We start from the raw sequence: 128,457 nt of genomic DNA, 5'->3' as shown, positions 1-128,457 counted from the left end.
AAAAGGGTTTTCTTTTAGGTTGTTCAGTGAGGTCTTGTGTCTTTTTTAGAAATGTTTACTTGATAACTTCAACCAATCTGGTTAAAAAAATATCAGGTCAATGCATAGAATATTTGCAAATGTATACTTATTGTATGAAGCTTTAATCTACCAATTAATTCCATGCACAAAAGTGATACTTTAAGATGCTTTTTTTAAAAAAAGCAATCAACCCACCAAAAATGATATTCTCCTGAACTATGTAAATCAGACATTCTGGTTACCATTTTAATAACCATTCTTTGTTTTAGGTTGCTCTCCCCTTATTTCCAATTTGCATAATTTCAGTTGATTTAGGGACACTATCTAGACTGGCTGAAGGCACATGTATTTGAAGCCAATTTTGTGTTTCAAGTAATATGGCTAGAAGGATAAACTAAAGATCATGTTAAAATTTCTTTCTAAAAAAAGATAATTACTACTGTCCTAAATTAACTTTTCAGCTTAGTATATCAATCCAGTGCAGCAATTGTGTTAATGCACAATTATATATAAATAGGTAAGCAGGCATATCTAATATTTTTAATTGGAGGATTGCTTGTATAAAATATAGATCAGTACATTTCCTTCATAGACATCTCTTCTTAAAATGTGTCTTGAGATGATAGAATATGGAGTATGTTATTCTTTTTATCCACCGATCCTTATATTTCATCTAATGAATTATTTTATTGTCACCTGTTAGTTCTTTAATGTGACTTCTTAAAATTCTGCAGCTATTTCCTTTTCCCCAATTGGGGCAAGCAGAGCTGCTAGGAACATTACTAGGAGCCCTAATATAGTGTTATCATTAACGAGCCTGTATAAAAGCTACTAAGTCTCTTTTTGCTTTTTTCCATTTTTCACACCTGACTAATTCAAAACAAGATTCCAGATTCTCCATATAAACAAAGGATAATAATGATCAAAGAGTAACAGTCAAAAGCAAAATCATAAACCCAAGCCATTCACATCACAATTATCTTAAATGAAAGTTATTGTTCTGCTAATCCCAAGAACAGCTTGCAAGGGGAGATTTGAGTCCTTCTTTAATAATGTAAAGTTAATACATAGTGCTCTTGTAATTATCTTTGTCAGAAAACCCTGGTTAATCTGCATGTTTAGCAGAAAAGGACCAAATCAAAAAATGATCTGATTTAGAACACTTGATGTTTGTTTGTCAATTGTTTACATAAAAAGGTGAAACAGTTAAATGCAATCCAGGTGCAAAAAATGGAAGTAGATATATAACTAGATTCCTCTACCTTGTGAGTTTATTAACCCATGTCCAGAGGTTTAACACAGAAACGCCTTTTTCCATTTCCCTTTGTGTGATAAGACATCTTGAGTGCCACCAGATTTTAGTATTAATGGATTCCATGAGAGCTAAGAATAACTTTGTCAGGGAATTGCAGCTTCACGGCTGATATCAACATGTCTCAAAGATGAACTACAGAGCTGGCAGGTTCATTTCCTCAGGCACCCAAAGCAAAAGCTGCTCAATGGAGGACGAGCATGTTCTGTTTATAAAAAACAAATGGCCCTTTTGGTCTGGTGTGTTCCACTTGTACTTGAGATTTCTGTCTTTAATGCAGATAAAAAGGAGAGAGTTAATGTATATCTCAGCTAATGTAAAATTTACGTTTAATTTTGAAACAGGAATAAAGTTGAATCTATGTTACTTATGTAAATACCACAGGTAGTACTGCAGGGGAAAAAAAGGAGAACAGCTAAGCAAGTTGCTTCCACTGTCCTGGATCCTTGTGGAATATAAAGAAATGATTGACAATCAATTAAACAAGACTGCTTACTTGAAAACTAATTCCATCTTAATTGATTGTGAAGAACATAGGAGGTGGCAAATAATACCATACATTATTTCTCCTTTTGGAGATTAATGTGTAAGACAAAATCTTTTCCTTCTGTGTTTTAGCTTTTCCATGTCCCCAAGCCTTCCACCAATAAGAATTAAGGTTTTTTTTAATGCTATTTCACTCTGAGTACTAGAATAACATAACTTGTAGTTACCTGAAGACAGGAATAATTTCACACATAGATGTTATCCACCATATAAGAAAAGAAAAAGAGAAGAGAAAAAAGAAACAGAAAAGCAGAGCACAATGAACAGGTTGAACAGGTTAAATATTGTAAATAGTTTTGTTATATGTATGCCATTTTTCTAGTAATCTATGCCTCACTGAAAATTCCAGGGATTAAAAAAAGAGCATAGCCCCAGTTTTTCATGGATGCTATTCTTTAACTTATGTTTGACTAAATTTAGTATTCTATTTAACTATTTATTTTTAAATCTTCCCAAAACAAAATATATACATGTGAAATGAAAAGGAATGGACAATGTGGAAGTTCTACTAGACAGAGAAGTTTGTATGATGCATTAAAAGGAAGGGTAGGAATGCCCATTGGAAACAGAACCATCCACAACTCTTTAGAGAAGAATGGGACTCTTGAGGTCTTGCAGTCCTTAACTAAACCATATGGAGGAACATTCAGGTCACACTCACCACTATAGATGGGCATGGCAGGGAACAGATGACAAAATGCATGACTCCTGACTGTCTATTTCATGGGTGTCAAACTCGCCATGTTACGTGAGGTGTCGTGACGTATTGCAACTTTTTTTGCATTGCTGGAGCTGGGGTGGGCGCGGCCTCTGTATGATGCAACTGGACTGCAGGCCAGCAGTTCGACACCCCTAGTCTATTTAAACTGCTATCTATTGAAAGATCTCTAACTTTCTAGCAAAGTGGGAAAGAACATACGGTAGATGTTGGGCTATATACAGTATGGCAAAGGACCAGACTGAGACATGCTGTTTTTCATGGGACTGTCCAAGGTCCTGAAGAACCTGCTTAGCCATTCCTACATCCAAGGTCTTTCTCTTTCTCCTCGACTGCCAGTCTGCCACATGGGCTGTCACTGCCAGGCCTTGCCCTGATTGTTTGCTTAGTATGAAACAATTGTTTGGGATAAGTTTCTGAACTGCCTACTTTTTGTGGTGCTGACTTGGATAGATAGAATTTGCAGATGAATCTTAACTCCTCTCTTGGTAGTGAATGATCACATTATCTGGACCATGAACCACTATTTTAGCACCGTCATTCAGTTTATTTCTGATTGATATCTTACAAATTCTTGTGCCAAAAACAAGGGACTATGACAAGAACTAGGATATCTATTCCTCTTGCCCAATAATTGAGCAAATAGCAGTGGGGATAGTGCTACAACAATTGGAGTTTGGGAGGTGAGTTGAATGGTTACCAAACCTATATTGACTCTGAACGGTGTACAAGAAATAACAACCACAATTTCAAAATGACTTTGGTAATAGCTTATCTTGCATATTCAGCTCTTCTGTATCTATTTCATTTCATTGGAGGACTAATTATATGGCTTATATTACAGACTTTGATTAAGAAAAAATGTTTTGACTAACATTGACTTTGGGTTAGAATGTTTTCCTTTTTGTTAAGGATAATTTGAAAAGGAATAATTCAGAAGTAAGATGGCAGGTGTGACCATGTGAAATCCCAACTCTTTGAAATATCTGTGAGAGCCTTTTAAAAGGTTCAGAGTTTGATCATGTGGTCTCAACTGCCTGACATTTTGACACTTCCTTTGTACACTGCTGCTTACTGTTGCTAAATTTCACAAATTTCTCGGTTTACTCAATACAGTGGACTAAACTGGCCCAAGCAAGTATGTTGTGGAAACTTATCCATAACAGCCTGATTTGGTTTTGAGTTCATGTATTGTACAAATCCAACCAGAGACTTGTTCCGATCCCCAGTGTTTAGCCTAAGATGATGCTATGATAGTCTCCTCCAAAACTAGTTTTTATTACTATTTCCCTTCAATGCCAGCCAGTGTACTAGTGATGGTGAGATGAGGGAAGCTGCAGCTCAAAATATCTGGGGGAGATCCAGATTGAAAAAATTGTTGAATAGGTTTTCTTTCAGGAAACTATATATTTGGTGTTGATTGGATGGTGTAACTTTTATTAATCCAACTCAGTGCTGGGCTGCATTAACAGAGGGATAGAATCAAGATCACGTGAAGTATTAATACCACTTTACAATGCCTTGGTAAGGCCACACTTGGAATACTGCATCCAGTTTTGGTCACCACGATGTAAAAAAGATGCTGAAACTCTAGAAAGAGTACAGAGAAGAGCAACAAAGATGATTAGGGGACTGGAGGCTAAAACATATGAGGAACGGTTGCTGGAATTGGGTATGTCTAGTTTAACGAAGGATGAGGGGTGTTCCAATATCTCAGGGGCTGCCACAAAGAAGAGGGAGTCAAGCTATTCTCCAAAGTGCCTGAAGGCAGGGCAAGAAGCAATGGATGGAAACTAATCAAGGAGAAAAGCAACCTAGAACTAAGGAGAAACTTCCTGACACTTAGAACATTTAACCAATGGAACAACCTGCCTCCAGAAGCGGTGAATGCTCCAACACTGGAAGTTTTTAAGAAGAGACTGGACAGCCATCTGTCTGAAATGGTATAGGGTTTCCTGCCTGCCTGAGCAAGGGGTTGGACTAGATGACCTCCAAGGTCCCTTCCAACTGTATATTATTATTATTATTATTATTATTATTATTATTATTATTATTATTGGATCATCATACAGTCAGCCAGATGTTCAGACTGGATTTGGCATTTTGTCTATCGAGTCTTTACCCAGGACCTGGGATAGGCAGATGTGGATGTTTGATGGTGTTACAAGTATCGTCGCAGGATGGTAGCAGTTCCATCCTGCAATTGACTGATAGCGAATTTGTCAATGCCAATGGTGTTCAAGTGTTGTTGTTGTTGTTGTTATTATTATTATTAAATATGTTGGGGACAACTTCCACTGTGGAATCATTGAATTCACTTTGAGGAAGCCTGAAAACTGAACGTCATGAAAAACAGAAATTAGAAATCTTTCTGTCGGTGTCATTAGGAAGCCCAAAACTTATTCTGCTTTTCCGCTGCAGACATGTGCTATTCTTTATGTAGGAAGGATTGAGAATGGAATCTATTCAGCTGGGTGAATCTATCCAGGGCTGCTAAAGCGCTTCGTGTTTGGGGCGGCTGCGAGCTCTGCCCGCCTTCCCACAAAGCCGGAGCGTGGGAGAAGAAGTGGAGCGCCCCCCCCCCCCAAACCCAGAGGGCCTTTGCTCAGAGCGGCTCCGACGCAGAGTGAAATCTGTCCTGGCAGCAAGCGGGGCGGGGAGGGGCGGAGAGAAAGGGGTGATCGGATTGCGGGCAAATAGGTGGCAATTAATTATCCGGGATTGGGAACCAGTTGCTGCTCCGCGCGCCCGCCCGCGCCCCCCTTCGCCGTCGCTCCCCACATTTCCCCTCTGATTGGATCCAGGCGCCGATGAGCGCGGGATATAAAGCTCCGGCCCGAGAGCCTCTTCTCCCTTCCCAACCGGCGGCGGCAGCATGACGGGCCGCGAGGAGCTCTCGGAGGGCAAAGCCAAGGGAAGCGCGCTGGCGCCCAGCAGCGCCTGTGGCCACGAGAAAGCGCGCTTGGGGGGCCCGACCGGCGGCGGCTTGCGCTCCAAGGGCTTCGCCATCACAGACCTCCTGGGCTTGGAGGCGGAGCTACAGCCGTCGGCTTGCTCGAGCTGCGAAGGCGGTGGGCCAGCTGCGGGGCGAGGAGGAGGAGGCCCTCCCTTGCCGCTGGGCTTGGGCTTCCTGTGCAGTTTTGCCACCCAGCAGCACGCGGGGGCACCTCGTCTCCTGCCCGCGCACCTCCCCTTCCTCCAGCCTCGCTCGGAGCACCAGCACCCCCGGTACGGGCCGGAAGTCGAGAAGCCCAAGTTGACCATCTCCGGTAAGCGACTCCGCCTCTGCCTTGGGTCTCGCGCTAGCGGAGAAAGCAACTTGCCGAGCAACTCTGCAGCCGTGATTCCCCAACCAGGCGCCCTGCCCGTAAGTCGGTTGGAGCCAACACCTTCGGAGGGACCTGTTGGGGACAACTATTTCACAGTAGCTGGAGAGAATCAGCTTTTTCTCCCCACACCGCGGGAAAAATCCCTGCGGGATCAAATAATGATGATCTGCTGTTCTTTATTTGCAGCCTCTAGTAAGCATAGTGGTTGGCAGCCTAGGGCCAGTTTCCCTGGTGTCTGATGAAGGGCTCTGTCCTGCCTGAAGCCTCATGGCTCAATCGATTGGTTAGCTTTTAAAGTGCCACAAGGCTCTTTTTGATGTGAATTTGGATACTACATCACTAAATTCCAAAATTTCGCTTAGAAACCCTATTTTATGGCACCATAAATGCCAAATAAATCCAGGGCACGAGTACATGTTTGCATGAGGCAAAAGAATGCATGTAGGCTCTGGCAAACAAACATGGATATTTTCCAGAAGAATACTCTATATCTTCCATGCTTTTTAGATGGTGTCCTTTGCTGCTACTGCTGCAAAAAAAATATCTTTTTCAGTATTTAATGCACATGGGAATTTAATTCATAAATTCCACAATAAATGGCTATATCTCACATGTAAAAGTAAAAGGAGTGCTTTTTAAATGCCTAAATGTGTGCCTTTAAAAACACTATGAATTATGCAACCTGCTACATACTGGCTGCATACCTGAGATAGTGGCATAGAGGTCCCCTGTTGATTCCTATGATTCGTAGACCTGTTAATAATGCCTGCTGTGCTCATAAAAGTGTGGCTAGTTTCTCTGAACTTTGCCCTTAGACCTTTCCCCACTGATGAAATTTTATTTACCTATTCTGGAATCAGCAGGAAAAAAAATCTGCCATTACCAATCCAAATTCCTGCCTCTGTTTTCTGTCCCTGCCAAACACTTGCCACTAGAGTGACAAAACTCAACAGGTTTTTTTGATGTTATCCTACCTAGGACTATGTCAGAATGGGAGGTGGGGAATAACTATAGGTAGTCCTCTAGTTATGTCCATTCATTAAGTGACTGTTCAAAGTTATAATGGGCTGAAAGATGGACTTACAATCAGTCCTCAAAGTGCTAGTCATCAGAGCACCCCCAAAATCATGTGATCAAAATTCAGGCCAGCCCACATTTATGTCTGTTGACTCCCCAATGCTTATCTGCTACACCCACCTATAGTACCCACCTTTATTCCCTAGTGCCCACCTGTAACTCTAACCCACTAACCTGCATGCCTGGGATTCCTGCTTCTTCCTGCTTAACAACCCAGTTCTGGGGATACAAAGGCAACTGCGACTGCTTGAATTGCTTCTACTCAGTTATGCAGTCATATGACATCATACTTTACGACTGCCTTAAATTCCAGTTCCAACTGCTATTTTAATCTGAGGTCTACCTGTATTTTAAAGTAATGCTGGAGTAAAATTTATTGTCCCTCTTGCTGATTCCTGTCCTGCTTCTGTTGTGCATGATAATATTTGTGATTGTGTATCAGGCAAGATGATATGTTGCATCAGGCAAGATGATCAATTTTTGCCTTACAACAAATCACTAAATGGGAAAAATCAGATTACTGCAGCAAGATTGGAAGGGGTCTGACTTCAAAACTGTGCATCAACTTCTCTAGGCTGGTTTGTCTGCCTTTCTTTCCATACCCCCTTTGGGCATTTCCCAGCTGAAAATAATGCAAAATGAAGAAACATATGGAAAGACATCAGAGCAAAAATTACCCAAGGAAGAGGAAGACAGACCTTGTACTGTTTTGCAACTGGCTAGGTCTGGTCTAGCGGATAACAAAAATTGACAAGCTGCTGAATAAGCAGCTCCATCATTTCGTGGGAAGAGGGGAAGAGATTGAAACTGACAAATACAGGGAAACTGACAAACAAATAACAAAAATTCAGTGCAACACATTATTTTGAGGACACTGAAATCTGGAAAAGTGGGTTTGCTGCATCTTAAGATAAATATGTATTTCAGAATATACTGTTAAAACAAAGTGCTTAAAAACACCCCCTGTTCTTCCCCAAATAAAAGAATTCTCTAGTCTGAGGCAAAATTGAGCTACATAAAAATATGGAATGAGGACAGTAATCAGTATAAAAGGATTTCGAGAAACAAACAGCTAATAGAGGAGGAAAAAAGTCCCAAGAAAATAATAGCTACCAAACAGAGGAAAGATCATTACCATACTTTTCATTATTTCCAAAGTACACATTTGGTTACACCTACAATAAGTCAGTTCATCTCAAAGCATTACACACACAATGGAGCTGTGCTGGTTATAGTGTTTGGGGAAAAATAGTGCTTGCATATGGGTATGTCTGGTGACAATTTAAATCTGTTTCACTCATAGCTAGAGACAAGGTTAATGTGTTGTCTGGGTATGATTGTATCATGGTAAACTGTAAACGGGAACGAGATCTAAGAAAAGCATTTTAAATTTATAATTGCTGTCCTATGTTTTCGGCCAAGAAATATGGCCTTCACCATAGCCGAAGGAGGAGCTTAGTAGTTTGAACGGGGATTTCAAGGTGGTGCTTTTTGTATCTAATAAATGTAGCTCTAAGTATCTTTTTCCCCCATTGGTGCTATCTAAAATCATGGAGATATGCATCTTCTGAAGTATGAAGGCAATTAAGATGATAAATAGTTTGAGGCAAGAGGAATGGACCTTGCTTTTGAGTGACTATAGTCAACACCTACCATTTTGAAATTAATAAAACAATCCTGTTTGGTCAGTTTGGAAGCAATGCCCATTGAGTTCAATTGAATCTGTGTACTCAGGAAAACATGCACATAGTTTACAGGCCAAGTTTCTAGAAGAATATTTCCAAGACAAACTTGATCTTCAGTGCATATGAGTATGTGTTTGAGAAATTAATGACTTGTTTCACGAATTTCTGCACTATCATTCTTAAGCCACTTCATATGATCTCACATGTCTGCAGATGGTCAACTTTACGTAATCTAGAGTTCATTTCCAACACTAGTCCCTTTTGACAAGGAAGTCAATTCCTGACAATAAAAATACACAAGGAGATGTTTAGGATTTGGATAGTGAAAAACTACATGTTCAAAGCCTCTGTCCCTCTCTCTTTCTCCTTCACAAATTTCAGGGCTTAGTACTGAAAATTAGATCTAGTCTAAAATCAATTTGAATAAAAAACTGTGACCGATATACAGCCACTCTGTAGAACATAAGGTAGAACAAAGATCTAAATAACCCAGTATTCCATAAATATCCATGGAAAGTCTACAAGCAGGACATGAGCCCAATGGCTTCTTCCTGCTATTGCTTCCCAGCAGCTGATGTTCAGAAACAGTTTATTATTATTCATTTGATTTGTGCTCTACCTTTTTTTACTGCCAACTCAAAGTGGTTAATTAAAAACAAGTTGCTCTGATATTGAAAGTAAGATATAGCTATTATATTCATTAGCCATTGATAGCCTTATCTCATCCACAATCTATTTAGCTTTGATCTCCCACACTACATCTTATGTAGCAAACTTCATAACTTTCTAAACAGCAAGATATTTACATATAAAAGAACATATATATACATTTTCCCATATGGGTGGTGTAAATATATTTACACAAGTTCATCAAAAGGCAATTCTAAAGAGACTGTTTTTATGAAAGACTTGTGGATATGGAGATATGTGAAAATATTCAACTTAAAAGAATCAATGGGATGAATAAAATAGGAGCATTCATGTAGGAGACAATGGATTAAAATATGTTGATTTATATTTTGGTAATTAGTCTTGTAGATATTAAATATTTACACCAAAATTTGGAAATTATATTTTTTGCCTCATGCATCCTATCTTCCCATGTTTCTTGTCAAACATCTGCAATAGGCATGTCGGTTCTTCCGGAGGAATAGTGGTATGCCAGATATTTAGGAAAAATTCAAACAAATTCAGATTCCATTATGTTATGGAACTCACCACTGAAAAATTTAGGCCATCACAGAGAAATTAAAGGGTGTATGTGTGAAAAAAAGAGAATACTAAGATACTACTGAGTTTTGAAAATATTACATTAGAGACAGTTCTTTGTCTTTAGTTTGGTAAAACCTGTAGGCATATGTTGAAGAGAAACCAGTTATGGATTAAAGAGAACTCAGGTGTAAATAGTTGCATTAAAGGGAACAATCATTTTCATATCATCTCTGATTTTGAATATCTTTATATTTTCATTAATATGAAAAAGCAAAGGATGATATCCTTTTGTGCTTGGGGATGGTTCTTGGTGGGATCAGCATGGTTCACTCTATTTTCTTCTCCTTTTTCTTGATCTTTTGGTAGACTGGTTGGATTGCCTCCAATTCTGCTCCTACACTAGCTTTGCAGAAATTGGCTCATTTATTCTAGCTGTTCTCCTGGTGCTGAACAGCCAAACTATCTGGCAGTACTCCTTACTCCCTAAATATTGGCTGAGAAATTTGGGAAGTCGAAGTCCATATATCTTAAAGTTATGGGGGTTGAAAAACACTTCCCTCTCCTTTTTCCTAAGGATGGACATGGGTAGAGTTGGCTGACCTATATTCCTAATGGCTGGGAAGAGAGTTTTAATCAGTGCTGGCTATTTGCCAATCCCGGTTGCTGTCCAAGATGAACTTTGTTTCTTAGTTATTGCTATATCAGGAATGATGAAGAGATTATTAGTATGTGTGTGGTATTTGTTGGTTTTTTTGGTTTTACTGCTGAATTCTTGTTAGATTTTTTAAAACTGTGAATTTAAAAAAAAACAACTTAATTTAATTATGATCCTGATTCATTTATCTAAGAAAAAGGAAAACTGAGAAATATTTTTAAAAGTAGGACTATAGAAGGAAAACAAGAATATATAAAATAATCCTACTGTATGGACCAATGCTTACAGTGAAAAAAAGATTTGACACATCTCTTCTTCCCTGCCCCTTCTCCTCCCCCGCTGTCCACCAACATCTTCAACAGATGAAGATAGTTTATCAGGAGAAAAGAACAACCTGAAGACATCTGACTCTCAGATCAAGAGAAAAAAACGGCGGCACAGGTACAAAAAGCAACTCATGCTGGATATATGGGAGCACAGCTGCAATATCTTCTGTATTAGCATTAGGATATGTTGCATTAATATTCCAAAAATTATTACAATAGCTTTATAATATATGATTACATTGACTTTTGGGTGTGGCTGTTAGCAATAGAGTTATGAATGTGAAAGGCAGGGGAAGATATAGTGGGAGACGGAGTGGGCTGCTCTCAGGGAATGCGAGACGTTCACATTCCAGCTCATTTTGCGGTCTCAATCCTGGTACCCTTTCAGCAGGCCTTAAATGCCAGGTCAGCCTGTAAGAAGTCCCACATAATGATTTAATCATTGATAAGAGGGCCAACCTGGCTTGTATTACCAAAACTAGGGTCCAAAAGGCGGACAATCTTTTTGGAGATATGCCCCTCTGGGTTTGGGGTGTGGTATCAGCCAAAGCTGTAGGGCAGGGATGGGGGTGTGATGATTATCATCTAGGAATCTTACAGCTTTAAAGAGTGCTGGACCCACAGGTCACTGGATGTGAAGCCCTGTTCATGAAATTGAGCCCTAGAGATTGGTTGGGATTCACCAGTCTCCGTGCTGTATAGCAACGTCCCTGTCTGAGCAAATTGACTTCATTTCTTGGTTGGCAGTAGAATTCCCCAGACCTCTGGTTCTAGGGAACTTCAATCCACTTTCCCTGCATGGAGGATTTTAGATAGCTCTGGAATTCATGGTTACCAAGATGACCGTGGGCTTATCCCAGATCATCCAGAACCAAACATAGAACAGCGGTTATACACCAGATGTGCTGTTCCTGTCACATAGCGCAGTGGCTATGTGAGCTGAAATTGGGGGAGCTCTAGATGTCGTCTTCGTCATGGTCAGATCACACCCTTATTTCTATGTGATTTTCTAGTGCTACTGCAGGGAGGCTGGACCCATTAGATTTGTCTGCCCCCAGTTACTGATGGACCTGATGGGTTTCAGAGGGAGCTGGGGATTGTTCCTGTTGATCTGCTGCATGATTCATCTGAAGCTGTATAGAACTACTATTAAGTCCTACTTCAGTTGCTTGGACATTACCCCTGAATTGTATCTGAAGAGGGATGAGAGGGAAGAAAGGAGAGGAGAGAGAAAAGAGTAAAGGGGAGAAGGAAATAAGAAGGTTGGAGGAGGAGAAGAGAAGTGGGGAGAAAGGGGAGGAGAGTGGTGAAGGAAAGAGAAGAGGAGAGGAAGAAGAGGAAAGAGAAGAAAGGGAGAAAGAAGGTAGAGAAGGAGTGTGGATACAGTGAAAGGGAAAATGGGCGAGCAACACCAAAAGTCATGTGTATGTATTTATTTCATTTTATTAAAAGTATCTTATATATGAATGTAAAAAGAATGTATGTTAACATCTGATAAATATCACGGTATATGTATGGGGGAGAGTTTGGAAAAATAAAAAATAAAAAAATATTATTATTAAAAGTCCTATTTTGTGGCATTAAGGGTGGTGAAGTGTCAGTACTTCACCCTTATTGCATCTGCAGATAGCCGCCCTGCAGTAATAAGAACCATCTTGGGTAAGGGAGGCTTATGAACCTCTTGCAGGAGTATGCAGAGGAATTTATTCAGAATCAGCTGGAGAGAGTAACTTGGATTTGCTTGCAGATGGACACTGGCCTTGTTACAGGTTCATAGGAGATGCTTGGAAAAGAATCTTGCTCAGTTATCTGGGAACAGTTTGAACCTGTTGGACTTGAGAAAGTGGATAGGTCCTTAAAACTGTGGGCTTAGCCACCTGTTCTTTAGATCCATGCCTTTACTAGCTTGTTAAAATGGGCCAGGGGAGTATTGTGTGAGTGGATTTCAGCAGTGGTTAACTCTTCTTTGAGTGAGGGCTTCCTTTACTTCTTAAAGAAGATTTGGTTTGCCCCTTCTCAGGAAGCCAGCACTAAAGCCCACCAGAGTGAATAATTTTTGTCCAGTATCTAACTTCCCGTGTTTGGGGAAGGTGATTGAGAAGATGGTTGTAAAACAGTTTTGGAGGACCTTGGATGAATCCGATTATTTGATCCTTTTCAGTCAGCATTCAAACCTGGGTATAAGACTATAACAGTATTGCTCATGCTTTTGGATGATCTCTGGTGTGGGTGGGATGGGGGTTCTACATCAGTTCTTGCCCTATTTAACCTCTTGGCAGCTTTTTATACCATTGAACATGGTCTCCTTCTGGATTGGCTCAATGGAGCACACAACACCAAGGGGCACTCAGAAGAGTATGTGGAACAGTGTTGTACTAAGTCATCACTTTTCTCTCTGGTCAATTCCAGTAGGTAGTGATTGGGGAGGAGAGGTCCCATTCTTTTTAAAAAGACTGTTTTTGCTCCCTATTAGAGCACTCGTATGGTGTTATCTTGTATGGTGATGAAATGTTTGTAAGAAAACAATCAAGCTCAGTAAGCATTAAGGGCCCCCCTAGATTAAATACAACTTTTAGTTTATACATCTGGTTCTACAGGAGCATATGTACAGGTACATATATATTTACAGCATACGTACAGGTATAGTATAGGGGGTACCTTGCTCAATAGTAGTGACTGTGAGAGGGACCTCGGAGTCCTAGTGGACAATCAATAAAATATGAGCCAGCAGTGTGCTGCAGCTGCCAAAAAGGCCAATACAGTGCTAGGCTGCATTAACAGAGGGATAGAATCAAGATCACGTGAAGTATTAATACCACTTTACAATGCCTTGGTAAGGCCACACTTGGAATACTGCATCCAGTTTTGGTCACCACGATGTAAAAAAGATGTTGAGACTCTAGAAAGAGTACAGAGAAGAGCAAAAAAGATGATTAGGGGACTGGAGGCTAAAGCATATAAGGAACGGCTGCTGGAATTGGGTATGTCTAGTTTAATGAAGAGAAGGACAAGGGGGGACATGATAGCAGTATTCCAATATCTCAGGGGCTGCCACAAAGAAGAGGGAGTCAAGCTATTTTCCAAGGTGCATGAAGGCAGGACAAGAAGCAACGGATGGAAACTAATCAAGGAGAAAAGCAACCTAGAACTAAGGAGAAACTTCCCGACAGTTAGAACAATTAACCAGTGGAACAACCTGCTTCCAGAAGCGGTGAATGCTCCAACACTGGAAGTTTTTAAGAAGAGACTGGACAGCCATTTATCTGAAATGGTATAGGGTTTCCTGTCTGAGCAGGGGGTTGGACTAGATGACCTCCAAGGTCCCTTCCAACTTTATTATTATTATTATTATTACTATTATTATTTCTCATTTAAGATGCTGCATTGGACTGTTTTTTATTTTTGTCCTTATAGGACTGTGTTCACTGCCCATCAGTTGGAGGAATTGGAAAAAGCATTTAATGAAGCTCATTACCCTGATGTATATTCCAGAGAAATGTTAGCAATGAAAACTGAATTGCCTGAGGATAGAATACAGGTAGGTTGTTTTGTGTCCAGTGCCACCGGATTTGTTTGATACAATAGACAAACGTAAGGCCCGGACTCTTCCAGACCTACCTAGGTTTGACGTTTCCAAGATGGTTTTACAGAAGATATTGAAGAATGTCCAGGGCTTGAAAACATAGCAGAGAAAAGGGCTGGGGCGTCTAGCAAGATGGTAGCAAGATCTGACCACTCCGTTTTTATGTGTGTGTCACATGTGTGACACAGGGATTTGAATGAACCATCATGACTTTTTAGACTGTATCATGCAGACATTCCAGAAGAAGGGCTTGCTCTATAAGTAGCTGCTATTGCAACTCACATCTAGAACTGATTTTGTTTTTTTCTCTCTTTGGGAAAATTTAATTCAGAACCATTTGAAATTGACATTTATGGGTTCAGGGGAGGCTAGATGAAAGTCTCTAAGAAATTATGCTACCTTTGCAAATCTTGCCACAGTAGAGAAGGCTAAGTTAAATAATCTATTGGTCATTTGACTGTTATTCAACATGAGTACAGTTTGACTGAGTAAACTTTTTAGATCTACAGAAAAACATTGGTAAGATATTATTTGCAATCTATAACATACTTTATCTCAGGGTTTTCACATCAATCCTTTATCTCAGGGTTGACTTGAAAAATGATAAAATACAAATAGGCCTGTGAATCTAAATTTTGGAAACAGAGAATGATTGGCTACTTTTTGGTTTATTTATAGAGGGAGAGGCCCACTTAAATATTAATATGCTATCATAATGAAATTGTAGAGTATGACTGTACTTTAAAATTTTCTCATCTGAATCCTGATTTGAAAAGAGAGGCCAAACTTTCTCTATGTACATGTGGCTGTTTATTGTTTGGTACAAAACAGAGATGTACCCTCTACCCTCCAAAACTGAGTGTTTACCTGAAAATTGGCCAAAAGGGAAGTATTCAATGCATTGGGCAGGGGGGCTTTCCATCAATTCTATTGAATTAAATTACAAATAATTAAATAGTTTTTGCCATTCTTTCTCACTTTTAGGATTGCTGTTTTCTTCATACTACTCAAAAGCTGCATGTTGCCTTAGCCTGAAAAAATATTATCCAGTCCTGTATAGAACATGGACCCTATGCATTCACTGTCCAGCAGGATTAAATTTTAGAGAAAGAAGCCTCATGAAAGTGTCTGTGGATATTTTCAATCATCCAATCATGGTTGTCCCCAAATGTGCTTTTTAAAAGGCAACCGGACTTTCTTGTTTTTTTTTTCCTTGAAGACATTTTGCTTCTCACCAAGAGTTCTCAGAATCGAAGAAGCTTCTTGGATGAGAAGCGAAACATCTTCAAGGAAAAAAAAAACAAGGAAGTCCAGTTGCCTTTTGAAAAGCACTTTTGGGACAAGCCTAATAAAAAAAATAAGTATAAGGGTTTAGTATATTAATAGCAACAGGAAATGGAAATCAACCTATTAGTTGACTTCTCCAAGCAATATCTTCACATAAAAACCAATGAAAGGATAAGGAAAATATTGTTATTCCAGTAGGAATGAATTAGACAATTTTTTGATTTGACAAAAGGCTTGTAAATCCCTTTGTTTTATTTATGCTGACCAAGTGATCAGTAAGTTTTGTTCATCTGCCATGTTTGTTTAATATACTGTTCTCTCCCCTCCTTTCAATCCCACTCAAGCATATTATTGCTAAATGTGTGTTTCTGGTTCTACTTTTGAAAGGTTTGGTTTCAAAACCGAAGAGCCAAGTGGCGGAAGCGTGAGAAATGTTGGGGCCGCAGTAGTGTGATGGCCGAATATGGTCTCTACGGTGCCATGGTGAGGCACTCCATCCCACTTCCAGAATCAATTATCAATTCTGCCAAAAGTGGAATGGTTGGTTCCTGTGCCCCTTGGTTGTTGGGTAAGTGTGTCTATAGTGTTGTCAGTGTATAGGTGGTTAATATTTGACTACATGGAAAAATGACTAAGTACTATTGTTTCCTGTTGAAAGTATCCTTTTCCTTCTTTCACACAGGCTAAATTGATGACTAGCAGTAGAATGACCCTTTAAAACGTTGCACTTGGTAACATCATTACAGAGGTTATTAAATCTGCCTTCTAATTCTAATGGAGGGTAGTGGGTCTTCTCTTAACAAGAATCCTATATTGTGTCTGTACAAATAGTCTTTGACTTATGACCATTTGTTTAGCAACAAGGACAGCACTGTTAGAGGCTTGTAACTGATCCTTACACTTACAATGGTCATAACATCCCTGCGATCATGATTTCGGGTGCTTGGCCACCATCATGCATTTACAATAGTCACAGCATTTCATTTGCAAGTTGCAATTGCCTGATGTCTTGCTTATTGACTGTGATTCACTGAACAACCATACCGCAATAGGTTAAAAATCAGATGCGGTCACATTATGCTTCACTTAACAACCTTGCTGCTTAATGATGAATTTTCTGGTAGGTATTGTGGTCGTAAATTAAGGATTACCTGATTGTAGTAGTTAACTGTGCACATATCTGCATGTGAGTGCCTATTCAATATATACATAACACACACACGTGTCTGTGCAAAAGCACATGCAGACACAATACACATATTTTAAATTTCTTACTTTCTGCCTATAGTTACCCATAACATTTTCTGTTCTAAGAAAGCTAAATTTTTGTGAGTAGTGGAATTTGGTATTTCTTACCATTCATATAATCTGACATGCAGTTTTCAGGTTTGAGAAACATTAACTGATCTTCATAATTTAATATAAATGTAATGTGAGCTACAGAACCATGTATGTATGTATGTATTATTTTTTTTTATTCTACTGCTATTACTTTTATAAGTAACTCAAGATGGCAAGCATACATAATACTCTTTTCTCCTCCTGTTTTCCCCACAACAACCACCTTGTGAGGTGGGTTGGGTGAGAGAGAGTTTCCTCTTGATCATAGCTTAAACCTCCTGAAGACCTCCCCTCCTGAAAACTGATATTTTAGCTTTCACACAAAACTAGATCTATTCATCCATGAGAAACAGAAACTACTGCGTTTATTTCGTGTTTCTTCTAGATGGGTCCAAAAAAAAGGGAGCAAAAAGGATTTTTTCTTTCCCTGTTTCTGAGTATTACAACAAGTGGCCCAGGAATTGAATTACTGCATAATTGCATTGATCTATTGGGTGTACAGGATGATTGTGTAATAAAACTGAATTTTTATTTCTTTTAGGAATGCATAAAAAATCAATAAATATTATAAGAAAGCCTGAGAACGAGGAAAAAGGAAATGGCAGCTGGAAATCTGAACATCCTGAGGAGGAATTCATAATTAAGCAGACAGAATATGAACGAAACCCCACTAATAAATTAATCTCAACGGACAGTTCAGAAGATATTGCAATTGATCTTTCTAGTACGGCAAAGCAGGAAAAAAAGATCAGCAATCTGAGTTTTGGTGGGAGCCCACAGCCCAAAATGAAAGATGCTGAACACTAAGGACCTGGAGGGGCAACACGAAACATTTAAATTGGCCTCTTCAATGGTCTAGCAAAATATGAGTATTATTGCTCTATGCTTATTTATTAGTTTTTTTTTCAAGTGACTCATTCATTTTACGTGCAAAGGGGACTTTCTAAGGTGGGATATATCCAAGATATAATTTATTTTTACAAATTGAAAGTTGTATATTTGTAAAGAAGATAATTTGCTGTAGCTGGATATTTTTTCTTTATATATCTCACTAAGTCACCTTTCACCCAAAGTCTAAAAATAGCATTTGGTTCCATTTTTGGCAGAGAGGCAAATAACTACCCAATCATTTAATGAATCTCACTCCATCAAGTAAGTAGAATTATCAATGAAAACAATATGCAATATATTTCTGCTAAATTAAACCAAAGTAGAAAATTATAAAAAGATTTGATTTTTTTTTCAGAAATGATCATTCTCCTTACCTGCGTATGGATATTTAATAATGAACGATAAATTGGAATATTTATGTGATAAAGCAAATAATAAGAAACACTTTTCTGAAATTATCTGATACCCTCCTGATGCGTTGGAAACACAATTCCTAGAATTCTCTACCAGCTTGGAAATTCAGATAAACCCGTCCTGATAGTCATTTGCAGTGGACTTAGAAGCATGTCTGGCTTCAGCTGGTTTAACAGTGGCAAAAGTAGCAGAAAGTAGCAGAAGCAGACTTTCTCTTTCTTCTTCATTAAAATGCTAATATACATTGGATAAAGAAACAGATCTCTGTGTGAAAATATTTATTAATAATAAATATCATTTAATTTCAAGTATCTTTTTGCACTAGACTCCAGTTGGAGAAACTCAGGTTTCTTGTAAAATGTAAAGTAGTTCCTATAAACATTATGTCTGGCTATTTCTACTGTATTGTAAAAGCAATATTTATTAGTGCAGTTAGATGTCTCATATGTACAGTATACGTGATATACAGAACAAGGGAAATGAAGAACCTTGATGAAAATTTGCTAATAGCAACCAAGAAGTTATTGTGCTTGACAGATCTGCACTGAAAGTTGTAAATTGCTGATACTGTTCTGATTTAATGCTGATCAGAACCCTCTTGACCATCTTGAAAGTTCTATGGAATAATATGGAGTTATAATTAAGTTAAATGCTCAAATTTTCCTTTGAAAATCAAAGAATACCATGCTCACCTTTAAAAATGAGAGGGAAATATTGGTCCATAACAAAACACAAAGCTGAATTAATTTTCATGGCATACAATATCAATTCCTGATCCCTAACAGGATAGAGCTACATTTTATTACATGGAATTATGGTGTATAGATCAGAACTCAGTTATTGGCTAGTTTGTGGCCTTCTTTAAATTCCAGGCCCAGCAGCTTTATTCACCAAGGGTTATGAGAATGATGGTCTAACAACATATAAATGTTTTCAGGTTGCTCTCTTTTTCTTACAAGATGTTGTATTATAGATTTTGGTGTTTGCATTAGGACATCCAATAGTCCAACTGCTGCAAGCTTACAAAAACATACATTTCTTTTATCCCCAGTTACACGATTTCATTACATATTATTTTTAAAAACTAAGAAAATTAATATTTTTTACCAATGTTTTCAGCATAAAGTATAGTCCTCTGCTTTCTACTACAAAACTGTATTGGGGAAACAATATGCAATAACTCCAATTTATGTTATATGACACGCTATGCATAATTGAACACAAATCTGTATTTATAGAGAAAAAAGCCATAGAATCCAGAAATAAAATATAATTTTATAAGATGTCATAGAAAAATATTTTGTACTTATTCTGCATGGAAGAATATCAACATTTGATCTTTTCCCTTTGGCCTTTTTATATGTACATCTAAAAAGCACTTTGGATATCTACCTGCTTTGTTTGTCAACTATTTATTTATATATATTCATAATAAATGCTAGTGTTTTGTGGCTTTTTGGAGATGTATATTAGCTGTTGGACAGTATGCTAACTTCTAAAGGCAGTGCCAGATGGCCATGTTAAAATGCAATCCGCCAGTCCTACTTAGAGGCTTAGGGACATGGAAAGGAATTCATTTTCATGAGACATATATACTGTATCTGCATCCATTTTTGTTTATTTTTAAATATACTTGAAGAGTTAAAATAGAAAAAAGACAACGAGGAGGGGAAAAAGAATACATTAAAAATATACAAATAACAATTCTATGAAGTATTTACAAAATATTAAAAAGTTCCACTATAAATGGAATATTAGATTGCAACAGATAGTCATACAACAGTTTAGAATTCTAAGAACTATTATTAGAATAAGATTAGAGATTGACAAAAACGGTTGAAATAATAAAATTTCAAAATAAGATTTAACAATTTCCAATGAATCTGAAGCAGTTCATCTTTCATTTTATGCTCAATCAGACAAAATCTAGTGTTTAAAAATGTTGGAACCCAAACTTTGGATGTAGAAGAAGTTTATCTGCAGAATCATAAACTTTATAAACTTCATAGTTTCCAAGTTAAAGTTAGCACCAAGCTTGAAAATATGAAATTATTTGTTGACAGTAAAATATATTCTATAAATTTAATCTTCCTGGGATTGCATGTAATTTCCAGTGGAAGGCAGAGTACCTAAGAAGCAGTTACATATAAAGCCAGTGTAGCATATTTTGTAAGAATATAAATGCTGATGAGGCAACAGAAAAACAACTAGCAGAAAAAGAATCTTTGTTTCATCCTTAAATAACTGTTCCCCCAATTGCTAAGCTTTGTAACATTACTATTAGATACAAAAGAATGATCCAACCTTCCATTAAATATATGTATGATAGTCTTATTATAAATGTAGAATTATATTAACTTTAGAGTCATGCTGAGTTTACTGAATGAATTATTAAACCCTTTGGGCAAAGGGAGTATTGGGAACTAATAGTAAACTCAGCATCTTGTTAAAATCCATATTTATATAATGAAGAGAAAGGAAAAGGATCTTCTTGGCTGGAGCCAAAGCTACTCTTCTTGTTGTTTTCTCTGGCAAGAAAATAAATGTCACAGAACATGGGGTTCTGAATGACCCAAGGAATTAGAAGAGATAACAGAGATATCAAGAGGTATCTATTTTTGCTTCTACAGTTCTGATCTTCTGGTATTTTTGTTGGCCATGGAGGAGTATAGTAAAAGAATAAAGCATACATTTATTCAGAAACAATGGAAGGTTCAGGGATGAGATAAAAAAAAAAACTACAAAAGCTTTTTCCTCTGAACATGTTGGCTAAAGGTAGAAGGAACTGTGACCAAGCAATATCTGAGGATCTTAAAGGTGAGAAAGAAACTAAATGCAAGGACTCAAAAACCAGAACAACTGATATCAGCAGAAAATGAAACACACCAGAATGAAAAATAAGATCTCATTTGCAGTCCATATGGCAAGATGAATGGGTTGAGGAAACAAAAGACTAGAGATGGGATGAATTGTCAGCAAAGATGGAGCAAAAAGTTTAGAATATTAAAATGAGATAAGAAAGAGGTGGGCTTTACACTTTTCACTAAACCTATTCCAACAACATATTTAATACAATCAGACACTAAACCCATCAAATTTCCTTACTTATGGTTTTGTCAGCATACAGTCACGCTATCTAGTCAAAACTTACCACTTTGGGATTATAAAGAACCTCTTAGATATTGGAACACTGCTACCATGTCATCCCTAGTCCTTCTTTTCATTAAACTAGACATACCAAATTCCTGCAATTGTTCTTCATATGTTTTAGTCTATTCATTCCCCTAATCATGATTGTTGCTCTTCTCTGTAGTTGTTTATGGAGATTCTTGTTCATCCAGGGTTCATTCAAGGTGCTTTCTTAGGAGCCAGCTGGACTTTCTTGTTTTTCTTTGAAGATGTTTCACTTCTCATGCAAGAAGCTTCTTCAGCTCTGACTAGATGGTGGGGAATGGAAGGATTTATATTCATTGAAGACACCTGGTCATTTGCATTCTTTTACATCTTCGGGACAACCATGACCTGGATGACTAAGACTCTCCATAGTCATTTAGCTATGCACTTTGCCATTCAGTGTCTAAATGTAATTCCAAGAGCGGATTATTACCTATAAACAAAAGCCCTATATGATAACCTCGGATATCTGATGGACTGCTTGTCTCCACTTGTTTCTGCCTAACCTGTATGCTCCAGAAAAGTGGGTGTGCACCAAGATTCCTCTATTATGCAATCTTGTGGGAAATTTTGTTTCAAAACATTAAAAATCAAAACACCAAAAAGCAACGATTATGTTACTTAGAGTATAAATTCCAGTTGTGTATAAAGATGAGCATGTGTAGACAGATCTTTCATAAAAATGTTAATCAGAATAGTTCTGTGAAGCATTTTTAGAACATTCATAGGATAAAAAAATAATAGGATCAAGGAATGGTTTGAATTGCCCTCAAAACACTTACAGATGTATTGGATATGATAGCAAGAAATAGAAGCTTAAAATTATTTGTGTAAACTAAAATGTTAATTTTCTAAGTGAAACTGCAGGATATATGATAAAATAACGATTAGCAAAAGCTTATTTAATCAGAAATTAGGCTTTACAAGAGCAGAAGTTTGGCACATTTAAAACCTAATCCTGATTCAACAGCATCTGCAGACAAATTGATCTGGGCTGTGTAATGCTGGCACCAGCAATAGTTTGCACGTATGACCAAACCTCTATAATGATGCAGATGGCATGTCTCTTTTTGCTTATTACATTCGAAAACAGCTACCAATTCTCGATAAAAATATAAAAGGTGATAAAACACAAAATAAAAAAATACTCAGTTTAAACTTGCAAATACTTTTGCATTTTGGACACAAAGTAAATGGCAGAATTGTCCTCTTTATAATAGCTTTTATTTGTGACATCTCTCTGGAGAAAATAGATGAATACCTAAAGAAACAAAATTTACTGAGGATTACAGAGCAGAAACAGATTATGAATGAATTTATAACAATAAGGGGAGTTTGTGTGAAGCTATAAAAAAGATCTAACTAGGTAAGGTGCCTGGACCTGATGGATTCTTATACTTATTATAGATTCTTATTATAAATGTTTTGAGGATGAACTTCTATATCTTTGCAAAATACAATGAACTCTATCTTATGGAAAGGAAAGATGCCAGAGAGTTGGAAAGAGAGAGACTGAAATAGCAACAATACCTAAAGAGGGACAAGATTTGAGTTTAACAAGAAACTATAGGCCTATACAGTATCATTATTTATTGATTGATCAAATTTATATGGTCGCCCATTTCATGGAAAGTGACTCTGGATGGCATACAACAATCCAATACAATAGTAAATATATAAAACAATAATTACCTAAAATATAGTATTTATACAAGAAATATTTTTAAAATGCATAAAAACTATAACAGTAGAACTAAAACTAGAAAAGAAAATAATACACTACACAAAGAGATGTTAATAATAATAGAGCCCCTCACAAGTTTGCCTGACTCTGAGAGTCTCCAGGCCTGCTGGCATAACCAGGTTTTGAGGAACCTTTGAAAGCTCAGGAATGATGAAGCTGACCTCATCTCAGAGGGGGGGGGAAAGGAGAAGATTCTATAGGGCGGGCACCACAGCAGAAAATGCCTGCCACCTAGAGTCTACCACATGTAGTTCTCTAGACTACAGATCCCCAACCTATGAGCTGCGGCCCGGGATCAGGCTGCAGGCTCTTGGCCAGCAGCCTATGGAAATAACTGGCTAGTGTGCGCACATGTGGGCATGCATCCCCCCACTCGTGCTAGCACCTGTGGCCCTGTTTGTGCATGCGTGCGGGTGCTAACGGGGCCACTAGCGCCAGGCGAGTGTGCGTGGCTCATTTGTGCATGCGTGAACAGGGTTGCTAGCCGCTGTGGGGGTGCGCAGCCATTTGCACATGCGTATGATGCCAGTGCATGGTGCATGTGTGAATGGGGCCACTAGTGCCGCACCAGTGCGTGTGGCCCTGTTTGTGTGCGCACACACCAATTTGGAAGCTGCTTTTTTTCCCTCCGGGCCGCAAGCCCAGAAAAGTTGGAGACCTCTGCTCTAGACAATAGAACCTGTAAACATACCTATTCTATTGGATTTTGTGGGATGGACAGATGAAATTGGGAAGAGGCAGTCCCTCAAATAACCTAATGCCTTGCATGACTTTACAGGTGAACAGCAGCACCTTGAATTGGACCTGGAAACAAACTGGTAACTAAGGTAGTTTGTGCAGCAGAGATGTGATGTGTGCTCTAACAGTTATGTGAAACACACATTATTGCTTGCACTGCTACATTCTGCAGTAGTTGAAGTTTCTGGATACACTTCAGGGGCAGCCCCAATTAAGGGCATGAGTGATTGTGATTAGAGCCCCTTGATCCAGAAACAGGTGCAACTGACAAACAATATGAAGGTGTGCAGCTACAACTGCCACCTGCTCCTCAAGCAGGAGTTGTGAATCCAGAAAGAACCCCCCCTCCAAATTGCTTGCAAGATCTGTTTGGGCAGTGCAACTTCATCCATCACCAAAAATGGTGTAGATCTAGAACTAGAACAAGATCCAAAGTTATTCAGTTTTGCCATGGTTCAGTTGGAGCCTGTTGTTTCCCATCCACACCTTAATTGCCTCCAGACACTGGGATAGGATGTCCACTGCATTGTTTAATTCACCAGGAGCAGATGTATAAGATGGGTATCATTAGCATACTAATGATTATTGAATAATGACTACAAGTTGTTTACCACAATTCTGGCTGATAGACTGAAAATAATTTTGCAAGAATTTATTTATGAGGATCCAGTGTGGGTTTTTACCCAAAAGACAGTTAAAGGATAATATTAGAAATGTGTTGGGCATTTTGGAATATTAGCAATATAATGAAAAACAACCTGCATTGATTTTTGTAGAAAAAGAGAATGCCACTGACAATTTGAACTGGAATTGTTAGTTTAAAGTTTTGGAAGATATGAACTTTGGAGAGAACTTTATAAAATGGATAAGGTCAATTTATATTTCACAGAAACCACAAATAATTGTTAATAGAGATCTAACAAAGCCTTGTGAGATACAAAAACAACAAGGTAGAGATGTCCACTGTCTCCTATTTTATTTATTTTGGTTCTTGAAATATTGAATAGATACTGAAGACAAGATGAGAGGATTGTGTGAGTAAAGACTAAAAAGGAAACTTATAATTAAGGGCTTTTACAAATGACTTGATGTTGGTTTTGGAAGATCCTTTTAGAGGGAATTGAAACATTAGTTGGAAAACTAAAATAATTTGGTGCATTAGCACGTTTTAAGATTAACAAACATGAGAATGATGTTATCAAAAACATGAAAACAAAATCAAAGAGAACTGAGGAATAAAATGGGTTTTACAACTGAGAAGAAAATAAAATATCTGACTCTCACTATGACAAATATGACATTTACTTTTTTCTTGCACTTTTAGTTTTCTCTTTGATTTCTTTCTTTTTCTTTTTCTTCTTTACATTAGTTTGTATTACTTCCTTTTAAAAACCATATATGTATTAAAATAAATAGATTTCATTTATTTGCTTGCTTTTTATTTAACTGATTTATATACCATAGCTGCCATTTTGCAATCATAACTCTGACTGGTGAACACACGATTAAAGCAAACATCTAATAAAACAATGACACAATAGTAGGGAATGGTAACTGAGAGCAATCAAACTGAAACCCTATGATCTCAGTAATGTCAGAGAAAATCACAAAGATGGACTCATTCAACTTGCAGATCCAATGCCCAAGAGAACAACCAGGTTTGCAAGGATTTATGAAATGCAAAATATTTAGGTGTGTGTGTGTGTGTGTGTTTGTGTCTGTGGTGGTGATGATGATGACAATTTGAAGGGCAGGCACAAGAACAGACATGGCTTCTTCTGAGGTTCTGCCAGATGGCAGCACTTAATGGATGGGACCTAGAACATGCCAATCCTCCTGGCTCTAGTGGACCAGGCAGAAATAATTAAGTCAAAATGATGAATTCCTTTTTGACTTGATTTAACATAGGAGATGCTGATGTGATGGCAGACCCAAATAGCAGAGGAACAATTTCAGGCAGGGCAGCCATAGGCTTCCTTCACAGGAATGCAGCTTAGGAGTTGCTGCTGGACAACCTGTATGGCAATCAGGGCTGAAAAGATTGTTTACCTAGGCAGTGGGACTGAAAGCTTATGAAATACTATTCAGTGATTAGACACAGATTCATATTATCCCACTGATAACCTCCACTAATTATTATTGTGCTGATACTAAGTATGGGCTGGTTGGTACAACCAGAAAGGCATTTATATAAACTGCAAGAATAAAGATTATAAATCCTTGGCTAGAAACATCCACTCTCCCCCACCCCAATCTGGAATGTTTAAAATAGAAACATGCATAATGCTGTAAGTAATTCCACATTCCTTTTAATTTATCTGGGTTACAGCAACATTTTCTATCATATGTACATCTTTTCACTTTGCCATATGGACAGTTAGATCCTTGGATTTAAAAGTATTTACTGAATTAATGGTAGCAGGGAGTGTAAGGGAGGACATTTAAAAATGTGACAATTTAAATTATCTAGATCTGAACTGGGGGGAGGATGTTACAACATTATCTGGAAAATATATTGGCTTTCATAAAGAGGCACCCTTCCATGTTTTAATAATAAATGTTTCTAGCATCTGAAGACATATTTTCCAAAGGGGAAGGTTGTGCATGTTCATTTCAGAAACATCTGTATTCTGTCATTACTGAATAGTTTATCAATATTAAATTGTGACTGGCATTTTATCTAGATTTATCCTACCTTGCTGTCTGGTGTAGTTTTGGATTGGAAGATTAAGCAAAGGCGATGCTTTACATAATTGCCCTAGAAAGGATAACAGAAGGACTATTTTAAAAAAAAAGTAAAATGGTATAAAAACATGCTAGACTAGAGTCTTTCCTATTCCATCTTAAGACTACATGTGAATTGCAGGCTCTGATTGGGGGCCCCTTTTATGCAATCTTGTTTTGCGCTGCTAATTAACATATTTATCCTAAATTTTCTTCTGTGGGAAAAGTGACAGAAAAAGACTTCTCAATACTCTGCAGTGTTTATTGATAGGAAAAGTGAAAAACTTGAGAGGTGCAATGGAGTGTATATGTATGAAGTAGTCACCTGATTATTTGCTGCTGAAGGTTACATGTATTATATATTACGTATTTTTTTAAAATATCACTTTATTTTACTGATATTTAACATTTTAGAGTAACAATACTGCAGTAATAAATAAAATTTAAAAATATGACAGAAAACTGAGCCGGACAAAGGGAAACTCCAAGAAGCTCCAAGAATGTAAGGGTCAGACTTGGTTCCATCTCTTGACAAAAATAATTATTACTCTTAATATGTTTAATTTTGTTTTATTTATAGCCTGTATTTCTGCCCATAGAACACTTAGAGCAGTGGTTCTCAACCTTTCTAATGCCGTGACCCCATAATACAGTTCCCCATGTTGTGGTGACCCCCAAGTGGGTGTGGCCACCAATAAGAGGGAGTAGGACAGCTGGGGAAAAGGGAAAAAATGGCGGACAGTGTGGTTTGGCAACCCCCGTGAAATGGTCGTTCGACCCCAAATGGGGTCCCGACCCACAGGTTGAGAACCACTGACTTAGAGTGTATAACAATCTAAAATAAGATAATTAAAAACAAATGAGAAAATATAAACACAGTTAAAATATTAATTTAAATCCTAAAAGGACTGTCTGAAAAAGAAGTGGAAATAATGGGGGTAAATGCAATTCCCAGGTGAATGCTCCAACACTGGAAATTTTTAAGACAGCCATTTGTCCGAAATGGTGTAGGGTTTCCTGCCTGAGCAGGGGGTTGGACTTGATGACCTCCAAGGTTCCTTCCAGCTTTATTATTATTATTATTATTATTATTATTATTATTATTATTATTATTATTATTTGATTGGGAGTAATATTGGGAATATACTCTTTTTCAGGAAAAACCTGGAAAAACAGAGGCAAAAATGGGGCTATTTTTTAAGAGTGTCTCCTGCCAGTCTCAATAACCAGAAAAGTTTTCTGTTGAAATAAGGGGTTCCTTAGATAGGACTAAAGCTGTTTGATTTCAAGTTAAAAACCATATCTTCAACTGGGAAGAAAATAATTGACAGCGCAGGATTAGCATATATAATATGATCCTAGTACTGCATATTAGCTGCCAGCCTAAATGTTGCATTTTGCATCAACTTAAGATTTTGACCCTTCTCAAGGGAAGCAGCACATGGACTACAGGTAATACAAGTAGAATAACTGTGATGAAGGCAAGGTATTTATAACTGTAGTCAATCAATAAACATCAGAATAGAGTTGGAAGGGTCCTTCGAGGTCATCTAGTCCAGGGGTGTCAAACTCACAGTGTCACATGACATATCGCGATGTATCACAACTTTTTTCCATTGCTGCAATGGGGTGGGCAGTTTCACCATGACGCATCTGGCCCGCGGACCAACAGTTTGACATCCCTGATCTAGTCCAACCCCCTGCTCAAGCAGGAGACCTTATACCATTTTAGACAAGTGACTATCGAGTCTATTCTTAAAAGCCCCCAGTGATGAAGCACCCACATCTTCTGACGGCAAGCTGTTTCACTGGTTAATTGTTCTCACTGTTAGGAAGTTTCTCTTTAATTCCAGGTTGCTCCTCTCCTTGATTAGTTTTCATCCATTATTTCTTGTCTTGCATTCTGATGCTTTGGAAAATAATCTGACCCCCTATTCTTTGTGGCAGCTCCTCAAATCCTGGAATACTGTTATCATGTCCCCCTACCTAGTCCTTTTCTTTAGACTAGCCAAACCCAAACCTGCAACCGTTCTTCATATTTTTGTCTCCAGGCCTTTAATCATCTTAGTTGCTCTTCTTTGCACTTTTTCCAAAGTTTCTTAGGAAGGATCTTTCTGGTCTGCTTAGGAACGATCACAGCTGGAGCACAAAATGTAGTTAAGCAGCTGTCCTACCTGGTATTTCAGCCATCCAGAAAGCTGAGAGATACCTGGAGTTAAGGAGTGCAGCTAGACTCTGGCTTGCTCTCCCCATTTCAAATAAGCTGAACTGTATATTCATAATTTGATTTCCTCATGAGTTTACAGCAATTGTCTCTTGTCGGGACTTAATTTCAGCCTGTTCATCCTTATTTGTCATGGCTGAATTGAACACATTGACACAGCCTCTTTGCCTCATTGCCAAGGTGTTCCACTTACCATTTGCCAAAGTTATTCTCTTGATGTTGCTACTTATTTTCAACCCACTGCCAAGGCAACCTGAAGAGGGCTTGAGGTGTTCTAGTATGGAAACAGTATTGTATGCAAATAACTTAGGGAGGGTGTAGAAGGAGGAGGCTTGAAATGTTGGAGTTAGTGATCTACCCAGTTCTTGGTGTGGTTGTTTTATGACAATAACCTTTCTGACCAGTCATTTGCCTCTATGCCCTTTACAATAACAACTCGGTTATAAGAGAGAGAGTGCATTGTTATTTTTGCAGATACATTTTTGTGGTCCTCATTTTTTTTTTGCCTTTGTTACAGTTGGGTCAACTAAAATGAGTTATACTTCTGCCAAGAAACTATACAATCCAAAGTACCAATAGATGGATGATGCACACAACCACACCAATGCTAGAATACAGGATTGCATTTGTGCTATACAGTGGAATGAGTGGTCTGAGAGTCTTTCTGTATGTATTGGAATGGAGAATGTACAGGAAGCCTTCTTCTACATTTACCATTGTTCTGGTTGTGAACCTTGGCTTTTGCAGCAGTTTTATTTGCTGCATTTGAGGATAACTCAACCTGCTATCTTACAAATACTCAGCAACACCTCTATCTTTATGTACAACTTTTAAAAATGCTCTGTGGCTTTCTTGGCTGCAAAATCCAGATAACCTCTGGATGACAACTCAAAAGATACAAAACTCCAACTCTTCAGTGCCATCTAGTGTTCATAGCTTGACCAAATGTCAGGTCAACAATAATGTTAGGTCTTTGGTACTCTCTGAGCTTAGTAGTTTTCTTGCAGGCTTTTCCTTATCAAACTAAGTAACTAACATTAACACTGATGATGTTACTAAGTTTGGCAATGAAACATTTGCAAGAAACCATCAAGCTCAGACGGCACCAAGAAACCCACAGTTCAACCCTGAGCTACAAATAGTTTTATCTTGTTTCCTGTATTTTCTTTCCTTTGTTTATATGGTCATTTAGTCTTTTTATCCTGGATAGTTTACTTATTATTCTGTGTTGTTCTTGCTGTATGACTGGAAGATTTCAGCAGCAGACTTACACTGGACACCCAAAGTTATTAACCAACAGAAGGATAAGATGGTATTCTATATCTTACTACAGCCAAAGAATTCACTGCACCACCTTCTGGACATGACCCAGAAGGACTGACAGCGTTACTCCTGAACAATATTTTCAATACCTATACTTAGCCAGTTAGGAGTTCCAGAATTGATCCAATATATTTGAACCTATTGAATTGAACACCACTGAGTAGTCTAAGAAAACATATATGGCTATACTCCTTCTATTCAATTCTTGTCATAAGTTATCTACCAAGGTAACTAAATATGTAGGGTCCTTGGTGCTATCTGAGTTTCTTTTCTTGCAGACATTTCATTACCAAACTAGATAACATCATCAGTGCTTGAAGGGAGTGAGGTTTGCTCTCATTTTATATACTAGTGGCTTGTCTTCTCAGTATTGGTAGGACTGGTCATGATAGTTCCTTGATTAGTCTGTTATTTAATGTTAGCTTGTTTGTCTGAGTTAATAATTCCTTATTTGATGTATTGTTTACTTTTTGATTGTTGTCTGATGTTAATCTTGATGTTAATCCCTGTTCACCTAGATGTTGATTGTTAGTGAGGAGGTGTCTTGGTCTTTTTGTTTTGTTTTGGCCTTTCAATTGTCTCTTTTGAATGGTATGTAGAAGTTGTTATCTTTACGTGCCTGAGAAGACTCAGATAAGATTCAGTTCCATATTTTTAGTATACTTTTGGCCCATGGATATTGTATTCATGTAAATGGCTGATATGTATAGGATTACCATGGTCTAAAAATCAATCAATCAATCAGTCGAAAGGTGCGGTGGCTCAGTGGCTTAATGATGCTGAAGATGGTCTCTGCTCCAATGGTTCAAGTCCTAGCACTGTATGATGGGTTGAGTTCCCGTCATTCACTCAGCTTCTGTCCACCAAACAGTTCAAAAGCATGTTCTATGTGAGTAGATAAATAGGTATCACTTTGGTGGGGAGACAACTTGGTGCTCCATGCAGGCAGTCAAATTCCTGCTGGTTCTGAATCTTCCCTGCTGTGGCGCCTGTTTATGAGGTGGCTCCAGGGAGGGAGGGGCCTAGGATGACACTGCAGGGAGAGCGACTCATCTTTCTTTCTAGTGTGAAGCCAGTTCGGCCTCCTGTGATGCACCCTGGGAAGCATGCAAGCGTGTCCTACAACAGAGCTGGTCAATTGGCAGCCACTCTGCAACAGCATTGTGGTCTCCTGGCTGATGAAACATCATCATCTGCTAATAATCAATCAATCAATCAATCAATCAATCAATCAATCAAATGACCTGGCTAAAGGGTTGATTAAAATGGATGTGGTTAATTGGTATCCCCTAGCTCAGTGATGGCGAATCTTTTAGAGACCGAGTGCCCAAACTGCAACCCAAAACCCATTTATGCATCATCGGGTGCTAGGTGGGTGTGGCTCATTGGCTGAGTGTGGCCCATTGGGTGGGTGTGGCCCATTGGCTGGCCATGGCTGCGGTGGTAACGGCAGTCTGGGTGGGACTAAAAAGTTCAATCAATCAATTCCAACTGCGAGATCTTTTTTTTCCCACGAGAAGTTTAAATTGACTGATTGATTGAACCTTTTTTTTTTTTTTGCACACGGCGGCGGAGGCCTAAAGCGAAAAGGTTTTATAAAACCCAGCTGAAGGCCTAGGACTGGGGCAACAGTGCGCGTGCCCATAGAGAGGGCTCTGAGTGCCGCCTCTGGCACCTGTGCCATAGGTTCACCGCCACTGCTCTAGCTGTTCCTGGAGTTATTATTTCTTTCCTGATGTCCTTAAAGTTAAATTGTATATTTGGGACTAGCTGATTTATTTAACAATGGTCTTAACAGATTAGATCATTAGAACATAATTGCTCCTTCAAGGAAATATGAATTCTCTTTATCAGGGCAGGGATTTAGCTAGAAAGGGCAAACACTGAATAAAGGGGAGGTGACTTCATCTCCAGATTCCCAAGCTGAAAATAATTTAAAGCACCAGGACAAATTTGGATCCAATTTACTTATTCATAAGGAGTGACACAGTGCTTAGAAAGAGCCTCTGACTGCTCTATCCCATGTTTCCTGTCACACAGCAGGTGCCATATGAAAAGGAGATTCCTCACAGTGTGAAAAAAAAACATACTCAATACTGACACAAAGGAAACAGAAAACCAGACCTTCTTTGTTAACTCTTCCATTAGGGAATAATGCTTTAATGGGCTTTAATCCATGCATGATCTGATTCATCCTGAGAGTTCCACCAGTTGTACTCAAGGTTTATTGTATTTTTTTTTTATTATACAGGCTTTCTTGTGAAACACAGATGCTTGTTTATTCAAATCAGTAGAGTACAGCATAGCGGTACTCATATTCTTGCTGAATGCTGCCTCTGCGGGCAACAAAGTCCAGACACATAAGCTGATGTCCATGGATTCCATAATCTGTAATGGCTATTTATTACTGAAAATATTTTAAATACTCATAATAATGAGTAAATCAACTGGTTTCCTAAAAATTCACAATAAATACATACAGGAACATAGCAAAAAATATCTTGATATTTTGATAGGTGCTAATAATAAATTTCACATTCCATTTTGTGAACCATATTCTTTTAGTTATCAGAATTCATTCGGTAATCAAGTGAAACAGAGGATGATTTCAAGGTAAAACAGTACCTTGTGATTACTTTTTTACAATTCTTTTTTCCTCTCTTCTAAACAGACAAATTGTTGCTTGTTTCCATTTCCATTTCACTTTACCATTCAATATTAGTCAGACTTTTTATTATTTATTATTCAAATACAAATAATACAAACATAACACATATAAATCTAAATAAAAAACAGTATACAAATACAAATACTGCAGTGCATCCCACCCCTGGAGACCATTTTTATTACCTATATTTCTTTTCATATAACAACTAACAATCTACAATATATTTCAACTGTGCCTTTATCTCCTCCAAAACAGCATTTATTCTTGAGCAGGTTTATTTCCTTTGCCTTCCACCAAGACTGTTTTTATAAAATCATCCCATATTTTATTATAATTATTTACTTTAATCATCCCTTTTTTAAAGTTAATTTCTGTTGTTAATTTATCATTTATTGCCATATTCCTTATTTCATTTTACCACTTATTTCTTTGAATATCCCAATTCCATCTCCAATATTTAGCCATCACTAATCTAGCTGCCATTATCAAATTTACAATCAATTCCTTTTTTTGCTTCATTTATATCTTGCTTTTTCACCAGTAACAGTAATGCGATCCTTGGTGACATATTTAAATTTACCTTCAAAAGTTCTCTAATTTCCATAAACACCATGTCCCATATCTTTTGTGTGCTATCACAATCCCACCACATATGTTTATATTTCCAATCTCTTTCTCGTACCTCCAGCAAATATTTGCATATTTAACATCTATTTGATTTAATTTGCATGGTGTTAGGTACCACCTCCATATCACTTTATATCCATTTTCCTTAACTTTAACTGACATATTCTTATATACTCTTCTGTTCCAAATATTTTTCCAATCTTTATTGTTTATTTCTCCTAAATGTTTCCCAGATTAATTTTAAACCTTTTGCCTGATCTTCTAGTTAATACAGTTAATATTCTGTATATTAATATTAGCCAGTCTTCAACTACTAATCACTATAAAGTATTAAAACAGACATTACAGATGAAACCAAACTTGCGGAAATATATGTAATCTAATGTAATAAATTTATGTCAGTACAATCTACTTGTATTTTAATTAGTTCAATTTTAAAGTTTGTAACTGCCTACAAATTATTTTTTCCTGATCTGTGCTTATGACACTTTAAAAAAAATAAGCAAAAGCAATTGGATAAGGGCTTAATTGATAGTAAGCTTTTCAAATTTGAAGACCAAAAGATGCATATGGAGATGTGAATGGAGATGTGTAGCTTAATTATGAGATTCCTTAAACCAAAGGAAGTTCTTTTAACCAGCACTGTAGCTACAGAGAACAGTCACTTAGTCTCTGGGAAACAAAAAATCTCCAGCTATTTTACAGAATTGCAGATAATTTCTATGTGGGCACTTCTGCTGGCTCCAAAGCATCCTTTTTCTGTCTCTTTTGAACCACAGCCTAGCTTTAATAGTCGATAAATGATATTGAACAATTCTAATATGAAAACATAACATTTGCTAAAAATTTTAAAGGCTAACTTCTCGAAAAAGCTAACACTGATCAGCTTTTAAATTTACTTATTCCTTGATTATTTGTCAGAAATATATATATATATATATATTTATATATAAATAAAACACCATTTCTCTCTGTTTTGGGTATCAATTAAAATAAAAGTAATGCTTATTGCGTTATCTATAATAAATAATAGGTCTGCCTTAAGAGAAGAAAATTTGAGGAATATAGCCTGTATTTGCATAACACATCAGAAGCTATCTGTTCTTCTGTGGATTGGAAGCTGGAAACAGGAACAGACCTGTTTAATATGTGGGTGGGAAATCACCAAGGAATATCAGCCTTGTTAGGTTATGAAACTAAAATGATCTGGAAGAATATTATGTACCATTACCAAGAAAATTGCATAGCGTCAAAGTGGATAACAGAATTAAAGACATTGCTTAAATTCACACAAAACCAGAAGGTAGCTGGGTTTAGCCTAATGTTTTTCATGAAACCCATGAAGTAACAGTGCTTCTAAAATATATCATGTATATAATGAACAGACGAGGGCGCTATCCAGTTATTTTTGACTGCTATTAGTTTTCATCTTTATTGCTAAGGGAAGAAGATATAGTATAATCCATCTGGTCATGGGGTACTTTCAGAGAGATTTGCAAGTTTCACTTGTTTCCAACTGTAACCCAGTTATTTTTCTGGGTAGACAAAATCATTTAATACCCATTTTGTGATAATGAATGTGTTTCTGAGTCAAATTTAACAATACAGGCCCTGTAATAATAATATGATTGCAATTTCAGTGTTGTTTTTTTTAAAGAAGACAAATCTTGGCTATCAAGAAAACAGATCTTGACTGACAAACACTATAAGAATTTTAGCACAAATATAGCAATGGAATTTGACCTAGAGAAATGTGCTACAATAGCAATACTGAATTTCATACCCAAAAATCTTAAGTGGCACTTAGAAAATCTGTGCATTGACAACATTTCCACCTGAGCAATATAATAATAATAATAATAATAGTAAAGTTGGAAGGGACCTTGGAGGTCATCTAGTCCAACCCCCTGCTTGGGCAGGAAACCCTAAACCATTTCGGACAAATGGCTGTCCAGTCTCTTCTTAAAAACTTCCAGTGTTGGAGCATTTACTGCTTCTGGAGGCAAGCTGTTCCACTGATTAATTGTTCTCACTGTCAGGAAGTTTCTCCTTAGTTCTAGGTTGCTTCTCTCCTTGATTAGTTTCCACCCGTTGCTTCTTGTCCTGCCTTCAGGTGCTTTGGAAAATAGCTTAATTCCCTCTTCTTTATGGCAGCCCCTGAGATATTGGAATACTGCTATCATGTCCCCCCTTGTCCTTCTCTTCGTTAAACTAGACATACCCAATTCTAGCAACCGTTCCTTATATGTTTTAGCCTCCAGTCCCCTAATCATCTTTGTTGCTCTTCTCTGTACTCTTTCTAGAGTCTCAACATCTTTTTTACATCGTGGTGACCAAAACTGGATGCAGTATTCCAAGTGTGGCCTTACCAAGGCATTGAAGAGTGGTATTAATACTTCACGTGATCTTGATTCTATCCCTCTGTTAATGCAGCCTAGCACTGTGTTGGCCTTTTTGGCAGCTGCAGCACACTGCTGGCTCATATTTAAGTGATTGTCTACTAGGACTCCGAGGTCCCTCTCACAGTTACTACTATTGAGCATGGTGCCACCTATGCTGTACTTGTGCATTTGGTTTTTCTTGCCTAAATGTAGAACCTTGCTTTTTTCACCATTGAATTTCATTTTGTTAGTTAGTGCCCAGTGTTCGAGTCTGTCCAGATCCTTCTGTATCTGAAGCCTGTCTTCTGGAGTGTTGGCTATTCCTGCCAGCTTGGTGTCGTCTGCAAATTTGATGAGTTCCCCATCTATCCCTTCATCCAAGTCATTGATGAAAATGTTGAAGAGTACTGGGCCCAGAACAGAGCCCTGGGGCACCCCACTACACACTTCCCTCCATATAGATGCAGTTCCATTGAGGACCACTCGCTGAGTACGGCCGGTCAGCCAGCTACGGATCCATCTGGTGGTGGTTCTGTCTACCCCACATTTTTCTATCTTGTCAAGTAGTAGGTTGTGATCTACTTTATCAAATGCCTTACTGAAGTCCAAGTAAATTATGTCCACAGCATTCCTCTGATCCACTAATTTTGTCACTTGGTCAAAGAATGCAATAAGATTTGTCTGGCATGATCTATTTTTGACAAACCCATGTTGGCTTTTAGTAATGACTTTGTTTGCCTCTAGGTGTTCGTTGATTCGTTGTTTGATTATCTTTTCCAGGATCTTCCCAGGTATTGAGGTCAGGCTGATAGGTCTGTAATTTCCTGGATCCATTTTTTTTCCTTTTTTGAGGATGGGAACTACATCAGCTCTTTTCCAGTCCTCTGGTAGTTCCCCTGTGTTCCAGGATCTTTGAAAAATATAGTTCAGTGGCTCCGATATTACATCTGCCAGTTCCTTGAGAACTCTGGAGTGTAATCCATCTGGTCCTGGCGATTTGAACTCATCTAGGCTGGACAGGTGCTCCCTAACCATTTTCTTGCCTATCTTAACTTGTGTTTCTGTTTTGTTTTTTATGGCACTATTTTTGATAGGTTGGTCTGTTTTTTCCCTTTGTGTAAAGACAGATGCAAAACACGAGTTAAATAGTTCTGCTTTCTCCCTGTTGTTTGTCACCTTCTTGCCACTTCCACCCACTAATGGACCAATCGTTTCCTTCACTTTTTTCTTGTTTTTTACATGTTGAAAGAAGCTTTTTTTGTTATTTTTGACTTTGGTCGCAAGCCTTAGTTCATTTTGAGCCTTGGCTTTCTTCACTTCATCTTTGCAGGCTCGGGCTATTTGCTGATATTCTGACTTAGTTATGTTCCCCTCTTTCCACTTTCTATACTTGTCCTTTTTATCTTTCAATTTGTCAGAGAGTTCTTTATGCAGCCATGCTGGTTTCTTTTGAGAGCTGTTGTTTTTCCTCTTTGTTGGTATTGTGCTAGACTGTGCTTTTATTATCTCATTTTTCAAAATTTCCCAAGCTTCTTGAGTTGTTTTCCCCTTGAGGATTCTCATCCATGGAATCCTTCCCAAGCCCTCTCTAAGTTTATTGAAATTAGCTCTCTTGAAGTCCAAGATTCTAGTTTGACTGTGTTCTATTGGTTGTGCTTCTATAATGTTGAATTCTAATATTGCATGATCACTTCCTCCCAGGGTTCCTATGGCTTCAACACCATCTATCATTTCATCTCTGTTAGTGAGAATTAGATCCAAGATGGCTAATCCCCTAGTTCCCTTCTCTACTTTTTGGGAGACAAAGTTGTCTGCTAGGTTTGCCAGGAACCTGTTTGATCTTCCACTTGGTGCGGAGTTTGTCTCCCAGTTGATGTCAGGGTAGTTAAAGTCCCCCATTACTATTGTGATGTGCTTCCTACATACCTTAGTTAGCTGACTGGCAAAAAGTTCATCTATTTCCTCTGTTTGGTTGGGTGGTCTGTAGTATACACCTATGGCAATGTCATTTCCCCCCCCCCTTTTATATTGACCCAAATGCATTCAAGACAGTTTTTATCATTGTTGTACTCTATTTCTGTGGAGATGTAGTTATTTCTTATATAGAGAGCAACTCCACCTCCTCTTTTATTTGGTCTGTTTCTTTTAAATAATTTAAATCCCTCTAGCTGTGTGTTCCATGTGTGAGTTTAGTGGAGTGGACTCAAAGAGAATTAAAAGCCTTGGATAGGAAGATCAGAAAAACAATGACAATGAATCATACCCTTTATACATGCAGCAATGTTGACAGGCAATAATTTCCAAGGAAAACCGATGGTTGTGGAAGGTTGTAAGGACACCAGACAGTTGAAGAAGAAAAGAGGGCATTGGAAGACTATCTCAAGGACTGAAGTTAGTACACTATGAAGACTTACTGAGTACTGGAGAGATGCAATGGGGCTCCAAGAAAGACAAATGAGACTTGGCAAGGCAAAGGATAACATGGCCAGTACATTAAAAAAAAAAAAAAAAAAAAAAGGCCAAGCAGATAACAACAAGACCTAACAATGGCTAAGAACAGGAAAGTTGAAGAAAGAGACAGAGGGGCAAATTCTGGCTGCACAAGACCATGTCTTAAGACAAATGCATAGAAAGACAGAATTGAGAAGAGAAGCAACTGCCACACAATACAGCAGATTAACAATTGCTAATAGGATGGTAAACATTGCAATATCTAGAAACAACACAATAGAAGAGAAAGAATTGGAGAAAACAACGAAATATAAAGACCTGCAAATAGAAGTAGAACTATGGCAAAATGAAGCAAAAATAATATCAACTGTAATAGGCTCCTTGAGTGCAATTCCAAAATTTTTGGAATACCACTTGAACATCATCAGCATTGACAACATCACCATCAGTCAATTGCAAAAGGCAGCTTTACTTGGAACAGTTTCTATCCCGCAACAATAACTTAAATATTATTAAACAACACCTTTTGACTATCCCAGTTAAGAGAACAAAAATGCCAGATCCAATCTAAACATCTGATTCTGTGTGACCAACCATAATTTATTAAAGTATGTCACACACAACTCTGAATGACTCTGGATGGCTCACAACAAAAATATTATACTAAAATCAATAAAACATACAAGCATAAAGATAAAAGATGGCAAATATGATGAACTAGCAACCAGTAAAGCTCTTGGAACAGAAATGTTACATGGGCATAGCAAGGCATGTCCACTGCTGTTCACATTGCTGCATTCAGGGCCACTTGAAGCTTCCAGAGGTCTTCAAGGGCACATTCATGTAAACTGTGTGAAGTGATTTAGCCACAAGACATTAAGGCATGATGACTGTCTGAAGCATTCCCTGAATTAGGAAAGAGTGGAACTAGTGCATCAGATGGAGTTATAAAAAGGCTTTCATGGCCACACCTGACAACTGCTCTTTTAGCAGGAATTGTAAGTCCAGGAAAACCTGAGGACTGTCTACTTACCTTGAAGGGTATAAAGTTACCCCATCCAAGGTCAAAAATGGAATATCCTCAGACTTGGGTGGCCCAATCACCACAGCCATTCAGTCTTGGTAGGATGGAGTGGGAGATGGTTCCTTCACCTCCAAGATTTGGTCACAGAAATTAATCTGTAACTAAGAAAATAAAAGATGGAGATTTAACAAATGGAGTTAATGTTAGATCTTGCAAGAAACAAAGAAAATTAAAATATGATGTTCTTTAAAGGCAAAAACTCAAAAAATAATGTTACTGTGCTAGAATTTTAAGAATCTAGCCAGGAATCTGAACTGGTATTTTCACATTGGTGATGAAAATATTTGTGGTCTCTTCACACAAAAAACAAAGGACAGGAAAAACTACTTTATAACATTCAGACCCTGTCATTCAGAGTCTATTTGCACTTATCTCTTAATCAATAAGAATGAAGTATTTGAGAAATTCAAATTGTTCTGTGTCATGTAGAAAATAAATTGAAAAAAAGAAAAGAAATAATTATAGTCTGATAACAGGGAAGATTATTGCAACCAAGAATTTGAAAAATACAGTAAAGTATAAAACATAATAAAATAAATTTCAGCTCTGAGCAAAATGGGATAGCAAAAAATAAATTTAAATAAAAAAGTCAAAGCTTTCTAATTATGGTGAGATACCTCTTGCTAGATGCAAGACTGCCAGACAATCTTTGAGTAGAAGCAACACAGCTACTTATTTGCAAGACTGTTTATAAACAAAAAGATACAGATAAAGCCCTATCTAAGTTATGGAATGGGAGAAAATCAAAAAGTTATTTGGATGCAAAACTTATGTGTATATATATTCCTAAAGAAAAAGAAGGAAAAACTAAACTGCAGATCTAAAGTAAGAATAATGCTGAGTTATTAAACAGGAACAAAAGGCTATAACATTTTGGACTTAAACATTGGAAAAGTAAACATCTTCTCATTTTTATGAGAAGAAAGGATAATGCAAAATAAGCTGCAATATTTACATAATAGTGCAAACCGGCCTAGTTTTGCAACAATAATAATGACATTGCAGAATCAGATGGGATTATCAAAACTGAGTTTGAGAAATATATTTATATTATAAATAAATATGTATAAATCCCATCTGAGTGAATATATTACACAGTTAAAGTCAAGGATGTGCCTGATTCTAATTCATGGAAATAAGTACAAGAATTACTAGCAACTGAGGCACAGAAGTGGATAGTAACTGCATAGGAAGAAACTGAATCCTTACATAAAAATAAAACGTGGATTCTTGTGAAATTACCAAAGGGCAAAAAAACAAAAGCTGGAAGAGTTTTTCAAAACAAGGCACACTGTTCACAGACACATTGTATGGAACTTCATGGCAAAGGTCTGCATGAAAAATGTGGTGAGGATTACGACCAAGTTTTTGGACCAGTATTAAATATGCAAGCATCACTGAAGTAGGACTGAGAGGCAGAAAGGCAGTGAGCCAACATGGGCTGACTGGACAGCTGCAAAAAGCTTAAGCATACTTAAAAGGAACTATGGACTTTAATTTAAAACAACCTATAACTAATAATCAAAATGTATTGGATGTACAGATTCTGATTGTGCTGAAGATAAATCTGACAGGAAATCTATCACTGGATATATATTCTTTAATGGGAACATACCCTTTGCCTAGTGCAGCAAGAAATGAAGCACTATAATCCTGTCATTTACAAAGGCGGAATACAGGTGATCTTTACTTACTGATCACAATTGGGACCAGCAATTGTTGCTAAGCAACATGGTTCTTAAGGTAAATATCATATGATCACATTGGACTTAGGACATTCATTCCATTGCACGCATAAAGTGAATCACTGCATGTTGCTAAGGACAACAACACGTGACAGCTTCCCATCAGGTTCTTCATTGACATCTAACCACTAGTGATGCAATGGTTAAAATACAGTATTGCAGGCTAATTCTGCCCACAATCTGGGGTTTGATTCTGATGTTCAGGGTTGACTCAGCCTTCCATTCTTCCGAGGTCAGTAAAAAGAGGACTCAGATTGTTGGGGACAATATGCTGACTTTGTAAACCATTCAGAGAGGGCTGTGAAGCACCGTGGAGGGATATATATGTCTAAGTGCTACTGCTATTGCTATTGACTTTGCTTGTGGGAAGCTGTCTGTGAAGATTGCAGATAGCTATCAAATGACCATGGAATGCTACAACCATCATAAACGTGCTCTATTTTGAAGTGCCTAAATCGTGATCATATGACAGTAGGGATGTTATGATGACTGCAAGTTTGAGAACTGGTTATAAATCTACTACTTCAGTGCTATTCTATCGGTAACTTCAAACAGTCACTGAATGAATCAGTCAGTCAGTAAATAGTATCTGTACTGCTCTGTAGAACAAGTACATGTGGAACAACCAACTTGAACCAGAGTACGTCAGAATAACATTAAGTTATTAGAATTGTAAAAACAAAGCAGTGCAGACCCAATTTGAAATATATTGATATTAACTTACAGCAGGAGAGGGCCATGCAAGAAAAAGAGAAAAGAAACAGAAGTATTATCTAACTCAGTGGTTCTCAACCTGTGGGTCACGACCCCATTTGGGGTCGAACGATCATTTCACGGGGGTCGCCAAACAACGCAGTCCACCATTTTTTCCCCCTTTCCCTTAGCTGTGCTACTCCCTTTTATTCTATTGGCTTTTGAAAGCCAATAGAATAGACTCTCTTGAATAGAGTCTAATTCTATTGGCTTTCAAAAGCCAGTAGGAATTGTCCAGGCTGTCTTTGCCCTGCTGAACCCACCAAAAGTCCCATTCTGCAAACGGTGTTGCAAGTTGTCTGCAGCGAAGGCGAGCTATCTGGAAGTTTCCACCCCTCCCTGCTGAGAAGCTACTAAAAATGTAAGTAAAAGAGGGCCAGGGGTGGGAAGTGGGAGGCCGGCGGGCACAGGGAGGGTTGCTGGCACGCATGGGGCCCGGCGGGTGCCTTACCTCCTTTGGGCTGGGCCAGTTGGTGGCCCAGCCAGTGGTCGCCCTGCGCCGTCGCTGCCCCTTGCCAGCTACGCCTCGGCCGGTGCAGGGGATGGTACCATGCATGTGCGGTGCTCCCGGGCAGGGAAAGTCCTCAACTTACGACCGGTTGAGGTCACGGCATTAAAAAGATTGAGAACCACTGATCTAACTAATGATATGATGGCACATGCCTTGTAAAGTCACTGCCCAGGGATTGCTTCCTCAGGCTGAAAAAACACAGGGACTAGGGCTGTGAAATAACAGTGGTATAATCCATTCTGAAACACAGTCTGGGGTACTGCAATGATGAGAAGGGGAAATTGGATACTTTATCTGGATCCATCAGATTGTTTCCTTCATGTTGCAAAACGGAAGAATCACCTGGTGTCCTACTTTCGATTTTATTCTTTTATGCACCTAAAAGGGGGTAATTAAATAACAGTCTATGCTAATTACCTTCAGCATTGTTTCTAGCTATTCTAGGAAGTTGTGTTCTTTTGCTATATAGATGGATTTAGATAATGTAAATGCCCCCTTTTCGTTTTTGCTGGCTGTGTTCTTTTTTATTAGTTATATTTTAGCTAATTAAACTGGAAAATTGCCCAAAGTAATTTTCTAATATTTTGGGCAAGAGAAAGGGGGCTTTTCCGATTCCCACCGCGTGGCTGTTATGTCCTCGATAAACCTCAACCATGTGCACGCGCTTGGCACCATTTAATGCTCTTGGAGAATGGGTGGATATGTTAGCCTCGAGTCACCTTAATTGACACTTCCAAGTTATCTGGGAATGATGGGGATCGTCCTTCTACGGGGAAATGAAGCTTTAGGCTGCCTTGAGCCTTAGCGGCACCAACGTTTTGTCAACTAATTAGACGTTTCTTCCTCATTGTCAAAGCTGGAGACTTCCGCGAGGAACTCCTCCAAACGCGGGCGGGCATTGGGGGAGGAGAGAAAGGGAGGAAAGGCGTAGGGCGATGCAGAGGCGGCGCGCAAGACTCCCCCCTTGACACAGCTGCCTGGAGCCTCCGTGAGGCTCGGGCCGTTCCCAAGACTCTTCACTGGTCAGACGGCGGCACTCGGCGGGCTTCCCGGCGTTTTACCCGCCCTCAGCTCCCTCCCTCCCCGGTCTTTGGTAGTGGACCCAGTGCCCATGGCATTCGCCGCCTTGAGCCATCTGCGGAGTGCCTTAGGCAGGCAGCAGCTCTGGAGGCACGGCTGCCTCAGCGCCCCCTGGGCTCCCCTTTCTCTTGCCCGCTTTTGCAGCGGCGGTCGTGGCAGCGATCGCAGGGGGCGAGCTGAACCGCGCGCTCCCTCCCTGAAGGGAAACTACGGGCAGCTGTGCGAGCGGGCAGCCCGGGAGCCTGGCCCTTTCTGGGGGGCGCTGGCACGGGAGACGCTGCAATGGGAGACCCCGCACCACACCGACTGCGAGTGGGATTTCGCGCAGGGCCGGATCCGCTGGTTCTTAGGCGGTCGGTTAAATGTGGCGGGTAAGAGGCGCCTTTCCTTGACGGGCAGGGGAGGCGACGGCATTGAAACTGCCTCGGCCCTTCGGGCGGGTCGATGATTATATTTAGTCTCCAGGTTTCGTAAGAGAAATGCACAGTGGAAGCTCTGCTCTCCGGCATTTGGAAGTCACGCCCAAATTGTCTGCAGGCAAGTCACACCCGAGTTATCTGGAATCCCCCACCCTCTAACCAGAATACTTGGCGTAGCTATAGTGCGGGGGAAAATGGGGAAAACGCAGGGAGAGCATCGAGATTTCATCAGACTCTTCTTCCCAAAACCGACCACATGCTAAGAAGGCCTGACTCGGAGTCGTAATGCTTTGCAATCGAGGCTGCACTTTATGTGCAGTAGTTTTCGCTCAAAACACTCCACCCTTGGCGAGGGGGGGGAGAGAGAGAGAGAGAGAGAGAGAGAGAGAGAGAGAGACCGCGACTTGAAAAACTGGTCTCGGTTACAATAGGTTGAATTGGGCTGATTTAAATACTAGCTTCCCATTGCTTGATGGGTGCTAGAGCCAACATGATTCGCTGGGTGAGATAATATTCTTATGTTCGCAAACTGGGATATAAATCAGTCGGCAAAATGTTATGAATTAAGTAATGCCAACATTCAAAAACCCTGTATGTAGCATAGAGAGCATTTTCTCTGTTGCTTAACATGCTCTAAGAATGGGATCATCTATGTCATTAACAATCCACTGTTATAGAATGAATGCATAGTCTTTGTGTCACTTACCAGTGTAATTATATATGGTCTTACAGCTAAAATTATAGACCCCCAAAAGAACTTCTATAAAATTACAGGAAGTGCTATTATTGAAACAGAAAATGAAACATGGAAATAAATGGAACCTAAAATACTTAGGTAGTATTAAGATCTGAAAAAGCAGCTTGTCTAGTTTGATAAAGGACTTTATTTAAAGTCTTTAGTGATTAAGTAGGTAAGCATTAACATACTATTTTAATATGCTACTGACATTTTAAATGTGAAAATGTGAAACTACATAAAATTTGAAACATCAAAATATTTAAGAAACTTCCATCAATTTTAATTATATTAAGACTACTTTTCAGTTTTTCCAATATTATAGGAACTTTCAATGCCTCCTAGATTTCTTAAGATTTTAATTTCATTCTCTTTTGCTGGAAAAGGCTTGTGGCACTACTTACAATAAGTATTTATTTGTTTGTTTGTTTGTTTATTTATTAAATTTATATGTTGCCTATTTCACTGTCAAGGTGACTCTGGGTAGCTTACAAATGTAAAAACCAAGGTACAAAATATTAAAACATTAAATGTTAAAATGAACAGAGATTAAATAAGTAAAAAAACAGAATACTGCTGGGTGGAGGTGGGATTTTTTTCCACCTCCAACATGGAACACCCCCATTGGGGCCCCAAGCCAATCAGTAGAACCAGGTTTTGAGGTTCTTATGGAAGGCTAAGAAGGTGGCCGTGTGATATTCTAGAGCAGGGGTCTTCAAACTTACATAGTCAGGTTTTTAAAGCCTTGCAAAAAGTCAACAGGGTTGGGGCTATTTTAATCTCCATGGGGATAATATTCCACAAGGCAGGGGCTACAGCACAGAAGATCTGTCTTCTAATTCCCACTAGTCAACACTCTTTTGCTGATGTGAGCTGCAGCATGCCTGATCAGTTGTATCGAACTGAATGAGCAGACTCTTGGAAAAAGACAGTCTTCAGGTCCCACACCATGTAGCGCTTTAAAGGTGACAACCAATATTTTGAACTGCACTTGGAAACACACAAGCAACCAGCGCAGCTCACATAATAGTGGTGTTGTACCATGTAGCCAGTACCATTACTACCTGTGCAGCTACACATTTAGCACCAATTGAAGTTTTTGAATGCTCTTCAAGGGCAGCCCCATGTTATGTGTGTTGCAGTAATCTAAATGAGAGATTACAAGGGCATGGATGATGAGCAGGGCCTCCTGGCCAGGAATGGCACAACTGATGCACCACCTGAAGGTGTGGAAAGGGTCTCCTAGCCGCAGCTCCCATCTACTATTCAACAACGAGCTGTGAATCTAGGAAACCCCCAAATTGCAGACCAGGTCTTTCTAGGGTAATATCACCCCATCTGGAGCTAGAAATGGAAGAGTCTTGTCTCTGGAGGGTCCAAATTCCTCTCCAAATTCTATATTTTTTGCCTGATATTCTAACATATTTATTTAGATATTGAAAAATGTGATGACAGTTGTAATGGTGTTCCTGTGATTAAAAAAAGAACTTAGAAAGGTTCCCCCTACACCTATTTAAGTATAAATGTATATACAAAGTAATCTACAATTAAATGTTTGTTAAATATATCTACGTGCACATTTAGAAAAGTCATTTTGTATATCTTTGGTTTGAACTTGTATATTGTACAGTGTTGAGAAAATTGGAAGTGAAAGAAAGCAGGCCCTTTTGAGGAGCAGAGTGAGTTTACAGGATGAATTGCTATTCTGAGGGAAATGTATTGTGACATCACAATAATTATTGCTTAATTTAGTAGAACAAATAACAAATGAATTTTTAGTACAGTATTTGTGGATTTATTTTTTATTTAAAGTAGGTATATACGGCAAAATCTCATCAACATACTTTATAAATTGAAATTATAGAGTGATATATTATAAAATATTATTCACTAAAACAGCAGCATTAATAATTAAATGTGATAGCAAAAGGTCTGATTAATAATAAACATTGGCAAACTTTAATTTAAAAGTACACTGAAATATTCAGATTTTGAGGCGTGTTTAAAAAATATAGAAGTAAACACACATGTACTGTATGTTCATGAACACACACAGAGAAACACATTTGTTGAAAGGTATTCTACAAGACTATGGTAAAAAAAACATATTTTTTCTTTGCTATTCTAACAGATTGTATTGGTGAAACCTAAGCAAATTCATATAACACAGGCAGCTTTTTAGATAACATAATCTCAATGTGGAATTTGATTCGGCTCTGGAAGTCTTTGTCATGAATGCAGCTGTTATAAAATTACCTAGCCCCTATAAGCAGTAATTTCATAGTATACCTCCAATATAGTTTAGTCTGGATATATCTGCCATATTAATTATTGTAGTGGGGTCCATTTTTTTTCCAGAGAATCTCAGGTAAGTAAAGCTATCTGAACTAAGTTTTCATAAATGCCCCTAAGATTATAACATATGCAATATTGTATATTTAAGTTGACCTTATAGGTTGCTCCTAACATAAGCAATACAGTTGTACTGTTAACTCATGGTGCCTCCAGACTAGTTTTCTTAGCCACTTTGTCATACAGAATCTAGCAGCAATCAACATGGTCTTTTTATGGGTCGTGGCTGCAAGATATGGTCATACAGATTTTGTACCATAGCAATACTGCTTCACAGTGAGCTTTTGGCCATTTAATATTTTAGACCATACGGAACTTTTCCCTTATATGAAGCTATAATATTACTCTCCTTTTTTCCAGCACTATGTTGGATTCATACCAATGGCACAGCTACGCTCTGGTAATTGTCAAATAATAGTAATAAGAGTATGACTAACAGAAATAATAATAATGGACAAAATCAGCATCAGTCAATTGCAAAAGTCAGCTTTATTTGGAACAGCTTACATCCTGCAACGAAACTCTTAACACCATCAAACAACATCTGCCTATCCTGGGTCCTTGGGAAGAACTCAATAGGTGGATAAAAATGCCAAATCCAGCCTAGACATCTGCCTGACTGGGTGACCAACCATAATAAAAAAAATATTCTATGCCTTTTTCTAGGCATGGTAAAAATTAAAATAAAACCAGAATAGTTACAAAACTGGTGCCCAAAATTAATGCAGTAAATTATTTTTAGTTAAATAATTAATAATAACAACTGACCAGTAAAAGCCAATCTTTATAATTAAAATAAATGAAATGCAACAATACATATTTAAAGGAACACCTAGCATACTAGAGAAAGTATACACACCTGTAATAAGAAAATAAATACTATGTTAAATAGCTGGATATTATGAATATTATGCATATTTTTAATTAAAGCAAGACTAAAGCAGTCTAAAGAAATGAAAATTTAATAGCATGCAGTCACAATATAGTAAAAATTCAGTCATCAATAAAAATGAATCTTGAAATAGAATTTTTTAAAGTAAATGAAAACAAAGAATGCAGAATATCATTCCGCAATAATTATGTATATTAATAGATTTGTTGAATCAGCCCATTTAAACTTGATAAAAACAAAGTTTAGAAACACAGTCCCTTTAAAATACTCCACCAGAATTGCTTTGAATGAGTGCCCTACAAATGTGATTAATAAAGAACATCCTTAAGCACTCCATTGTTAGATAAATGGTGGCTTTATGTTGTTCACAAATATATAAATATACAGAAGATTGACAACAAATAATGCTGTATTTCAGATCACCTTATTTAGAGTATAGTGACAAAGGATTGCCCAGATGATAAAAAGAATGTATTCTATTGTTACCATAGTTTGTAATGATTTAGAAGACCTTACAATACCTCTCTGCTACTATACATTGAAGTAACTATCTCGTTTTTCAAGCTTCTATTCTTGAACAAAAAAACACATGGCTGCTTTTATGAGTCATTTTAAAGACTCAGCTTCTTTGAGTAGGAACTCTTTGTGACACTTCTAGAACATATTACAGATTATTTTCAAAAAGTGCACAGCCCTAGTTTTTAAGTGTGTGTGTGTGTGTGTGTGTGTGTGTGTATACCAGTATTATGCTGTCTGAATATAACTGTATCTCTCTTGATTCTTTAGTTCCCTTTTTATAGTACTCTTTCCAACTCCTTGCCATATCTCAGTGATGGCGAACCTTTTAGAGACCGAGTGCCCAAAACCCACCCCCTGTCCCTGTTCCGCCTCCCACCCTGCCTGCTCCGCCCCCGCCCACCCCCTGCCCCACCCGCCCACAGGGCCATGCACCGCCTCCATGGCCTGCCGCAGCAGATTACCCAGGCAGCCCTGCAGCGCCATGGCAGCCATGTCCTCCGCCCACACCCCGCAGCATCATCTGCATCCTATGGGGCATGAGGGCAGAGTCTTGTCCCTGCTGCCTGGCTATGTCCTTGGCTGCGCTGCTCTGTGTGGGCTGTGCCCGGGGGCAACTCTTCTCCAGGGGGGCTGCTGGTGAGGAGGGGGCCGTGGGGGGAGGTGGGGCTGGGGCGATGGCACATGTGCCCACAGAGAGGGCTCAGAGTGCCGCCTCTGGAATGCGTGCCATAGATTCGCCACCACTGCCATATCTTGTTAAATTGGAATCACTCATTAGATATAGGAGTTCAGAAATTTTTACATTCAACAACTTTGTTTATTTTTTTAAAATATTTTTTAAATAAATGCAGGTTGCATTTAATACATGCATTTAATATCTGACTTCTATTTTATTTATGATTTTATTAAATACATAGCTTACCTTTTCATTAAGTAGTATTTAAGATCACTAACAAGAAAAGAAATAGAATAAAATTGTACTTAAAATATTAAAACATTAAAACTGATATATAAATACCCTAAATTAAACAGCAAATCAGTTCCTTTGACCATTGGTGCAATCCTAATTTATTTATGGAATGTGTTTATTTAATTCATCTTATAAGGCCCCCCATAATACAAGCAAATCTGGAGAACAGGTAAGAACATCAATATAATGGCAAAATACAAGATTACTGAAGTAGCAGTCAAGAATAACCATCAAAAATAATAATTTAGAGGCTAGTCTAAACTTCTAACCCAGGGGTTCCCAATCCCCAGGCCATGGACTGATAGCAGTCCCAGTTAGGAACTGGGCCGCGCAAACAAGCAAAGTTTCTGGTCATGAAAATTATTATTTTTTCCACAGAACTGATCTCTGCTGCACATAAAATTGGGGGCTGCTGTACTAACCTCTATGAATGGGAGAACAGATGTGTTTACAATTGGAAGATAGTGACTTGATTTAAAGTAAATCATAATATGGTTCCCTTTTGGCCCAGCATATTGAAGGGCAGTAGCCATTGTAATTTGCAGATTATGATTTAGGGCAATATATAAACCCTACGCATGTATACTAACATATATATATATATATATATATATATATATATATATATATATATATATATATATATATATAGTGTATATGTGGTATATGTGGTAGCTAATTATAGCATAGTATGATCCAGAGGGCAGGGCAAGATACAATGGATGGACACTAATCAAGGAAAGAAGCAACCTGGAATTGAGAAACTTCCTAACAATGGGAACAATTAACCAGTGGAGCAGCTTGCCATCAGCAATTGTGGGTGCTTCATCACTGGAGGTTTTTAAGAAGAGATTGGACAGTCACTTGTCTGAAATGGTGTAGGGTCTCCTGCTTGAGCAGTGGGTTGGACTGGAAGACCTCCAAGGTCCTTTTCAGCTCTATTCTGATTGATTGTGTGAACCCAGCCTGTGAGATCAAGTACCTACTTAAAGAGGCTGATCTATAATCGATTTTATCTTACCACCTTCCTGTTAATTGCTTTAAGTTGGGCAGGAATTGAAGGGCAGCTTGTTCTACCAAATCTTTAATGTCAGTCAGAGCTGGCAGTTTATCCTGGTTGGAGTAGTTGTTTTCCCTGTCACTGATTCATCAGCAGGCCTTCACTCAAAAGGAGTGTTGAAAAGTATCTCAGGTTCTTTGATTTGGAAGCAGCCAACAGCACTCAAGTGTAACAATTCACTTGGCTCCACTACTCAGTACAGAATGAAGATTTTTCTCTCCACCTCTCTATCCAGATTCAAAACACTTAGCTTCCATTAGCAGATAAGCTTGAGGCTCTGAGAGCTGATAAAGATGCATAATATTACCACACAATCTTTTTAAAAGGAGGGGGGAAATACTTACTTCCTCTTTTGTCTTTGTTTATGGCTTTTATCTCATTGTTTCCTGAAGAGATGATTTTTCCTATCATTCTGCCAAAATTCTTACTCAGTGGCAAACCCTTAATTATGTTGCAAAAAAATGTTCCTTTTATGCTTTCAGCTCTAGAACTCTTTTGCTACAGGCTATTACAATCTGACATGAATTTCTTCCTGAAAAATGCTGAGTCAGATTTGAGTCTTTCTAGTTCCAAAGAGCTGTCAAAGTTGTAGTAAATCTGTGTTTCTTTAAAAAAAGTTTTAGAATTAGTCTAAAATTCACCTTAACATTTGATCTTGATTTGTAATGAGTGCTAGAAATTCACTTTCACAAAGATACATGTAAATAAGAGGTAGGAGGTTTAGTGTCTTTTGATCTAAATGATAACACTCACAATGAGCTTTCATTCAAAATCTAGTGGTGCATTCTTTTTTCACTTGTATCATTGTAATGTCTAAGAATTATCCCTACACATTTTCTTCATTAATCAGTAGTACATTTATTTGGCTAATGTAATTAAATGGGTCCAATACATACATAGAAATCTTGGAATATCTTCAAGTAGTTCAGAAAATATTGGTATTCCAGTGCTTTTTTTGTAAAAAAAAAAAAAAAAAAGGTGCCGGAACTCACACACGTCATACAACCTGCCTTGCCTACCCTACAAGGTTCCATCCAAAAAAGGTGCCAGAATTCCGTTCTGGGCATTTTCTGACAAAAAAAGCCCTGCATAAAACAATTTAAAAAATTGTGTTCTAGAATAATCAGTGGTAGGCAAGTGCAATAAGCTGAAGCAGTGCACTCCTGATCTATTTTGTCAAAATGTTTGATTCTTTTTTCTTATCAGAACTCTTGACCCAAGCATCTTACAATATACTGAACCCAGATATATGTAAATTATTCCTTTGTTGGCTTCTGTTTTTCTCCCTTTTATTCCATTTCCATTTCATAGATAGTGGTAGAGTCATGTCTAATATTGAAATGGAATATCATAATGAAATTGTAGAGCTGTAGGTTGGATTGAGGAAGTAGAAAAATATCCTTGAAGAAGGCAGTAACAATCCTTTCAGTATTATTGCCAAGAAAGACTACATGGACAAGCCCTTGTACTCATTAGCTTAACTTAGTCAATGTCCTGTCAGATTTGTTATTTATAAAGCAGTGTAAGTGTAATTAGTGTTACAGAAAGAAATATTTGATTAGCAAAAACATATAGTAACTCATCAGATAAAACTATCCTATTTATTGGCTGAGTATAATTGCATGGTTGTGAATTAAACTGAAATACAATGCAAGATTGTTTATGTTACACTGTTTACTTTTGAATTATTGAAAAGAGTAATGAGATAAAGTGAATGGAAAAGCTATTTACATAGGCTTATGTGGATTCATGGAGTATAGCAAATGTTGGCAACAAAGCATTTTAGAAAGATTAGGGTAAGATAGTGATAAAACACTTTGACAGTATTGATCTTGTCATATTTTAAAGTGTGTATGGGGCTATAACCTGCTATCTTGCACTATTCTTTCTAACTAGTTCTGTACTTTATTGTTGTGCTAGCTTTAGTTCTATGTTAACATATTTAAACTTACACTCTGCCAACCACTTCTGCCTTGGCTTTCTTTATTATTGGGCTGGTAATTGATTTACTTATGCTTGACCATCATAATATTGGGACTGCTCCAGTGTTGCTTGGCATGACCATCAGTCTCACACCCTATAGTGTTGGTTCTTGCTTTGCCTGACTTTGGCTATTTTGACTTTAGCTCTGTGGTAATAATCCTTCAGTATTGTCTCCTCCCTTGTACTTGTTTTTCTTGACCATTTGGTGCACCTGGTCCTGTTTGGCTTGACCTCTTCATTGGATGCTTTGGTTTGATCTTTTCTCTCCACCTATTAGTAACGTGGCTGACAGTACTGGTTGCTACCATGGCCCTATTCCCCTGGCTTCCTATTGCTACCACCAACCAGTTTGGCAGGCTGTAACTTTCTCTCTCTTTCCCATTGCACTCTGTTGTACTCTATTCCTTCTATTTTTAGCTAAGACAGCTGCTGGCATGACTGCCTGTAGCTTAGACTATGGTTGTATAACCGCTGGCATCACCTTTCAGCCTTTCCGACAACCACTAAGTCTCCAGGATTTTTTAGACACTGGTTACTTGAAATTCTACAGGTAGGAAGACTAACTATTTCCCCTTCTCTCCTTCTTTCTCTGGTTTGAACTTCTCTTATAGGGACAAAGCCTGTCATTACTAAATTTTCTGCTCTCCGGAGAACTTCTCCTATTTAGGCTTACTTTGGCACTAGCGACCTGGGCAGTGACCTCTCCTTCTCTAGCTTTGTCTGGATCTGCTGTAATTAAATTCCTCTGGAATTGTTTCCCCAACTCAAAAGCCTTTATCTCCTCCCCTGTTCTGCAACAAGTTCTTCAATAGCTCTGCACAGTTTCCAAAAACACATTTATACACTGTCAGCTGCAAGTTTATCTCTCACACAGCATCTTTGACTTCTTTTTCTTCTAACCTTAGTCCTTTGGCATTCTTCTTTCCAATTTTTGTTTTTCTTCTGTCTTCTGGCATTTTGAAATCCCGCATCATTCCTAAATTGAGAAAGTAACCAAGCCATCAAGGAAGTACCCCTTTAGAAGGAATGTCTCGCTTTTCCTTTTGGTTTTTGAGGGAAATGCCAGGAAACAGTAGTGCCTTTTTTCTTTTACAACCATCTTCTCACTGACACCAGTACTTTAACCTCTCGGTAACCAGTGCGGCAACTGAAGTATAGGTATTATGCTTCGAGACCTACTCACCTAGTTAGCTACATTTTGGACCAGTCAGGTTTTCCAAGCTATCTTTAAAAGCAACCTAACATATGTGTTACAGTTGTGTACTTACACACATTCAGATGCAAAACATCTCCAAGTCATATGATATAGATTAAAATACACATTCTTCTCTATTTTGTGATGGTGATCAAAACACACAAATGTTTTGTGCCTCTTAATAGTTCTAGGGTAATATCTACAGTTGTCACTATCTCTCTTGATTGGCTTGTACAGTAATAGCTTCAGAGGATTTTTTTTTTAAATCACTTAAGATGGTAAGCACTTTCAATCAGTAACAAGCTACATGCTTTGTTTTTTTCACAATTTGTTTCTTTGCAGTTAACTGTTTGGATCGGCATGTGCAACATATACCAGACAAAGTAGCTTTGATTTGGGAAAAAGATGAGCCTGGTACTGAAGAAAAAATAACTTACAGGTATGACATGATCCTCCTACTTGGTTTCAAAATTATCTGTGCAGAATTTGGAAAAGTCATATAGTATTGCTTGCTTTTGTATAAAATCTGTGATAATACTAATCTTAGAAAAGACATCTTGTTCCAGAAAAGAAAATATTTATTTCATCAAAATAGTTTAGGATGATTAAAAATAAAAAAACCCACTGGATATAGCAAAGGCCTTTCTGGATTGATAGTGGCAAATTAAAAGTTCTGGAAAGCCCACAAGTAGGATGTCCCTGTGATAACATCCTTCAACAACTAGAATTGAGAGCCAGACATAAATTGGCTTGAAAATGAGTTCACATCCATTAATACAGATAGACCTCAGGTTATGATAGCAATTGGGACCAGAATTACCATCTGTAAGTAATGAGGTTGTAAAGTGCAATGTAATGTGACTTCATCACATTAGTCCAGTTGTCGTAATATTTTAGTAAATAGATTTGGTAGTCAGTTTCAGTTTGCTTATCTTGCAGTATTTTGCTAACCCCTTTTTAGAGAGTCACAGTTGTTATGACAGATCACTGTGAGTATTGCAAAATTCTGATTGTAATTAAATTGTTTTTCTGTATCGTTTTCAAGGTGAGAATTATATTTATATTGCATAGTTATTTCAGCATTAACAATCAGTAATTTAGTCTAATATGTATAAGAATATCATTCCACAACCTTCAATTTATATGGTCACCCATTTCACCTAAGCAACTTTGGATGGCAAAATGTGAAGATAATAATCCAAAGTGAGAAAGAAAATAAGAATTTGCAGCAAAAATAAATCAACAAAATAGTTTGTATTTCTTCTTCATCTATTGCTAATCTTTTGCCTCTTTCACAAGCATCTGATGAAATGGTAAGTTTGTGTTTGCTTCCACTACTTCAGATTGTTAACAGGCACTCCGTATATGTGTATGTATACGTACATACATACATATACACACACATACAGACATATATACTAAGTATGTTTGTATTGCATTCTGATACATCATTAATTTAATTATAGTTTACTAAAATATAATTGTGTGACTTTACACATAGATCTAAACCAGACATGTCAAACTCGCGACGTCATGTGACATCGTGCAAAGTATCGGGCCGGTTTTGCCATTGCCGGCAACGGGGTGGGCATGGCTTCCAGATGACGTATCCAGCCCGTGGGCCAGCAGTTTGACACCCCTGATCTAAACTATAAGATTACTATTTTGGCTGTATTCACATAAGACATCGAGCCACAGTTAATGTCAAGTCTTTCTTGAATTGAATCCTTAGTGTTCACATAATTTTCTTCACAATAGTGCATAAGTGGTTTGCCATTACTTTCTTCTGAGATTTTATTTTTATTTTCCAAACCTGGGATGTACCTGGTGTTTTATTCAAATAGTAATCTGATGCACACTGCCACCTAGTTAGCTGATCTATAATAAGCTAACCAAATTATAGTTTATTGGGTTTCAAGAAACCAAATGTTATGAATTTACTGGAAGCTAAAGTATGGAACCTTCAAAACTTCATTTATTGCTATTTATCTGTATGACTTTTTTTTAATGACATTCTTAGTTAATCACATTCTTCTGGTTAACACATTCCACTTAGTTATGGTTTGCTTAACTGGGCTTATAAAATAAATTACAATGGGAGGGGTTCATTCAACATGCTAAGTCATGAGTTGCTACATATATAAACCAGAATGACTAAATTCACACAATATAGTAAACCAATACTAAACAAACAACATTTAGCATGTTGACTGAATTCAGCTATTGTATATAGAGCTCACTCCTCATTTTGATGTTTCATTTGATTGCTACCAGATTATTCTGAATTGATGGAGCAAAACCAAAAACTATATAGCCAGCTGAGCCTCTTCGATCTGGTTTACTTTTGAAGCATTGGATTATAACTCAAATTCCCAACTTTTAGTTGGCTGGTAATTCTGAGAGTTATGAATCAAATTCTGCTGGAGACACAAGGTTGGTGAAAAGTGATTTAGGTTGTTTAGCTAGTATACACAGTTCACCAACAGCATGAAGATGGTCTTTTGTTTTATTATAGCACAGTACTTTACTTGGTTAGACTTACAGTAACAAATTGATGTGGATGTACAATAGTTTTGGCTTTGTATATAGAAATATCTTCCATATAAAGATAATATAATTTGTGAAGGCATCCTTCATGAATGATCTTGTCCATTAATCCATGCAGGAATTAATATGGTTGCTGCTGGAAGACACACTTTGGATGCTGAAGGTTAATACAGTATATATTTTTTTAAACCTAAAAGCCGTATTGATAGATTAGTGACCACTATAATTGAAGTGCATTTTCTGAAGTGGCCTCCAAAAAAGGATAGAAACTAGTATGATCAACAAAGGTTCACAAAGATTTAAATACTACTAATCAAACTGTACTTTTATTTCTGTAATCAAAAGCTGCTGAAAAGTTATTTCCTTAAAAATAAGAATCAGCTTTATGTTAAATAAAGTTCTCAGTTTACTGCCTGAGTTTGCACAACAGGATAAAGTATTATTGTCTAGTTTAGGGTTCAGTGTGTGTGAACCCATGCAATCTAGTTAACCTTTGGTTAGCATTTAGGCCCATATATATTATGTGCAATTTTAATCAAAAAGGATTAGCTTTCTAACAACATTCCTTTGTTATGCTCAGCATAAGTACATTGCACCTGAATATAATACACTAATTGAAAAGAATATTTGATTTGCAGAGTAAAATGTACTCTTGTGAAGTGTGATGATACTCATATTATAAAATTGGCAAGTGAATAAATACTGTGTGAAAACATTTATGCTGTTAACACTCTTCTGTTTAGGCACTATTAGCACAAGGGAGCTGTTAACATTTTTAGAACATCAGTGTTCCTCTCTCCTTTTGGAAGGCTAAATGGAAAAAGTTATGCAATGTAGACGGGAGGAGAGATAAAATAATATTTTTTTTTAAATTAGTAGGCCTCTGGCTGCTCAAGAATTGGCTCCTCTATTCAGTCCCAAGGATTTCTAGATAAGGGCAAACTAGTGGGTTGCATTCCATCTGTAGCCTAACTGCATGTGCCTTGAACTGCAAGCCACAGGTATTTTTACAATAAAGCAGTGCTTTTTTTGTAAAAAAAAAAAAAAAAGGTGTCGGAACTCACACATGTCATACAACCCGCCTTGCCTACCCTACAAGGTTCCATCCAAAAAAGGTGCCGGAACTTCGTTCTGGACATTCTATCACAAAAAAAGTCCTGCAATGAAGTAATGCACAATTTTAGCTTTGGATGTAATTTTAACTTGTGTGCACATAATGGACACTACTACAACACACTTATCTGTGCATTATTGAATTAGGGAGGAGCAACTTGCTTTCTTCATAAATATAGTAGTCTTAGATGATTTGTCAGGAAGTGAATTCTGTGTTCTACAATAGGAATATAGGAAACTGCTTTATATAGTTTGTCAGTCTGGTTGTCTGTACTGACTGGTAATTCTTTTTAAGAGTTCCAAACTCAACCTGTTTTAGGATTAAATATTGGATTACATTTTTACCTTAGAGCAGATAAGATGTTATCTCAATATGGAGGCTATTGCTATCTGTCCTTTACCATGTTTAAAATCACTTTCTGGCCCAGCTGCAAATCATGAACAAAATAATATAGACCCATTGAGATGGTCTAGCTAAGGCTTCTGGTGGATCCTGAAAGTTTTCTGAGAATTGATATCTAAGATGAGATAACTGGATGAGATTTCCCTTGTGAGGCCTCTTCCCAGTCTCTGATCCAGAGTAGCTCCCTAGTTTTCAGAGGAAGTGGAAAAAAATGGAGTGACAAGACACCTAACCTTGGTGCTCTCTAAGCTTGGTTGTTTGCTTGCAGATGTTTCATTACTGATTATATTACTTAGTTGGGTAATGAAACGTATGCATGCAAAGATCAGAAACATGAAGGACTCTAAAAGAGATAGGAGCCAGGGCTATTTCTTAAATAAGACTGCAGCCAATTGTTTTTAGTTAAGACAGGCATGTCTTGCTTGGCAAGGAGACTTATGGAGCACTTTGACTCTGCTCTCGACTCTATTTGCCATGTCTGAGGACTAGGAGGCCTTATTTCATCTTTTGATTCCTCCAGCGATTCTGAGGCTGCCTATGTTTGATCAGCTTCAGGTAATTCTGGCTTGGTATCGCCTAAGGCTGGCATTCCTGTTTAGTGGCAGAGCTTCTTCAGATTTGGAGTCATCTGAACTCTGGGCCATGACTCTACTTTTGTGAGGGATGGCAGGGACCAGAACACAGAGATTCTCTGGTTGCTCTGATACAGAAGTGCTGTAAGAGGACTTTGACCTGTTGCTTGGGAGTCCAGAAGACTTCTTTTAAAGGGAGTGATTGACAATCCAGAAGTATTTGATTGATTATTTTGAAATGAGTTTTTTATGTTGACTTTTATGTTTGTTGGCAATTTATCTAATAAAGAGCCGAGGTGGCGCAGCAGTTAGAGTGCAGTACTGCAGGCCACTTTAGCTGACTGTGTTCAGCAGGTCAGCGGTTCAAATCTCACCGGCTCAAGGTTGACTCAGCCTTCCATCCTTCCGGGGTAGGTAAAATGAGGACCCAGATTGTTGGGGGCAATGTAAATATATATATACATTGCTTACTGGTGTACACCGCTTAGAGAGTGCTTGCACTTAAAGCGGTATATAAGTCTCATAAATAAATAAATAAATAAACAATTTAGATCAAGTAGCAAGAAATCTTAGAAGAAGCTTTTCAGATCATTCAAAGATATTCCATCTTACCATAATGACTTACTGTAAATTAAGATGAGAAATTGCTCTCACAATTTCCAAGGTATTGGAAACAGCAATATGAACATATTGTCATGAATAGCAATGGAGTTTGTAATGAAAATATTTTACAATAAAGATGGAGAATTTGTATGCAAACTACAAATTTTGTATACAAACTAGTTTATCTTGCTTCCATATTATTTAGCTCACTCTTAAAAGATCAGTGGAACTATCAAGCAATATAAAATATATTATCTAATGGAAGCAAAATAGTTCAATCTATCTCACATCTTAGTCTGGGAGAGATGACTAAGACCTACATTCCATCTATGGAAATCCTCAGGAAAACAGGAATTGCTGGTATTTCCTGATTAATATAAATCTGCTCAAAGTAGTAGTATGTAGAAGGCAAAATATATAATGCCTCCTGCACTTGCCAGGCCTTTCCTGGAATCCTTTCTAGGCTGTTTTTCTTTCCCCTGCAGCTGAGTTTCTTCTGATCTCAAAGCACAGTGGGACGACCAGGCATGGCCACAAGCACAGTTGCAGATGAACATCCATGGACCTTACAAGAGTTAAACACCTTCTTCTCTCTATCTCTTCCCCTGGAAATGCCTTCTGATATCCACATTAGTATTGTGAGACAAGCACAGGTCAGAATTCTGAAGTATAATTCTGACCTCAACAAATTATTTATGAAAATGATATTTTACTATGTAAAAGCCTGCGGACTTTAAACATACTTCTGAACAATGTTGATATAAGAGAGTTGCAATAAAAATGGAGTGATAGTTCACTAACCCTGGACTGATGGGGTTTCCAGGTAATAAAGTAGTTTTGTCATAAAGGTACTATATAGTACTTGGCAAATAATGTGCTTTTCTTTCATTCCTTTGGTAATCCATTTCACTTATAAAAGTAACTGTTAAAAACAGCAAAGAGAACAAAAAAAAGAAGAGAAAATATTTTTCTTAAAATATTCTTGATTTGGCATTAGGTTATTATTACTTTCACAAAATGAATTTAAATAGGCAAATAACAGATCTTGAGACTTAGCAAAGAAACATGCTTCCTACAAAGTATTCTTTAATGTAGTTTTAATGCTAGGAATGCCGACAAATACTAGATATTTCTCATAATGTCAGTAATTTAAGAAATTCAACTAGTTTTTTTTAACTCAGCAAGTTTAGTTATGCAAATTATTATTATATCTAAAAGTTGTTTTTGTAATATCTTTGCATTTTAAATTGTTTCTAAAATTGTTGCTATTGTAACAGTGCTTGTTTAATTTATGATTATCTTGGTAAAGAGTAGAAATTAAGTCTGCAAAGCTGAACTTAAATGAATTAGATTTATGTTTAAGTTTGCTTGATAAATATTTATCTGGATTTTTTTTGTAGATTGAAATATAATATTTATAAAGTTAAACAAAATGACAAGGCATTTGTTTCTACATTGTAGGGAACTTTTGGACATGACTTGTCGCCTTGCTAATACCTTAAAGAGAAATGGTATAAAAAAGGGAGACCGAGTTGCTATCTATATGTCTGTATCTCCAATGGCAGTGACTGCCATGTTGGCTTGTGCCAGAATTGGTGCTGTTCATACAGTTGTATTTGCTGGATTCAGTGCAGAATCTTTAGCAGGGAGAATAAATGATGGTAAGTAATTTTTAGAAAAAAATTTTTTTAGATAATAATTCATGGATTGCTTTGTTATTGCAGGTAAATGCAACTTTTTCATTAGAAAACCAACACGTCAACAATAGACCAGTTGTTGGACTGATAATTTGTTGTATGCAAGAAATCTTCATAAGCTTTTACATGCCATTCTACTTCCGTAACTGTATTTTGGGTTTTTTTTCCTGTAGCAGAAAAACAATCCTGAGCATTTCAACTACTATATAGGATTTGATGACTTACAATATATTATGTGCTATTTATTTTTATTTATTAGATTATGATGCAAAACAGAGGAATAAATTAAAATTTGCTGTCTCTATAAATTATTTTTCTTGCTAGCTAAATGTAAAGCAGTGATCACCTGTAACCAGGGAATCAGAGGAGGACGGATCCTAGAACTGAAAAACACCGTGGATGAAGCTGTAAAGAACTGTCCAAGTGTCAAGTGTGTCTTTGTAGCCCAGAGAACTGACAGCAAAATCCATACATGCAGTCATGATATTCTCCTTGAAGAAGTAGGTTCATCGTGTTCGTGTTTCTAATCAGATAAATTCCAATCAAATTGAAAATGAATGAAGCTGATAAAATACGTTGTATGATGCTTTTATTTCTCTGTTCTAGCTCACACTTTTAGCAATTGTATGCCAAACCTATTATTTTTATGAATACTTATGAATCCAAAAGGAATGTGACTTGCTGAAGCAAAATAAAATATCTTTGGATAAGAGTATACAATAGTTTTTTTTACTATGTAATATATATATAAAATTCATGGCCATGATTCCAGGAGAAGTATTGAATTCAGTATTCCTGAACATCTAATTTATACCATTCAAGGCATGGAACCTGAATTTTAAATTGAGTTTTCAAATAATCATTGCCTTTGGTGCTTTAAATGCTAAAATAGCATTGTGCACTTGTTATTTCTTTGTGAAATGTGAAAAATATTGAAGAAGGAAAAACTTACCTCTGGTATGTATTTGAGAATATTTAATATACTATTGCTCCACTTTTCATTTAATTGTCAATTTAAAAAAATGCTTTTTTTAGGAGATGGCTAAGGAAGCATTGGTTTGTCCTTCTGAAATTATGGACAGTGAGGATATGCTTTTTATGCTTTATACTTCAGGAAGCACAGGAAAACCTAAAGGAATTGTTCATACCCAGGCTGGCTATCTGCTTTATACTGCCATAACACATAAGGTATCAGTAGAATCCTTGATTTTATTTTTTTTACATTAGTACTGTCAATCGTGTGCAAATCACATGGATAATGAAATTTGGCAGAGTTGGACATTTTGAATATGATGTGAGGCTAAAAAATGATTTCTCAGCTAGTATGAAATGTATTATAGCTAGGCAACAATCTAGATTTGAGGAGAAAAGGGTGATGCAGAATATACAAAGGTGTTCACAAAGTATCTGTGGGCAATTTCTTTAAAAAGCTGCATATCTGGAGAAGATACATCCTCTTTAATCATATGCTCTTAAGTCATTTTTCCTCCTTTGAATTTGGATTGCTGCAGAGCCCTAAAAATTATACACAAGCAGATCTAATCTAAAACATAATTCTCAAGCAGACTTTTTAATTTAATTTTGGAATGCTACATTTTAAAAAAATAGGGCTATTTGGCCAAATTTCAAGGCAAATGCACCTGTTACAAGGTTGGTTAATTATACCGTATATCTCATAATAGATTTTTATATATACTTTACTATTCAAAGAAAGAAAGAATGATAAATTGTAGGAAGAATGTTACTTGAAATTGCTTTCATCTAATAAAATAGCAGATAACAAAATCTCTGTTTATTCTGTAATTAATGGTGGAGGACATTTCCTCATACAAGGTTTAAATTCTGAATCCATGATAGGAAGCCATGAAAAGTGATTTGCCTGAATTTGTGATTGATTTATTTCTTCACAAAAGGAAGAATACTTGACTACTGACAAGTATTTCTTGATCGTAATAATTTTTCATTAGTATACACTGATTCTAACCAGCTATATTGTTTTTATAGCATGTTTTTGACCTCAAACAAGATGACATTTTTGGATGTGTAGCAGATATTGGTTGGATCACAGGACACAGCTATGTTGTATATGGACCACTTTGCAACGGAAGCACCACAGTTTTGTTTGAAAGTACTCCTGTTTATCCAGATCCAGGTAGAATTTTTAAATATAACGTATAGAAACAGCAGTGGACATAAAAAAGGGCAATTAGTCATGATACAATCATTTCTTTCTTGTGAAGCTTTAAAGGTTAACCACTTGCTTCTCCATATAGGGCCGGTTTGGTCTAGTGGTTAATGCATCAGACTAAAATCCAGGAAATTCTGAAGTCTAATCCCACCTTAGGCATGAAAGCCAGCTGGCTGATTTTGGGATAGTCACTCTTTCTCAGCCCAACTCATCTCACAGAGTTGTTGTGGAGAAAATAAGAGGAAGGTATATTAGGTATGTTCACCACCCTGAGTTATTTATAAAAATAATAAGGTGGGATTTAAAAGTGTAAAAAAAAACCATCCTGCTGCAACCTTAGTATACTTAGTTTTCAGTAGAGAGCAAGTCTGCGTATGTATTGCTTTTTATTCAGCCCTTTCTTCTTTCTTGAATACTCGTGCCATATGAAATAAAAAAATGAAAATAAATTAAAGCTAACAACACAAAATCAAGAGAAGCCAGATATTGAAAAGGATCTTTTTCTAAATATTTTGGTTATTATGATTGCTGTATGTGATAAGTATGACATTAGGTTTCTTATATTATTAACCTGGGTAACATCCAGATTGACTTTCTGTGGATAGGAAATTATTTGATTCAGTAAAGGTTTAACATTTGCTTTTGGGGGGGGGGATAGTTTTCCTTCCTCTTTGTAGCGGCTATGCCATATTTGGGGATATAAATTATTTTTCACTCTGGATTCCACTGTGGAAAATTTGGATATTCTATTCCAACTGGACCTTGAAGTACAACGAATTCTAGCATCAAATAAAGTGTACTGATACTAGTTAATCTTTCCCCAGCCAAAACTCTTGAGACTGTATCCTCATTGGAAATTGTATGGAAATAGCAGTATTGATATTTTTTTTTAAAAAAAGAATTGACATTGGGGATTATTTGTTTTAAAGCCTATATATCAGAAAATGTACAGATATCAAATAAGAAAAAGACAAGAATTCACACTGCTTTTTAGAAAAGGTTCCCCAGAAATGTACCTTAAATGTACAAATTGGGGCACGCTGGAATATTACCGTAATAACTAGGATTGTTTTGGAGGTGTCAGCCCTATGAAGTAAAGTAGACTAAGAAATCAGTGGCATGTAGGTCAGTACTACTTCTATTGTAACAAAATCTTGTAAGTCTCAATGTGCTTTCCCCCTCCTTTCCTTTAATTTTATTTGATCTAAAAAGGGGTTTGCATCTCTCTCTCTAGTTTGCTACTAGAAGACTGCTGTGTCAAATAGTATAGGAAATCCTTGACTTAACGACAGTTCTAAGTTTTCAGCAGTCCTAAACGAAGAGACATCCAACAGATGCTTGAAGTTATGGTTGTTGCAGTGTCTTATGGTCACATGATCAAAATATAGGTGCTTGGCAGCCTGCCTGCCCTTATAACTGCAGGGTTGTTTCAATTACTGCACCTACCTGTCTCTCCCTCCCCCCCCCATCTATGCCCTTTTGGCTCCCTGCCCTCTGCTGTCTTAGCTGTTAACCTTTGTCATCTTGCTGCTGTGGCTGCTGCTGTCAATGCTGACCTGGCTGCTGGCTGGGCTGAGCTGTGTTTTTGCTGCAGGAGAGGAAAAAAGGCCAAAAGAAACCCCAGCACTGTGATGCCAAAAAACCACTTTGCGCTGCACAAAAAAAAGTGAAAACCAGCCACAGAGCTGCAATGCACCAAAAAGTCCTATGTGGTTCCCCCCCCCACCTCAGCACTAAGATGTTTTTTTTTTAATGTTTATCTGGGCTGCTTTTGGCCTTCTTTTTTTAGCAATGTGAAGGGGATTTTTGGCTCTATTGCTCTGGGACTGCTTTCTGTTTTGTTTTCTTTTTGCCTTCTCCAATCTGATGTTTTCAGCTGTATTAGATAGCAGTGCTATTTTTGGCTTCCCAGAGCCTTCCTTTCACTATGCAGCAGTGCACCAATTATTTTTCATGGTTAAAGATGGAAAGTGTGGATGGTCAAAACAGGGCCAGAATACAGCAAATTGTTATGGACGATGCAGCAATTACAAAACAGCCCAAAATATTTTCAACTGAACTTGTAATGAAAAGATAGCATGCACGGCCAAAGAGTAAATTTTAGTCTTAAGAGTTGGATTGTACACAATAAACTTATTGCTACACTTTTTGAAAATATAAATGAAATGCCAAAAGTCCTTATTTGGGTCTGATTAAAGAGTTATGTCATCCTTGTATAAATTAGTAGATGAATTGTTCAGGCCTAAAATCTGAATTATACAAAATATTTAAGATATAATATATTGATTTGCTTCAGCAACTCAAAAATACACATTAGACCACTGAGATAAATAAATTATAAAAATACTTATAGCCAAAGTTCAATCTGAATTTTAATCAGATTTTTGGGCAGAATTAATTAAATTAAAATTCACTTTGACTTGGAGATCTGAGCTCAGTTTGAAGAAGCTTTTTATTCAATAGCTTTTAAAAGCTATTTTGATGAATAAAAGTTAAGCTCTCACATTTCTTTTTTTATTTAAAAGTTTTATTTTCCATTTATCAATTACATAAATATAAAAATTCACAATTAACAAAATAAAATAAATTCATACACATAACCATAGGTGTTGCTTGCCCACCTCCCCCCAAACTGTATCCACCCTCTCTAACACTCTCCCTTACTTCCCTCCTCTTTCTCACCTCCCCTCACCTCTCTCCCCTCTCCCTCTCCTCTTACCATTCTACTTCCTCCCTACCCTTCCTCCTCCACTCTCATCCCTCTTCGGATACAGCAACACCTCTCTCATAATTTACCCTATCTATATCTTACTTTAATTCTATTATCTAACCTACTTACCTCCCCACCCCCCACCCCCCCACCCCCCCTCACTTCCCAGAGCAGAATACAGGGTTATTAATAACAAAATAAACAAAATCAACATAACTTTAAAAATATTATATAATAAACAAATTCATATTTAACCCTTAACTCCCCTTAAACTTTAACATCATGATAGTATAAACAAATCTCTTATAAAACATTTGTTATAAAATTTTAATCATAAAATAAATGGAACTTTTGAGTTCCATATTTATTCTGAATATAATCTATCCATCTTCTCCATACCATAATATATCTTTCTTGTGTATGATCCTTTAAATAAGCAGAAATTTTAGCCATTTCTGCTAAATTAGAAACCTTAAGTATCCATTCTTCTAAGATAGGCAATGAATCTTTCTTCCAATATAAACCTACTAATAACCTTGCTGCAGTTAATAAATTCTAACATTAAAATAGTTTCTTTAACATCTAAATCCATAAAAATACCCAATAAAAATAATTGAGGAGTAAACTTTATCTTCCTTTTAAAAATCTTTTGAATATTCCACCAAATCATAGTCCAAAAAGCCTTAACCTTTTTACAATTCCACCAAACATGAAAATAAGTTGCATCAGTATTACCACACCTGCAACATTTGGGTTGTAAGTTAGAATACATACAAGATAATTTTTTAGGATCTAAATGCCACCTATAAAACATTTTATAAAAATTTTCCCTCAAATTTTGGGCTTGTGTAAATTTAACATTTCTAATCCAAATTATCTCTCATAAATCCAATGGAATCGGTTCCTGAATATTCTGAGCCCATTTAATCATACAATCTTTGACCAATTCTGTTTCCGAATCTAATTCTATTAACACATTATAAATTCTTTTTATATGAGCCTGATTCTGATCTTTAATCTGAATTATCAAATTTTCATCTTCTAATGTTATTCCATCTTTCTCACATTTCTTGCCTCTGTTTTCTTCCAAAATGTCTCTTCAACTTCCCTCACTAATATTCCTTTGGGATCTGCCACCCAAGTATTTTAAGTTTATGGTCATTAGCTTCTGAGCCCAGAAAAAAATCAGCCAGGTGCTGCCATCTCCTGATACTTCAAAATAATGTGAAACACAGACACAGTATTTTTTCAGTTGTATTTAATTGTGACAATTTATTTTTCTTTACTATTTAAATTTGAAGGTTTAAAATAAGGGGGTAGTTGTGTATTTCAAAATGTGTATGTGTTCCAGATATTCATTCTCATTTAATATGAAATATTCTGAGCTTATAAGACTTCTGGAGCTTACTTCTTAATATATATTGTTTTAAGGTCGCTATTGGGAAACTGTGGAAAGATTAAAAATTAACCAGTTTTATTGTGCTCCAACTGCATTACGTTTGTTGCTGAAGTATGGTGATGAATATGTGAAGAAATATGACAGATCTTCTCTTACTACTCTTGGATCAGGTGAGAATGGACAAACTAAATTTTATGTCTATTTAAAATCAAGGCATTTGCTAGTTTTCTATGCAAGGAAAACTGTGCCTTTTGCAGAAAAATTCTTTTTCTTTTCAGTGATTCTTGCAAAAACCATAGAGGTCACTCTCTGTTATTTCTTTCTGTTATTCTTTTTTTTTTTTTTACAAAAAGAATTCATAGCATTGAGTAGTGTCAGCAGGTTATCTTTCTGTCAGTTTTTTATCTTGTAGGATTGGTCACACCCAGTTTCTTTAACCACTCTTCAAGTTAAGTTGCTTTGTTACCAGCTATAAAATATCCTTAATACTGTAAATATCATAATTATTTATTTTGCTGTTTTGAATTGTAGTGGGAGAACCAATAAATCATGAAGCTTGGCACTGGTACTACAGTGTGGTAGGAGACAAAAGGTGTACCCTTGTGGACACTTGGTGGCAAACAGGTAAAATCAATATAGCGAATGGAAAAATATCACCACAAAAGTAACAGTCTAGCCTGGTTTCAGACATTAAGGTTGCTAAAGATTTTGCAGATTGATAATTGTGGCATTTTTCCCCAAAATAAAATAATTACATGTGTATCTTCTTAAGAAGTTCTGAATTGCATTCATTTACATTCATGCTTTGTATATGTACTGCACATTTATTTCATTTATGTTTATGATCTTCAGTAAAAGAATTGTGTGAAATACGTTTTTAAAACACATAAATTTTACAAATAGGAATTTCTGGGCCTTGGGTTCTAGATAGGTTTATGACAATGAAAAAAGAAATGCAATGTCTAACTCAAAATAGTTAAAATATGATGCTATGTTTAGCTGTAACATAGAAATAGGCTAAGAAACATTACCCTATCTGATCTGGTTTCCTGTAACTGTATTATCTGTAATAAGATTTAATTTCTGAAAAATCTTATGTTCATTTTTTTCTAATGACTTCTGAATTTTGAACAATCTTTCTGAGTATGTTCATATATAATCTGCTTTTTGCTCTTTAAAATCTCACCTCAAGGGCTACAACTGTATTTCTTTAAGCCTTACTATTCAGAAGCAGGTTCCTTTTCTTTCTCCCAGACTTCCCCTTTTTAGCTTTATGTCATTCTTGACTTTTCCCCTCCATTCCTTATTGAGCCACAGTCTGTCTCTTTTCTGCTTTTGGCTAGTGTCTTTGTATGGTATAAGTTATTCTATGCAGCAAAAGGTATGGCAAAGAACCAAAATTATTGGACAGTCTTGTGATTACTGCTTTTAACTGGCTTCAGCTCCGCTTTTTATTTTTATTTCTTTTGTTCTCTTTTCCCCTCCTTGAGCCAACTGAACCGCTTAAAAAAATTACACCATCTTCATATAAGCAAACATTTACTTACATTCATACGATAGGAGAAAAATATTCTGTGTGATCACATACCATGAGAGAAAATGAAGGAACAATAACAGGGTCAACAAACTGAGCAAGGTTAATAGAATTTTCCAGAATCTCACAATCACCAACTTGCACATATTAACATGGTATTAGCTGCTGCAATTAACTCTTTTCTGTTCATGTAGAGTTGCTTAGCCGAACATAAATAAGCTAACAATTTGAAGACAGTTCAGCCTAAAAGAATTCAAAATGTGAAAATACAGTTAAGAATAAGACCCCAATGCATAGTATTTTTAAATATTGAATGGAAGATTGAAATAAATGTTCAGATTTTTATGCCATCAATCTTGAGATAATACATATATATCTCCGTGACGAGAAAATTCCCAAAATATGAATTCATCATGAAAAAAAACCTTTCTAGTATAAGGTGACAATATGGTAGAACAAGTAAAATTTCCAGTATTGATTCTTTGGCAAGCTCACACACATGTAAGTGATCTTTTAACTACCATTACACCAAATTAGGGAAATATGCACAATCATCAACTTATGAACTTCATTCTTTAATGTGGCTTTGGAGCCTCTGTCATTACCATTGAATTTCATGGCATGGCAGGGTGCCACTTACTTGTAGCAAGCAAACTCCAGGGAGAAAATTAGGGATGTGTTTCTTGCTGAATTTGACAGATGTAAATATTAGTCTCTTATAAGGAGTTGGAGGAGTTTTTTTACTTGGAAAGTATATGGTAGTTGCCAGAGAGAAGAAAGACTGGTCTGGAGAAACTCTTGGCCAATGCAAGAAGTGAGCAGGATCACCTCTATTATATTTTCCCCCCTTTTCTCTCTAACTTTGTCATTTCTCTTTGTGACATTTCTTCCTCCAAGACACTGCTTATAAAGAAGGTGACAGATAATAATTACCAGAGATATGAACTGATCACTTAAATACGACTTTTGTAATTAGGTGAAAGGCTGCATGAAATCCTCTGGCAAGTTACAGATTTTTGAAAGCTGTTCTAAGAGTGATTTTCCAGGAGAAATGTTAGCATACTTACATACACACAGAGACATACACTTTAATAAAATCAAATATTTGACTCAAAAACATCATTAGATTATGCATAGGGAAGAAAGAAATATTATTTTTTTGCTTTTTTCTTGTTCTAACTCAGTGTTTCCCAAACTTGACAATTTTAAGGCATGTGGACTTCAACTCCCAGAATTCCACAGCCAGCGTTGCTGGCTGTGGAATTCTGGGAGTTGAAGTCCTCATGCCTTAAAATTGTCAAGTTTGGGAAACACCGTTCTAACTCTTCCCGCAAAGTCTAATTACAGGTAGCTTTTATTTACCAATAGAAATTGGTCCAGGAACCTGTCATAAGAGACATGATTATAAACTGTGATGTCACATAACCACACTGACTTAAAATGGCAATCCAAGTTACGATTGTTAGGTGACTCTCATGTGGTTACAGCTTCTTATAGTCATGTAATCACAGTTTCTGATCTCCTGCCAGCTTCCTCATTGACTTTGCCTGCGGGAAGCTGGCAGTGAAGGTTTCAAATTGTGATCACGTGACTGTGAGATGCTGCATGTGGCTTGAGCGCTTGAATTCTGATCACATGACCACAGGGAAGCTGCTGCATCAGCTGCAGCTATAAATGATAGTCATAGATCCCCCTTGTTCAATATCATTTGCTAACTTCAAATGATTGCTGAACAAGTGGATGTTTAACTAGGACTACTTGTAATATTACAAGATTGCTTTTCCAGAAATAATCCTGTTAGTTTCTGGGAATATTTTGATTCAAATTTCCCGTATAACATAATGTTGGTCCTTCTAGCTCAGTGGTTCTCAGCCTGTGGGTCGGGACCCCATTTGGGGTCAAACGACCATTTCACGGGGGTCGCCAAACAACGCAGTCCGCCATTTTTTCCCCCTTTTCCTTAGCTGTGCTACTCCCTTTTATTCTATTGGCTTTTGAAAGCCAATAGAATAGACTCTCTTGAATAGAGTCTAATTCTATTGGCTTTCAAAAGCCAATAGGAATTGTCCAGGCTGTCTCTGCCCTCCTGAGCCTGCCAAAAGTCCCATTCTGCAAACGGTGCTGCAAGTTGTCTGCAGCGAAGGCGAGCTGTCTGGAAGTTTCCACCTCTCGCTGCTGAGCAACTACTAAAAATGTAAGTAAAAGAGGGCCAGGGGTGGGAGGTGGGAGGCCGGCGGGCGCAGGGAGGATTGCTGGTGTGCGTGGAGCCTGGCGGGTGCCTTACCTCCCTTGGGCTGGGCCAGCTGGTGGCCCAGCCGGTGGTCGGCCTGCTCCTTCTCTGCCGCTTGCCAGCTACACCTCGGCCAGCGCAGGGGGCGGTACCATGCATGTGCGGTGCTTCCGGGCAGGGAAAGTCCTCGACTTATGACCGGTTGGGTAGTTCTCGACTTACGACCGGTTGAGTAGTCCTCGACTTACAACCGGTTGGGGGTCGCAGCATTAAAAAGGTTGAGAACCACTGTTCTAGCTAAATTAGTGATGTTTTCAGTTAATGCTATATTTTCTCAAAAGCTGATCACTTGATATAAAAACAAATGCATCCACTTGTGAGATTTATTATTTTCTGGGGATATGAATAACAATAATTCTTCAAAGAATTTGCAAGGATATTAATTTATTACCTGGTGTTGGGCCAGTTGTAGATCTTATATTCGGTTTAAAAATAGCATAATTATTGCAGCTTATTTTTCTCAAACATAGCTCTTGGAAGCAGTGATATGCCACAAATAATCAACTCAAACATGCATAAAGATTAGCAAATCAGTTTTTGCAAATATATTTGAAACCATTTGAGTGGATAAGAGAAAGGGAGATTATGGGAGAGGTAGGGGAAATTCACTATGCAGATTCTTATGTATAAATATATTTTAAAAGTGTGATCAGGCTTAGTGCAATAGCCTATATCAAATCCAGTATCCCTATAAAGCTTGATCAGATTTTAGAAATCAAGACCGGTGACTTTCTATATGAAAAGCTTCATGGTAGATCTCTGAATTGTGGTCTGTTAGGAACTCAAGGATACAAACTTGGATTTTGCTCCAGTGGGGGAGGGGCTTAATTAAAGTCTTATGTTTTACTTTTAGTCTTAACCCTAATTTTGTGTTTGCATTTATTTCCTACTTATTTTTAGTACCTATATTAATCTAGGATTTAACTATAAATTTGAACTACTTATATCTCATAAGTCTCATAAACCGCTTCTAAGCAAACACAAGTGTTATCAAAACAACACAAGGAAATATATTCCATAATTTCCCTGCATTTTTATCATTTGCGGCTGAAATTACTTGCTAAGTGCATGTAATTGTGTTGAATATAATCAGTTTAGGGCTTTGTGGGGGTAAATAAGGGTATTTCCTTTATGGAGAATGAAGCTGCCCTCAGTCCAGAAACGTTGCTTATGTTCATTTAATCCCAGAAAACAGAGATTGCATTCATTTTTAGTAGTGTTTCTTTCTGATTTATCATTCCAGAAACTGGTGGCATTTGTATTGCTCCTCGGCCTTCAGAAGAAGGAGCTGAGATCATTCCGGCTATAGCAATGCGGCCTTTCTATGGAATCATCCCAGTGCTAATGGGCGAGAATGTAAGCTAAAATACTGAAAAGTTCTGGATTTTGAAAATACATTTAATTGAAAATAGAGGGAGAGGAGTATGATCTGAACTGTTCCTAAACTGCTAAATATTTTTAAACATTTAATAACATTCAAAAAATATAATTATTAGACTGATGATAGTTGTAGAGGCCAAAGTCCAGAACAGCTTTGAAAAGATTATGGAGAGAGTTAAACCACCTAACCATACCTTCTTTTGGTAAGAAGGGTTTTACAAAAATCAGTAGGTAACTTTTAGAGAGTAGCTTGAAGGACCTGCGTTATTCTGAATAAGGTCTGAGGCAGAAAAGGGTCAGAAATGGAAAGAGGTGCAATTTTTGCCGTATGGATAAAAACATTGAGAAATAAATAGGTACTCATTTCAAGAAACTAATATGAATTATGTGTCCTGCTGTCTATCAAAATTAAACCAGTTTTCTAAAATCAAACCGTGGTAGAAAAATCATTGACTTCTGTGCAATCAAAATGTATATTTGTCTCAAAAATTTTCTTAAACTTTAAAAATGTAAATGTTAAACTGTGAGTTATATTAACTATTAGGGATAATTATAATTATACTATTAGTATTATGTATTGCTCCCACTCAATTGTTAGATTAGTTCTTTATTGATTTATGTAGAAAACATATTTTGCTTTTTAATGTTTATTTATTTATTTATTTATGAGACTTATATACCGCTTTAAGTGCAAGCACTCTCTAAGCGGTGTACACCAGTAAGCAATGTGTATGTATGTATGTATGTATATGTATATGTATATATATATATAGGTCTTTGGTTGTTCGGGTTTTCTCCCGCGTAAAATTGGAAGTGTCTTGGCAACGTTTCGACGAAGTCACATTCGTCATCTTCAGGCTGGTGTTTTTAGCTTCTTGCTTTGAGCAGCAATGTGTGGTTTTAGCTGTTTCTTCCTTTTAACTGCCAGTGAGGGTATGAACTGATTGGATGGGAGCTTGGCTGTGTTCTGATCAGAACACACCTCCACCCAATCAGAACACAGCCAAGCTCCCATCCAATCAGTTCATACCCTCACTGGCAGTTAAAAGGAAGAAACAGCTAAAACCACACATTGCTGCTCAAAGCAAGAAGCTAAAAACACCAGCCTGAAGATGACGAATGTGACTTCGTCGAAACGTTGCCAAGACACTTCCAATTTTACGCGGGAGAAAACCCGAACAACCAAAGACCTATATACAAATACCCGCGAAAACCTCAGAAAACAAGTATATATATATATATATATATATATATATATATATATATATGTATATGTATATGTATATGTATATGTATATGTATATGTATATGTATATGTATATGTATATGTATATATATATTTACATTGCCCCCAACAATCTGGGTCCTCATTTTACCTACCCCGGAAGGATGGAAGACTGAGTAAACCCTGAGCCGGTGAGATTTGAACCGCTGACCTGCTGAACACAGTCAGCTAAAGTGGCCTGCAGTACTGCACTCTAACTGCTGCGCCACCTCGGCTCTTAATTAATTAATTAATTATGTTCGCATAATTAATCACAGACACGAGACAGTCTTCTATCAGAACAGCTGGGAAACTGTCAGGGAGGTCCTTCAGAGAGGAAGCTCTGTGCTTGTCAGTTCTAAATGCCCATCCTTTCCCTTCTATCCACCACAAAAATTTTCTTTATTTATACAGGAGTCCTTGTTTAGCAACCACAGTTGGGACTGGCAACTTGGTTGTTAAGTGAAGTGGTTTCTAATTGAAACCCTGACTATGCTTATTTCAGCTTTCTTACTTCTATCTTACTTCAGCTTTCCTTTGCTTTACAGATCTGCAAAGATTATAAATGCAAGGATTAGTTGTGTTACATTTTATCACTGGTGTGATTGCAAATGGTTGCTAAAACAATGCAGTCACTCAACAAAGGACTACCTGTGCTTGCAGGCATATTGAGTTCATTGTCTTTATCAAGGGTTTGAACAAAGTATTAACAGAAAGAATAAATATGAAATTAAATTCAATTTCTGGGGAAATTCTCTTTTATTGATGGATTGAGAGAAGTTTTTTACTTGATTTCCTAGGGAAAAGTTTTAGAAGGCAATGATATCTCTGGTGCTCTCTGCATTGCACAACCCTGGCCTGGTATAGCACGAACTATCTATGAAGACCATCCACGTTTTGTAGAAGCTTATTTCAATGCTTACCCAGGTGAAGAATGATGAGAAAGTAATGTTGGTTGAAGTAATGCACTGAAGTTGATGCTTTATATTAAGTGCAGTTTTTAGTACATTGACAATAGCTATATTGTTATGTTATACTTTCTTTTTTTAAAAAAATATATTTTATTAGATTTTATATGGGTAGGGAAAAGGTGGGATCGGGGTGGGATACAGGAAAATCGGGATAAAGGGGACAGGGTGTGGATAGCTATAGTAAGTACATGATTCAGCGAACAAACTGTCGTCCGAGTCTTCATATTGAGTGTTATTGTTTATATAATACTAGACATTTATAAGAATCAATCGGTATAGTTACAACTGACTTTCGGTAAAACAGTAATATTCCTTTAAATAATTAACATAGTTGATAGCATAGCAACTATTTCCAATCATCAAGCTTAATACTTAATATAATAAAGCTCTAAAATCTCTTCTTATTCTAAAGTGTTTCAACCCACTGATAAAATTTTCCCCAGGTTTTATAGAAGATTGAATCCTCTTTCTCCTTCATCTCTAACGTTAATCTGTCCATTTCTGCACAATCTAGGATTTTCAAAATTATAATCTGGTCTGATGGTAGGTTTTCATTTTTCCAAAATTGGGCGAATACTATTCTTGCAGCTGTCAATACATGTAATATTAAATAATCATTTTCTTTGCCGTAGTGAAGTCTTAATATACCTAACAGGAACAGTTCTGGTTTAAATTCTATCTGGATTTTCATCATCTTTTCTAACCATCTATGAATCTTAGACCAATATTTTTTTGCAATAGAACATGTCCACCAGGCATAATAATAAGTACCCGGTTTTTGCTTACATTTCCAACATGTATCCGATAAATTTTTAAACATTTTCGCTAAGCGAACTGGTGTCATATGCCATCTATAAAACATTTTATATAAGTTTTCTTTGTATGTTACTGCTTTAGTAAGTTTAATATTTTTATCCCACAGTTTTTGCCAGTCTTCTAATTCTATAGAATATCCAAAGTTCTTCGCCCATACTATCATTGTCTCTTTTACTTGTTCTTCTTCCATCTTCCAATTTAATAAGTATTTATAAAGCTCCTTAATCAAATGTTCATCTGTTTTTAAAAGTATTTTATCAAGTGGAGTCAGCTCTTTGTAAAATCCCATTGTTTTTATGTCTTTTTCATATCTTGTTTGAATTTGCAAATAGACCACCATGTTAAGTCAATACCTTGGTTTTTTTTTTAACCAACAAAACAAAGCAAAACATAACACACATACACACACAATATATACTCCTCTCCCTTTTTTTACAGCGATTGCGTAACGGTAATCTATTATTTATATTTCCCCCCTTATTCTTCTTTAGAATATTTGTCCTTAGTGCCCTGTTATTTCTTATTTACATTTTTCTTCCTTCATGTTCTTTGAGTTTTCCATCCTTATCCAAAATGTCTTTATAACTAACAAGTTTATCATAATTAATCAGATTCGGATAAGCAAATGCTTCCATCGTTGAAAGCCACTCAGGAATTTTCATATACATTTTGTGTCTAACTTTCTCCCATTCAGAGAGTAAAACATTTCTTATAGCATGGTTTTGAAAGTACTTATGTATTTTAGCTTTCTCATACCATAAAAAGGCATGCCAGCCTAGTTGAAGGTCATATCCCTCTAAATAGAGAATTCACTTATTTCTCAGAGTAATCCATTCTTTAAGCCAAAGCAAAGTAGTTGCTTGATAATAAAGTCTCCAATCAGGAAGTCCAAAACCTCCTCTCTCTTTCAAGTCTTGTAGAAGTTTACATTTAATTCTTGCTTTCTTTCTTTGCCATATAAATCTTAATATCATTGCCTTTAAATTGTCAAAAAATTTCTTACCCAGCTTTACAGGAACTGTTTGAAATAAAAAAAAAATTAGCTTTGGTAAAATGTTCATTTTAACAATCGCTATTCTTCCTAACAATGATAATTGGAGATTTTCCCATTTTTCCAGGTTGATTTTTATTTGTTTTATTAGTCTCTCATAGTTATCTTCTTTTAGTAATGAATATTTCACCGTAAGATAGATACCTAAATATTTAACTTTTTTAGCTATTTGAAGATTTGTCTTTTTGGCGAGTTGAATTTTCTGTTTATCAGTTATGTTATACTTTCTTTGCACCATTTAAAAATAGTGTAGCAACAGTCTGTACACCAAAGAAGTATTCATGCACACTTTTACATGCATAACAGATGTTAATTGAATAAACTTTCTGAAATATCTTTGCAAATTTTCTTACTTTATCATTCATACGGGCCTAAATGCTAAAGTATAAAAATGAATTGAATTCCAAAATAGTTGCAATATATTAATAACACAGGTGTTCCTTGGTTAACAACCTCTTGTTTATTGACCATTTGAATTTGCAATGGTACTTGTACAAGCAGTTCTTAAGACTAGCCCTTGAAGTTCCGATTGTTGTACTACTGCCATTATAACATGATTGCAATCTGGACACTTGGCAACTAGCCTGGATTTCCAACTTTTACAGCATCCTGCAGTCACATGATTGCAATCTGTGACCTTCCCTTCAGATTCTCCCAGGCAAAGTCAGTGGGAAAGCTGGCAGGAAATTGGAAATAACAGTCGCATGAGGTCTTTGCTTAATGAATCCATGAGGTCCTCACTTGACAGTAACTGGAGACTGTTGGAACTGCTATTGCTAAGCGGCACAGTCACATATGTTATGTTTTCTGACTGTATTGCTTAGAAATGGAAATTCCAATCCCAATTACTGTTGATAAGTGAAGACTAATCACAATAAATCTCCATAGAAGTTGTCACACATCCTGGGTTCTCAACAATGTTCCCAATTGACTGATCCATCATTGCCCGCAGATTTCCTGTCTCAATTATATTTTATATTTAAAAATACTTCAATTTAAGAAAAGTAGAAAGCCAGCATGCTGCAGAATGAAGTCTGGCATCCAACATTGTCTTATTTTCAAGAATCTAAAGTGATAACACTGAGCCAATACCACATTCTGGTAGAATCAATTTCTGCAATGCACCTGAATTCCACTCCCAGAATTCCCTGATTCATTCCACACATTTCCATATAATGCGTATCTTATTAAATGTTTGTTTCATACTCTGATAAATTAGTAGATGTGTATTATAAATGCAGTGTGCTATGTTCTCCTGTTATAATTGCATATCAGCGAGTGGTGATATGCAACATATTTACATTATTTTCCCAGAGATAATGAACTATGTCTGTTGACTATATTTTTCTCTTCACAAAAAGCGAATCTCCACATTTACTAAACCTATTATTCCCACAGGATATTATTTCACAGGAGATGCTGCTTATAGAACTAAGGAAGGTTATTATCAGCTAACAGGGCGAATGGATGATGTTCTAAACATCAGTGGACACAGGCTTGGAACTGCAGAAATTGAAGATGCCATGGTAATTATTGGGTCAAAAAAAAAAGTAGGCTCCAATAATGTACTCTTTTAAACTAATTGAAAGATAGTTATTTAGAACAATGAGAAGATTTGAATGGCTGGCTCCCATGGTTAATTTAGATTTGAGTGTGGCACTAAAAGACCTCTTGCAACCGTTATGGATTAGTCACCATAGGTGGGTTCTTTCATCTGATATTAACTCAAATGCAGTATATACAATGGAAACAGTTCATCAATTTAGTCAAGTTTCTTTAGTTTATGCAAAATGAAGGCTTGGTAGGCCTGTATCTACTAAAACTGTGACAGACTGCATGGCAGGGCATATTCCTACAAGAGTTTCTGATATGTGAATTTCACTTATAGTGACATTATAGGTCTATAATCACAGATTTATCACCTTATTTGTGAGCTTGTATTACATGCATATATAATTCCATGCATACATACGAATCTGAGATTTGGCTCAGCTCATAGAAATTTTTCAAAAGCTTTGACATTATGCCAGGAACAATGCCTATTTTGTTTACTATTTTTTAAATTTATATTGATTTCAAAAGATAGGAAAAGCTACAACCAAGATGAAAAAAAGTAACACTGGGTAAAAAAGAAAAAATGTATATGTAACAGATATACAATTAACACTAATCATACATTGTCCACTCTAACTGAATGTTGATAAATATAACTGAAACAAGTCTAATAAATTTTCCAATTTATATTTACTAAATTACTATTTTAAATCACACAAATATCCCAAATATAAAAATTCTGTTGTCTATCAATCAAATCGACCCAATTTCTGTTCACTGTAAAAAAGCTGTTAACTGGTAACCCAAAAGTTAAACTAATCTTCAAAACTATTAACAGTCCATTGTTGTATTTAACACAGAGAAACTCCACAAATGGTCTCCAATCTTTTATAAACTTGTCCAAACCATTGTCTCTAATTAGCACAGTTAATTTCACCATGTCTGCCAGCTTGGTCAATTTAGGATCCATTTTTCAAGTCTTAGTATTTGGCATATGCAGTTCTTGCAGCAGTTACGATGTATAAAAATAAAGTCCCAAGTTGTTTTTCTGTCAGTTTATCCATAATACCCAGAAGAAAGGCTTCAGGTTTCATTAATATTTGCATTTTAAATATTTTCTGCATACATTACTATATTTATCAGTTTACTATTTCTTTCCAAATCATCTTTTTTTCAAAAGGATGAACATCCTGCAGTTCCAGAAACAGCTGTGATTAGCTATCCTCATGATATCAAAGGAGAAGGTAAGAGGCTGAAATGTTTTAAAATAATTAGGAAAACATTTAACTGTATATTTATGAATTGCTTTGTTCATGTCAGGACTTTTACTGACATAATTGAAGAGAAAATGAACAAGGATGTTTGGCAGAAACTGATACTTGAATAATGTTTTTTTCAAAGCATATATATAACGGTATTATAATGTATTACATGCATGGAAACTATTGCAAAGGAATGTGATTTAAGTTTAAAATTTTGAATCAGAATAATTGTAGTACTGTAGTAGCATTACTTTTCAACCACTGTGAAAAGGTTGTTGGACCTAAAAGCTCTCAGACCAGATCACTATTCTTGGTGCAATCTGAAAAATATTTGTTCTCTAGTATAATGATAAAGTTACATCTAGCTACTGTATATGCATTAATAGACATTAACGGGCATCAATATATAGAAAATGTGAGTGTAGAAAGCTAATGAAGAGCCAGTTTGGGGTAGTGGTTAAATGTTGATCTAGAAATCAGGAGACTGTGAATTCTAGTACCAGCTTAGGTATGAAAGCCAGCAAGATGAATTTGATCCAGTCTCTCTCTTAGCCCAACCCACCTCATAGGGTTGTTGTTCTGGGGGGGGGGAAGCAGCAGTAGTAGCATTATATATGTTCAGGGTCATGAATTATTTACAAAGTAATAAAGGTGGAGTTAAAAAATCAAATAAATAATAAATGTATTCCTTTTTTCCAGTTGCATTAGCTTTCATAGTGTTAAAAGATGACATGGCAGATAAAGATATAATTATCAAAGAGGTAAAGGCAATAGTTGCTACCAAGATAGCAAAATATGCTGTTCCTGAACATGTTCTAGTAAGTATTTCAATATTATACATTTTTTATAAGGAAAAACATCTGAAAATAATCTCTTCATTGTTTATGGGATATGACCAAGGAATTTCAGCTAACAGATGTAGGAGAAGAGCCTTCTCTACTGTGGTCCTTGCCCTCTGGAACATCTTGCCACTGGAAGTGAGATCTACCTCCTCCTTTATGGCTTTCCAGAAGGGCCTTAAAACCTAACTTTGCCTGTTGGCTTGGTTGCCTTCAACTGGAGTGTGCTATGCTGGAAGTGGTTGGTTGAGTGAGAGACATAAGCCCACCTCCATTCCATTTGTGCTCTTGGTTTTTAAAGTTTATTTAATAGTTAATTTTATTGTTTTAATGTGCTTATCTTTATGCTTTCATGCCATTTCTAGCCACCCAGAGTCACTTTGGATAGTGAAATGGGTGGCATATAAATGTAAGTAAAATATTTAATATTAAAACAATGATTGTTTTATATAAGCATTCCAGTTCAAATGGACAATCTTTTTTTAATTTTAGTAAACCATGATTTCTTGTAATGAAAATCTGCTATTATCAATGTTGACTAGGGGTAATGGTAGCCTTCTCTCCCTTCTGGGTATATTTAAATATGGGACATGGAAATACTGATGAAGTGCCTTTATGTATATTATTAAAATAATAGCAACTATACATAAGAGAGAGGAAGATAACTTGAGGGATAGCATAGAATTCTGTAGTGGTGGTGAATTTTATAGCTTTGGGGAGGGCTGTCCTGAAAGAGTAACTGCAGTGTCTCTACTCCAATAGGATTTCAGTTAATATTTGATCTTTATTCCAAACTGCAGACTGAAGCATTTAAATGTCCTTCCTTAGAACACTTTTGAAATGGAAAACTTTCCCAGCGTATCTGAACTGTTAGTGTCTTAAGCTATTTTAAAAAAATCTTTAAAAAGTGCACCACATATAAGAATGATATTAGATAGTAGAATTTATAGCTCTTATTGTACAGATGCCTTACTATCAGGGATCTGGGTTGAGGCCAGGGACTGTGGAAATGGTGGCTTTAATCATGAGGTTGCAATTGCCATCTTGATGTTTTTGACACCCCTTTCCCCCCATGGATGTCCATTTCAGTTGTTTTGCAATTCTGTAGCAGTGATGGTGACCTTTCCTTAGCTGGAAAACAGTTTCACTTCTAGAATTCTTGTGGGTTTTTTTTGCTTTGCTTAAATTACATGAAGCTTCTCATTAATGAGTTCACCCTCCGATTCATTTATGTAGTGAAAGATGCACATTGCCAACATTTCATTATTGGAAGCCATTTTGCCTTAGGGTGTTGTACTTCACTAACTTGGGGGATTATCCTAGTCTTCTCAGATTAGGAAAAAAACCAGGAAAAGATAACCAAAGAGCCAAACTAGTATTTCCATTTTATAATAATTATGCTAATTATTATAATATCCCTAATCCCTAGCTTGGAAAGAGGAGACTCTAACCAAGACCAGAAGCTTCCTCTACTTAATCCTTGAGAATGCTGATGTCTGAGAATAAAAATGAGAAAACAGAGAGTCATAGGAGTAACTGGTGTTTAGAATGCCAAATCTGATCAAGGCCAGCAGTATTTAAGCAGGTATTTAGGGAGCAATCTGTTTATGGTGAAGCCGATTCAATACTACAAGAAACCCTCTTATTTGCTTTGCTTCCTGATTTGACAATTTGCATACTGTTTTAGATACTTATTTTCTCAATAAATTTAATGTTGTGTTAGGACTATTACAGTGATGGCGAACCTTTTAGAGATGGAGTGCCCAAAACTGGCCCTGCCCCGCCCCCACCCCGCCTGCCTGCAGGACCACTCACCGCCTCCAGGGCCCGTCGCAGATCACCCAGGCAGCCCAGCAGCGCCATGGCGGCCACACCCTCTGCCCGCGCCCCGCAGCATCAACTGTGCAGGATGGGGCATGAGGGCAGAGTCTTGTCTACACTGCCTGGCTGCTATGTTCTTGGGTGCGCTGCTCTGTGTGGGCCACGCTCGGGGGTGACTCCCCTCTAGGGGGGCTGCTGGTGAAGAAGGGGCCTGCTAGTGAGGAGGGGGCCCTGGTACATGTGCCCACAGAGAGGGCTCCGAGTGCCGCCTCTGGTACGCGTGCCATAGGTTTGCCACCACTGGACTATTAGCTTTATCTATTTGTGACAATAATCTAACTTGTTTAGATAGGAGGCCCTATTTGAGGCTTTGGCAGCCTTCTTTACTTACTTTTAGTAGTGAGTCTTCAATTGGTCATCTGTAAATTCAGTCATCCATCCTGTCTTCCACCTAACTATTAATGAGTATTCCTTTTTTTTCAAGGCTAATGTGAAGATCTTAGAATAGCTGTATGAGCAGCTGGGGTAGGGGCTGTTTACCTTGTTAGTTTTGAAAGATTCTACAAAATTCTGCATAGGCACACATTCATATAAGTGAATGCATAGAAGAAAACTCAAGGAAGTAACTATTTAGATATTCAGCTATCTTTATTTAAAGTAATACTACTTATAATACTTTTTTATTTCTCGAACAGGTAGTGAAACGTCTTCCCAAAACTCGATCAGGGAAAATCATGAGACGGTTGCTACGGAGAATAGTGACAGATAATATTAGTGATATGGGAGATATTACCACACTAGATGATCCCAGTGTCATAGAGGAAATACTTGAAATGTATGAGAAATACAAACTTAAGCACCCTACTCTATGATGAATGGATGATTGTGAAGATGAGTTCTGTTAACAAGTTGAAGAAGCAAAAGGAACTATCAGTTTTATTCTTGATATATTAAAGAGCTATACTTATTCATGTAAAATCCAAATATTTTTTTCCTGAAAAGAATGTATTGTAACAGTTTATCTCTTGCTACATTGAATTTATATTTTATCTTTCTTTGAAAGCATGGAAAAATCATTTTCAAACTGCTATTTAAGACATATTCTGCCTTTGTTAAACAGAGTGTGGAAACTTAAGGAGTAAGTTTGAATTTAGCCTTAATATTTTTGCCAAAGATATAAAGCATTCTTTTAAAATCAGTCTTACTGTACTTTTTTCCTAATTTTGTCTTATCAGATGAACTGAAGCTCTCCATACTTTAAATTATGTGAATTTCTTTAAAAAAACACAGTGATCTTTTTTGTATGATACAATTTTCAGTTTACAAAAATTGAAAGCCAAATTAAAGTCAAAACTGTTTATCACTACTTATGTATAACGTGGCAAATTATGGTTGATTGTAGTTGGACAAACTGAATTGTTACAATGTTGCATTTGCATATAATTATGAACAGGCATATAATATTCTTATTAAACGTATATTTTTATATTTTTTATGTATTACTCAAGGCAGTAAACATACCACTCCTTCGTCTGCCTATTTTCCCCAAACAACCTTGTAAGTTGACCTGATGTGACTGCCCCAAAGTCACCCAGCTGGTTTTTCATGTCTAAGGTGGGGGCTCATAACCTCCTACTTTCTAGGCCAGGGGTGTCAAACTGCCAGCCCGCAGGCCGGTTTCATCATACTGGAGCCACGTCCACCCCATTTCCGGCAATGGCCAAAAAGCTCCGATACGTTGCGCATGTCGCGTGACGTCACAAGTTTGACATGTCTGTTCCAGACTAGCACCTTAACCACTACAGCAGACTATGGTAACTTTCTTTTTATGTATCTAAATATTGCTGATATACATGAGCCTGAGCATATACAATACAAGAACGAAGGAACAATTTTATGAATTCAGTGCAAAACATCAGTTGGGTGACCTTGGCCCAGTCACTCTTTCAACCCTAAGAAGCAGGCAAGAGCAATCTGCTTCTGAAAAACCTTGCCAAGAAAACTGCAGAGACTAGTCCAAGCAATGTCCAAGAAGCAGCACTGACTCAAAGGCACCCACAAACACAGTGGTAAAATTTTATGGAAAATGCCAGTCTCAATAAGAATCAACTTTTTACACAGTAAGTGATGGAAATTGACATTTTTATCTTATTTAATATTGGTAGCTTGGGCTTCATCTTTAGCGTTTAGAGGTGCAATAATGCTGCACCTATTAGAGTCATCTGAAGTATGTCTCTAATTGTCTTTTCAATACAATGTCCTAACTATTCCCTTCTATGCCTTTCAAAAATCATACAAATCACAGCAAGATTCCCCTATCAGTCTACATCCCACCTCACTTCAAACTCGTAAACAAAATACGTATTGTCTTTCCTAGTGAGATTCTCCCCTTTCCAATTCATGGTAATATCCCTTACACGGGTGTCAAACTCGTCACGTGACGTGTCGAGACTTTTTGCATTGCCAGCAATGGGGTGGACGAGGCTTCGGTATGATGAAACCGGCTCGCTCAAGTTTTTCCCCAAGATTCTCTCCAAACATAATCAGCCTTTCGGAACAAGAGTGTTTCCAGAGTTCTTGTCACGTGGAAAGTACAGTAAGTGGGTGTTCTACTGACCCCGCCCCCTCGAGGAAGCAACTCTCACTCCAAGTGAGCAGTGAAGTGGGGCGTGGGCGTAGCTGATTCGTTGAACTTAAGCGGTTAAGGATGGCGGCATCTCCCTGAAGGGGGCAAGAAAGAATTGCATTAGACAATTAAAGAGGAAACGGGGCGGTTTATGTGTAGGCAGCAGTGACTGGCCTTTGCCAGTCATCGCCAAAAGAGCGATGGGGCATGGCTCTATGGAGGCTGTTGGGTTATCAGGGAGGATGGATATGGGAGAAGTTGGGGCCACCTCTGAAGCAGGCCCAGACCTGCATAGCTCCCCTTAAAAACCCTCGGTGGACCGTGCGCAGCTGCTGCTGCTGCTTTAGGACGAGATCGTGGATGGGCGTTTCTGAAAGGAGGAGCGGGTCTGTGGCGCGACAATTATTGGCCAAGCTCAGCCGAGGGGGTGGGGCGGCATGGCGGCCTTCGGACGCAAGTCGAGGTGGGGGCGTGGCTTCTATGTGGCAACCTGGAGCCAGAGGCGGGGTTTCGTGGTGTGGGTCGGGAAGCGGCGCTGCTCTTCGGTTTTCTCAAGCGAGCTTCGGCGGCGCGGTTGAGCGACCGTGGTTGGTTTCTGTATCTCGGAGGGACGTTCATCGCAACATGAATGAGGCTGAAGGCCTGCGGCAGCGTCGGCCCGTTCGGCCGCAAGTGCTCACCGAAGAGAACGCGGCGCAGGCAGTCAAGGATAGCAGGTGCGTGGGAGGGCTTTGCTGTTCTCCTGGCCTCTCGGCGTTCCCTCGTCCCGGGGAGGATGGGGGACACCACCGCGGCTTTCGGAAAGGGCGAAGATTTGGAGGGCGTCATCGTCTCTTTCCTCCTGCCCCGCTTACCGACACTAATACGGTGGGAGAGCCCAGGATAGAGCGGCGCGAGCGGTTCTTCTCCTTCCGCAGCTCGCGCGGAGAGCGTGGTGTCCGGGGGGGGGAGGGAGGGAGACAGCACCGAGCGAGATAAGCGCTAACCTTTCCCTGCTAGATTCTCACGGGTTTAGGTCTCTTGGGAGGCCTTAGTGATCAGATCCATTGGTGTTTAGGAATAATAAATATTCCACAGCCTTTGCTGCTAAGAATGCTCTACGAAAAAAAGCCAAAGGCTGAAGTCAAAGACCATTAATGGAATGCCATTAAAAATAAAATAAGTGGTCTCTAAAGATCCAGGGGAGAAATGGCTTTTGATGTGACTAGGCTCGATTGAAATAGGTGGGAATTGCAACTCAGAGGTCTGGAAGAGTAGGTCTGGATTTTTATGAGAAGGGGAATGGGTCACAGGATGAAAATATCTTTCTTTTCTTTCTCTGACTTGACAAAAAACAGTAAATATCATTATTCTTGACAGTTATTTTTAAAACGACCTCTACAAAATAAACAAAATGCACTTAGGGTAATATGTCATTTTTTTCTCACAACAATTTTTATATATTCACGTAACACATACAGCTGATGAAAAGGATTATCCTTCTCATAGGTGGTAGAATGTTTGTTTTTCTTACATTAAGCAATTTTAACTTCTAACCAAAGTGTTCATAGCTTGTTATTTTTTCCCCCATTCTCTTCACCTTTCTCTATAAAATGTAAAGGTCTTGATGGTATGCAAAGAAAATTTTCTTATGATGGAGACTTACAAAAGCAATATTTTTTCCTTCTAAGTCATACAGTAATTAGCTGTAGTTGCATAGGTTCTTAAAAACTTTCATTTACTAAGAAATAGTACATTTATTTATATCCCACCTTTATTATTTTTACAAGTAACTCAAAGTAGTGAACATAACCAACACATTTTCCTCCTCCTATTTTCCCTACAATTACAATCCTGGTGAGGTAAGTTGGGCTGAGAGAGAGTGACTGGCCTCTCCAGTTGGCCTCTCCAGTTGGCATTCATGGCTAAGGCAAGACACAAACTCATGGCCTCTTTTCTAATCTGTTGCCTTAACCACTGGACCAAACTGGCTCTCTTGGTAAGGTTCTGGAGTTAGAGATGGGAGTCAGTGTTTCTCAAACCTGACAATTTTAAGGCATGTGGACTTCAGCTCCCAGAATTCCACAGCCAGCATTGCTGGCTGTGGAATTCTGGGAGCTGAAGTCCACATGCCTTAAAATTGTCAAGGTTGAGAAACACTGGGTTAAGCAATCATATCTAATAAACTTTTCTGAAAAAGAAATATTATAGAGAGAGAATGGTTCTCTAAATAGAAAAAGTGAAAAGTTTAAAAGCTTAATGTACAGATATCTGGACCTACTTTGCAAGAGCATCGATTATAAGTTGATTTTTAAAAAATCATTTGGAGATTTGTATCTGAAACATCACTAAATGTAACTAATTTCTTTCTGCAAAACTATGAATATTGTCTGAAGCTATCAGATGTTTTCTTTTAAAAGTATACAAGTTAAATGTTAACATTTAATACTTTTATGCAATATTAAAAAATAACCTTTCTTTGGAAAAGATAATCATCAAAATGCAGGATACAATTATACTGTGTTTAAAACCTCTAGGTATTTCAGTGTTTAAAATATAGTATTAGATATTTGTAGGTTTCTGTGCTTTCAAGAGAAGAATGTGATATCCTATGTACTTTAGTACATATATAAGTGCTATAATAAAATTAAAGTTAAATCATGTTTAATATATTTACTACCTTCCTTCCTCAATCTAGAGCAGTGGTTCTCAACCTGTGGGTCGGGACCCCATTTGGGGTCGAACGACTATTTCACGGGGGTCGCCAAACAAGGCTGTCTGCCATTTTTTCCCCCTTTTCTTTGGCCACGCTCCTGGCACCCGGTGATGTATAAGTGGTTGGGGGTCACCACAACATGGGGAACTGTATTATGGGGTCACAGCATTAGAAAGGTTGAGAACCACTGATCTAGAGGACATATAATAGCTTCTTAATATATAGTTGCAGTTGGTGTAATTTGCATTGCAGTTGAATACATATATACATATTTGAGGAAATGTGTGCCTTTCTTAATATAATATATGGAAGTAGTTATCAGGAGCCACTTTGTTGTAATGGTAAAGGTACTGGATTAGAAAGTGGGGGGTTGTGAGTCCTAATCCTCTTTTACACACGCAAGCTGGTTGGGTAACCAGTCATTCACTCACAGCCCAACTCATGTATCAAGAGTTATTATGAGAAGGTAGTAGCAGGGACTATTCTCTTTTTCTAAGAGTAAACATGTTCTTGCAAAATTGTTGATTTTGTGTGTTGCATTATCATTGCCTTTTGGCAATCTGCAAGAAATAGCTTACTAATTGGTACTTGTTTATATTATAAACTTGAGATGGGAGAAGTGAATTAGGGAAACATTCTCTAGGTCAGTGGTTCTCAACCTTTCTAATGCCATGACCCCATAATACAGTTCCCCATGTTGTGGTGACCCCCAAGTGGGTGTGGCCACCAATAAGAGGGAGTAGGACAGCTAGGGAAAAGGGAAAAAATGGCGGACAGCGTGGTTTGGCGACCCCCGTGAAATGGTCATTCGACCCCAAATGGGGTCCCGACCCACAGGTTGAGAACCACTGCTCTAGGTCATGCTGGCTCAGGAATTCTGGGAGTTGAAGTCCACGAGTCATAAAAGAGCCAAGGTTGCCTACCCCTGCTCTAGGTTGTCCTCAACTTACAACCATTCATTTAATGACCAAAATTACAGGGGCATTGAAAAAGTTGACTTATGACCACAGTCACATGATCAAACTTGGATGCTTGGCAACTGGCATGTATTCACATCGTAGGGTTCTGCAATTATCACTTGCAACATTCCTAGGCAGCTTCTGACCAGCAAAGTCAATGGGGGAAGCTGGATTTGCTTAATGACCACATGATTCATTTAATAACTGTACTGATTTGCTTAACAGTCATGGCAAAAACATTTAGTAAAATGGGGCATGTCTCACGTAACAACTGCCTTGCTTAGCAACAGAAATGTTGGGCTCAATTGTCAGTTGAGGACTACCTATATGAATTTTTCAGAATCCTCAAATAGCATAATCATTATGAATGTTACATTAAAAACTCCCTTCCCCCTTTCTGTGTTATTTTTGGGAACTAATGCAGGCACCACATTATAACTTTATATGCCAATCTTGCATTATTTATGTGTAAATAAGACACTGATTATTTCCAAGGATGCATAGAATTTTAGTCATATTTTTTGTGAATGAAATTTTATATTTGGCTTGTTCAGACAGTTTTCATCCTGTTTGCAAATTTCATATTGTGAAAGCAATGATTTAAATGTCATATGTAATAGTTCAATATATTATGTCTATTTTAATCAAGCCACAAAACAGAGAAAAGCTTCTCAGTTTTGTTCAAAGTTCAAGTAATTTGCGCAAAGCTATTTTTCATAGTCTACCCAGAATCAAGAACCTTATAGACATACTTCTTAACAGAAGGGCTGAAATCTTGTTACTTTTTTTGTAATATTTAGCTAATGCTAAAGCTGTTGTATCATAGGCTTGTATCCATCTTCTACACTAACAGAATATTACAAATTTGGTGCCTGTTCCATTTATATACCTCTGTAAAAAAAAAAACCCTGAACTTTCTGTAAATGGCAGATGTTCGTGAAATAAGACAACTTATTGATTTGGAAATATGGTAATAGAAGATTTGTAAATTGTTTTTTATGTTGGGCAGGGATGCCTCTGAGGATTGCAAGAAATGTTCACTCATTTCATACTTGAAAATGGCAGCTATTAGTTTTCAGCAGTCTTGATAGAGTGATCTCCAACAGTTGCAAAAAGAGAATTTGAGAGACTGGTGTGGTTCTGAGGCCTCAGGTTGCCCACCTTGTATTCTACACATATTTCAACTGTTTAATTATACTTCAAATCCTTGCAATTTTACTATCCTTTAAGCAGAGTAGACTGCATTTTTATCTGGAAAAAACCCTAACAAACACACAACTATACCCCATACAAAACTAGCATCCAAAGTATTGTAGTACCCCCATGCCTTAGAACTGAAGTTATATATTGGAGAAATTTGTTTTACTTGAGCAAAGACTGCATACTACTGTTAAGGAGGGAAGCTTTGTGACCATACAGTATCTAGAGGCACAGAAAATAATGTATCAAGTAGGATTTGGATATTTTATTTACTTCTTTTTCCATTTACTAATGATTTGCTGGTGTTTTAAAAAAATCTTGAAATTATTAAAGGAACATTTACTTTAGAAGAGTGAGATTTAAGTTGATTTTATCCACAGAATTTCTGTTTCTCCCACTTAAATTCTTTTTCAGCGTCTATATTGAGGTTTGAAGTCTAACCTCAAATTATATAATTTATAAAGCAATCTTTCCCAACCGAATGTCCTCTAAATTTCTTACATTTCAACTCCCAGATTCCTACTTAGCATATTTTGAGATAATTATTTGGCTCATCTGGAAAAATAAACATGCACACCTGCAAATTCTAATGCACGTTTGCATAGTAGAAATTTAGTTCTTGACAAAGTAATCTTGTCCTGAAATTGGTAAGACAGTTTATTGAAATATATATTTAACAGTGCTAGAAAAATGGTTTAAAAAATTGGGATAGCATAATTTAAATACTTTATTGGTGAACAACACTGTCTTTCTATTATCCATCTTTTTGAGCATGTAGAGAGTGCATCTTGTTAGCTACTGAATGATATAAACTAGAATGCTGGAATACCTACTGGCCTGATATAGGTGGACTCCTACATTGTTAGTTGCTTTTGTATATTCATGTTCTAATTTATGGTTTTGTTTATTTTTACAGTACTTACAGCAACAGGGTATTTCGTGTAACTTTCATGACTTTAGCTGTGTTATTAATTATCCCATTATTTGGAGCGCTCATTTTTCTGGATTGTCCAATAGACCCTCAGCCTATTAGGTGAGTACATAAGCATCTTTAATATCAGAATTTTGCATGTGACTTAAACATTCACTGTGGCCATTGTTATGAGGGCCTTTTAGCTTTATGAATAGAATAGCGCTGTAGTCAATTGTTTAGAAAAATGGTTGTGCCATTACTTACAGTTGTACGGAAATGAAAAGACAACTGTTTTGTATCTTCCAAATTAACAGATGAACTTATGGTGCCCTATACTGCTTTTGTTTGCTCCTTCCTAAACATTACATTTTAACAGATACAATATATTTAATTTAAAAAGTTGTCATTGTTTTTAACCATTGTTCTTTGGTATTCAATGTACAAGCTAGAACTTGTCGTTGTCAGTTATCTCGTGACTCGCTATCCTTTTCAGCCAAAGCATAGGGTGACATATTAGTCACACAGTAGTAGCTCTTGCTCTGTGCACATCTCCTTGCAGTCTTATCTTAGCTTCTCTGTTCATTTTGTGTATTTTTGCACTTTTTTCTCTCATCAGTATAGGTAAAGTGCAGTTTTTATTTTATTTAATCTTAAATAAATCTTTTAAATCTTAAAAACTTCCAGGAGACGCTTCTCATTCTTCTCTTATTTTCTGCTCATTTTGAATATTTTGCTAAGCATTCAATTTTCCATTCATCCTGCACTGCTTGTAGCCAATCTTTAAGCCGATACGAGTTATGTTTGACTTATGATAGCAATTGGGACCAGAATCTCTGTCTTAAGCGATCCAGTTGTAAAGCACAATCTCATCGCTTAGCAACAGCAATCCCTGTAGTTCCATTGTTAATCGAATCCTACAGTTAACGTTAAGCAAGACAACTTTTTGCCGTTTTTCTGCAACCAAAGTCAGTAGAAAAGTGTAAAGGAATGTGTGGATGACCTTGGGGGATATCAGCTCTTTAACACTATAAGCATTTTTTTTGTCTTCAGTAATATAATTACTTTCTTTAGCCTGCATTGCGTTTTATTAAATAAATAAATAAATAAATAGCTACTACAGTCCAAAAACCATAGGCCCCCAAACCAAAAGCCACTCAAAATTTAGCTAATGCCTATTGTTCCCCATCCAGACCTTTAAAGACTTACACTGGCATAAGACTGTCACAACAAGAGGCAGTGATATATAACCGGATATTATCAGTATACTAATGGTATCTCACCCCATGGTGACAGATAACCTCATCTAATAGTATCATATAGATGTGAAATAGGAGAGGAGAGAGCACTGAACCCTGGGGCACACCACGCTGAAGGGCGGAAGGTGAGATCCCAATCACCACAATTGGAATTGATTCCAAAGAAAGGAGATGAACCAACACAATACCATGCCCAACCACCCTCAGTTCTCTGAATCTGTCCAGAAGGATACCATGGTCGATGGTACCAAAACCCACCAAGAGGTCAATTAATGCAAGACTGGATATGAACAGGAATTTAAAAATGCTAGGTGACAAGAATAATTTGGAAAACAATATATATTGGATATACAAATGAAACCCACTGATGTTTTAATAATTACAGGTTACATACAAATAACAATTTCAAAAGGTTAACCCAGATAACTGTTCCATATTGGATTTACAAAAGAGACCTATTAATGTTTTGAAGGATTTTAAGGGAAAGAAAAAATAAAAAAATGAAATAAAATCAAATTTAGGACAATATGTGAAAGGATCAAAAACCACAGTTGTCAAAAATAAAAGGAAGGAATATAAATATGGTTTATTTGATCAAGGTTAAAGTAGATATGTTGCTATTTCTGGTAACTCTTATTGAACTTTTGCTGACCTGGACTGAATGATGAGGCTTTAAGGATTTGTTTATAGATAAGAGGTGGAATATGGGGAGAAGAGATCGTTTGTTGTATTTTAACAGAAGTGGATAAGTTACTAAAATTGTTTATAGTTGTGATGAAGGCGGAAATCATTTCTTAATATAGTTTTTCTTTAATATATTTCTCCTTTTTTGTTTTTCTTTCAATTCTTTTCTATTTTTTCTTTACTCTTAATTTTTTTAGTTTGCATTACTTTTTTCTTTTTAATTGTAATGTTTAATGTTGTTAAAATTGTTACCCACTTCATTGGCTTGAACCTTAAGCGTACAGAAATTGTTACCAAATATTAAATTAATAATTGCATAAATTGCTTTGGATAAATTGAACTATGCTGTTTTTGAAAAATATCTAATACATCTAAGTTACTTGGTAAACTCAAACATTAATTTATATTAATTTCTTCTGTATGCTTATGAAAATCTTTCTTCTTGACAGCTTTAAAGAACCTCCTCTTCTTACTGGTGCTTTAGAGCCAAATGTTAAGCTTCGACAAGCAGAAAGATTATTTGAAAATCAGCTTATTGGACCAGAATCTATTACAAATATTGGTGGTAAGCACAGATATTTGAAATGCTATTTTTAATAACTGCTTAATGAGTTTACATTTTCCCCCAGAAGTCACTTCTGGATTCTAAACTATAAAAAATTATGAATTCTAAGTAACATATAAGATAATTTGTATCCAATAAAGTCCTGATATATCTTATGTAATATTACTGTATCACATAAATTAGCAAAAATAATACACATATTTCTGATTAAATGTGATATTACAGAAAACAAAAACAAACCCTTTCATTGTTCATGTGCAAAGAGTTTACCAGTCTTCATAGAGTCCAGATATTGAGGATACAATCAAGAGGAACGTATGCATTTTAATTTAAAATCATGTTAATTTGTTAAATTTGAATTTTAGTCCAAAATCTGACAGCAGTAGGATAAGCACAAGCTATGTGAATTAATATTTGACCTCTAGAATTGTATTTCTAACAATCAAATACGGCAAATACAATTAAATAATATTTCTATATTTACCTTTTATACCAGAAGTCCCCAACCTTTGGGGCACCAGAGACCAGTGCCTTGGGGAAAGGTTTTTCCACGGACCCGTGGGAGTGTGGTTTGAATACTGCCTGCATCCCAATTTTCCATCACGAATATCTTTTTTTCTTATTTATGCATTATAACCTTGGAATAATAATATAAATATATCCTATTAAAAAAATTCCTGAATGTATTGCTTGTAAATCATAACGTTTTTATTGAACAAATAGAAAAAATGTTGTTATATTTATTCTAACAGGAACTAAATTTCAACTTTACGGAATACTAGATTCTGCTTATATTATTGCCTATACAGGCTACCCACTGTTTCTTGAGTGCAGGATCGGCCAATACCATTCTCCATGCATTCCCAATCCATTGCAAATGCACCCCTTGCTCATGTTTTGAAATTCTAGTTCAGAAATAATACTTTCTATCCTAAGTTATCTGAAGTGTTTGTGAGCAATTAGTCTACCTTGTTTCATTCCAGTCTAGGGAATTTTTCAAATTTAGTTGGCCACAGTACCAGATATACCCCTTCCTCTCCAATGGTTAGTCACTGCCTATAAACCTACTTCATTCTGGGCTGCTATGTTCTCATTTGACCAGCAGCACTTTTTTCCTTCCATTTGATTTATCAATGACTCTAAAAGCCCATGAAATCCAGTAAAGTGTTTTTAGTCACCATGTTTTTGTTACATGTTTTGACAGCACACTTGCATTGCACTCTTTCATCTTCCATTGGGGTGTCCTTTTGGGTTATTCCCAGGCTGGATGACGCATACGGTACTTTATTTTTCATCCTATGCATCTTGTACTGGAATGCTATCATATTTGAAGCTATTTTTCTTTGTTTCTGTTTCTACCACAAAGTTTCTGTAGAGCCACAGTAGAACACAGAAACCGAAGAAAAACTTGTTCTCTTTGTTTTGATCATTCTGGCATCAAAGTAATGACTATGCAGTAAAGATAGGAGGAAAAAATTGCATTGGTGTCAAAGGGGAGAATATGGGAAGGAAGTGTTAAGAAATCAGTGCCTGCAAACTTGGGAAAGCCATGAAAAAGGAGAAGGACTAGTGAAGAGAGAACTATTCTTTAAAGAACTGTTCTTCAAGCTTGCATTACTCCATATATTTTTTTTAAAGACGCAGCAGTTAAGTGTATATTTTGGGAAGTTAAAGTAATCGTTAATCTTTTGTGGATCCTATTAATATGTTCAGCAATACAGGTTTCTGATTTTTGCTAATTACAAGCCCAATAACTCAATAAGCTTAACGTCCCTAAAACTGAATTTTGACTACATTATGCCAGAAAAATATACTGGGGGGGGGGTAAATGACTTAGTAAACCTTTGGCTTTTAGATTTAAATTAATCAAGTATCATAGTATGATATACATAGAAAAGTACATACAGATTCTAGATTTACTATTGACATTAAAAAAACCTTAAATTGTATTTTGAATTCTCAAGAGCAGATTAAGTTTTTGTTTTTTGTTAGTGTACTAAATGTAAGACTATCAAAAGATATCAATAAGCTCATTTCATCTATTTTCCTGGAAAAGTCCAGGAAACCAAGCAGAGAACTTTTGCTTCATAAATCTATTTATTTCTGAGGAACGGATGTGTGAAGGAAGGACTTGATTTCCTTTCCACAGTCCTTCCTTCCAACATTGATAAAGAAGTCTAGCCAGAAAACTATATTAGGTATTTGTCATTTTTCATCTTGTAATCTGGAACTTTGCATGTTCTCTTTTTAAAGTACTTTTCTTTTTAAAGTAATAAACCTTCTATATCTCTGTTCTTGAATGAAGGGCTGAATGTCCTGATCCTATGCCTTCCCCCTACAGCGTAGGGAGGCTGCAATAGAGATATGAAGTCATTTTCCCCACTAGTTTTATCTTGCCATAAAGGCAGCCCAGGTGGTGAAAACACTATCGATCTTATGCACTGTGGTAGTGAGAGGAATGCTAGGCAAGGCATTCCTTGAAAGATAAGCAGTGGCAGGGACTTACCAAGTTACTATTCCAAGATAGCAGATGGTGCCAGGAAAAAATGGTTTCTCAGAACTTCCATCCTGCCACCCTTTAGGCTCATCCATGTCACCATAATTGATTTGGTTGTTTGAAAAAACATTAAAAGAAGTTAGATAAGGCTGACTAAGAGAAAATAAAATTAAGAAAAAGTAATTGTAGTTGTCTTTTATAACAACCCTTTAATGTGTTTTATGGGAAGCTAGCAGTTTCTCAACAGTCTTCTCAGCAATTTCAGTAGAGCTAAGGAAGTAATTTTTAGAAATCTAAGCTAGATAATCACCATCATAATGACAAGGTATTATCATCTGATAAAATTAAAGATGCTAACAATTTGGTCCAAACAGACCATTTGAGACTTGCTGTTCCATGTATGAAATTTGCTGTTCCGTGTATTATAACTTTATACAATACGTGAACTCTTTCTTTTATTATAAGGCAGTCTTTAGTAACAAATCTGAAGTTGCAGCTGGTATAAAATGTAGCATCAAGACTACTGACATATAATGTGGACTTTTACTGTTAATTGTTATTGTAAACAGCCACGAGTCTGTAATATTTAAATAGAAGAACTATATCATTAAATCCTATCAGTGTAGACTTCCATTGATTTGAAGTTATTGCAGTAGATTTCCAGCCCAATTCATAACGCTTAAGGTCATAAGGTCCTTAATAGTACAGCACCCAAGTTATATTTTCCATTCCTTGTAAATATTTAGGGAGGTTCTGTTGAAGAATCACCCTACTAGGAAGGTATATGAGATATGGACCAGGTGATGGGCCTTCTTAGTAGCAGTCTCCCACTCTGTGAATATGTTCCTCCTGGAAGTAGGGGACCCCTGAACCCATTCTTTGTTTTCTGGAAGCAGGTTGTATTAGAACTGTTTCAGCAAGTTTTTGGCCCTTGGTATTCAGGCAACCATCACATATTATTTCTGTTTTAATTGTAATATACTTTGAATTGTTGCTGCCCCCCCCCCTAGGTCTATAAATAATAAATAAAGTTTATTGCTGATGGAGGCAAATGCATTTCAGTGATAATTCTATGTTATCTTTTATAACATAAAATATGCCAATACAGATATAATGGAAGGCAAACTTTAGTTTTGCTCTTTGACGGTTTTGTGACATCACTGTATAAAAAGCATCTTGAGTGTTCTGAAGTCTTATATAAGCCTTATGTGTTAAATGCATAGCTCATGTCACTGCTTGTCTCTCATAGATGTGTTATTTACTGGTACTGCTGATGGAAAAATTGTGAAGATTGAAAATGGGAAAATTTCCACTTTAGCTCGTCTTGGCCATGGTCCTTGTGGTAAAAAAACACTACTTATTTTGTTATTCCTTTTATATTGTGGTTTGACTTGGCTAGTAAACCATTTCAGACTTGTCGCGTACCTTCCAACTCAACATTTTTAAATATATGAAAAATTATTTCATGATACGTTGTTTGTGCATTTTGGAGTGGTAATTTTGTATGTGTAGTTGTGAAAAAACCTATGGATATTTGGTTAACAACTCCTTTTAAAGTGAAAGATAGCATGATAGGAATCTTCCTCTGTAATAAAATCTTGATAATATTTCTGGTTAACATTAATTAAGTACTGTGTTACAATATTCATCATTATGTATCTGAGAATTGAGCAGAAGAAAAAAAGAATATTTATTTATACAGAGATGGGCAGTGAATGATTCTCCAGATGTTATACTGAACTCAGTTCTCTTCAGACTTGACCAACCTGATCAGGAAAGAGGTAATAAGAGTTGCATTCCAGTATTTGGAAGGTCATGTATTGCCCATCCCTTCAGGTCTAGCAAGATGCACTGTTGTTTTTAACTACATCAGAATATGGGTTTTGTCATTATTTAATTATATGAAGAAAAAGGATATAAATCTAACTAAACAGAGATGTTTTTGAATGTTCAAAATTTATCTTTTATTGATCAGATTCAAGATTATTGATACTCTGTTTTGGAAGCACAATAGAAACTTTTGTTTAGAAGCTGCATACTTTATATTTATTTGTATTTTCTAAAAGGTACAAAAGAAGATGAGCCTACATGTGGGAGACCACTAGGAATCCGTGTTGGACCAAACAATACTCTTTTTGTTCTAGATGCCTATTATGGGCTGTTTGAAATAAATCCTGACTCAGGCAAGTCTACCTCTCCTTTCCCCCCCCCCATACACATTGCACCAAATCCTAGTTGGTTTTAATTATAGTTTGAATGATAAGCTGTAAACCATGATGTGCAAGTGACACCTATTTTGAATTCTGCTTAAGAATCTGCTAATTATTTTGAATCCTTAATATTAAATAAATTCAGTATAGGCATAAGTAGAAATTATACACTCATATAAGTACAAAAGAGCAAAGAGTTTTTAAAAAATTGTTTTTCTGTGATCAGGTGCAGTCAGGCCACTTGTGTCTTCAAAGATTCCTATTGAAGGGAAGAACATGTCCTTTGTGAACGATCTTACAATGACTCGAGATGGAAGGAAAATCTATTTTACAGATTCTAGTAGTAAATGGCAGAGAAAAGATTATTCCTTATTAATCATGGAGGCTACAGATGATGGACGGTAAATGTTCTAGACTGAGTTGTAAATTATATAACAAAATTGTGATTCAAGCATCACAAGAAGAATAATTTTGGGGGGGATGATGGAGATAGCATTTCTAGAAACAAGTATTTGGTGGTTATTAAAATGTTAAAATAGTGAAATAACATTTAAATTTCATCTGTTGACATTCTTAATTGAGGTATATTTCCTTCCTATATTTCTTCCTTGAAACAGGAAATTTTCTATTCTCTACGTAGTTGCTTATCCTTAAGGAGAATAATATGATGGGTATGTGGTAGTTTGGTGCTACTGGCCCTAAATACCACTTTGTTTCTTGGTACAATTCAAATGTTGGAGATAAATATAGTTTTCAAGATACCTCAGGGACCACTGTATTCCATATTAACCTGTGTCAGCCTTAAAATCTGATGATTGGTGAGGCATATCTGGTTTGGGCAAGTTAAAAGGCCTTCTTAGTAGTATAACTAAGCTCTGAAACTTCCTGGTTTGAGAGGCCAATTGTTCCATCAGTGCTATTTTTTTTAATATATCCAGCTATAGTTTGTTCTTATGCATAATATGAGTAATTCATATATATATATATATATATATTGATATAGGATTGTCAAAGATCATATGGAGATTGAGAGGGGATTAGTAATACAATTAGTAATACCCTGTAATTGTTCTGTCTTTAGCTTATTTGAATATGACACAGTGACAAAGGAAGTCAAAGTCTTAATGGAAGGACTGAGATTTCCAAATGGAGTCCAGCTGTCTCCTGCTGAAGACTTTGTGTTGGTGGCCGAAACAGTTATGGCAAGAATACGAAGGTAGATGAGATGCTTGTAAGGATGCTGTATAGATCCAGCTATTTTGTTAAGAATTGACTAAATGCTAGTTTAGTTTATTTGTCTGGGTAGATGAGTAGAAACTTTTCCTATTTATGTATTGTCCTTGCTAAGCAAGGAGGATTTTTTACTAAGTGACTGTGTTCTGCAATTTCTAAAGAATGTTACTGGCTAACTGAGATGCTATGTAGGTTTTGTGATCTTTGTTTAGTTTTTAGTAAGCACAAATTTATCCTGTCCTTCGTTCTGTATTGCTATTGCTTTAATGTATTCTGTGTTCTTTATACATGTTTTATAGTTCCAACTGCATTCTAATCATTAGGGTGGTAGGTTAGAAATACAGCATAAAATATTAACACATTCTTTGTTTCATACAGCAAATTTGTAAAATGTTTATGCATGTTTAGGTATTATGTATCTGGACTGATGAAAGGTGGAGAGGATCTATTTGTCGAAAACATGCCTGGTTTTCCAGACAACATTCGTTTAAGCAGCTCTGGAGGTTATTGGGTAGCTATGTCAGCTATTAGAGCAAACCCTGGATTTTCTATGGTGGATTTCTTATCTGAAAAACCATGGATTAAAAGAATCATATTGAAGGTAAGAAACAGCAGTAACAAATCTTATGTATTCATATACCAGACTTGAGCTCAGCCGCCTCTAACTGAAATTCTTTTAAATAAGCTTCCTTTGAAGAGAATGTATTTCTTCTCCCTGTCCTGTTTCAGATCCAGCCATTGCAATTTAAAAAAAAAATACTTTATTTGTTTAATAATTCAGAACAAGAGAAAAAGAATAAAATAATAAAAAGTAGGGAGGAAATAAAAGGAATGCAACAACCGTTGTAATCATTTTTTAATGTTGCAGTCAAGGCAAACACACTGAAAAGTATGGATTCCTTATCTTTGGAATTGGTATATGCACACAAAAAAAGGCTTGTATGAGTTTGTATATTTAACTCTGAATTTCAGGATGAAGAACGAATGAAAATCATACTACCAGACACTCAGTTTGTGTCAGTATGGCAATTATTGTTTGGCTCCTTGTTTGGCCATACTTAAAGATCGCAGTTAAAAGAAAGTTTGGCAAATAAGATATTTTCACTCTCTAGTTCAGTAGATGTTTCTGTTGCTTTTATTGACATTCTGCATACATAACATCAACTTCTGACTGTTGGAAAACATCATGTTGCCCTGCCCTTCCCCACAGTTCCATGATCACAATTTGGGTAGTTGGCAACCTATTAGCATTTACAATTAGTTGCTAAGTAACACCCCCCCCCCAGTCATGTGATTGTTATTTGCAATCCTCTTTGCAGGCTTCCCATCCATTGATTAACAGTAACAATTATTATCACTTATATTCCAAAGTGCTTAACTTTGTCTGACATTATGCATATCCAGGTATTTAAAACATGTAATAATGAAACAGATGGCAGTAATTGATTCAATCACCTCAAATGTTGTAATATTGATGATTCAAAGAAAACTGTCTATAACATGATTGTTTGTGTTGCAGCTGCTCAGTCAAGAAACTGTGATAAAATTTGTGCCCAAGTACAGCCTTGTGGTAGAATTAAGTGATACTGGATCCTACAGAAGAAGCTTCCACGATCCAAATGGAATGGTGGCAACACATATAAGTGAAGCACATGAATATAATGGACATCTGTATTTGGGATCTTTCCAATCCCCTTTTATTTGTAGGTTGGACCTTAAGGATGTCTAATTCTGAGTTGAAAGCGTTACTGCTGTCGCCTTGAATTACTCTAGAATGACATGGCTGAAACACACATTTTGGACAAAAATAAAGAATGGAAGCACAGTCAGTCATGAGCACTGTTTAAGTAGCAGGATGCAGAATTAGTCCTTATTAGGCATGCCATACTTAAAACCTGTGAATTACCTTGTTTAAATTCTCTTTCAAAATGGTGGGCTGTGTAGATGTTTTTGGTGCACTGTACCATCTCTATAGCACCTTTATTACCTTTCCAGAAGGTAAATAAAATACAAAATTACCTCATGAAACAATATTTGTTGCATTTAATATTTTAGAAATGCTATTCAAATCTATTATATGTATGTGGTCAGCTTTCCAAAGTTCAAATTTTTGTCCTGTAAATGCATCATTGCTCTGAAGTTGCTAATCTTAGATGAACTAATGCAGTAAACGTATTTCCAGTTTGAATCACTATAATGCATGCACATTATAATAGCAATGCTATTTATAGTTGTCTTAATAAATTCAGCATACTGCAGCTATAATTCCATTTCTAGTCAATACTATTTTCTGCATGGATGGTTTTAAACACATGAAATTACTTGTAAAGAAGTCTAAATCTGAGACTAATGTAGCTTAATTTTGGAAAAGCTGGTTCAACTGCCCTATTGTTCCTCTATTTAATCATTGGCATAACTCCTTCAGGCAGAGGAATGTTTTAATATTGTGAGGGGGGGGGGTGTAAAAAAAAAGTCAGGATGGCAGCCATAACCATGCAATCAAAGCTCTACTGCTTTTTTTAAGTGTGTCACTATATATATTAAAAATTGATGGGGCTGTGGGCAGATGAATGTGGTGACATTTTTTTTATCTGTCAACTGCATAAATCCATTTAATAGCCCTAGCTTTTAAATGAGGGATCACCTCTAATGCTGCTGAATATAACTCTCAATCCAACAGACATGTTGGACATGTTGCAGTCCAGTAACATGTAGGATATTGTCATTTCTCCATCTTGTATTAAATTCTCATACCATTTCATTGGTATACAGTGGTACTAATTTCCAAAGAAGCCTTTATGCCTCTATCAGCTGATTAAAACTTCATTAATTTAATATGAAATATGAGATTTAATCTAAAGTCTGTTAATTATGACTTAAAACTTCTTTTTCAGATACATAAGAAACTAATCTTGGTTACCCAAAACATATTTTTACTAAAAAGATTTGGCATTATAAAATTAAGTGCTTTCATTATGTGTGAACAATTTTTTTTTAAATGTTAACATAAAGAATTTAAAAATCAGTTTAAAAAAGTCATGCATTTATTGTGTTGTTTCATTTGACCAATTCCATCTCACACATCCCTCCCATCCCCCAAACAGCCCAGGAGGAACTCACAATCCAAAGATAACAAAAATAAACTGGATGTTGAATTAAACTGCATAGTCAGAATGCATATGTCAGACCCAGCGTGATACTTACCTTCCAAAGTCCAGAATGTTCCAGTTAACCCTGTGTTCCAGCCGAGTCCGGTAGCTTCGTGAGCTACATCGCCAACAGCGGCGGCCGAACGGGTCACATGAACATCCTATGTTGCCAGCACATAATCGGACGGAGGCTATGTAGAAATGGAATATGGAGAAGCCGACTGCTGTTAAAACTGTTATGGCTTATGTTGCTGGAACCGTGACTCTGTAAATGAAGGGAACTGGGACGCTGGGTCTGACAACACTTGGATACCGGGAGGGGTATTATAGGAAGAGGTTGAATGGGACATTAGGGATGAGAATGGCGTGAACGGAACGCATGGACTCAATGCAAGGTTTGAACATAAGTACTAGCTGGATCGGGGCGTGGACTCAATGTAAGGTTCGAACATAAGTACTAGCTGGATCGGGGCGTAGGTAGGGTGGAGGACTATCACGAGGCAGGTATGGGGAGGGGGACAGGTGGATTCCAGATGACCAATTAACCGTCAATTGGGGTGTGTACTCTGGGTGTGGTGGAGGAATGTATTTAGGGCAATGAATGGAGCTTCGTTCCAGTGCTAACTTAGTTTCAACATAGTGAATAAAGCTTGTTGAATACTGCAACGTTCCTGTTTCCTGGCTTTTGCGAAGCGCGGTTAGGACGTTCTGTTAGCATATTTTTCTGGTGCTGCTTTTCAGGCAGGGAGCGTCATCTGCAGACAAGACCTGCATCAGGACTTTTTGCTTGCTTACATGAACAATACACACACACACACACACAAAACCCAGAGAGGCAAACAGGTTCTTCTAGGTTGCAGATGGTTCGTAAGTTCTGCATTTGAGCTTAACACACAAGGGAGAGGAAGGAAGGATTGTTTCAAAACATCCATTTCATTCCCTGGGTAGAAAGCTAGTGGAGACCAATATAGTTTTTGTGGAGTGAGAGTTCCAGAATTCTCCAGAGGACAAGTGTTTTGCCTAGCAACCAAGAGGGGAAAGAGTGGGAATTATAACAAATGCAACATCCAATAATTCAACAAACATGGATTTTGGAAGCAAGAGATACAATTTTGAGCTCACTCGGGAAAATGCCAGTGCCTGGCAAAATAATGTTTTCTATGATCTTCATCCAATACTAATCAAGTCATTCTTGCTTAACTACAGTATTTCAAGATCAGCCACTTGTTACCACCCATTGGTCTACTTTTAAGTCCTACCTTTTGTAAATCACTGTTTATAGTAGTGATGAGCAAACAAAACATTCCTGAAATCTACCATGGTACAAAAGGGGGGGAAAGTGTACCCTGCCAAATGTTGACCATAATACCTAGTAGTCCCAAATAATATTACTGAGTTTTAATTCATCAACCTTGAGAGAGCTTTAATTTTTTATTCCCAGCACTATGGAATTAGTATCAGTTGACATAGTACGTTAAGCCATAATATAGTTTATTTGGTTTTGACTGTGTTGTATGAATGCAGCCAACTGTTACTCATTCAATAAACAAAACTTAAATAAATCCACTCTTTGGGAACAAGGTACTTCTGAAAACATAGCCCAACAGAATGTTTTCCAATTTCAGAACTGAACTTGCAATGTTTTCATGCAAAAAGGGGAGGGGGAATCAACTTCTAGTTCTTTTCCCTATCAAAGTTATTTTTTGTTTTGTTTTAATGCAGCATAATTCAGGGGAAACCCTTTTTCTGGCAAATGCATCTTGCAGGCATGAGAATCATGTTGACCAACATGCAAATTACCCAGAATTTACTCATCAAACTGCCTATTTAGAGTTTACATATCTGATTGGGTCTAGATAAGAATCTGTTATGTTGTCATCCTTTTCAAAATTTGCTACCAAAGGAAACAAAATGAGAAGTGTATTTTTTCTGCCCCACTTTTTTTTAAGTAAAAGTTAACTAAATATTAAAGGTGTCAGGCCTAAATGCACATATCCACTTTCATATTGCTGCATAATCTATTTTTGACTGATACAGTCAGAGAAAAAGATAGTGAAATAAATTTGTTATTGCTCAGAAGCAAGATCCAAGAGATACACTCTAAATAAAAAATATTTAGAGGAAATGCTGCACATTTTTGCTTTATTAATTTTAAAAATCCACAAGTACTCTTCTTTAGATTTTCCTATGTGTTACAATTTTTTAAATGTAGAATTTGGTTTCAAAAGCTTAACTGGAAAATTACTAAGGAAATCCTAATACTGCTATTTCCATTGGGCATGTTAGCAGAATTTGAACAAAATTTAAAGACTCACCCATTCACGGATGGAGAAACCAAACGTATGAAAATATCTTAACTTGTTTAGTTTATATCACAATCCAAGTAGTATTTCTGAGTATATATATGCTTTGAAATTCACAAGTGGTTTATCAGTTTCTTATCTGGTTATAACAGCAGTTATACAGTGTGTGGCACTAAGGAGTTAGTTATCTGTTTTATGTCCCTGGAAAATCCAGCTGGACTTAGTGACTCATGGTAGATCTCCACCCCAAAACCAAACATTACCGTTGGAAAAGGTGGAGTTTTTGCACACGGCAATCTTAAACTATCAGGCAGCAAAGTATAAACAAGATCCACAAAAGAATGTGCATTTTCTTAAAATTTAATTTATTTTAAGAAGTAATAACAGTGCTCCCCAATGGAGAATTTAAAAACAAAACTTCAATTACTTGGATTTGACTGATGCTTAAATTGATAAGACAGATTCCCATTTCAGTTCAGTTTTGAAAAACCAAAAAGCATAGATTGCACTAATAAAGGAAACAGCTGGGTTTTTAGTATCAAATTTTTGAGAGTCCATGAAAGTTATTTTGGGTATTATTTATTAAATTTATGTGCTCCTTATCTCCCAATAAGGCAACTCTATCTCTGTGTGTGCATGTGTGTGTTGACTCAAGGCCAAACATAACAATAATGCTCCCACCTATTTTCCTCACAATCACCACCTTGTGAATGATCTGAAGGAAAATGATGGCCTCAAATCCTCCAGCTGGCTTTCATATCTAAGACAGATCTAAAACTTAGTATCTTGGTTTCTAGACCATCACCTTAACCATTACATCAAACTGGATCTCTAGTATTTTTCTTTACATGTGTAGCATATGCATCTAGTTGTAATGTACTGTAGCAAAAACAAAAATGTGAGCTCAAGCTGTTTAATATTCTGTGCTAATTCTTTCTGAGAACAAAACATTTTATTGCTGTGCAGTGGGTGTGATGACTTATGTATATACACAAATTATCCAAAAACCCCTGTCTTATCAAAACTAATGCATTTAATTATTCGATGCTACGTGAATAAAAAACCCTGCAATGGATGCAAAAAGCATTCATTTTGGAGCTGCTGAATAGCAAGAAGCATTTTAAGTGACGTGGCACACTGCCTTTTCTCTTGTGATGCTTAAAACAGCCACTTTCATAGTACTTTAACGCAAACTCCAAAACAAAACAAATGTTGATGTTGATATGTATTCAGCAGACATTTATTGCAGCAGTAAATGGTGACTCCTGAAAAAATCATTGTAAAGTTTGCATCTTATAAATATTTCTCAGATGTATTTCTCTGTTTTAGTAGTCCTCAACTGATGCCTTCTAAATGCTACTAGAAGACAATACAAATTTTGATACATATATTGAAAAATCATTGGTTTGAAAAAAACAGTATTGTACTACCAAAACAACTATGCAAGCTACCCAGTCATTTACAAAAATACACTTAATGTGCAAATATCTGAATCACCCATTAACTCACCTGGATATACTTCTAACTAGAGGAAAAAAATGGAGGAAATACAAGTAGTCCTTAACTTACAACAGTTCTTTTAGTGACCATTACAACATCACTGAAAAAAGTGATTTATGACCATTTTTCACACTTATGATCATTGCAGCATCCCCATGGTCACGTGAACAAAATTCAGAAACTTGGCAACTGATTCATATTTATGATGGTTGCAGTCATGTGACCCCTTTTGCGATCTTCTGATAAGCAGTCAATAAGGGAAGCCAGATTCACTTAACATCTGTGTCAAGAAAGGTCATAAAATAGAGCAAAACTTAACAAATGTCTCACTTAGCAACCTAAATTTTGGGCTCAATTGTGGCCGTAATTTGAGGACTACCTGTATTATGTATGCTGCCTTAAAAGCTCCTTTATAAAAAGTGAAATATGAATCTGACAAAATATAACTAAGATTGCATTGTAAATGAGGAGTATAGGAGAGAAAAAATGGTTGTGCAGAGAATGAACCAGTCTTCAAATAGTTTCTATGCACTGGTCTGTGAGTCATTGCTGACTAGTCCCTGTACTTGGCAAAATTTCAGAAGCCGTTTGCCATTGCTTGCTTTCTAGGGATGATTGTATCTGACTGGTTCGAGGTAACCCAGCTGGCTTTATCCCTAAAGGTAGGATTGGAATTTGGCCTCTCTAACCACTTCACCAGGCTGACAGTTCTTTTTTTTTTATTAAAAGTTTTAAAAATGTTATACAATATCCCGAATCCCTCCCCCCTCCCCCACTTCTCAGAGCTGATTACAGGGTTACAAATAAACAGTCATAGTCCAGCTAACATTACCCAACTATACAAGCAATCAAGTCCATAATGTACTTTAACTCCCTTTCAAAATAAATATTAACAAATTAAAAACAATAATAATATAAACAAGTCATTATTAATTAAACCATAACACTAAAACTAATATAAGTTCAACCATATTAAACTATTAATAATAATCTAAAATTTACTCATAAGCTAGATGATACTTTTTAGTCTCATATTTATTCTGAATATAAACTATCCATCTTGTCCACACTGAGATATATCTTTGTTGTGAGTGGTGCTTCAAATAAGCGGAAATTTTTGCCATTTCTGTTAAATTAGACACCTTGAGTATCCATTCTTCCATAGTAGGCAAAGAATCTTTCTTCCAATATTTCCCCAAAAAGCCTGTATAATATCATTACGAAGTGATCTTCTGGAAAAATAAATAACCACATCTCTTGGTAGATTTCTCTGCCTTGCAATCCATGAATTAACCCTAAAAATTTTATCTATCTATCTCAAAATTCCTTCAGGTTCACATCCCAAAATGGAAGCTAAATCTGCTGCTATTTCCTCTCTCAGATCCTCTTGCAAATTCTCCTTCAGCCCTCTTATTCGCAAAGCAAATTCCATGTCTCTATATTGTGACATAATAATTTCATCCTGTGTTATATCAACCTTATTTTCAACTTTACCAACTCTATCTTCTAATCTTTCAACATTTTCCACCACATCATCCACACGCTCATCTAGACACTCTTTATGGGCTGCTAACCCTTGGAGTGCAAGCACTATGTCCTCCCTCATCTCCCTATTTTTATCCTCAAAAAGCTCTGCCACCTCTTCTTTAATCTGTTGTGCTGTTTTTCCCAAAGCATCCTGTATATCTTTAAGTGTAAATGCCGGCGGTGGGGGAGAAGGTGGGGGAGACTTAGGCTTGGTTTGCTGTACAGTCTGAGTTACCGGAGAAGAAATTGAGCCTTTAGGAAGAGCGGAGGTTCCGAGGCGTTTTGAAGCCATTTTCAAACTGTTTAGAACCATTTCTTATAAGTCTTGTATAATCTTATAAGACCAACAATTACAAAAAAAAAGAAGAGAGGGGATAGTAAAAACAAATCCCCCCAAATAAGAAAAGTCTTGCTTTTTAAATGAGCAACCAAAATCTGTTACATTGTTTAAACTTTGTTGCCAAGTGAAAGTCTTTCTTAACAATGTCCTTTCAGACAAAGAAACAGCATTCCTGTGCCATTTTTCTCCTCTTCCTTTTATTAAGATTAATAGATGGAGAAGATTCTTTTAATTCTTTCCTGAGTTAAAGTCCCAAATTTTCACAATTCTAATCCCTCCTGGTCAGCTCCGTCTGCTTTTAATTTACTCACAGATCTTCTTTGAGATGCAGATGTGGAAGCAGCGTCTAGCTTTGTTCCTGAAAACTCAGGACAAAGGCGTCCTGGTATGTGGAAAAAACCTCAGACTCCGAGGAAGTTCTCACCCTCCAACCTCCAAAAAAAAAAAAAAAAAAAAGATTTATGGAGGTCCTGGGGAACTCAACCTCTATCCGGGAAAACTCACCTCCTCCCCTTCTCCCGGGGACAGAGGCTTCAAGCTGTGAAACAGCTGCTGTTCACTGTCTCTGCAGGCTTTAACACATTCCCAGGGCGGACGGCTGAAAAAAATCTGCCATCGCCACGGCGATCACCACCGGAAGACTGACAGTCCTATATGATTTCTGTTTTCTGAAAGGAAAAAACCCTCAGTGAACTCATTTTAAGCAACAGCACATTTTCACCCAGGTTCTTAGCTGGGTTTAGCTTTCTACATATCTGTAAAAGTACCTCTTTTCTATCATTTTGGAAAAGGACAAAATGTGAAAATGGCTGGTTCAGTCTCAAAATAATTAGAATTAATGCCAGCAGAAACAAAAAATATATTGAGTTATTTTGTATATGTCATGGTTCCGACAGATAGAGACGAATAAAGCAGAACTCCAAGGCTTGCAAATTCCTCAAAGAACATGTTTATTAGTTACAAAGTATCAGCACAGTCATGAGTGAAACCAAGTCTGAATACACAAGTAACAATTTCCCAATACAAAGTTAAATGTCCCACCCATAAAACTTTGCAAGCAACTACGTTCCCCAATATCATTATTTGGTGAGCTTTTTATGCAACATCCAGTCCCTAGTCTTGGGAGCAGCTGATGACCTTGATTCCCATGGGACAAAAGATTATTTTGACTAACAAAGCCCCTGGGCAACCCCCCCTTCCTCCGTTCTATGTGGCAACCTAGAATGAGAAGAAAAATGGCTGCAGCCATGCTCATTTGTAGAGTTGACAGTGGGCCCCTCTCAAAAAGAAAGAGTCTCCATGGGGTCCTCCTCACCTTACTCATCACTGTCGTAAGGTGCCGGCATCTGCTGTGGCTCAGATCAAGTTTTGGCCTCGAGCTTGGTGGGAGGGGAGGCTGCGACGATCAATTCCTGATGTGCCCAGTTTGTCTTTTCCCCTTCTGGGAGCTTTTCACAGCTTTGCGATGGCGACTGGCATGCTCCTGGGTTGAGGTTTAGGAGCTGGGCACTTCACAGTATGAACGCATCGGTAACACTTAATAGGAGCTCTGACTGGCTCCTGGGAGATGCTGGTGGTCACAGTGGCTTGGAAATGTTGGCCAAAAGGACATTTCTCCTGGATGCACAGCAGCTTGGCTGTGCTTGACTTTCTGGGGCAATCCAACTTGATGTCTAGCATTACCATCATGCTGTATCACTCATGCAATAGGTTAGAAAAACCCTGAATGATGCAGGTTTGAAGTAAGTTGCGCCCTAGCCCCTGCTTGAAGTAATTGATCAGTGATTGTTCTGGCCACCGCCCCAGCTGACCAGCAACTCTTCTGAATTCATGAACATATTCCTTCGCAGGGTGACCTCTTTACTTCAGATGGTGGATCTCCTTGTCGGCCAGCAGAGCCTGGGATTCTTCTTCAAAATGACCCCTCAGTTGCTTCATGAATCGGTTAACATTGTGCAATTCAGGAGCCCCTTCATTGTGGAGGTTGGCCTCCCAGTCAGCTGCTTCCCCCTCTAAATTTGCTACCACAGCATTCACCACCATAACACCATCCAGGTAGGCATAAGCATAGCAATCTAAATGAGCCCACATCTGATTTAGGAAGGAGGTTAACTTCTCAGGGTCCCCATCAAAAGTGGGCTTGATGGAAGGCGGCTCGAACCTCGGCGGAGCCACCTGCACCTGCTGCTGGACTGCTTGTTGGTCCTGGGGATGTGGCCGAACCACTCTCCAGACTTCCCTTGGCTGGGCTCTTGGACTGGCAGCCTGAAGCCATGGCAGCAGGCTCGGCTGGAATACAGGGCTCAACATCATGGCTAGCTAGGGAATTTTATTTATTTATTTATTTATGAGACTTATATACCGCTTTAAGTGCAAGCACTCTCTAAGCGGTGTACACCAGTAAGCAATGTATATGTATATTTACATTGCCCCCAACAATCTGGGTCCTCATTTTACCTACCTCGGAAGGATGGAAGGCTGAGTCAACCTTGAGTGGGCTAAATGGCACGGACTCCAGTGGTCGGGCTGGGACTCCGGTAAGGGGGGGGAAGAGATGGTAACTCTTAGCATGGCACTCACCTCCTGGGCAATGGGAATCATATCCTTTACCTCCAGCCTGCTGAACTTCTCCTTCAGCTGTTTGAGCAAGGGGCTGTGGACTGGAACCTCCACTCTCCAGAGTCATCCCATGCCATCAACCCCTTTTCTTTCTTGTAATCTGCAAAGAACCCTGGGATGGGAGCAATAGGAGCTCCTCTTCAGAGGTTACAGGTGTGCTCCTGCGCTGAGGGGCAGTCTCAGCTTGATGGAGGTCCGTAAGGATTGTAACTCCTTCCTGCGGTACCAGTTTCTCAGGTTGGATTAACCTGGCCTTTGGCTGAGCCCCTGCCAGTGATGCCTCCTCAGTGGCTGGAGGGCCAACTTGCGCTCCGACAGCCAGAGTTCCATTGTGGCTAGCAGTGGTTTCACTCTTCTCCTCCATTTCAGATCTTCACCGAGTCTTTACCACTCTCCCAACAGTAAGTGGGTAGGCGGTCGGGGTCCAGCACCCCGAGAAAATGAAGTTTTATGAGACTTGGTTTAATGGCATGGTTCCGGAAGACAGAGATGAATAAAGTAGAACTCTGAGGCTTACAAATTCCTCAAAGGACATGTTTATTAGTTACAAAGTATCGGCACAGTCAAGAATGAAACCAAGTCTGGATAAACAAGCAACAATTTTCCAATACAAAGTTAAATGTCCCACCCATAAAAGCTATGTAAGCAACTATGTTCCCCAATATGATTATTTGGCGGGCTTTTTATGCAACATCCAGTCCCTAGTCTCAGGAGCAGCCGTTGATCTTGGTTTCCATGGGACAAAAGATTATTTTGACTAACGAAGCACCTGGGCAACCCCCTCCCTCCGTTCTATGTGGCAACCTTGAATAAGAAGAAAAATGGCTGCAACCATGGTTATTTATAGACTTGACAGTATATAAATCTCTAGTTAAAACCAGAACTTGTACTTGAGCATAATAGAATTGTTGAGATGAAAGTTGATTTGCATTAAAACTTTGACATTGAAAATTTGTGCCTCAAATTAGGATAAAGTACTGTTTTACAAAGGATGTGGAAAGATTAATAGGTTTCTTTTATGAAATTGCTGTTTGATGGGGAGTTGGAATGGAGTGATCATACAACTGGATAGAATTTCTGAGAAAAACATTAAAATGATTCAAGATAAATTATCAAAAGATGAGGGGATAGAAGGAGAACTCATCAAATTTACAGATTACACCAAGCTGTAGGGGAGGGGTGTCAAATGGCTGGCCCACGGGCCAGACACGTCCTCCAGAAGCCGTGCCCACCCCATTGCCAGCAATGGCAAAATCGGCCCGATACATTGCGCGATGTCACGTGACGTTGTGAGTTTGAGGGGAATAGCCAACACTTTAGAAGATTTGAGCACTGAGCCCTAGCCATAAAATGCAATTTAGTAGTGAGAAATGTAAGTTTTTACACTTAGGCAAGAAAAATCAAATGCAAATATAGAGCAGATTGTACATGGTTCGACAGCAGTAACTGTGAAAGGATCTTGGAATCCTAGTGAACAACCACTTAAATAGGAGCCAACAATGTGCTGCAGCTGCCAAAAAAGCCAATGAAGTCCTAGGCTGCATAAACAGAAGGGTAGTATCAAGGTCACATGAAGTGTTAGTACCACTTTATACTGCTTTGGTAAGACCACACTTGGAATATTATATCCAGTTTTAGTCACCACAATACAACAAAAGATGTTGAAATTCTAGAAAGAGTGTAGGGAAGAGCAACTAAAATGATTAGGGGGCTCAGTGGAGGCTAAAAGATATGAAAGGTTGCAGGAATTAGGTATGTCTAGTCTAACGAAGAGTAGGACTAAGGGTGACATGATATCTGTCTTCCAATATTTGAGGGGCTGTCACAGAGAAGAGAGGGGTCAACCTATTCTTCAAAACACCTGAGGGCAAGACAAGAAGTAAGGATGAAAACTTATAGAAAGATCCAACCTAGAATTAAGAAAAGAATTCCTGACAGTGAGAACAAGTAACCAGTGGAATGACTTGCCTCCAGAAGTTGTGAATGCTCCATCATAGGAGGTTTTTAAGAGATTGGATGCCATTTGTTCAGAATGTCAGAGTTTCCTGCCTAAGCAGGGCGTTGGATTAGAAGACCTCCAAGATCCCTTCCAACTCTGTTATTCTGTATTCTATTCTTTGATTTGGTGAACAGTTTAGGGTTGACTGAAATATCAGTACAGAAAAATGCTAATTGAAGAGAGTATACTTATTTTTAAAAAAGACATTGATCTTTTTGACTGATAGTTGTTGAAACTTTTGATACTTTTCAATTGATACATTGATACTTTTCAAGAATAGACATGATTTGGATTTTAAAGAACATGACTATTAAGGTTTCTAAAGTAGAGGTGAGCAAAGATTTTTTCAGATCATAATCTGATGTGTTTGATTTATAAAAGAAAATCTATTTCTTTTAAATAAAGACTAAAAGAAAGTTGTTACGGAACGAAGCAATAGTGGAAGATTGTAAAAAGAAATTAAAATAATGTTTTGAGTATAATTTAGTAAAGGCACCAATTTAAAAATAGTTTGGGATGCAAGTAAAGTTTTTATTAGAGGTTATTTATTCAACATAATAGTGAACTTGAAAAGAAGAGTAAAAAAATAACTTATTTTGGATGAGAATTCTTTAGACAAAATTTCTGGAGAAGATAAAAATAATGGAGAAAATCCATGTAGTTGCTATGAGTTGACACTGACTTGATGGTGCATAAACAACTCATAATCAAAAGTCTGTATTATTTTAAATATAAAACATTATTTTAAATAGAAATTTCTAAAACAAACAGGCTTGAATCATGTCAGAGATGGAACTCCATTCACACAGAACAAAATAATTTATCTTTTTTAATTGGACAATACTTGTACACATTATCAAAAAGAAAAAAATATACTTCCTTTTTTTAGAATTATTATATGAATCATTCCTAACTATATACAAATACAGATAAAAGTTCTATATTTTGTGCATTTCACTAAACCCCATTGCTCATTCTTTAGAATACATAACATTATTCTGAAAATCAATGAGTATTCTTTTGGTTAACTGAGTAATATTTTTAATCTACTATTGGTCTATAAACAATGTATAATTCAGTACCACTGTTTCAACCTGCGCTGTGAATTGAATTCCCGTAATTTTTTCTTTTGTTGTCTTTATCTTCTTGAGAAAATTCCTGTTGCTGTGGTTATTAGTTTATCCATAAGGGAGATGGGAATTGTTTTTTGGCAACACCTGCTCTTGTTGTTTTCCTGGCATCATCCCTCCTCTTTTAGCTTAAATGCTACTATTTAATAAGCCTAATATTTTATATAAACTATATCAGCCATCTAGTATAAACAGATCAGTCCTTTTATTTGCCTTGCTATTTAGAAAAGAACATACTTATCTTACAGGCTATCACCAGTTTGAGCCACAGAAAGGATGACTCAGTTCTTGGTAAACATACATCATGATCTGCAGAGTTTGTTTCATATGCTGCTTAATAGAACTACTTCAACAGGCAGGTTCTATGATACTGGTGGCATCAGAAATTCCAAGGATTTGCCTATTGTAATGTTGAAAATAGTTCCATATAAATTTCTTAAAGAGCATAAGATATCCCACAGCTGGGAGAATAACAGAAGTATAAATGGGAATAAATTGCGTTACGTTTTCTTCACAGAAGTTCAAACTTCTCTTTTGCTGAAGGACATTGTAGACAATATAGTTGAAAGTAAAACCTTCTACAGCAGTGGTTCTCAACCTTTCTAATGCCGCGACCCCATAATACAGTTCCCCATGTTGTGGTGACCCCCAACCACTTATACATCACTGGATGCCAGGGGCGTGGCCAAAGAAAAGGGGGAAAAAATGGCGGACAGCCTTGTTTGGCGACCCCCGTGAAATGGTCATTCGACCCCAAATGGGGTCCTGACCCACAGGTTGAGAACCACTGCTGTAGATGGAGCTCAGGAATTGACAAGTTAATCCATATGGTCCTATTATCATTGTGTGACATCAATGAGATGGGGGCTACCCTTGAAGACTGTTCAGAAGCTACAGCTGACTGGCTGCAGGGACAGTTCTTGGCGCCCTAGGGTGGTCCATGTTACACCGCTATTCCACAATCTGCATTAGTTACCAGTTTATTTCCAGGTCTAATTCAAGGTGTTGGTTATCACCTTTAAAGCTCTTCATGGCCTGAGTCCAGATTATCTGAGGAACTGTCTCACCCCAATGGGATTGGCCTGCTTCACCCATATTGGCAGAAGAGGCATACTGCAGACCCTGTCCATCAAGGGATTCTGGCTGGAGGGTCCAGGAGAAGAGCCTTTTCTGCTGTGGCTCCTGCCCTATGGAATATCATGTCCCACAAGGTGAGATCTGCACCTACCCTTTTTGGCATTTCAAAAGGGCCTGAACATCTGGCTCTGCCAACTGACCTATAGCCCCAGTGGGGGCATGTCATTCTGGAAGTAGTTAATAGACATATATGGGGAGCACGTTTGGTCTAGTGCAGTGGTTCTCAACCTTTTTAATGCCGCGACCCCCAACCGGTCGTAAGTCGAGGACTACTCAACCGGTCGTAAGTCGAGGACTACTCAACTGGTGCAGCACCGTTTGCAGAATGGGACTTTTGGCGGGCTCAGCAGGGCAGAGACAGCCTGGACAATTCCTATTGGCTTTTGAAAGCCAATAGAATTAGACTCTATTCAAGAGAGTCTATTCTATTGGCTTTCAAAAGCCAATAGAATAAAAGGGAGTAGCACAGCTAAGGAAAAGAGGAAAAAAATGGTGGACTGCGTTGTTTGGCGACCCCCGTGAAATGGTCATTCGACCCCAAATGGGGTCCCTACCCATAGGTTGAGAACCACTGTTCTACAGGAAGCATTACAAACTATCTTATATCTTAGCTCAACATTTTCTATATAACCCTTTCCCAATTTGATGTCTTCTAACTCAGTAGGGTTATAATTCCAAACATCCCAGACATTTAACATATTTAGAAAGTGTCAGGTTGAAAAAACTATTCTATACTGCAGCATTGTAGATCTCCATAGTTTCATAGAAATCTAGAAACTGATGACAGAAAAAGACCTAGTGGTCCATTGAGTCTGCCTTTTAAGTGTGTGTGTATGTGCATGGGTTTATTTATTGTTATTTTAAATTTTTTTGTTGGATGATGGACATGTGTTTATCCCAACCATATTTAAACTCAGTTACTGATGACCTGCTACCTCTGCTGGAAGTTGGTTCTACATTTACTCTATTTCTGAAGCAATATATTCTAACATAATTTTTGAACTTCCCTCTGATCAATTTAAGCTTATGTCCCCATATTCTTAATTTTTTTTTCCAAATGGTTTTCATAGCCCTAAGCCAGAAATGGAACTTGGGACTTTGGGCATATAAAATGTAGAATGTTAACTCAGATATAGAGCTTTTCTCCACAATCACAAAATGAAAAATGTTCTAATTTATTCATTCCAATCATTTATGAACGACGTGGAGAAATTTTTGAATACAATCCACAGTGAACAACTCAATTTATTTTCATTTTAATTAATTCTGTTTTTTCCATTGGGGAGGCTCAGGATGGCATACATTTATATATTTTTCTTACAATATCAGTAGAGACGCTCAGAATTATCTTATCACTGAATTGTAATTTGAATCTAGATATCTCTGGCTGAAATACAATAGCACCCACAACATTTATGCATATATGCATCCATATTTTCAAGATTCATGAATATTTTCCATTAAGACCTAAAAATAGTTGGGAAGCTACTAATCATTACAAACCACATGGTGGATTGATTGATCACAGTATAACAAGTTCATTTATAATTTTGATTTGTACAGCAACCCATTTATACGTTACTCCACTTTATCTGAAAAAAATAAGGCCCATTGCTCATTTTTTAGCTTAGTTTTCTTGTTAGTAATAGAAAAGCTAAAGACATGACACACAAACAAACTGCTTTACAATAACCTGTGAGTCAGTATACTTTTCTTGTAGTAAGTGAGGAGCTTATTGCAAATTAGACTTTGACTCTTCTGGTTTCAGGAAATACAGTTATTCTCTCCTGATACAGAAAGATATGGTGTATTTCAACTCTTTGCTTCTTTTGCAACTACTTCCTCTTTGAAACATAGAAATTATTTACCAAGTCAAGTCTTAACTCGCTTCATGTATTTGGCATTTTAGGGTGATGTGGTAATGAAGGCTACAAAGAGCATTTCATCCAAACAGTTTTAATCAACAATTATTTGATGAGGATATTCAATTTTAAAATTCCTTTAACATTTTGTGTGGTAAATTTAAACTTTACATTTAGACAAACTGGCCTGACATGTTTAAGAGCAGAAACAACCCATTTTTTGTATTTCTGTTGAAATCACAGTTCTCTAGACTGCAGCCCACAGTTTAAACCTTTCTCTTCCATTTACTTCTAATAAGAATTTGGTTGTGTCACAAATTAAAAACTGTCTTCAAGTGGCAACTGCAGAGTAATTTTTGCCTTTCTAGAACAGCTAAAGCAATAAATTAAACAGATTGTTTTTTATATATATACATTTTAATTCAAATCTGTAAGGGCTACTAAGGAAAGGAGTCACAGAGCGGAACTGGGCCTACATTTTTAATTGGTTCTACATTTATTCTACATTACAGCTTATATATTCTTTTCATAGCTCATTTAAAGCCTGTATTAATACAAGTCATGAAAATTGGAAGATACTATTAAAGAATGAGGCAAGCCAATTGGACTTGTGTCTACAGCCTGTCAGACATATCACTACTTTCATAAAATAACAAAGGCAATTTTTCCAGCGTAATATCTCAACGTGTGTTAGGATTGCTGTTCCCAGAATTCCCAATAATAGTTTTCTCAGGATTGGGGAAAGTGTGTAATGGCCCTTATTTTGATACTGGCTTTTATTCCTTGTGAATTGTCTTCTGTATCTGTCTACGTAACTGCAGCATATGGACAGAAAAAGTTTCAACAAACAATACCTAAAGTCTACAGAGGAGTAATACGGGCAACAAAATATTTGAAATGATCTTGCCTATATATCTTGCCAAACCATTATGTATGTTTTGAAGAGACTGCATATTCTTTTTGTATCTCCCCACAAAAGAACATATTCCCACCTCCACATAAGAGCTTGGTTGTTGAGAGGAACAGTTTTTATTTCTGTAAGAATTTACCCTATTATTCTTAAGAATGCTATACAGCTAAAAGTAAAGAAGTCCTGCCGTTTTATTCTGCTAGTCATACTCCAACCTCAAAGCATCCCCACATGCTATTTAATAACCCATGAGATCATTTGACTACTGCAAGTGAGAGAGCTGGGATTGTGATTGTTGCGTGAAGCAGTTTGGTAAGTGTCTTGCTTAATGACTGCAACAACTTATGACCAAAATTCCAATCTCGATCGTGGTTGTAAATCAAGGGCTGCTTGTTGTAGGTAGGAGTCATCTCACAGAAACTTGTATGGTTCAAGAAACTGTGGAAATCCTCCAGGAATAATTATGGAATAACACTATCACATCCAGAATAAGAAAAGAGGAGATCTACCCCTTCTTAACAACTGGTTATGATTGATTGAACTGGCTGGATAACACTTCTGGGCTGAACATCCTTTATTTATTTAATGTTAAGCAATATATTTCTACTTGTTGTTTCCATAGTGGTCAGATTTGTACAGAGTAAGGTTACTAGATCTATACCTAATCCTCCTCTATCCAGGTATGGGATTGGCAATGGTGGCTGATGAGCTACTCGATCCACTCAGTGCTCACTGCAAGCAGAGTTGCTTCACACAAAAGGAACCAATGATGATGATGATGAAGTAACGTATATTATTTCCACAGTAGCTTATGCTAGCTCACCAATCAGTGAAAAATACAGTATATAAAAAGGATAGAAAAAAGGCGTACTATCCCCTTCAATCTATGTTCTCACTCAAATCAATCATAGACTGCCAGCTACAACAATCATATATTGTACAAATATGGAAGCAGACACTGTTGTTTCAATAATTAAGGGACAGCTCTTCTTCAACCCAAAACTATCATTGGATGTCACAGTTATCAATGACTCTTACATTGCAAGACTCTGAAGTATTCTTACAGGTAAAGATTCACGGCTCTTTATCTCTTCATTATCAATTTTTAGAACACAACACATAAAAAGAAAGGAATGAAAACACACAGTCTATTGTGGATGAGAATTTAAGGTATGTGAAAAAACAGAATAATAGCATTGGAAGGACCTTAGAGGACTTCTAGTTCAACTCCCTGTTCAAATAAGAGACCTTATATCAGTGGTGGCGAACCTATGGCATGGGTGCCAGAGGCGACACTCGGAGCCCTCTCTGTGGGCACACGTGTCGCTGCCCCAGTCTTGTCTCCCCTCGCAACCCCCTCACCAATAGCCCCCCTGGAGGAGAGTTACCCCCAAGCGTGGCCCACATGGAGCAGCGGAGCCAAGGACATGGCAGCCAGGCAGTGTAGACAAGACTCTGCCCTCACGCCCCATCTCGCACAGTTGATGCTGCAGGGTGTGAGGAGAGGGCGTGGCCGCCATGGCGCTGCTGGGCTGCCTGGGCGATCTGCGGCAAGCCCTGGAGGCGGTGAGTGGACCTGCGGGCAGGTGAGGTGGGGTGGAATGGGGGCGGGGCAGGAGGTGGAGCAGGGGCAGGGCCAGTTTTTGGGCACTCGGTCTCGAAAAGGTTCACCATCTCTGCCTTATATCATTTCAGAAAATGATTGTCCAATCTCTTGAAGATCTAGCAACAAAAATTATTCATACTTAGAAACATCAATGTTAAGAGAAATTAACTTTTTATTGTTTACAGTTCACTCATTTGCTATTAATTTACTGCTTTCAAAATCATTCTTTACAATATGTAAGAGGTATAAATAATATTTAGTATTTAATTCAAGCTAATGTTATAAAGAAGTCAATACAAAGGTGCCAGATATATTCTAAATCAGTCAGGGTCCAGCACACACTAGTTCACAACTTGCCATAAACTGGGATTTTCATTGTCACTCCAACTATCACTGATTTATTTATTGATGTCTTCCTCAATAGAATGTGCCCCCTGTGATATATAGATTTCCAGCTTGTGCTTGAAAGGTAATCATCTCTGAAGTTTGACCCTCAAACACAATTGGATGGATGAGCATTGTTAGCAAGCAAAAGAGAGAGAGAGAGAGAGAGTGAGAGTGAGAGAGAGAGAGTGGGGGGGGGGCTTTCTCAAGGCAATCAACCTACATACAGGACGGGGAAGTTTGGAAGTAACAGAACTGAGCCCAACATATAGAAGCAGAGAATATAGTCCATCTAATCTTTGGATAAGATGTCCTCACAATTATTTTATTTATTTTCCACATTTTTTAACTGCCCATCTCCTTCAGGAAGAGAACCTGGGCGGTGTATAATAAAATGTTAAAACGTAAAAACAATATATAAAAGTTAAAAAAATAGAAAAAAACAAGGCTGATTAAACACTGATAAAATAAAAAGGTGAAAGGAAGGCTTTCAGGGCTCTAGCCAGCCCCACAATTGTATGATCCTCTGTGCTCCCCACACAAGACTACAGAGCCATGTTCCGATTCCTTTCATGAAGGCCAGGAGAGTGAGGGCCTCTCTCATCTCCAGGGACAGAATATTCCACAGGACAGGGCAATGGCAGATAAGGTTTTCTTCCTGCACTCCACTAGTCAGAGAATTTTAAATAGCAATATCAACAGCATTTATACTTATATACTGCGTCATAATGGTTTATAGCCCTTTCTAAGCAGTTTATAGAGTCAGCATATTGCCCCCAACAATCTGGACCCTCATTTTACTGACCTTGGAAGGGTGGAAGGCTGAGTCAACCTTGAGCCAGTGAGGACTGAACTGGCAGTCAACAGAATTAGCCTGCAATACTGCATTTTAATAACTGTGCCATCAAGGCTCTTAAACACTTATATAAATATTAATATTTTAAATATTGATCTTAAATATAAATAAATGATGGGGTCTGCAACACACCTTCCCTGCTTGATCAGGTGGGACAGGTCAATATAATGGCATGAAGATGGTTCCATAGGTACACTGGGTCCATGCCATGTAGGGTTTATAAGTCACAACCAACATCTTGAATTGGACCTGGAAGCAACTAGTACTCAGTACAGTTCACGGAGCAAAAGTGTTACATGCACCCTTCTTTACAGCAACCAAAATTGCTCACATGACCATATTCTTAACCAGCTGAAGCTTTTGGATGTTTTTCAAGGGTAGTCCCATGTAGAACACATTGCATTAGTCCAAACAGGAGATGACCAGGGTATGAGTTACTAAGCAGAAAGGTTCCCTATTCAAGAAATTAGGATAGAGTATGTTATGTGTTCCTGGCTACTTTCCTTCGTGACCAGAGGCAAGCTCGCTGACCAATAACCAGCCAAGACACAGTGAAGGCCTTTTGTTTCGTTTATTGCAATAAGCGGGGAGAGAAGCTATCAAAGCTTGGTTCTCTCCAAAGTTTTAACCCAAAATATCTCCTTCTTTTATTCATCCCTATCACTGGCCGCTACAGCCCTCCTCTTTCCCCATTGGCTGAGGTAGTATGAGGTTACACTCTTTCCTTCCGCCTATACACATTTCCTGATAACATACTAAATCATATTCACATAGACATGTAAATGGTTATTTTAAACTTAGTATATATTTATATCTCCATTTTAAACAATAAGTTCTTTTTCCTGCTTTTCAATTCAATGTGCCTCTCTTCTTATCTTATTCAGCTTATTTTCCTATTTTCCATTCAACCTTCCTGGCTAGCCATTTCCTTTAAAAAAAATATTTATCTATTTTATGACTTTCCTCTTCCTTTCTCAGACCCAACTATTTTTGCCTATATGGTTTATCTTACTTCCTTAATCTCTTCCTGACTCTCACCATCTGGATTTTTCTTATTCAATTAGTTTCCATTGTATTGTAGGTTTAACTGACTGAAGATTTATCATATTGATGCATATTTATCAAGTAGGATAATTAATGGATCCTATTACCTTTGGGAGAAAACTTGTAGACAGCATGGAGGGAAAAACACACAAGAAAAATCATTATCAAGAGGATTCTATTGTATTTATAGAAATATTAACAATGTATTCATGTTCCTTTGTGTTTATCATCAGCTAACAGTATAGTGCCATTCTGGTACATTTAGCTTATCCATATATCCAGTTAAGCTCTAGATATATGTAATGCAATGCCAGAGTGATATAATTCCATGCCACAAATCTGGGTGTAGATTTAGACCATATCTTGGATTACGTTTTTCAGCCACAGCTACAAAAGTTTTAGATACTTTTAGATGGATTTCCCCCCATTTTTATCTCTTCATTTAAGCCAGTTCTATCACATTGTTTTCAGTTTAAAGCAAGCTTGATTATGGACTAAATGAGTTATATGGCACTTTTCTTTCTGGATGTTGCACTGGCACCTTTTTGCAAGAACAATTCAGCTATTGTGTTCTACCATTTCAAGTTCCATTAAAGTAGAGTTTTGCTGAACACTATATTTCCGTTACCAGCTGGATAGGACTACACCCTAAACATTGTGCTAAAGAAGCAGGTCTCTTTTAATTAAAGTTTCCCTAAATAGAATCTTAGAAAGATTTAAAAATGAAAATTTCCCTGGATACTTGATGAATATGTATCAGGTGAATATGTATCAGGTGAGAAGGATTCCTCTGTTCTGTGTTACTAATTTTACTAAAGACAAATGAGGAAAGGAAATGACTATGTGCCACGCCTGAGTATTAGATATAGACACCAAGTGAGATGTTAGACTACACTGACATAGCTTTGCTCAAAGCTAATATGGGGGAGGCAATAGGCTGAATAGTGAGTTGATTACCTTTGACCCTAAGAACAGAAATTCTTGATACCTGCCAACTTGAAAATTTAATCTCTCCAAGCCCCAGCATGCAATATAGCCAGCTGGTTCTCACCTTTAGCACAAGGTTGAGTTTGGCTAAGATATCTTTTAAATCATTTGTAATCTTATTAGAGGAAGCACAGCATTCAGTTAAGTATAGACCAGTGTGATGTCATTTAAAATAAAGAAAGTGTTTGTGTATGGTTAATAGTCGAGTTGTTTGTGGTTCCACCCATCTCCCATTAGGTTTGCTTGTCCCATCCGATCAGGCAGAGTTGGCAGGTTCTATCAAGCATTGCTGTGATATCACCCAGGAAATGTGCATTCTTTGTTGCAGCACCTCCCCTGAATGGGCCTGACCCTATTGGCTTTTTGCAAAGCACTGAAGATCTGGCTGTTCTTATAGGTATTGGATCAAAGTGTTGCGTGAGTCTATCTCTTAAGAGTTGGTATAGTACAGTATATTAATAGATATTCTTAGATGCCAATCAATTCTGTTTGGTTTTGGTCAGTATTGGTCATTTTAAAATGCATTCGTTTTATACACTGGAAAGCCATACAAGTCAAATGAATGAATGAATAGAATTCCCCGAAGTTAGAATAAATATTTGATTTATAATTAAAACAGTCCAAGTGAATTTTAAAATTTCACACATTTTTTATTTCAGATAATGTGAAACAACTTCTATATCATTTGGCAATGATACTAATCTGAAATTCTATTTGATCATTAAAAAATAAACAGTGTGGATGAGTGAGAGATTTGCAAGCTATTTGACAAAGTGTGTCACGAAAACTGGCTGTTTCTATTAACACGAAACAGAAAAGACATTATTAGTTTCCTCTATTTAGCAGAAAAAGGATTTCAATGATATTGAATTACCTGTCTAGTATCCACCCTTTGCCCTTTGCTTTCTTTTCCATTACGCATTATCATCCTGATGATCTTTCTTTGCCTGCTCCTCCTCCTCTCTTGTTCCTGTTCAAATGTCCTAAGGCACTATAATACCCTGCTGAACTAAAAAAATACTGGAACCTGGGATCTCTTTCAGCTCTGCTTGGACTGTCCTAGTTGTACTGTAAGAACACATATTTTATTGCAAATGAAGGCAATAAGGCAATATGTGTCCCAGGATAATATTGCAGGATCCAATCTGAGTTGATCATTGAGACCAAAGGATTATTGTTTCAAACTTCTGGGCTCATACTGGAATCCATCAACAGGGAACTTCCTTCTGTCCAGGAAAGAGAACATATTCAGGAGAGAGAGAAGCTCCCTGAGGATGGGCTCCAGCAGGGGCCTGAAAGTTTGGAAGACTAAATCTTTGGTCCCGGTGACTGAATCAGATTAGATCCTGCAACATATTTTATTCTAAATGAGAGAGCTTGTATCTTTTAAAAAACAAATTTTGAAGATATGTAACCTATAAACTTACTTAATGCAGTTTCACTACCACTTATACTTACATTGTCATAATTAACATACTGTAATTTAAAAGTTGTAAAAGTATTTTTAAAAATGCATTCTTAAAGTGTGTACCAATTTCGAAAGGCTTTTCATGGCAACAATAAAAATTTCTGGCATACTGTCAAAATTTTTAAAAAGACACGTTTAAACTTTTATATTTTTCTGTATCTAGGAAACAGTATGAATAAGATAAAAACAGAAAGTAATGGAGAAGAAAGAAAGAAAAACTGGCAAGTAATTTCTGCTTTTCATCTTTGTTTCCAATTCCAATTCTTCCACATGTTTTGTCAAAGGAGAATGTGCATTGTTGAAATAAGGTAAACTTTTTGCTACCACATATTACATACTTCTGGGTGGAGAAACAATTGGCATAATCATTTAGTGATTCCACAGCTATGGGAAGGGGTTATTTTAGATTGATTAGTCTGAATAAACAAGTGTATTTTTAGATGTGTTCATGGAACTGGGTCACTGTGCTTTTTAAGAATGTGTATGATTTTCATGTGGATGCATATAATTGGAAAAATTATTTCATGGAAACCTATTACTTAGGTATTCCTCATCCCAGCATTGTTTTGGTGATTCTAAGGCCATTTATTTGTAAAAATTTCAAATATAAGCATTTTATTTTTATCATTGAGATGATTAGAACTGAATTTAAAAAGGAAAATCTGTAATGGTTGTACAAATGAAAGGATGGGATTTTTAAGAATCTGCCCTCATCTAGAAGAATACTATTATGAATCCCTAAAAATTGGCATGATTCAAGCTAGAATGAGAACAGTAACAGAGATCAATTTAGTACCAATTGTTTAAAAAATATATACTTTAATTCTTGAAACCTCACTTTGTTGTTTCATGTAACTTTTCTCTTCAGTCAACTTTTAAAAAGTGGTCTTTTTAGTTTATAAACTGAATGATAACTAGATAGTCCTCAACTTATGACCACAATTGAGCCCAATTTTTCTGTTGCTAAGTAAGACATTTGTTGAATTTTGTCCTATTTTATAATCTTGCTTGCCACAGTTGTTACGTGACTCACTGCAGTTGTTGAGTTAATAACATGGTCATTAAGTGAATCTGGTTTCCCCACTGGCTTCCCCCCTTCTGCTTGTCAGAAGGTTACAAAAGGTGATCTCATGATCCCAGAACACTGCAAACATCATAAATATGAGTCAGTTGCCAAGTGTCTAAATTTTGATCATGTGATCATGAGGATGCTGCAATAGTCATAAGTGTGAAAAACAATCATAAATCACTTTTTTCAATGTTATAATTTCAAACAGTCACTAAATGAACTGTTAAGTTGAGGACGACTTGTACTATATTTTCATTTTTTTCTGATGCAAGTTATCTAAGAAAAAAAATATGTTAGGAAAGTGAAATAGTAAATAAACAATTATTGGGATGCTATGGGAATTTGGAAAAACAATTGGGAAAATTCTAATAGAATAGTTTAGGTTTATTCTGATTTTCCAGATCACAACACCTGAGCAATGCAGAGTAGGCACATAAAGTCCTGATTTCTCTAAATGTTTGAACTATATGTTAAGCAATGTGTCATCTTAATAAAAGAACTATATGTTAAGTAATACATTTGATTTATATCTACCTCTGAATACTAATGTGTGAAATCACTGTCACATCCTTAAATATTAATGGAGCCCGAGCAATTAGAGAATGCGAGCACATTTCCAAGTTTGTTCTCATAAATCTAGTACAAGACAGTAAAAACCAGCATGTAGATACAAACAAGAGCCCTAATTTATTCAGGTGAAAATATAGAAAGGAAAAAAAAATCTTTCATTGTGGCTACAAAGGGAAGGGTCTAAAGAATTTGAAGAAAAAAACCCTATATTTACAGGGCACTTAATATCTGTAGTTTATAAGTATCTTTACCCTATTATTAATTTGATTATGCATCATTTTTATATTTTTGAATTCTAGGTATAAGTAATTTAATAGGGTCTCCACTTTAGATAAAAAAATTGCTTTAACATCAAGAGCCAGCCTTGCTATTGGGGGAGGGGGGCAGCTTATTCTTCAATCACAAAATCATTGATGGATTTGTGTTGCTATTATTAATTTGTATGATGAACTATTTGAGCAAGATTTTGTTAAACTCAGCATAGTGAAAATCTAAAATGTATTTAACTGACCCTTTGCCACATTTAAAACGACAGTATTCTACATGTTATGTCCCGAGCCTTGCAAACGGCTCGGGCGTTTGCAGGCAGTCCCGGGCAGGTGCAAAGCTGCCCGGGACCAGACAGGCTGTCGCCAGCGCCGTGCGCATGCGCGGGTGCTGGCGCGGGAAAAGTAACCCATTTACCCGGGAGTTGCCTATATAAGAGGCTGTGAGGCGTTTGGGCTGAGCTGAAGCCATCTTCCTGTAAGCTGAACGCTGAATAAAAGAACCTGAGAACTCCAGCTGCTTCTCGTGTCTGTTTTCCCGCCAAGGACGCAACACTGGCGACGAGGATGGGATGCCTTGCACTACCTGGAAAGGAAAAAGTGTAAGCTTACCCAAGGAGTCCTGAGCGGCGGAAGAGGAACGGTGTTGACTCAGCAGCTGCCCGCCAATCCAGTGCGCATTCGGGGGTAGGCTGGCTGATAGACCCGTCTCCTGAAGATCCGAAGATGGCGAAAATCGGAAGGCTTGCGGAATTCGACGTATCACATCCAGAGCGGTGGGAGTCCTACGTATCCAGAATGGAGAACTACTTCAAGGCAAACCAAGTGAGGGAAGATAGCTTGAAGGCTGCCACCCTGCTTTGCGCTTGCGGCCAAGACGCCTTCGAAATCGCAGAAAACCTTGCAGCACCTGTGCCAGTAGAGTCTGTAAGCTACGCAGACCTGAAGAAGCTGCTGAAGGACCACTTCCACCCCAAGGTGTCCGTTATCTCATGGCGCCACACCTTCGAGCAGAGGGATCAACGGTCCGGGGAGTCAGCCAAGGAGTACATCGCCGCGTTACGGAAGGCCGCCAAGCCCTGCGAGTTCAAGGACCTCGAGGAACGACTGAGGGACCGATTCGGGTGCGGGTTGAGGCATCGAGAGCTACAACAGAGACTTTTCGCGAAGGAAGAATTATCCTTCCAAGACGCTTTAAGGGAAGCCACCGCGGAAGAAGCAGCAGGCGGCGCCGTCAAGAACATGCGGCCGATCAGAAGCAGTGCAGAGGGTGCGTCCGTGCACCAAGAAGACGTCCGACGAAACTCCGAGGAGGATCCGGACGAAGACGTCGACCGTCTACACCCCGCGAAGGGAGGAAATCAGAAGGAAAGCTCTTCAGCTCCGCTCAAGTGCATCGGCTGTGGAGGTCGCCACAGGAGAACCGACTGCAAGTTCCGCTCCGCTACCTGCCGGGCATGCGGCAAACAAGGGCACATTGCAGCCGTGTGTCTGGGCCGACGAAAGGCACAACCTCAAGAAGAACGCCTGAAGGGTACCAGAGTCCCCAGCCAGAATAGGGTAGGTTTTTGCGCTTCGCGTAGAAACATTTGTAGGACAGTCACACACAAGCCCATGAAGAAAAAGCTGTCACTCAACGTGAAGCTACAAGGGGTTCCATTATCTATGGAACTAGACACAGGGTCTGCCCTTTACATCATTTCATTGCATACATTTAGGAAGATTTGTTCCAGTAGTGGGACTAAGGCCAAGTTAAGGCCTTCTGATATTGTATTAACTGATTTTCAGAAATCAAGAGTGTGTGTTAAGGGGGAGGCCACCCTTAACGTGCAATACAAGAGTTTTGAAGGTCCACTAGACTTGTTAGTAGTAGGGGGTGAAAGAACGAGTCTCATAGGACTCGATTGGTTTGAGGCCCTGGGGATACAAGTCACAGGACTCAACAGCTTACAAACACTCGACCTACAGGAAGTCTGCAAGGAATTTGCAGATGTTTTCAGCCCCCAGCTGGGCACATTCAAAGGACCACCTGTGTCCTTAAAGCTAGACCCCACTGTCACTCCCATTAGGATTAAAGCAAGAAGGGTCCCTTTTGCTTGAAAAAGTAAGATTGACACTGAATTAGACAAACTAATCCAACAAGGAATCCTAGAACCTGTTGATTCCAGCCCATGGGAGACCCCCATTGTCACGCCTCTAAAGGCAAATGGGGACATTCGCATTTGTGCTGATTACAAATGCACACTCAATAATGCATTGCAGCAACATGCCTATCCTGTTCCTGTGGTCAGTCACATCCTGGCCTCTCTCAAGGGGGGGCGTGTTTTTGCAAAGCTTGACCTAGCTCAAGCATATCAACAGATGCCTGTTGATAATGATGCTGCCATAGCTCAGACTATTGTGACCCACAGGGGAGCCTTTAAGGTAAAAAGGCTGCAGTTTGGAGTGAATGTCGCTCCTGGGATTTCCCAAAGCGTAATGGAAAACACACTACGAGGTATACCAGGGGTCTGCCCCTACTTTGACGATGTCTTGATTGCAGGAGACTCCACACACATTCTAGCTGAAAGGCTTAGGGCTGTCCTGTTAAGATTCAGGAAATCAGGCCTTAAGCTCAGAAAAGACAAATGCAAGATTGGGGTGCCTTCTACTGAATTTCTGGGATTCAAAAATTGATGCTGCTGGGATTCATCCTGCTGAATCCAAACTAACTGCTATTTTAGAAGCACCCAGGCCAAAGTCTAAGGCCGAACTTCAGGCCTTCCTAGGCCTCCTGAATTTCTACAATTCTTTTCTTCCACATAAAGCTAGTGTAGCTGAGCCTCTTCAAAGGCTACTAGACAAACAAGCTGTGTGGCTGTGGTCACAAGCACATGAGGCTTGCTTTAAAGAAGTCAAGGCCTTGCTCACTTCTAACAGTGTTCTTGCACATTTCAACGAGTCTCTCCCTGTGTGCATCGCTTGTGATGCATCCCACTACGGGGTCGGAGCTGTCCTGAGTCACCTCAGGTCTGATGGAACTCAGGTTCCTATTGCATACTACTCCAGAACATTGTCTTCTGCCGAGCGCAACTACGCTCAGATAGACAGGGAGGCTCTGGCTGTTGTTGCTGGAATTAAAAAATTCCA

At 37.4% G+C, this 128,457-nt stretch overlaps 3 protein-coding genes across 8 annotated transcripts; all 3 read left to right on the top strand.

Moving 5' to 3' along the window:
* The first annotated feature begins 4,816 nt into the window (after nt 1-4,816).
* VSX1 (visual system homeobox 1) lies at nt 4,817-19,832 on the top strand. 2 transcript variants are annotated; one of them, XR_005553899.1, is made up of 6 exons: nt 4,817-5,866; nt 10,918-10,996; nt 14,296-14,419; nt 16,139-16,319; nt 17,634-18,244; nt 18,339-19,832. XR_005553899.1 is itself a non-coding variant. In XM_039320943.1 (5 exons), the coding sequence occupies exons 1-5, from the start codon at nt 5,473-5,475 to the stop codon at nt 17,897-17,899; spliced, it is 1,044 nt and encodes a 347-aa protein (XP_039176877.1). In that variant the 5' UTR covers nt 4,817-5,472; the 3' UTR covers nt 17,900-19,832. The 2 variants fall into 2 exon arrangements, 1 of the variants encoding a protein (XP_039176877.1); XM_039320943.1 differs by having other exon boundaries at nt 17,634-19,832.
* A 23,616-nt stretch (nt 19,833-43,448) lies between these two features.
* ACSS1 (acyl-CoA synthetase short chain family member 1) lies at nt 43,449-83,252 on the top strand. Of its 5 annotated transcripts, XM_039320883.1 has the most exons (15): nt 43,979-43,995; nt 54,093-54,189; nt 59,474-59,641; nt 60,450-60,649; nt 61,010-61,185; nt 61,721-61,873; nt 62,690-62,837; nt 67,015-67,152; nt 67,514-67,606; nt 72,050-72,162; nt 74,251-74,377; nt 77,687-77,814; nt 79,023-79,086; nt 79,804-79,922; nt 82,460-83,252. In XM_039320883.1, exons 4-15 carry the CDS (start codon nt 60,463-60,465, stop codon nt 82,634-82,636), a joined length of 1,623 nt encoding a protein of 540 aa, XP_039176817.1. In that variant the 5' UTR covers nt 43,979-43,995; nt 54,093-54,189; nt 59,474-59,641; nt 60,450-60,462; the 3' UTR covers nt 82,637-83,252. The 5 variants fall into 5 exon arrangements, with proteins under 5 accessions (XP_039176815.1, XP_039176817.1, XP_039176816.1 ...); XM_039320881.1 differs by lacking the exon at nt 59,474-59,641 and having other exon boundaries at nt 43,449-43,995; XM_039320882.1 differs by lacking the exons at nt 43,979-43,995; nt 59,474-59,641 and adding an exon at nt 44,033-44,161.
* Nucleotides 83,253-84,878: 1,626 nt separating this feature from the next.
* On the top strand, nt 84,879-101,624 carry LOC120297819 (adipocyte plasma membrane associated protein). The gene is made up of 9 exons (XM_039320888.1): nt 84,879-85,106; nt 90,161-90,277; nt 92,547-92,662; nt 96,409-96,501; nt 97,226-97,342; nt 97,596-97,770; nt 98,451-98,585; nt 99,011-99,203; nt 100,122-101,624. The coding sequence occupies exons 1-9, from the start codon at nt 85,015-85,017 to the stop codon at nt 100,329-100,331; spliced, it is 1,248 nt and encodes a 415-aa protein (XP_039176822.1). The 5' UTR covers nt 84,879-85,014; the 3' UTR covers nt 100,332-101,624.
* The last annotated feature ends 26,833 nt before the right edge of the window (nt 101,625-128,457 follow it).

Source organism: Crotalus tigris, unplaced genomic scaffold (assembly GCF_016545835.1).
Source record: "Crotalus tigris isolate CLP2741 ecotype Arizona unplaced genomic scaffold, ASM1654583v1 scf7180000023713.2527936, whole genome shotgun sequence".
Lineage (NCBI taxonomy): Eukaryota > Metazoa > Chordata > Lepidosauria > Squamata > Viperidae > Crotalus > Crotalus tigris.
The sequence above is the reverse complement of the archived record's forward strand: the minus strand, read 5'-3'. Positions and strand labels throughout refer to the sequence as shown.

What these genes read in the sequence shown, in the direction of transcription:
- VSX1 (XM_039320943.1), top strand. Translation starts at nt 5,473, where the DNA reads ATGACGGGCCGCGAGGAGCTCTCGGAGGGCAAAGCCAAGGGAAGCGCG. An exon ending in GCCCAAGTTGACCATCTCCG is followed by an intron (nt 5,867 to 10,917) that starts GTAAGCGACTCC and finishes CATCTTCAACAG; the next exon opens with ATGAAGATAGTTTATCAGGA. An exon ending in AGAAAAAAACGGCGGCACAG is followed by an intron (nt 10,997 to 14,295) that starts GTACAAAAAGCA and finishes TTGTCCTTATAG; the next exon opens with GACTGTGTTCACTGCCCATC.
- ACSS1 (XM_039320881.1), top strand. Translation starts at nt 43,656, where the DNA reads ATGGCATTCGCCGCCTTGAGCCATCTGCGGAGTGCCTTAGGCAGGCAG. An exon ending in ATACTGCCATAACACATAAG is followed by an intron (nt 61,874 to 62,689) that starts GTATCAGTAGAA and finishes TTGTTTTTATAG; the next exon opens with CATGTTTTTGACCTCAAACA. An exon ending in TTATTTCAATGCTTACCCAG is followed by an intron (nt 74,378 to 77,686) that starts GTGAAGAATGAT and finishes TTATTCCCACAG; the next exon opens with GATATTATTTCACAGGAGAT.
- LOC120297819 (XM_039320888.1), top strand. Translation starts at nt 85,015, where the DNA reads ATGAATGAGGCTGAAGGCCTGCGGCAGCGTCGGCCCGTTCGGCCGCAA. An exon ending in ATAGACCCTCAGCCTATTAG is followed by an intron (nt 90,278 to 92,546) that starts GTGAGTACATAA and finishes TCTTCTTGACAG; the next exon opens with CTTTAAAGAACCTCCTCTTC. An exon ending in TGAAATAAATCCTGACTCAG is followed by an intron (nt 97,343 to 97,595) that starts GCAAGTCTACCT and finishes TTCTGTGATCAG; the next exon opens with GTGCAGTCAGGCCACTTGTG.